This window comes from Salmo trutta, chromosome 17 (assembly GCF_901001165.1).
Source record: "Salmo trutta chromosome 17, fSalTru1.1, whole genome shotgun sequence".
Lineage (NCBI taxonomy): Eukaryota > Metazoa > Chordata > Actinopteri > Salmoniformes > Salmonidae > Salmo > Salmo trutta.
In genome coordinates, this window is record NC_042973.1 from 56,927,988 (window position 1) to 57,072,166 (window position 144,179).

General features: G+C 41.6%; 3 protein-coding genes across 3 annotated transcripts; all 3 read right to left on the reverse strand.

Moving 5' to 3' along the window:
* Window positions 1-4,494: 4,494 nt before the first annotated feature.
* LOC115151389 (zinc finger protein 180-like) lies at window positions 4,495-7,373 on the reverse strand. The gene is made up of 2 exons (XM_029695296.1): window positions 7,356-7,373; window positions 4,495-5,460 (listed from the first exon to the last, which is right to left on the reverse strand). The coding sequence occupies exons 1-2, from the start codon at window positions 7,371-7,373 to the stop codon at window positions 4,546-4,548; spliced, it is 933 nt and encodes a 310-aa protein (XP_029551156.1). The 3' UTR covers window positions 4,495-4,545.
* A 40,527-nt stretch (window positions 7,374-47,900) lies between these two features.
* LOC115151390 (zinc finger protein 271-like) lies at window positions 47,901-74,338 on the reverse strand (the record flags this gene model as incomplete). Its single annotated transcript, XM_029695297.1, has 3 exons — window positions 47,901-48,705; window positions 70,205-70,212; window positions 73,610-74,338. Coding segments are annotated over 3 exons (1,542 nt in total), but the record flags the coding sequence as incomplete, so codon positions are not given.
* A 12,779-nt stretch (window positions 74,339-87,117) lies between these two features.
* Window positions 87,118-114,012, reverse strand: LOC115152469 (zinc finger protein 271-like; the record flags this gene model as incomplete). The annotated part of the gene is made up of 2 exons (XM_029697347.1): window positions 87,118-87,635; window positions 112,993-114,012. Coding segments are annotated over 2 exons (1,311 nt in total), but the record flags the coding sequence as incomplete, so codon positions are not given.
* Window positions 114,013-144,179: the final 30,167 nt, after the last annotated feature.

The window sequence follows — 144,179 nt, forward strand, 5'->3', positions numbered from 1 at the left end:
CAATGCAGACATGATGGGATTAGTATTGGCTTCATAGACGTGTCCAATGCAGACATGATGGGATTAGTATTGGCTTCATAGGCATGATGGGATTAGTATTGGCTTCATAGGCATGATGGGATTAGTATTGGCTTCATAGGCGTATCCAATGCAGACATGATGGGATTAGCATTGGCTTCATAGGCGTGTCCAATGCAGACATGATGGGATTAGCATTGGCTTCATAGGCGTGTCCAATGCAGACATGATGGGATTAGTATTGGCTTCATAGGCGTGTCCAATGCAGACATGATGGGATTAGTATTGGCTTCATAGACGTGTCCAATGCAGACATGATGGGATTAGTATTGGCTTCATAGCCATGATGGGATAGGTATTGGCTTCATAGGCATGATGGGATTAGTATTGGCTTCATAGGCGTATCCAATGCAGACATGATGGGATTAGTATTGGCTTTATAGGCGTGTCCAATGCAGACATGATGGGATTAGTATTGGCTTCATAGGCGTGTCCAATGCAGACATGATGGGATTAGTATTGGCTTCATAGACGTGTCCAATGCAGACATGATGGGATTAGTATTGGCTTCATAGGCATGATGGGATTAGTATTGGCTTCATAGGCATGATGGGATTAGTATTGGCTTCATAGGCGTGTCCAATGCAGACATGATGAGATTAGTATTGGCTTCATAGGCGTGTCCAATGCAGACATGATGGGATTAGTATTGGCTTCATAGGCGTGTCCAATGCAGACATGATGGGATTAGTATTGGCTTCATAGGCGTGTCCAATGTAGACATGATGGGATTAGTATTGGCTTCATAGGCATGATGGGATTAGTATTGGCTTCATAGGCATGATGGGATTAGTATTGGCTTCATAGGCGTATCCAATGCAGACATGATGGGATTAGTATTGGCCTCATAGGCGTGTCCAATGCACTTGTGCATGTGGTTTGTAATTTCGATAGTGAAACAGGATTTGCTAGTCCTCCCACATTGTTTCCATTTTGCTGAGATGTTTTCTCCATTTGAAATGATACTGTTAGAAATAGGTAAAGCACTCACACATCTGAGAACTTGTGTGTGTTAATCATTAGTTAATAACTTGAAAGAAAACAAAAGGCTGATTGATACTGATCAGTGTGTGGGTTTTATTTTTCGTCAGACAATTAATGAGGCTCACCATGTTGAAGGAGACCAGATTCATAATGAGGCTCACCATGTTGAAGGAGACCAGATTAGACTCATAATGAGGCTCACCATGTTAAAGGAGACCAGATTAGACTCATAATGAGGCTCACCATGTTGAAGGAGACCAGATTAGACTCATAATGAGGCTCACCATGTCGAAGGAGACCAGATTAGACTCATATTGAGTCTGACCATGTCGAAGGAGACCAGATTAGACTCATAATGAGGCTGACCATGTCGAAGGAGACCAGATTAGACTCATAATGAGACTGACCATGTTGACCATGTTGAAGGAGACACTTTATTGACTGACTGATCCATTCATCCTTCCATCCCTCTTCAGCCTTCCTCTCCTCTGAAGACCCAGTGAGGGTGGAGCTCAGTCAGAGAGTTGTTGAGGGACTGGTTAGGAAGAACACTTCTACAGTCTGAGAGGTGAGAGGTCACACATGGTTTAGATGGTAAATATTTATGTTCCCTTAGCGGTTCATCACGTCAGCAAAAGGGAATATGTTCCATAATCCATGTTTATTTACATTAGTGCAAATTGTCCACTGATATTGGTGTAATTTCTCACCCCTTTTGGCTGTATGAAAGTTAATTTCCCCTCAGACACATTTGTTCTTTGATATTATGAAGGTCATTTGTGTAAAATGTACTTTTCCCCACTCATTCACCCCATCTCTTTACATTGCTGATGCATATTTGGTGGCTTGACTGCATCCAGACTACGTCAAAGGCCCATCCTGGTAGATCTGAACCTAATGCAGCTTGGAGTGATCGGATGACAGAAGTCACATTTAGGTGCCAGGTGTAACTGAGGCCATAGATGCTCCATATCCATTACTTTGAGTGTTATATATAATATGACTAAATGCGTTTATTTCTGTGTTGCAGGGACAGTCAAGAAATGGAACAGCAAGGCCACAGAACATGACATAAGCAGAGCTGTGGGAGACCACCTCAAGTCCCTGGTAGAGCCGGGGGTGGTGTTTACCACTCCACCACGCCTTCAGCAGGCTGGAAAAGTGGGATTGATACTGTTTTTCATACTAAGATGGACCAAGAGTCTGTTGATTGTTCAGTCATTGGGTTCATTATATGTTCAAATAAAATCAAGCTTGATTCATACAGCACATTTCAGACATGGATGCAACAAAATGGCTTCACAGGAAAAAGATTTTAAAAAACATTGAAAATAAACAGAAATATTTAGTACACAACAAACATAAGAGGATAAAAAACAAGACTAAACTTAAAAACTAATGAGCACCCTATGGAGATGCCATTGATTAAAATGTTAATTGGATGCAATATCCAACCCAAAATATAAGTTTAGGACACTGAAAGTTGACTAGTAACTACAACTGGGACCTAAAAGACACCCACCATGAGACCCACTAAATCTGCCCAAGAGGCAAACAAAAGAAAAACCCACACCAAACTTAAAGACAGGAAGCAAACCAAAAACGTGGAGCAACTAAAGGTGTTGACTCTCCACATGTATCAAGACAACTGGAGCACCGGGCCAGACACTCTTAAATAGAACCTGGAACAGCTCAGGTGAAACACCTTCCCACTAACGAGATGGACAAGCCAGCACAGGTGTAACACATACTGACTAATGAGGTGACACCAATCAATGCGTCCTACGTGCTAACGAGCTAGACGGGCTAACGAGCTAGACGTGCTAACGGGCTAGACGTGCTAACGGGCTAGACGTGCTAACGAGCTAGACGTGCTAACGAGCTAGACGTGCTAACGAGCTAGACGTGCTAACGAGCTAGACGTGCTAACGAGCTAGACGTGCTAACGAGCTAGACGTGCTAAAGTCCAACCTCAAAACATAAAAGGAAAAACCAAAGAATAACACTAGAAGTTTGCTCACCATCAACAGAAAACAACTTCCATTTCACATTATAATCAACTACAATGCTTCACCATCACCAATATAAACATGGTGTCTACTGGCTGTCAACAATTAAAAACAAGAAAAAATACATTTTTCCCCACTAGCTTCTAGAACTCTCGTCTTCCTAAAACTCACTAGCTTCTAGAACTCTCGTCTTCCTAAATCCCACTAGCTTCTAGAACTCTCGTCCCCTTGGAACGAGTCCAAACAAAACTCATCTCGAATACAGAAAAGCGTGCCGTCAAAATAAATTGTGATCCATGGCAACGCACTGGCTAAACGCAAAACACAACACTTTTTGACTGCCTACCCATGTGAGAATAAACCCTGATATTCTAAAAGCAGGGCAAGAATGTCAATATAATTGCACAAAAAAATTGTCAGTTGGTTAAATAAATAATTATCATTACTAAATTTAGCATGAAATGTAAATATGAAATATTTGGTTGCATCGTCTTATTTTCAACAGCTTTTCAAAGACATTTTGCTAGGTGGGATAGCCCCAATGTCAAAACACAGTTTTAACGTGTCTAAATCAATAACCAATATGCAGAAACAGTTTGTGATATATTGAAAACCTAAACATAAAATGTGCTATGTACACAAACATCTGCCACAATAATCATATTACTTGTAATTTTTTAAACAAGCACCTTATAAACTGCACAAGCACCAAAAATGCTGTTGTTTTGACAAGTAGCAATAAATCACTGATATCGATTAGGGGGGAAATCAGGTTGTACGTGCTGTTGAAACTAACACAAATAAAAAAACACATGGAAATGGGAGATATATTTTACCTCACTGGTTAGAGGACAACCTGCAGAAGACAGTCAGCTACATTTTGGAGTGATACATTTAAATGTAGGGGTCGCTAAACAAAGGAACACAACACTTATTTGTCATCACTCATCGATATCATGTTGAAATCATTTGTGTGACAGAAGGGAGATGAGGTTGCACGTCCTGTTAAAACTAACAGCTCAAAAACCACATGGAATCTGGGAATAATGTGTACATCACTGGTTAGAGGACAATTTGTAGAAAACAGCCAGATACATTTTGAAGTGGTGCATTTTGATTCCAGTGGGTCACCAACGTGGTAAGTGTAACAACTTTTTTGTTAGTCACTTTTTGTTAAATCACATAAATAGTACTCTTTCAATTCAGAGCCTGGATTTTCCCCCTGAGGATAATATCCATATCATGTTGAAATCAATAGAACAGGGGACAAACGTTTAGGGTTCTACATTGGGACATCATTAAAATACTCCTACTACAATGTTAAAACATTCTACATTGTGACATTATTTCATTGATATCATGAAACAACTCCTTCATATATGTATTTTCTGATATTTGATCTGAGATCTTTTATCCGATTATCTCTGGTCACAGCTATGAGGGTTCTCTCCTGTGTGTGTTCTCTGGTGTTTAGTCAGACGAGTAGACTCAGTAAAAAACTCTTCCCATACTGATCACAGCTATTCGGTTTCTCTCCTGTGTGTGTTCTCTGGTGTTTAGTCAGACCCCCAGACTCAGTAAAACTCTTCCCACACTGATCACAGCTATATGGCTTCTCTCCTGTGTGTGTTCTCCGGTGCACTGTCAGATGGCCAGATTGAACAAAACTCTTCCCACATTGACCACAGCTATAAGGTTTCTCTCCTGTGTGTGTTCTCTGGTGTAGTGTCAGAGTGCTAGATGCAGCAAAACTCTTTCCACATTGATCACAGCTATAAGGTTTATCTCCTGTGTGTGTTCTCTGGTATAATGTCAGATGGCCAGATTGAACAAAACTCTTCCCACATTGACCACAGCTATAAGGTTTCTCTCCTGTGTGTGTTCTCTGGTGTAGAGTCAGATTGGTTGATGCAGCAAAACTCTTCCCACATTGATCACAGCTATAGGGTTTCTCTCCTGTGTGTGTTCTCTGGTGTAGAGTCAGATTGGTTGATGCAGCAAAACTCTTCCCACATTGATCACAGCTATAGAGTTTCTCTCCTGTGTGTATTCTCTGGTGCACAGTCAGTTCTCCAGATCGACCAAAACTCTTCCCACATTGATCACAGCTATAAGATTTCTCTCCTGTGTGTGTTATCTTGTGTTGAGTCAGAATGTTAGATGTAATAAAACTCTTCCCACATTGATCACAGCTATAAGGTTTCTCTCCTGTGTGTGTTCTCTGGTGTTTAGTCAGACCCCCAGACTCAGTAAAACTCTTCTCACACTGATCACAGCTATACGGTTTCTCTCCTGTATGTGTTCTCTGGTGTGATGTCAGATTGCCAGATTGAACAAAACTCTTCCCACATTGATCACAGCTATAAGGTTTCTCTCCTGTGTGTGTTCTCTGATGAATTTTAATGCCTGATGAGGTGAATCTCTTCCCACAGTCAGAGCAGCAGTGAGTTCTCTTCCCTGTGGGTCTCTGCTGGTGTTTCTTGAGGAGTTCTGATCTGGAGAGACTCTTCTCTGCCTTGTCAGCATCATGATGTTGTTGAGGCTCCCCAGAGGATCCACGACGGTCCCACCTCTCTCCTGTGTGAACGGCAAAGTCAGACAGATGGTTAAAGGCCCACAACAGCAGAAATCCATTGTTTATTTGAGGTAAAAGGTCGTACCCATGAAGTTGTACAACAATTGACGTCTGTTCAATTATTTGACAATTAAGACAGTCAACTTAGCAACAATCATATTTTGTCTTGTTTTCACATTAGTAGTAACTAGAAATAAGTTATTAAAGTTGTTGAAACTCTAAGCAGTGTACCAGATGACTTTTGGTCTCCAATATAGGCCCCTTTCTGTGTTTGCTAAAATTGCAGCACGAGGGCGATGCACACACAATCTGGTTGTAGAAACTCCTCCCTGCTAATGAGGAAACCACTAGTTATGGATGTAGTATATCTGCTAATGAGGAAACCACTAGTTATGGATGTAGTATATCTGCCTGGAGCAAAAATGGTGAGCTAAGATTTTAGTTTTTCACAATGTATTCTGAATATTACAGTGCAAGATCAGGAGTGCTACTCAAGGAAACTCACATTAAGCTCTGTGTCTATTCACTAATTCACCACCGTGGGGGAAAACTCAGGGGAGTTCTCATAGGCTGACAGCAAAAATAGCCTCCATTTACAGGTTGCTTATGAGTGCATTTCACACTACTTTTGGATTATAAATGTAAGGCTCGTTTGAATCTCCTGCTTAATATGTTTGTGTTATTGTCGCAAATCAACTAATTTATACTTAAAAAACACTTCAACCAGTAAAACGCTCTTTAGCTAGCTTTGCCATCAGCCTGAAACTGAGGGTTTGTACGTTTGCATCGAGACGTTCCGCTAGCGGAACGCCTCACCAATATCCAACGGTAGAGCGTGGCGCGAAATACAAAAACCTTAAAAATGCTATAACTTCAATTTCTCAAACATATGACTATTTTACACCATTTGAAAGATAAGACTAAGTATCTCTGTGTCCAAACAGACTAACAAGACCCCACTGTAAATCAAGCAGACAATAACACTATAAACATCAATTTGTTAGGGATGTTGGATCCAACGTGGAGCACGGCATAACTGTCTTTACCAGAGTAATGAATGAAGAAGCACTTTGGTTGTTGTTGCATGTCCTGATGTTTGTCATGTGACTGTCATTCAGAAAATGATTTCCTGGATCAGCTGATGATAGTTGAACATGTGACTGTAACTAAACAGCTACAGTATTAAGAATTATGTGTAATTATTGAAGAACCACGTTAATGACAGTATCCATTTGGGTGTCGTCAATAAAGTTAAGGTGACTCTCGGATAGAACCACTGGATTTAGCAAACTCTGAAATGATTTAGGATTTCTGTGCCCATGAAAACTGTTTTCCCAGCGTAACATAAGGAGACACTAAATGTTACGTAGTTAGAGAGCATTTCAGAGATCTGAATACAAAAAAACTGTCCGACAGCAAGATCCAGTATTTAAGTTAAAGTTCATCATATGACAAGCTTAACGTTATGACTATAACTACTGTTCCCTGAAGGAGGGAAACTAGGTACAACATACTATTAAATCCTCATGTTATGACTACAACTACTGTTCCCTGAAGGAGGGAAACTAGGTACAACATACTATTAAATCCGTGCCTCTCTGGAAGCCCCGCCTTCCACAGGTGATGACCGTGAGGCTCGGATTTATTCCTTAAATTTAATACCTCTCTTCACCGACCCAGGAAGGGGCGGGACCAAACAGGTGTTGTACCTCGTTTCCCTCCTTCATGGAAGTGTAATTATAATCAAAGTTACACTCCCTTTTAGTCGGTCAACTTCGGTACAACATACTATGGGAAAATACAATCATTCCCCATGCCAACCCAATCGGATACTAAATGAAACGACCCCTGGCAGACCACCCAGACTTTACCCCGCAGTTTTGTCAATTTATTCATTGTCTTTTGTTTGAAACTCCTGTCAATGTTTAGTAAGGACGGGCACCTGATTACACATATAGAAGTAGGATTAATCTACCTGGCCTGTACACAAATGTAGGCCTATAAATGTGCCCATTTGGGGATGTCTGATAGTATTTCAACCTGGTCGAGAATAATTTTTATTTTATTAATACACGTGGGTGGTGTTTATATATGGAAAAATACACGATTGGTAGAAACAAAATTAGACTCTTGGTTGGCCAAGATTTATTTTAGTTGGGGACAGCACTAGAAGATGATTTTGGGGCTCCCGTATGGTGCAGCGGTCTAAGGCACTGCATTTCAGTGCTTGAGGCGTCACTACAGACCCTGGTTCGAATCCTGGCTGTATCCCAACCGGCCGTGATTGGGAGTCCCATAGGGAGACGCACAATTGGCCAAGCGTCGTCCGTCATTGTAAAAAATAATTTGTTCTTAACTGACTTGTCTAGTTAAATAAAGGTTACATTTGAAAAATGTAATAAAACATAGAGCATTCAGAAAGTTCAGACCCCTCCCCTTTTCCACATTTTGTTAAATTACAGCCTTATTCAAATGTTTAATGCCCATCCAAGAGACTGTCGACCAATCATGTTCACATTGTCATGCTGTGACACGCAGTTCCTAAAATACACGTTATAAACTAAGCTAATTGTCCCAAAATCCCTTTTATAAAGTCAGGGTACGAGTGAGAAACCGTCAAGGCACCAACTTTGAGAAGGTTCTAAAACAAAGGTTTCAAACCAATTCATTAATGTTATTGAATCATATAAATGTTATTGAATCTAGGTATGTTTCACCCACCTGTTTGGTATAGGGGGCAGTATTGAGAATTTTGGAAAAAATATGTTCCCATTTTTAACTGCCTCCTACACCAACTCAGAAGCTAGAATATGCATATTATTGTTCAGGTTTGGATAGAAAACACTCTGAATTTTCTAAAACTGTTTGAATGGTGTCTGTGAGTATAACAGAACTCCTATGGCAGGCAAAAACCTGACAAGGCTTCAAGCAGGAAGTACCCTGTCTGACAAGGAGTCGTGCGTCTTACCTCTTTTTATTGAAAAGTAAGGATCTTAGCTGTAACGTGACAATTCCCAGGGCTCCAATAGGCTCTCAGAGCCCGCGAAATAACTGAAGGTTTACGAGGGAACCTCAGGTTGAAACATATTATCGCCTTTTGTAAGTGGATGCTCGGAGGACCTTTCAATGATGCGCGTGCATGAGTCGCTTCTGAGGAGAAATTTTATTCGGCTGTTTAGGCTCAATGCATACTCCCGGTCGGAATATTATCACTTCTCTACGACATAAATGGCATAAAAATTTGTTTTAAACAGCGGTTGACATGCTTCGAAGTACGGTAATGGAATATTTAGACATTTTTGACAAGCCAACGCGCCATGCGCGGGACCGTGAAAAAGCATTCTAGAACTCACGAACAAAACGTCGCTGTTTGGATATAACGATGGATTATTTGGGACCAAACCAACATTTGTTATTGAAGTAGAAGTCCTGGCAGTGTATTCTGATGAAGAACAAGCAAGGTAAGAACATTTTTCTTATAGGAAATGTGATTTTGGTGGAGGCTGAACTGGGTGGGTATCTAAATAGCTAGCCCTGTAATGCCGGGCTATGTACTTAGATTATTGCAAAATGTGCTTCATCCGAAAAGCTATTTTAAAATCGGACATATCGAGTGCATAGAGGGGTAATGTATCTATAATTCTTAAAATAATTGTTATGCTTTTTGTGAACGTTTATCGTGAGTAATTTAGCAAACTGTTAGTAAATTCACCGGAAGTTTGCGGTGGTTATGCTTTTTCTGAACGTCACATGCTAATGTAAAAAGCTGGTTTTTGATATAAATATGAACTTGATTGAACAGACATGCATGTATTGTATAACACAATGTCCTAGGTGTGTCATCTGATGAAGATTATAAAAGGTTAGTGCTGCATTTAGCTGTGGTTTGGGTTTATGTGACATGATATGCTAGCTTGAAAAATGGGTGTCAGATTTTTTCTGGCTGGGCACTCTGCTGACATAATCTAATGTTTTGCTTTTGTTGTAAAGCCTTTTTGAAATCGGACAGTGGGGTTAGATTAACGAGATTCTTGTCTTTAAATAGCTGTGAAATAGTCATATGTTTGAGAAATTGAAGTTATAGCATTTCTAACGATTCAAAAATCGCGCCACTGGATTGAAGTGGCTGTTACGTAGGTGGGACGAAATCGTCCCACATACCCCAGAGAGGATTTATTAATGTAATTGAATCTAGGTATACAGTTGAAGTCGGAAGTTTACATACACATTAGCCAAATACATTTAAACTCAGTTTCTCACAATTCCTAACATTTAATCAGAGTGGAAATTCTTCCCTGTCTTAGGTCAAGTAGGATCACCACTTTATTTTAAGAATGTGAAATGTCAGAATAATAGTAGAGAGAATGATTTATTTTAGCTTTTATTTCTTTCATCACATTCCCAGTGGGTCAGAAGTTTACATGCACTCAATTAGCATTTGGTAGCATTGCCTTTAAATTGTTTAACTTGGGTCAAACGTTTTGGGTAGCCTCCCACAAGCATCCCACAATAAGTTGGGTGAATTTTGTCCCATTCCTCCTGACAGAGTTGGTGTAACTGAGTCAGGTTTGTAGGTCTCCTTGCTCGTACACACTTTTTCAGATCTGCACACAAATGTTCTATAGGATTGAGGTCAGGGCTTTGTGATGGCCACTCCAATACCTTGACTTTGTTGTCCTTAAGCCATTTTGCCACAACTTTGGAAGTATGCTTGGGGTCATTGTCCATATGGAAGACTCACTTGCAACCAAGCTTTAACTTCCTGACGGATGTCTTGAGATATTGCTTCAATATATCGACATACTTTTTCTTCCTCATGATGCCATCTATTTTGTGAACTGCACTAGTCCCTATTGCAGCAAAGCACCCCCACAATATGATGCTGCCACCCCTGTGCTTCACAGTTGGGATGGTGTTCTTCGGCTTGCAAGCCTCCCCCTTTTCCCTCCAAACATAACGATGGTCATTATGGCCAAACAGTTCTATTTTTGTATAATCAGACCAGATGACATTTTTTCAAAATGTACGATCTTTGTCCCCATAAAAAAAGCAAACCGTAGTCTGGCTTTTTTTATGGCAGTTTTGGAGCAGTGGCTTCTTCCTTGGTGAGCGGCCTTTCAGATACAGGACTCGTTTTACTTTGGATATAGATACTTTTGTACCTGTTTCCTCCAGCATCTTCACAAGGTCCTTTGCTGTTGTTCTGGGATTGATTTGCTCTTTTCGCACCAAAGTACGTTAATCTCTAGGAGACAGAACGCGTCTCTATCCTGAGCGGTATGACAGCTGCGTGGTCCCATGGTGTTTATACTTGCGTACTATTGTTTGTACAGATGAACGTGGTACCTTCAGGCGTTTGGAAATTGCTCCCAAGGATGACCCAGACTGAGGTCTTGGCTGATTTCTTTTGATATTCCCATGATGTCAAGCAAAGAGGCACCGAGTTTGAAGGTATGCCTTGAAACACATCCACAGGTACACCTCCAATTGACTCAAATGATGTCAATTAGCCTATCAGAAGCTTCTAAAGCCATGGCATAATTCTCTGGAATTCTCCAAGCTGTTTAAAGGCACAGTCAACTTAGTGTATGTAAACTTCAAACCCACTGGAATTGTGATTCAGTGAATTATAAGTGAAATAATCTGTCTGTAAACAATTGTTGAAAAAATTACTTGTGTCATGCACAAAGTAGATGTCCTAACCGACTTGCCAAAATTACAGTTAGTTAACAAGAAATGTGTGGAGTGGTTGAAAAACGAGTTTTAATGACGCCAACATAAGTGTATGTAAACTTCCAATTTTACAACAATTTGACCCCCACAGCAAATCTTAACTGCCAATTATAGAATATACTATATAGCCTTGAAATCAGGTTAAAACTATAATTTTGACCTCATGGGTGGCCAGTCCTTGTATTTATAGTGTAGTCAATTCAGGCGGTAGCCCTGAGCTGGACTCAAACCTGGGTCCAGCAACTGTCAAGCCAACATCTTATAACTGTTACACCAAGATGTCTGAACTTCTTGACAAGGTCGCTAGGTTTTGGATTAAGGTTGATACAATAGCTTCCTCTATGAATTTGAGAGTGGTTACATTTCTCCAGCCCCCATCCCTCAGCTGTTTACCAAACCAAGTCTCTGGACAGCCATTTTGTTTCTGTTTAAAACTAGGTTGCCCCTTTAAACAAGCCACACAACAATCAATCAATCTGCAGTTGAAACAATAACAAAGTTGTAATTCCATCACTGTCTTGGTAATAAGATGATGATGGGTCTGGAGAAATGTAACTACTCTCAAATTCATAGACAGACCTATGGATGCAAGGACTGGCCATCCATGATATCAACATAGTTTTAACCATGTTGAGGCTATACAGTGTTGGTTTACATTGTTTCTAAACATTGGAGTAAAAAAAGCTTATTTGGGGATCTGATGGGGTACAACAGTTGAACTAAGCTCATGAGGCATGTGTTATATTCTTCAAGAATCAATGGTTATAAATGAATAATTTAAAGTCTAAATATGGATGTAGCTATTGCATATTTCCCCTTTAACACCACACATCAGTTCAACAACTGCAGAGTTTGTGCCTCTGTATTTAAGACAGTACTTACTAGTGTTAATCAGGGAACGGTTTCTCAAAACCATCTTATTGCTAAGTTCACCGTTAGAACCATTGGACGCCTTAAGATGCGTTTGGGAAACCGGGACCAGATATCCAGTTTCCTCCTCTTCTTCCTCCTCCTTTTTCGATGTGACAGTCATCTCCCCCTCCTCCTCTTTCACTTTCATATGAACCACAGAGACTGTGTGTGGGATAATAACATGGCCGTGTCCAACCCTGCTTGTTCCCTCGACTCCGCTACCAACCACCAATCTCCAACAGGGCCCTTAACCTGTATCACTAGACACCTCATAGTGAGCTACAGGTAGGAATCAGCAATGAATCCCAATAATGAGACACCTCTGGGGAGGGGTGTCAGCAACATTTAAATAATATATATATATATAGTGTTTTATGATAAACCGTTTTTACAAATCTGTCAAGACACCAACTTAGACTTTACCGATTTTGATGTGATATTTAAGTATTGTGTGAAATGATTTGACGTTATATGAAAGTACCGCAATTTATGTTTCTAGAAACGTATCGCAATTGAGAATCGATTCACATTTAGATGGAATAATTGACTATTTTAGCTGCCAGAGCCAGTCTACCTCTGAAAATAACATACAGTCCTTGGACCTTGAGGAGTAACGGGGGCAGCAATCAGCAGTAGAAACAATAACAAAGCGTACTCCCTGCCCGTTTCAGTAAAAAGCTGAGGGATGGGCTGGAGAAATGTAACCATCCATGATATCAACATTATAGTTTTAACCATGTTTTGAGGATATACAGTGTTTGTTAATATTTACTGACAAACATTGGAGTAAAAGAAGCTTATATTTTGGGTTCTGATGGGGTACGACAGTTGAACTAAGCTCATGAGGCATTTATAAGTGAATTATTCAAGAAACAATGGGTACATATCATTAATGTATAAGTCCCAAAATGGATGTAACAACTACTGATTGCCCCTTTAAGAGAACATCTTGGGCTAATCTAATAGGAGATATTGAGGACTACAGTATTTCAGGCATTGTCATTGGATGCATTTGATCAATTGTTAACGTGTTGTTGATGGTCCACTCTTGATGTTCAACACGTTACAGTGAAGCTTCAGCCATTCCTACAGAACAACATTAAAGTGTAGAACCCCTTTACTGCATATTGGTTCAACGGCTGCAGAGACGGTACTTACTGATGTTAAACAGATCTCCAACCTCCTCTTCTTCCTCCAATGTGACAGTCATCTCCTCCTCCTCCTCTTTCACTCCAAAAACTGCTTCCCCCACTTCTTTTACTGTAACATCCTCCTCCTCTTTCACTCTGAACGCGTCTTCCTCTTCTTTCACTGAAACGTCTTTCTCTTCTTCTTTCACGGTAACAGCTTCACCATCTACTTGTTTTTGTATTGTAACATCTTTCTCTTCCTCCTCCTCTTTAACGAGAGTTTCTTCCTCCTTCCAGCAGACCTCCTCTTCTTTAGCAGGAGGAGAGTAGCTTAGTGAACTCATGGTCGGGGATGTTAGCTAGCTAGCATTAGCGACTAGCCTAGTTCTAAGCTAACTTAGCAAACCAGCTAGCTGACAAACAACGTAAATATATAATTAAATGGGCCAACAAGTACATACGACAGAAGTTTGTTTAATACACAGCGACGAATATACACCAAAACAGTGTAAAGAGCGTGAATGTTGTAGCTATGTTTGCTAGAAAGCTACCGAGGTGTCTGACTAGCTGTTGTTGTTGAAGGAGCGTCCCGTCCACTAGATTATACGTCACACTGGCAGCATCGCCTGAACCTAAAAGACGCACATCGCCATCTGCTGACTGGAGGGCAACGCAGTTGAGGAACCAAACGTTTATTTTTCATTTATTTCAGGAAAGTTTTATATTATATTAAGTCGTTCAAAGAGAAGCATGTGTTGATTAATTCGTGTTTAATGAGTGAGAAATTGAAACAAACTTTACACCCACTACATATTTGCATTGAACCATACTTCTGACATGGATCATTTTGACCCCAGAGGCATATCTTGTATCATAGCCAAAATGTGGTTTATTCAATTCTTCCCATTTTTAATGACTTTGTCAATCACCTGGTTCTTAATAAATCTAAATCATGGTTTAGTGTTTCTGTATCAAAATGGACTTTTAACAAATTCAAATCCTTTGGAGTCATTTTGACCCCAGCCAAAAGCACCCCAGATAAAAGCACCTTTGACGTTTATTTCAAATAAAACATTTTATCATACACATGTTTAGCAGATGTTATTGCGGCTGTATTGAAATGCTTGTGTTTCTAGCTCCAACAGTGCAGTAATATCTGACAAGTAATATCTAACAATTTCACAACATATACCCAATACACACACATCTAAGTATTTGAATCTAGGTTTCTCTGTAGACATGATCCATCCCACCAGAGGGTGGAGGGGAACCTGTATCAGCGGTTTTGACCAGATAGACACCTGCAGACACACAGTATAGTGCCTCCCATGTACTCTCCTAAGATTGGAATTTTCTATACCACGTATCACATGACTGTGTACAAAACTGCCAATGGTAGAAAACTCTGCCAGCAATATACATACAATACCCCAAAATTACAATCCCAAAACAGGTTTTTAGAAATCTTTACAAATGTATTTACTTAAGTATTCAGACCCTTTGCTATGAGACTCAAAATTGAGCTCAGATGCATCCCGATTCCATTAATCATCCTTGAGATGTTTCTACAACTTGATTGGAGTCCACCTGTGGTAAATTCAATTCATTGGACATGATTTGGAAAGGCACACAGCTATGTACAGTTAACAGTGCATGTCAGAGCAAAAACCAAGCTTTGAGGTCGAAGGAATTGTCCATAGAGCTCAGAGACAGGATTGTGTCGAGGCACAGATCTGGGGAGGGTACCAAAAAATGTCTGCAGCATTGGAGGTCCCCAAGAACACAGTGGCCTCCATCATTCTTTGATGAAAGAAGTTTGGAACCACCAAGACTCTTCCAAGATCTGGCCGCCCGGCCAAACTGAGCAATCGGGGGAGAAGGGCCTTGGTCAGGGAGGTGACCAAGAACCCGATGGTCACTCTGACAGAGCTCCAGAGTTCCTCTGTGGAGATGGGAGAACCTTCCAGAAGGACCATCATCTCTGCAGCACTCCACCAATCAGGCCTTTATGGTAGAGAGGCCAGGCGGAAGCTGCTCCTCAGTGAAAGGCACATGACAGCCCACTTGGAGTTTGCCAAAAGGCACCTAAAGGACCATGAGAAACAAGATTCTCTGGTCTGATTAAACCAAGATTGAACTCTTTGGCCTGAATGCCAAGTGTCACGTCTGGAGGAAAATTGGCCCCATCCCTACGGTGAAGCATGGTGGTGGCAGCATCATGCTGTGGGGATGTTTTTCAGCAGCAGTGCAAATTGTCCACTGATATTGGTGTAACTTCTCACCCCTTTTGGCTGTATGAAAGTTAATTTCCCCTCAGACACACATTTGTTCTTTGATATAATGAAGGTCATTTGTGTAGAATGTACTTTTCCCCACCTCTTTATTTTTTCTAAGAGAAAAACTGCTGATGCACATTTCTAAATGACACCTTGTCTATTCTTCTATTCTAACTCTAAACAGTAAGTTTAGACCCCGACTGATTAAAAAAAATATATATATTATTATTTATTACATAAAACACAAGGAAGGGGTAACATTAAAGTATTAGAACATGAAAAACAAACAATACAGCATCAACACACTATCAAACATGTATCAGTCTGTCCACAACAGAGCCATCCTTATCTGTGAGGGTGCGTGTGCATGATAGTGATATAAACTATATGTAATAGTGTCCTTTTCATGATCACAATCTTGTGAAATCTGAACCCTCCAAGATCCCCCCACAGTTCCCCAATAGCTTCCCCTCAACCATTCGAGAACCCTCCCACAGTCCCCCCCCCCCGGAAGAAAAATAAATAAAAATACAATTAATTCCATTCCCCACCCCCAAGAACCCCCCAATGCACCAACAACCAAGAGAATGAACTAAAGAGAAAAAAGGAAAAGACAGAAGAAAACAGCAAACAACAATGCAAAAAAATTATAAAACAAAATAATACATTTAAAACAAAGGACATCAAGGACAACTGAAATCATAACAGCAATGCCAAATGTATATGTTTGTGTGCATGTCTGGCACTATTACATGTATGTGTGTGTTCTTGTATGTGTTTATTTGAATGAGAGTGTGTGTATATGCATGTGTACCAACACCTGCACGGCATCAGCCTCAGGCAAACCAGCATTAGTTGTAAAATCACTGCCACTTAGTGTCATTCAAATGTACTTTTATTATGTTTTATTTTGACTTTTTTTGTTGACTTTTATTATTTGACCATCATTCTATCTCCTATGATCTATCTACCATGAGGTAGTCTCCTGGAATGCATTTCAATTTACAGGTGTGCCTTGTAAAATGTTAATTTGCCGAATTTCTTTCTTTCTTAATGCATTTGAGCCAATCAGTTGTGTTGTGACAAGGTAGGGGTGGTATACAGAAGATAGCCCTATTTGCAGAAAGACCAAGTCTATATTATGGCAATAACAGCTCAAATAAGCAAAAAGAGATGACAGTCCATCATTACTTTAACACATGAAGGTCTGTCAATGCGTAAACTTTCAAGAACTTTGAAAGATTCTTCAAGTGCAGTCGCAACAACCATCCATCGCTATGATGAAGCTGGCTCTCATGAGGATTGCCACAGGAAAGGAAGACCCAGAGTTACCTCTGCTGCAGAAGATAAGTTCATTAGAGTTAACTGTGAAGACAACACAACTATGCCTATGAGATGGTTTGGGATGAATTGGATCGCAGAGTGAAGGAAATGCAGCCAACAAGTGCTCAGCATATGTGGGAACTCCTTCAATACTGCTGGAAAAGCATTCCAGGTGAAGCTGGTTGAGGGAATGCAAAGAGTGTGAAAAGCTGTCATCAAGGCAAAGGGTGGCTACTTTAAAGGATTTAAAATATAAAATATATTTTGATTTATTTAACACTTTTTTGGTTACTACATGATTCCATATGAGTTATTTCATAGTTGTGTTGTAGACAATAGTTAAAATAGTTAAAATAAAGAAAAAACATTGAATTTGTATGTGTGTCCAAACAATTGAATGGTACTGAATATGCATTGTGGAGGAGAACTGAATTGAGCTATTTAAAATGACATATTTGAATGTGAAATGATTTGTTCTGTTTGTCAATACAAGACAGGGTCTGTGGAGGCTTGGCCTATTAGTGGTAGATTTGGGGGAGAATTTGAGTTGGAAAAGTGATAGATTTTTGGAGGGACCCTTGTCACTACAGCCAATCAGTGAGCAGCGTCCCTTCCCCCACACCGTAGGCAGTTCTGTTACTCACAACACTTCCCCTGCTTTCCTCAACAATGGAAAAGCCCACTGAACTAAAGCCTTGCCATTTCAGATCTTTTTTAAAAGATTGGGGAATTTTTTTACAATTAGGAAATAATATTTCATGTTTTACTCGTACCTCAGCCAGCATTGTGAATGGTGTCTGAGGCAGTGACATACTAGACCATGGCAGTAAATCTAATACTTAGGTGTTTTTAGTCATGCATGAAAGGTCTGTGTTGGTTCAGTGGTTATAAGTTACTGACCTTGGAATACAATTTTGGCCATGCTGGCAGGGACTGAATCAAAACCAATGACCACCTGGTACACTGGCAGGGTCTGAATCAACCACAATGTCCACCTGGTACACTGACAGGGTCTGAATCAACCCAATATCCACCCGGTACACTGACAGGGTCTGGAACAAACCCAATGTCCACCTGGTACACTGACAGGGTCTGAATCAAACCCAATGTCCACCTGGTACACTGACAGGGTCTGAATCAAACCCAATGTCCACCTGGTACACTGACAGGGTCTGAATCAACCCAATGTTAAGGGGAGGGAAGATTGGTCAAGAGGGTGATGATTATTGTTGTTCTACTGCCTGATTGTTATGCAACAACACTGTTTACAAAAGCTTTGTTAAAGAACAAGTTGTTGTTTGTGTCGCACTGCTTTGCTTTATCTTGGCCAGGTCGCAGATGTAAATGAGAACTTGTTCTCAACTGGCCACCTAGTTAGATAAAGGTGAATTTATTTATTTAATTATTATTTATTTTTTTACAACATTAACAATGTCTACACTGTATTTCTGATCAATTGTATTATTATTTTAATGGATGAAAAATGTGCTTTCTTTAAAAAACAAGAACATTTCTAAGTGACCCCAAACTTTTGAACGGTAGTATACATCTACATGATGTATTGTTACACCATGTAGGAGCAGTATAGACCTAGTCTGTTCATTATATACATCTACATGATGTATTGTTACACCATGTAGGAGCAGTATAGACCTAGTCTGTTCATTATATACATCTACATGATGTATTGTTACACCATGTAGGAGCAGTATAGACCTAGTCTGTTCATTATATACATCTACATGATGTATTGTTACTCCATGTAGGAGCAGTATAGACCTAGTCTGTTCCTTATATACATCTACATGATGTATTGTTACTCCATGTAGGAGCAGTATAGACCTAGTATGTTCATTATATACATCTACATGATGTATTGTCACACCATGTAGGAGCAGTATAGACCGACAGTAGATGGCTACTTATTTAGATGTTGTTTGACTTAATGAAACTGCCTTAAATGTGCTGTAGTAAACATGTTTTATTCGCACTAATCAATCAACACATTCAGGTCTTTGTATGTCTCAATATAAAAGTATTATTTAATTAAATCCATGTAAAATAATCTTTGTCTGAAAATAAAATGTGATCCTCAACTGCGTTTCCCTCCAGTCAGCAGACGGCGATGTGCGTCTTTCAGGCGATGCTGCAGCGTGACGTATAATCTAGTGGACGGTTCTTCATAAACAGCTCGTCAACCACCTCGGTAGCTTGCTAGCCAACATAGCCGAAAGATTCAACCTATTTAGACGCTTTCGGTCTATATTAGCTACTGTGTTTTAGACACACTTCTGTCGTATCTACTTGTTAACCTATTTAATTTAATATTACGTTATTTTGTATTAGTCAGCTATAGTAGCTGGCTGGTTAAGTTAGCATTAGCCTAGTCGCTAATGATAGCTAGCTAGCTAACATCCCCGAACATGAGCTCCCTAAACTACTCCCCTCCTGTTAAAGAAGAGGAGGTCTGCTGGACGGAGAAAGAAGCTCTGGGGCTGAACATTGTCGTGAAAGAGGAGAAGGAAGAGGAGGATGTTACTGTAAAACAAGAAGTAGAGGGTGAGGCTGTTACAGTGAAAGAAGAAGAGAAAGACGTTTCAGTTAAACAAGAGGAAGAAGAGGATGATGCTGTTTTTGGAGTGAAGAAGGAAGGAGAGATTACTGTCACATTGAAAGATGAAGAGGAGGAGACAGGAGATCTGAGTAACACCAGTAAGTACCACCTTCAATTAGTTTTTAACTTTGGATATTCGGAGTTGGCTCGTCAATACCTCTTCAACGGAGGGTCCTGGGATGATGACTGATATGTCTAGAATCAGACGACGTAGAGAACAAGCTACCCCTTGTTTTCTCCGTTCCGTTTCCAAAAAGTGACTTAACATATATATTTGAGAAGGGTCTATCTGCTGACCGCAGACTGAGGGGTCACGGCATGTAGTGATTTTAATGTAGTGATGTTTTACTACACACCGTGACCCCCAATAGAGCCATGTGAGAGTTGGGTTGGCTACACCAAAGATTATGGATATACTGACAAGATGTCTCTCCGTCCTAACAAGGGGAGTCGTTGTCCACAAAGCGGCACTGTGGGTTGTCTCGCTCCCACCTATCCTGTCTTTGGATTGGTGGATACATCTTATTATTGTAATCTATTGTTTATATTCTATGAGGGTTGTTGACGTCAACCGCCTGTATTCAATGGAGAGAGATGCTAAGCTACTAGCATGAATATGCATAGCGATCTGGAGACAACTCCTATAGTGTTTTATCAAAGTTGTCGGTATGTCACGTGTCCACGTAACAACTTAATCATTACGAAACTTCTGTTAGATCAAGTAAACCTCAAGTAGCAAATAAGCCATTCATTTTGTTGTTGACCAAATTCAACACTTTCCACATTGGGTTGATAATTGTTTCCACTTGGATACAGCCTACTGTAACCTACTGGCATGACCTAGAGAGTTACAACCTACTGTAACCTACTGGCATGACCTAGAGAGATACAACCTACTGTAGCCTACTGGCATGACCTAGAGAGTTACAACCTACTGTAACCTACTGGCATGACCTAGAGAGATACAACCTACTGTAACCTACTGGCATGACCTAGAGAGATACAACCTACTGTAGCCTACTGGCATGACCTAGAGAGATACAACCTACTGTAGCCTACTGGCATGACCCAGAGAGTTACAACCGACTGTAACCTACTGGCATGACCTAGAGAGTTACAACCTACTGTAGCCTACTGGCATGACCTAGAGAGATACAACCTACTGTAACCTACTGGCATAACCTAGAGTTACAACCTACTGTAGCCTACTGGCATGACCTAGAGAGTTACAACCTACTGTAGCCTACTGGCATGACCTAGAGAGTTACAACCTACTGTAGCCTACTGGCATGACCTAGAGCGATACAACCTTCTGTAACCTACTGGCATGACCTAGAGAGATACAACCTACTGTAGCCTACTGGCATGACCTAGAGAGATACAACCTACTGTAACCTACTAGCATGACCTAGAGAGATACAACCTACTGTAACCTACTGGCATGATTTAGAGAGATACAACCTACTGTAGCCTACTGGCATGACCTAGAGAGATACAACCTTCTGTAACCTACTGGCATGACCTAGAGAGATACAACCTACTTTAACCTACCAGCATGACCTAGAGAGTTACAACCTACTGTAACCTACTGGCATGACCTCGAGAGTTACAACCTACTGTAACCTACTGGCATGACCTAGAGAGATACAACCTACTGTAGCCTACTGGCATGACCTAGAGAGATACAACCTACTGTAACCTACTGGCATGACCTAGAGAGTTACAACCTACTGTAACCTACTGGCATGACCTAGAGAAATACAACCTACTGGCATGACCTAGAGAGGTGCAACCTACTGTAGCCTACTGGCATGACCTAGAGAGTTACAACCTACTGTAACCTACTGGCATGACCTAGAGAGATACAACCTACTGTAACCTACTGGCATGACCTAGAGAGTTACAACCTACTGTAGCCTACTGGCATGACCTAGAGAGATACAACCTACTGGCATGACCTAGAGAGTTACAACCTACTGTAACCTACTGGCATGACCTAGAGATATATATATATATACTGCTCAAAAAAATAAAGGGAACACTTAAACAACACATCCTAGGTCTGAATGAAACACACTGCATCTTCTATAGGAGTGCTATTTATATCCTGATCATTCATCCTCACTGCATCTTCTATAGGAGTGCTATTTATATACTGATCATTCATCCTCACTGCATCTTCTATAGGAGTGCTATTTATATCCTGATCATTCATCCACACTGCATCTTCTATAGGAGTGCTATTTATATCCTGATCATTCATCCACACTGCATCTTCTATAGGAGTGCTATTTATATCCTGATCATTCATCCACACTGCATCTTCTATAGGAGTGCTATTTATATCCTGATCCTTCATCCACACTGCATCTTCTATAGGAGTGCTATTTATATCCTGATCATTCATCCTCACTGCATCTTCTATAGGAGTGCTATTTATATCCTGTCACTACTGATCATTCATCCACACTGTGTGTCTCATCAATGCAGGTAATTTATGACATGTATAAAGTATGTGTTTTATAAACTCATGAACACCAGCCAGTTTATCAGCCCGGTTCTGTTAGTTTAGGTGGATTATACTTCTTCACCACCAGAGGGGGACGTTGAGTATTATTCCAGGTTAATTTGATGTATTTTGATACTAAAATGGATGACAGTGTATTCTGATGTTGTATTTATTTTATTATAGTACATTAGGAATTAGTAGGAATTGTTAAATCCACCATGCGTTCACAAAAACTTTGATAGACATTTCAACAACAAAAAAGTTAGTATATTATACGGCAGATTTATGGAGAATTGCTATGGGAGTGCTATTTATATCCCATCACTACTGATCATTCATCCATACTGTGTGTGTCCCATCATTGCAGCGTTGGAAATAAATGAACTATCCATTCATTGCTCCTTCCTGTGTTGACTCACTGACTTGAGAGACGGGAACAGGAAGGTCACACTAGGTTGATATCTAGCTCAAGCTTTTCCATGTACTGTGTGATTGGGTTATCTAGAGGGAACCCGTTAGCACGGTAGGCTCTGGTGCCTTCTTGCTGTGGGCTCAAATCGACAGAGGAAATCAACCTGCTTGCTCCTTTTTGTTTTGTCAACTTTTCATTAGGGATGTTATGTTTGATACCGGAGCTACGAGGCCTGCGTCCAAATCGCTAAGCAGTAAACTTCAAAGCAGTGTACCGATGCCTGTATCACTTTATCAGCAGCATGTCATCAATGGCGTCTGAAGCTTCATTTCATCAAACAACCACCTGATTGGTTTGGTATTGGGCTTGTTCGACACTGCAGGCGACTGCCAACTGACTGATCTACAAATCACCTTGCATCATAAATAACTACTCATTATTATTTATAAATCAGTCACCATTTACCCACAATGCAGCATGGATTTGACGCTCTCGAACACGGCCAGTGGTTTAGTAGATGACAAAAAGGTCACACTGCGCATGCGATTCGGTGCTCAAACCTGTTGAACCTACATTACCGTTCAAAAGTTTGGGGTCAATTAGAAATGTCCTTGTTTTCCATGAAAAGATTCATGAAATGAGTTGCATAATGAATAGGAAATATAGTCAAGACTTTGACAAGGTTTTAAACAATGATTTTTAATTGGAATAATAATTGTGTCCTTCAAACTTTGAATCCTCCATTTGCAGCAATTACAGCCTTGCAGATCTTTGGCATTCTAGTTGTCAATTTGTTGAGGTAATCTAAAGAGATTTCACCCCATGCTTCCTGAAGCACCTCCCACAAGTGTGATTGGCTTGATGGGGACTTCTTACGTACCATCCAGTCAAGCTGCTCACACAACAGCTCAATAGGGTTGAGATCCGGTGACTGTGCTGGTCACTCCATTATAGACAGAATAACAGCTGACTGCTTATTCCCTAAATAGTTCTTGCATAGTTTGGAGCTGTGCTTTGGGTCATTGTCCTGGTGTAGGAGGAAGTTAGCTCCAATTAAGCGCCGTCCACAGGGTATGGCATGGCTTTGCAAAATGGAGTGATAGTGTAGGTTCCGACCCTCTCTTCGCCCCAACCCGGGCTCGAACCAGGGACCCTTGCACAACAACTGACACCCCACAAAGCATCGTTACCCATCGCGCCACAAAAGCCGCGGCCCTTGCAACGCAAGGGGAAACCCTACTTCAAGTCTCAGAGCGAGTGACGTCACTTATTGAAACGCTATTAGCACCACCGCTAACTAACTAGCCATTTCACATCGGTTACAATAGCCTTCCTTCTTCAAGATCCCTTTCACCCTGTATAAATCTCCAACTTTACCACCACCAAAGCACCCCCAGACCATCACATTGTCTCCACCATGCTTGACAGAAGGCGTCAAGCACTCCTCCAGCATCTTTTCATTTTTTCTGCATCTCACGAATGTTCTTGTTTGTGATCCGAACACCTCAAACTTAGATTCGTCTGTACATAACACTTTTTTCCAATCTTCCTCTTCCCAATGTCTGTGTTAGTTTGCCCATCTTAATCTTTTCTTTTTTTAAACGGTCTGAGATATGGATTTTTCTTTGCATATCTGCCTAGAAGGCCAACATCCCGGAGTCGCCTCTTCACTGTTGACGTTTAGACTGGTGTTTTGCGGGTACTATTTGATAAAGCACCTAGTTGAAAACTTGTGAGGCGTCTGTTTCTCAAATTAGACTCTAATGTACTTGTCCTCTTGCTCAGTTGTGCACTGGGGCCTCCTTCCATTCTGGTTAGGCCAGTTTGCGCTGTTCTGTGAAGGGAGTAGTACACAGCATTGTACGAGATCTTCAGTTTCTTGGCAATTTTTCGCATGGAATAGCCTTAATTTCTCAGAAATAGAATAACTAACAATTTTCAGAAGAAAATGATTTGTTTCTGGCCATTTTGAGCCTGTAATCAAACTCACAAAGGCTGATGCTCCAGATACTCAACTAGTCTAAAGAAGGCCAGTTTTATTGCTTCATTAATCAGAACAACAGTTTTCAGCTGTGCTAACATAATTGCAAAAGGGTTTTCTAATGATCAATTAGCCTTTTAAAATGATAAACTTGGAGAATATAAAATATAGAATATATTTTGATTTGTTTAACACTTTTTTTGGTTACTACATGATTCCATATGAGTTATTTCATAGTTTTGATGTCTCCACATTTATTCTACAATGTAGACAATAGTTAAAATAAAGAAAAAACATTGAATTTGGAGGTGTGTCCAAACGATTGACCGGTACTGTATATGCATTGTGGAGGAGAACTGATCCTATATCTGTACAAAGGCATAACATCTACAGCAGGAACAACTGTCTATGTTAAAAAGGCCCAGCTGGATTGAATTGAGCTATTTAAAATGACATATTTGAATGTCAAATGATTTTCGGCTAAAATATCTTGGTTGTGGGTAAAGTTTATTTATTTATTTTATACAGTAATTTTTGCTCATCTTTATCAATGGTATCAATAACTAGGTGCTTATTTTGATATCTAGTTATTTGACTGAATCAGAAATACAGATGTGGAGTAGATGTAGAGTTTGTTTTAAATTCTCATAATAAACTGAACTAATCAAACAATACTCGTTGCTCTTTGTACGTGTTGATATAATATTGTTATTTAATGGAGAGGAAAAAACGTTTCCCTAAACTGCTTTATAATATTATAATTAAATGAATAAAAATAGTTTTCCCTCCTCAACTGCGTTTCCTCCCTCCAGACAGCAGATGGCGATATGTGTCTTTCAGGCGATGTTTCTAGTGTGACGTATAATCTAGTGGACGGAACGCTTCTTCAACAACTGCAGCCACCTCGGTAGCTCGCTAGCCAACAAAGTCGGAGCATTCAAGCTGTTTGGACAATTTCGTGATTTAATTGCCACTGTGATTTAAACATACTTATGTGTAAACAACTAGCTACCCCATTTAATTTCATATTTACGTTGTAAGTCAACTAGCTGGCTGGTTAAGTTAGCACTAGTCTAGTCGCTAATGCTAACTAGCTATTATCCCCGACCATGAGTTCACTAAGCTACTCTCCTCCTGATAAAGAAGAGGAGGTCTGCTGGACGGAGAAAGAAGCTCTGGTGAAAGAGGAGGAGGAAGAGGAGGCTGTTGCAATACAAAAACAAGTAGAGGGTGAGGCTGTTACAGTGAAAGAAGAAGAGAAAGACGTTTCAGTGAAAGAAGAGGAGGAAGATGCAGTCTTTGGAGTGGAGGATGAAGTGAAAGAAGATGAAGACGTTTTTGGAATGAAGGATGAAGAGGGGGAGATTACTGTCACATTAGAGGAGGACGAAGAAGAGAAGACTGGAGAACTGATTAACACCAGTAAATACAGTGAGTACTATCTTATAAAACAGGGATATTGATCTGATTAACACCAGTAAATACAGTGAGTACTATCTTTTAAAACAGGGACATTGATCTGATTTACACCAGTAAATACAGTGAGTACTATCTAATAAAACAGGGACATTGATCTGATTAACACCAGTAAATACAGTGAGTACTATCTTATAAAACAGGGACATTGATCTGATTAACACCAGTAAATACAGTGAGTACTATCTAATAAAACAGGGACATTGATCTGATTAACACCAGTAAATACAGTGAGTACTATCTAATAAAACAGGGACATTGATCTGATTAACACCAGTAAATACAGTGAGTACTATCTAATAAAACAGGGACATTGATCTGATTAACACCAGTAAATACAGTGAGTACTATCTAATAAAACAGGGACATTGATCTGATTAACACCAGTAAATACAGTGAGTACTATCTAATAAAACAGGGACATTGATCTGATTAACACCAGTAAATACAGTGAGTACTATCTAATAAAACAGGGACATTGATCTGATTAACACCAGTAAATACAGTGAGTACTATCTTATAACAGTCTTCCCTGTAGCTCAGTTGGTAGAGCATGGTGTTTGCAACGCATGGTGTTTGCAACGCCAGGGTTGTGGGTTCGATTCCCACGGGGGGCCATGTATGAAATGTATGCATTCACTACTGTAAGTCGCTCTGGATAAGAGCGTCTGCTAAATGACTAAAAATGTAAATAAAACAGGGACACAAGCCATTTTCTGGTATATAAATTATAAACACACTAAAGGGAAACAAATAAATGTTTTGCGCAAAATAGTTTTTTTTTTTAGACAACTGCAAACTAGAAGGAGTGAGTGATGTCATAGTAAGGCCTCCAAGGAGTTGGCTTGATGGGAAGTCGTGATGTCATCCAATAGGATGCTGATCTTCATGTGAATATTCATTATTCTTTTTAAAATCCTTCCTGTTCTGTCAAGTTGGTTGTTGATCATTGCTAGAAAGCCATTTTCAAGTCTTGCCATTGACTTTCAAGACGATTTAAGTCCAAACTGTAACTAGGCCACTCAGGAACATTCAATGTCATCTTGGTAAGCTCCTCCAGTGTAGATTTGGCCTTGTGGTTTAGGTTATTGTCCTGTTAGGACAGTTTTTTTGTATTCAGATCTCTGAAATGCTCTCTAACTACGTAACATTTAGTGTCTCCTTATGTTACGGTGGGAAAACAGTTTTCATGGGAACAGAAATCCTAAATCATTTCAGAGTTTGCTAAATCCAGTGGTTCAAACCGAGAGTCACCTTAACTTTATTGACACCCAAATGGATACTGTCATTAATGTGGTTCTTCAATAATTACACATAATTCTTAATACTGTAGCTGTTTAGTTACAGTCACATGTTCAACTATCGTTTGCTGATCCAGGAAATCATTTTCTGAATGACAGTCACATGACAAACATCATGACATGCAACAACAACCAAAGTGCTTCTTCATTCATTACTCTGGTAAAGACAGTTATGCCGTGCTCCACGTTGGATCCAACATCCCTAACAAATTGATGTTTATAATGTGTTATTGTCTGCTTGATTTACAGTAGGGTCTCGTTAGTCTGTCTGGACACAGAGATACTTTGCTCATAATGTGTAGAGAATTGTTCCTTGATGGATAGGCTATTGTTCAACACACAGAGCTATTTTCCTTTATTCAGGACATTTAGAATGACAACACATTACAGAGTAGCCTAGTGGGATTATTCACAAAATTATCTGGTGATCAGGTTATGAAATGTCATGACAAAGACATTTTAGTTTCCATGTTTCACCTGAAATATTAAATATATAGTCCTAGGTCTATGTTATTGTTAGGTGATGTTATGGGCAAATACTTAGTGTAAAACCCTCTGTCAGGCTGATGGCAAAGCTAGCCAAAGAGCATTTTACAGGTTTAAGTGTTTATGTATAAAGCAGTTGATTTGCGACAATAACACAAACATATTAAGCAGGAGATTCAAACGAGCCTTACAATTATAATCTTAAAGTAATGTGAAATGCACTCATAAACAACCTGTAAATGGAGGCTATATTTGCTGTCAGCCTATGAGAACTCCCCTGAGTTTTCCCCCACGGTGGTGAATTAGTGAATAGACACAGAGCTTAATGTGAGTTTCCTTGAGTAGCACTCCTGATAGTGCTGTAATATTCAGAATGCGTTGTGAAAAACTAAAATCGTCGCTCACCATTTTTTCTCCAGGCAGAGAGAAAAAACTACATCCATAACTAGTGGTTTCCTCATTAGCAGATATACTACATCCATAACTAGTGGTTTCCTCATTACCAGATATACTACATCCATAACTAGTGGTTTCCTCATTAGCAGATATACTACATCCATAACTAGTGGTTTCCTCATTACCAGATATACTACATCCATAACTAGTGGTTTCCTCATTAGCAGATATACTACATCCATAACTAGTGGTTTCCTCATTACCAGATTATACTACATCCATAACTAGTGGTTTCCTCATTAGCAGATATACTACATCCATAACTAGTGGTTTCCTCATTACCAGATATACTACATCCATATCTAGTGGTTTCCTCATTACCAGATATACTACATCCATAACTAGTGGTTTCCTCATTACCAGATATACTACATCCATAACTAGTGGTTTCCTCATTACCAGATATACTACATCCATAACTAGTGGTTTCCTCATTACCAGATATACTACATCCATAACTAGTGGTTTCCTCATTACCAGATATACTACATCCATAACTTGTGGTTTCCTCATTACCAGATATACTACATCCATAACTTGTGGTTTCCTCATCACCAGATATACTACATCCATAACTAGTGGTTTCCTCATTACCAGATATACTACATCCATAACTAGTGGTTTCCTCATTAGCAGATATACTACATCCATAACTAGTGGTTTCCTCATTACCAGATATACTACATCCATAACTAGTGGTTTCCTCATTACCAGATATACTACATCCATAACTAGTGGTTTCCTCATTACCAGATATACTACATCCATAACTATCGGTTTCCTCATCAGCAGGGAGGTGTTTCTGCAAGTGTTTTTGCATGTGCATCGCCCTCGTGCCGCAATTTTAGCAAACACAGAAAGGGGCCAAAATTTGAGACCAAAAGTCGTCTGGCACACTGCTTAGGATTTCAACAACTTTAATAACTTATTTCTAGCCTACAAACATCGATGTTACTACTAATGTGAAAACAAGACAAAATATGACTATTCTTGCTCATTTTAGGACAATTGTCAAATAATTGTAACATTCATTACTGACTTAAATTGTTTACAACATCATGGCTGCGCTGTTGGCAACACTTTTACAGTGGATTTCCGCTGTTGTGGGCCTTTAACCATCTGTCTGACTTTGTTGTTCACATAGGTGAGAGACGTGACTATCGTGGATCCTCTGGGGAGCTTCAACAACATCATGATGCTGACGAGGCAGAGAAGAGTCTCTCAGAACACCTCAGGAAACACCTGCAGAGATCCACAGGGAAGAGAACTCACTGCTGCTCTGACTGTGGGAAGAGATTCAGCTCATCAGGCATTAAAATTCATCAGAGAACACACACAGGAGAGAAACCTTACGGCTGTGTTCAATGTGGGAAGAGTTTTGGTCAATCTGGCCATCTGGTATCACACCAGAGAACACACACAGGAGAGAAATCTTATAGCTGTGGTCAATGTGGGAAGAGTTTTGCTGCATCTAGAACTCTGACTCAACACCAGAGAATACACACAGGAGAGAAACCTTATAGCTGTGGTCAATGTGGGAAGAGTTTTACTCAGTCAGGCGGCCTGATATCACACCAAAGAACACACACAGGAGAGAAACCTTATTGCTGTGATCAATGTGGGAAGAGTTTTCGTGGATCTGGCCATCTGGTATCACACCAGAGAACACACACAGGAGAGAAATCTTATAGCTGTGTTCAATGTGGGAAGAGTTTTACTACATCTGGCTCGCTGACTCTACACCAGAGAACACACACAGGAGAGAAACCTTATAGCTGTGATCAATGTGGGAAGAGTTTTGGTCAATCTGGCCATCTAGTATCACACCAGAGAACGCATACAGGAGAGAAATCTTATAGCTGTGGTCAATGTGGGAAGAGTTTTGCTGCATCTAGAAATCTGACTCTACACCAGAGAACACACACAGGAGAGAAACCTTATAGCTGTGATCAATGTGGGAAGAGTTTTACTACATCTGGCTCGCTGACTCTACACCAGAGAACACACACAGGAGAGAAACCTCATAGCTGTGATCAATGTGGGAAGAGTTTTGGTCAATCTGGCCATCTAGTATCACACCAGAGAACACACACAGGAGAGAAATCTTATAGCTGTGGTCAATGTGGGAAGAGTTTTCGTGGATCTGGCCATCTGGTATCACACCAGAGATTACACACAGGAGAGAAACCTTATAGCTGTGATCAATGTGGGAAGAGTTTTACTACATCTGGCTCTCTGACTCTACACCAGAGAATACACACAGGAGAGAAACCTTATAGCTGTGATCAATGTGGGAAGACTTTTATAACATCTGGCTCTCTGACTGTACACCAGAGAACACACACAGGAGAGAAACCTTATAGCTGTGGTCAATGTGGGAAGAGTTTTGGTCAATCTGGCTCTCTGACTCTACACCAGAGAACACACACAGGAGAGAAACCTTATAGCTGTGATCAGTGTGACAAGAGATTCACCGATAAAAGACATCTGATCAAACATCAGAAAATACATGAAGGAGTTGTTTCATGATATGTCACAATGTAGAATGTTTTAACATTGTAGAAGGAGTATTTTAATGATGTCACAATGTAGAACCCTAAACGTTTGTCCCCTGTTCTATTGATTTCAGCATGATATGGATATTAGCCTCAGGGGGAAAATCCAGGCTCTGAATTGAAAGAGTTACTATTTATGTGATTTAACAAAAAGTGACTAACAAAAAATGAGCTGTATTACACTTACCATGTTGGTTACGCACTGGAATCAAAATGCATCACTTCAAAATGTATCTAGCTGTTTTCTACAAATTGTCCTCTTACCAGGGATGTACACATTATTCCCAGATTCCTGTGGTTTTTGAGCTGTTAGTTTTAACAGGACGTGCAACCTCATCTCCCTTCTGTCACACAAATGATTTTAGCATGATATCGATGAGTTATGACAAATAAGTGTTGTGTTCCTTTGTTCAGCGACCCCTAAATTTAAATGTATCACTCCAAAATGTAGCTGACTGTCTTCTGCAGGTTGTCCTCTAATCAGTGAGGTAACAGATATCTCCCATTTCCATGTGTTTTTTTAGTTGTGTTAGTTTCAACAGCATGTACAACCTGATTTCCCCCCTAATTGATATCAGTGATTTATTGCTACTTGTCAAAACAATAGCGTTTTTTGTGCTTGTGCAGTTTATAAGGTGCTTGTTTAAATAAATACAAGTAATATGATTATTGTGCCAGATGGTTGTGTATATAGTACATTTTATGTTTAGGTTTTCAATTCATCCCAAACTGTTTCTGCATATTGGTTAATGATTTGGACACGTTAAAACTGTGTTTTGACTTTGGGGCTATTTCATATTTACATTTCATGTAACATTTAGTAATGATATTTATTTATGCAACCAACTGACAATTTTTTGGTACAATTATATTGACATTGTTGCCCTGCTTTTAGAATATCAGGGTTAATTCTCATTCTCAAATGTCCGTGTTAAGGACAACTTGGTTGCTGATTGTCTCAAGGGTGGGCAGTCAAAAAGTTTTGCGTTTAGGCAGTGAGTTGCCATGGATCAGAATTTATTTTGACTGCACGTTCTTCAGTATTGGAGATGAGTTTTATTTGGGCTCGTTCCAAGGGGACGAGAGTTCTAGAAGCTAGTGAGTTTTAGGAAGATATAAAAAAATATTGTTTATAATTGTTGACAGCCAGTAGACACCATGTTTATATTTGTGACGGTGAAACATTGTAGTTGATTATAATGTGAAATGGAAGTTGTTTTCTGTTGGTGGTGAGCAAACTTTTAAGGTGTTACAGTCTTTGGTTTTTCCATTTATGTTTTGAGGTTTTTGATTTTAGCTCGTTAGCACGTATAGCTCATTAGCACGTCTAGCTCGTTAGCCCGTCTAGCCCGTTAGCACGTCTAGCTCGTTAGCACGTCTAGCTCGTTAGCACGTAGGACGCACTGATTGGTGTCACCTCGTTAGTCAGTATGTGTTACACCTGTGCTGGCTTGTCCATCTCGTTAGTGGGAAGGTGTTTTACCTGAGCTGGTCCAGGTTCTATTTAAGAGTGTCTGGCCCAGTGCTCCAGTTGTCTTGATACATGTGGAGAGTCAACACCTTTAGTTGCTCCACCTTTTTGGTTTGCTTCCTGTCTTTAAGTTTGGTGTGGGTTTTTCTTTTGTTTCTCATGGTGGGTGTCTTTTAGGTCCCAGTTGTTGTTACTAGCCAACTTCCAGTGGACACTGAGAGCAAAACTGCAAGATTATGTTATAATACTTTTATTGCATCAAATGGTTGTTTTATGCAACAGAATAGAGGGTTCTTAGAACTATTGTGTCTGTGTTCTACTGAGGATGACCTCAGGGCCAGACCCTGGTCTCTACACAGAGTACTGTTTTTACAGCTGATACTGTAGGCTGAGAATAATAAGTATCTTTCATACAAATCTTAACCTTGTGACCCGTTCTATACATCTGTTGTTGGTCATGTAGGTTGAAAGGGTTGTATCTTGACTGTAAAAGACCTTTTGTACTTTTGTCTCGTGGCTCTCAACGAATCATCTGGTGGTGATTCATCTCTCAACGAATCATCTGGGGGTGATTCATCTCTCAACGAATCATCTGGGGGTGATTCATCTCTCAACGAATCATCTGGGGGTGATTTATCTCTCAACGAATCATCTGGGGGTGATTCGTCGACCAGCCATCATTATCGTAGAGCACTCAATTGATTCACCCTATATTTTTGCGTTGTATTGACCTGCTCCTTTATTAATATGTGAATAAAGATTTAGTTTAAGATTAACTCTGACTTGTGATAAGTTTGTCTCATTTGAGATTAAAGAAATTAACAACCACATTTGGGGGATGTGAATCTTGACTTGGTGACCGCTCCTGACAACCTGGGGAAATGGTGCATGAGGGATCCCTCTAACTTGGGATCTCAGGGAGACCACACTTCAGTAACGGAGCAGATGGACCCACCTTTGATCTGAGAGGCAGCGAGCCGAGTGGATACCATCAGTATAGTATATACATCAGTACATCTCCAGAGGCAGCGAGCCGAGTGGATACCATCAGTATAGTATATATAGTGGATACCATCAGTATAGTATATATAGTGGATACCATCAGTATAGTGTATATATAGTGGATACCATCAGTATAGTATATATAGTGGATACCATCAGTATAGTATATATAGTGGATACCATCAGTATAGTATATATAGTGGATACCATCAGTATAGTATATATATATACCACATCTTGAACGTAGTTTTAAAAAAAGAGGTGAGCGAAACACGCAAAGTGGAGTTTTTAGAAAAGCCCCGTAGGCTCTGAGTGTGTTTTTCTGTGTGGTGTAAACAGGGCCCAGTCAGTAGGCTCTGAGTGTGTTTTTCTGTGTGGTGTAAACAGGGCCCAGTCAGTAGAATCTGGGTGTCTATTCCTGTCTGGAGGTGTAAACAGGGCCCAGTCAGTAGGCTCTGAGTGTGTATTCCTATGTGGAGGTGTAAACAGGGCCCAGTCAGTAGGCTCTGAGTGTGTATTCCTGTGTGGAGGTGTAAACAGGGCCCAGTCAGTAGGCTCTGAGTGTGTATTCCTATGTGGAGGTGTAAACAGGGCCCAGTCAGTAGAATCTGGGTGTCTATTCCTGTGTGGAGGTGTAAACAGGGTCCGCTATCTGTGTGAACTGGATGAAAACTAGAATCTGTGTTTACTAGTTAAGACCATTTATGATATAGTATAAGGTGCACCTGTAATTTTTTAAACCTGTAATTATTTTAAACCTGGACCCCATTTTAGAAGTATTGAAAGATGTAAATGTATGAGTTACATTATCCCAGGAACTAACCATCACATAGAAATGTGAAAATATTCCTACAAGTTAAAATATTGTTGAAAAACAACTAATTGATTAGGTATGTTTGAGAATAGCATTGTGTGACTGTGATATGAGAGTTGTGTGACTATGATATGAGAGTTGTGTGACTGTGATATGAGAGTTGTGTGACAGTGGAAATGAGTCTTAATCTGTCGTCTGGATAGTAACATATAGAAATATGCTGAATCAGATGATTGAAATGTGGATAATAAGCGGGATGATATTTTAGAAAGTAGCGGAAGGTCTATAGTTCCTGGGAGGCTTGATTTTGCCGTGGTCTCTGGGAGGTTAGAGAACGATTGAGGATCCCATGGTCATTGTCCGGGAAACAAAAGTTTATTTTTGGTTCTGCTGGGAGTATGGAGAGCTGCTTCGTAGCTGCGGAGAGTCCTTGAAAAAGCAAATGGAATGGTTGTCGTGACTACCTGAGAATTTCTTACGTTTTAAATGGATTCTGTGAATATATGAAAATATGATGAATTGTATGTGTGTATAATGATTACTAGAGATTTGATGAAGTAATACTGGGAATATAATTAGATACAATTTAAACAACCCATATGTAGACGAACGTAGGTTTTGAGTTGGTATCTTTAATGGATCATTTGATAAAGATGAGGTTTAAGCGTTATTAAACAGTCTACAAAGTCTGGGCAGTTGTCTCAGAAACTGATGGGAGTGTGTCCACTTTAGGTTAAGTTACCCTAACGATGTAACTATAAAACGCTTATTGGATTTTCTCCATCCAGGTACTACATTTGAAATAAACTGCCCTTAAGGCCTGGGGGGGTTCTTCCCAGTATGAGAGGAGTTGCTAGATTTATTGAATAAACCTTTTTCCATAAAGTTAGAGTGAACCAAGGTGGCTGACTTGCTGTTGATGTTGAAGAAGCGTCCCGTCCACTAGATTATACGTCACAGTGGCAGAATCACCTGAAAGACGCACATCGCCATCTGCTGACTGGAGTTGGTATCGCAGTTGAGAAAATACTTTCAAACGCTCAAAAGCGACTGCCCCTAAAAACCAACGACTCCCTTTGAAAACGGGCGATGTGGCATCAGAAACATATATTATAGTGTTAAAATGTACTACAAAGTGTAGCTAAATAGAATAACTTTGGTCATACCCACTCAGCACGTGACGTCCAAGGACGTCGAATTATGTTCGATATCAGGTCTGTCTGTTGTGGCCACTATTTCGCCCTAAAATAGGCATCCCAAATTGGGCTGTGTATAACTATGTAAATGTCTCTCGGACAAGGTGAATTTTATCAATATACACTCTAAAAAGTAAAGGTTCCTGGAGTATCCTTTAGGGGTTCTTCAAATTGGAACTGTGGGGGAACCCCTAAAAGTTATTTGAAGAACCTTTTGTGGGAACCCCTATAAGTTCTTTGAAGAACCCCTTATCATGGTTCCTCAAAGAACCTTTTGGGGTTCATTTTTTAAACTCCCTGTCCACCCTCCCTCCATTATAAAAACATAATAATAATAACAATATGGATTTAAATAATTCATTGTTTATTTAGTGGCACCACAAATGTAAATTAATATTTACAAAACAATTTACCAAACAAAACACATTACAAAATTGCAACATTTCTGCAGGCATGTCAGACCATAATAAATAATACATTTACTTTGTATAGTGCTTTTCATGACATTTTTTTAAAATTTAAAATTTTAGTCATTTAGCAGACGCTCTTATCCAGAGCGACTTACAGTAGTGAATGCATACATTTCATACATTTTTGTTGTTGTTGTACTGGCCCCCCGTGGGAATCAAACCCACAACCCTGGCGTTGCAAACACCATCCTCTACCAACTGAGCCACAGGGGAATATATGACATGACATTTAAAAAAAATACAACTAATGATGTACAATAAAAACAACATTAAAGATGAATCATAGGTAAACTAACAATATTGTAGACTTGATGCTAAATACAGATTTTTTCAGCTTTAGTGTGTATTGTCACATCCTGACCAGTAAAAGGGGTTATTTGTTATTGTAGTTGGGTCAGGGTGTGGCAGGGGGTGTTTTGTGTGTTTTGGGTGATGTTCTATGTTATTCTATTTCTATGTTTAATCTAGGTTGTCTATGTTGGAATTATTTGGGGTTGGTCTCTAATTGGAGGCAGCTGAATCTCGTTGCCTCTGATTAGAGACCATATTTAAGTAGGGGGTTTTCTCATTGTGTTTTGTGGGTGATTATTTTCTGTTTAGTGTTTAGTGTACCTGACAGTACTGTTTGGCTGTCGTTTTTCTTGTTTTGTTTAAATGTTCGAATAAATATTTAAATATGACCACTCAACCAGCTACGCCTTGGTCTACTCCCTTCGACGGTCGTTACAGAACCACCCACCACAAGAAGACCAAGCAGCGTGGACTGGAGCACCGGGGAGAAGGATCGACATGGAAGGAGGAACGATGATTCTGGGAGGACAAATTAAGGGAGCTACAGGAGCCTGAGAGGCAGCCCCCCCCAAAAATGGGGGGGGCACACGGGGAGTTGGGGTAAGTCAGGTTGGAGACCTGAGCCAACTCCTCGTGCTTATTATGGGGAGCGACGGATCAAGCAGGCACCCTGTTATGCTGAGTTACGCACTGTGTCCCCAGTGCGCAGCTATTGCCCGGTGCGGTCGATACGGGCTCCTCATCATTGCCGTGCTAGAGTTGGCACTCAGCCAGGGAGAAGTGCGCTGGCGCAGCACATCTGGCCACCAGTGCGTCTCCTAGGTCCAGCCTACCCTGCGCCTGCTCTACGCACGGCAGCCATCATTCCCCAGCACAGCCCAGTTCGCCCTGTGCCAGCGCTCCACCCGTGCCGGGCTACAGTGACCATCCAGCCAGGACGGTGTGTGCCAGCCCTGAGCTCCAGATCTCCTGTACGCCTCCATAGCCCAGTACGTCCTGTTCCTGCTCCTCGCACTAGCCCTGAGGTGCGTGTCACTAGTCTGGCGCCTCCAAAGCCAGTCCCACGCATCAGGCCTCCAGTGCGCCTGCCCAGTCCAGTATGTCCTGTTCCTGCTCCTCGCACTAGTCTGGCGCCTCCAAAGCCAGTCCCACGCATCAGGCCTCCAGTGCGCCTGCCCAGTCCAGTATGTCCTGTTCCTGCTCCTTGCACTAGTCTGGCGCCTCCAAAGCCAGCCCCACGCATCAGGCCTCCAGTGCGCCTGCTCAGTCCAGTACGTCCTGTTCCTGCTCCTCGCACTTGCCCTGTGATGCGTGTTACCAGTCTGGCGCCACCTGTGCCATCCCCACGCATCAGGCCTCCAGTGCGCATTCCCAGTCCAGAGCTTCCGGCGACAGTTCCCCGCCCGGAGCTTCCGGCGACAGTTTACAGTCCGGAGCCTGCAGAGACGGCCTACAGTCCGGAGCCTGCAGAGACGGCCTACAGTCCGGAGCCGGCAGAGACGGCCTACAGTCCGGAGCCGGCAGAGACGGCCTACAGTCCGGAGCCGGCAGAGATGCTCCCCAGCCAGGAGTCTCCAGCGACGCTCCCCAGCCTAGAGTCTACGGAACGGGAGCTACGCCCAGAGCCACCTCCGTGGGGGGAGGATTGGGAAGGGGGGGTGTAGCACAGGAACCGTCCTTGACGGTGGCCACCCTCCCTTCCCTCTCTTTAAGTTTGGGGTTGTTTTTTTTGTTGTTTTTTTTGAGGTGCATTTCGGGGTCTGCACCTTTGGGGGGGAGGGTGCTGTCACGTCCTGACCAGTAAAAGGGGTTATTTGTTATTGTAGTTTGGTCAGGGCGTGGCAGGGAGTGTTTGTTTTGTGTGTTTTGGGTGATGTTCTATGTTTGTATTGACTGCTATGTAGGTTTTTTTTTTTAATTTTTTATTTATTTCACCTTTATTTAACCAGGTAGGCAAGTTGAGAACAAGTTCTCATTTACAATTGCGACCTGGAAAGGTTAAATGTACACTTCAAATGCAGCTGTCCTACAACATATCTGTACCTTCTTCTTGATCCCAATTGCATTGTGTCCATGTTCTGTCCTATAACAATTTCAAAGGAAGAGAAAATGTGTCAAAGAATAGTCTTACAAGCATTAATATATATATTAAATAAATATTGAAAGATAAATGGCATCGACAAATAATATAATGTAAAATGGAAGAACATATTGGAGAAAGCACTAGCCAATACAGTACTGCCATACAGTAACAGTAGTGCCATACAGCCCTAACGTTTCCAAAATGGGATAGTATTGTACATGTAATGTTACCAAAATGGGATAGTATTGTACATGTAACGTTTCCAAAATGGGATAGTATTGTACATGTAACGTTTCCAAAATGGGATAGTATTGTCCATGTAACGTTATGCCCCCTTGTGAGTTAATAGTATTGCATGCTGTAGCAGGCTATGTAAAGAGGAAGACCTCCATTGACGATTCAGTTCGTTGTAACATCTCGTCTGGACAGGTCACCGTCCTTAGTTAGTTAGTTAGTCAGTTAACGAAGCTAACGTTAGCTAGTTCAATATCACAAAAGTGAGAACTGCTCTAGATTGGAAACTTACATTAACCTCTCTAGGGTATGTGGGACGAACTCGTCCCACCTACGTAACAGCCACTTCAATCCAGTGGCGCGATTTTTGAATCGTTAGAAATGCTATAACTTCAATTTCTCAAACATATGACTATTTTACAGCTATTTAAAGACAAGAATCTCGTTAATCTAACCCCACTGTCCGATTTCAAAAAGGCTTTACAACGAAAGCAAAACATTAGATTATGTCAGCAGAGTGCCCAGCCAGAAAAAATCTGACACCCATTTTTCAAGCTAGCATATCATGTCACATAAACCCAAACCACAGCTAAATGCAGCACTAACCTTTTATGATCTTCATCAGATGACACACCTAGGACATTGTGTTATACAATACATGCATGTCTGTTCAATCAAGTTCATATTTATATCAAAAACCAGCTTTTTACATTAGCATGTGACGTTCAGAAAAAGCATAACCCCCGCAAACTTCCGGGGAATTTACTAACAGTTTGCTAAATTACTCACGATAAACGTTCACAAAAAGCATAACAATTATTTTAAGAATTATAGATACATTACTCCTCTATGCACTCGATATGTCCGATTTTAAAATAGCTTTTCGGATGAAGCACATTTTGCAATAGTCTAAGTACATAGCCCGGCATTACAGGGCTAGCTATTTAGATACCCACCCAGGTCAGCCTCCACCAAAATCACATTTCCTATAAGAAAAATGTTCTTACCTTGCTTGTTCTTCATCAGAATACACTGCCAGGACTTCTACTTCAATAACAAATGTTGGTTTGGTCCCAAATAATCCATCGTTATGTTCCAACAGCGACGTTTTGTTCGTGAGTTCTAGACACTATCAGAATGCTTCTTCACGGTCCCGCGCATGGCGCATTGGCGTGTCAAAAATGTCTAAATATTCCATTACCGTACTTCGAAGCATGTCAACCGCTGTTTAAAACCAATTTTTATGCCATTTATGTCGTAGATAAGTGATAATATTCCGACCGGGAGTATGCATGAGCCTAAACAGCCGAATAAAATTTCTCCTCGGGAGCGACTCGTGCACGCGCCTCATTCAAAGGTCCTCTGAGCATCCACTTACAAAAGGCGATAATCTGTTTCAGCCTGAGGCTCCCTCGTAAACCTTCAGGTTTTTCGCGGGCTCTGAGAGCCTATTGGAGCCCTGGGAATTGTCACGTTACAGCTAAGATCCTTACTTTTCAATAAAAAGATGCAAGACGCACGACTCCTTGTCAGACAGGGTACTTCCTGCTTGAAACCTTGTCAGGTTTTTGCCTGCCATAGGAGTTCTGTTATACTCACAGACACCATTCAAACAGTTTTAGAAAATTCAGAGTGTTTTCTATCCAAACCTGAACAATAATATGCATATTCTAGCTTCTGAGTTGGTGTAGGAGGCAGTTAAAAATGGGAACATATTTTTTCCAAAATTCTCAATACTGCCCCCTAGCCCAGACAGGTTAATGAGTGTAAAGCCATGTTGGCTTTATGGAAACGATATACAATATATGGGAAATAATATAGTTGAAGAAATAATCCAAACCTAGTTGTGCCTAGTTAGGACATAACGTTAGCTAGCTAGCTAACGGTACTGTACTGTAGCTCATACAACGCCGACGGTCAAACCCGGCTTTCTAATATTTACGTTCATTAACTATAGTAACGTTATGGAAGATATTCACAGAAAACCATCATTGTCTTCGTTATTCATTATTAGTATGTTATATTATTATAATAAATGATTGAGACATATTCAGAGCCAAACATCAACCCAACTTAACCTTTTTAACTGTTGTCGCATCCAAACTTGTCACCATCGTTTTCAGTTGTAATTGCGAAGTTCCCGGAAGAAGTCCAGCAACAACGGAGGTTCCTCGATGAACCCACCTTCTAACAAGTTCTTTGAAGAACCTTTTGGGGCTGTTTTTCATTGACCAAGAACCCTACGGTTCTTAGGGGATCTGAGAACAACTCCAGTTGAACCCTTCATTTTTAGAGTGTAGTCGGCTCTATTTACTCTCAGATTCAAACATGATGATTAGCATCAACGATCAAGTCAGCTGCTGCTGCTCCAATACAGTATGAGGTGAGACGGTGAACTGATGTTGAACCGGGCAGTCAGCTGCTGCTGCTCCAATACAGTATGAGGTGAGACGGTGAACTGATGTTGAACCGGGCAGTCAGCTGCTGCTGCTCCAATACAGTATGAGGTGAGACGGTGAACTGATGTTGAACCGGGCAGTCAGCTGCTGCTGCTCCAATACAGTATGAGGTGAGACGGTGAACTGATGTTGAACTGGGCAGTCAGCTGCTGCTGCTCCAATACAGTATGAGGTGAGACGGTGAACTGGGCAGTCAGCTGCTGCTGCTCCAATACAGTATGAGGTGAGACGGTGAACTGATGTTGAACTGGGCAGTCAGCTGCTGCTGCTCCAATACAGTATGAGGTGAGACGGTGAACTGATGTTGAACCGGGCAGTCAGCTGCTGCTGCTCCAATACAGTATGAGGTGAGACGGTGAACTGATGTTGAACCGGGCAGTCAGCTGCTGCTGCTCCAATACAGTATGAGGTGAGACGGTGAACTGGTGTTGAACCGGGCAGTCAGCTGCTGCTGCTCCAATACAGTATGAGGTGAGACGGTGAACTGATGTTGAACTGGGCAGTCAGCTGCTGCTGCTCCAATACAGTATGAGGTGAGACGGTGAACTGGGCAGTCAGCTGCTGCTGCTCCAATACAGTATGAGGTGAGACGGTGAACTGATGTTGAACTGGGCAGTCAGCTGCTGCTGCTCCAATACAGTATGAGGTGAAACGGTGAACTGATGATGAACCGGGCAGTCAGCTGCTGCTGCTCCAATACAGTATGAGGTGAGACGGTGAACTGGTGTTGAACCGGGCAGTCAGCTGCTGCTGCTCCAATACAGTATGAGGTGAGACGGTGAACTGATGTTGAACTGGGCAGTCAGCTGCTGCTGCTCCAATACAGTATGAGGTGAGACGGTGAACTGGGCAGTCAGCTGCTGCTGCTCCAATACAGTATGAGGTGAGACGGTGAACTGATGTTGAACTGGGCAGTCAGCTGCTGCTGCTCCAATACAGTATGAGGTGAAACGGTGAACTGACGTTGAACTGGGCAGTCAGCTGCTGCTGCTCCAATACAGTATGAGGTGAAACGGTGAACTGACGTTGAACTGGGCAGTCAGCTGCTGCTGCTCCAATACAGTATGAGGTGAGACGGTGAACTGGTGTTGAACCGGGTAGTCAGCTGCTGCTGCTCCAATACAGTATGAGGTGAGACGGTGAACTGGTGTTGAACCGGGCAGTCAGCTGCTGCTGCTCCAATACAGTATGAGGTGAGACGGTGAACTGGTGTTGAACCGGGCAGTCAGCTGCTGCTGCTCCAATACAGTATGAGGTGAGACGGTGAACTGGTGTTGAACCGGGCAGTCAGCTGCTGCTGCTCCAATACAGTATGAGGTGAGACGGTGAACTGGTGTTGAACCGGGCAGTCAGCTGCTGCTGCTCCAATACAGTATGAGGTGAGACGGTGAACTGACGTTGAACCGGGCAGTCAGCTGCTGCTGCTCCAATACAGTATGAGGTGAGACGGTGAACTGACGTTGAACCGGGCAGTCAGCTGCTGCTGCTCCAATACAGTATGAGGTGAGACGGTGAACTGACGTTGAACCGGGCAGTCAGCTGCTGCTGCTCCAATACAGTATGAGGTGAGACGGTGAACTGACGTTGAACCGGGCAGTCAGCTGCTGCTGCTCCAATACAGTATGAGGTGAGACGGTGAACTGACGTTGAACCGGGCAGTCAGCTGCTGCTGCTCCAATACAGTATGAGGTGAGACGGTGAACTGGTGTTGAACCGGGCAGTCAGCTGCTGCTGCTCCAATACAGTATGAGGTGAGACGGTGAACTGATGTTGAACCGGGCAGTCAGCTGCTGCTGCTCCAATACAGTATGAGGTGAGACGGTGAACTGGGCAGTCAGCTGCTGCTGCTCCAATACAGTATGAGGTGAGACGGTGAACTGATGTTGAACCGGGCAGTCAGCTGCTGCTGCTCCAATACAGTATGAGGTGAAACGGTGAACTGATGTTGAACCGGGCAGTCAGCTGCTGCTGCTCCAATACAGTATGAGGTGAGACGGTGAACTGGTGTTGAACCGGGCAGTCAGCTGCTGCTGCTCCAATACAGTATGAGGTGAGACGGTGAACTGATTTTGAACTGGGCAGTCAGCTGCTGCTGCTCCAATACAGTATGAGGTGAGACGGTGAACTGGGCAGTCAGCTGCTGCTGCTCCAATACAGTATGAGGTGAGACGGTGAACTGAAGTTGAACTGGGCAGTCAGCTGCTGCTGCTCCAATACAGTATGAGGTGAAACGGTGAACTGACGTTGAACTGGGCAGTCAGCTGCTGCTGCTCCAATACAGTATGAGGTGAAACGGTGAACTGACGTTGAACTGGGCAGTCAGCTGCTGCTGCTCCAATACAGTATGAGGTGAGACGGTGAACTGGTGTTGAACCGGGCAGTCAGCTGCTGCTGCTCCAATACAGTATGAGGTGAGACGGTGAACTGGTGTTGAACTGGGTAGTCAGCTGCTGCTGCTCCAATACAGTATGAGGTGAGACGGTGAACTGGTGTTGAACCGGGCAGTCAGCTGCTGCTGCTCCAATACAGTATGAGGTGAGACGGTGAACTGGTGTTGAACCGGGCAGTCAGCTGCTGCTGCTCCAATACAGTATGAGGTGAGACGATGAACTGGTGTTGAACCGGGCAGTCAGCTGCTGCTGCTCCAATACAGTATGAGGTGAGACGGTGAACTGACGTTGAACAGGGCAGTCAGCTGCTGCTGCTCCAATACAGTATGAGGTGAGACGGTGAACTGACGTTGAACCGGGCAGTCAGCTGCTGCTGCTCCAATACAGTATGAGGTGAGACGGTGAACTGACGTTGAACCGGGCAGTCAGCTGCTGCTGCTCCAATACAGTATGAGGTGAGACGGTGAACTGACGTTGAACCGGGCAGTCAGCTGCTGCTGCTCCAATACAGTATGAGGTGAGACGGTGAACTGACGTTGAACCGGGCAGTCAGCTGCTGCTGCTCCAATACAGTATGAGGTGAGACGGTGAACTGACGTTGAACCGGGCAGTCAGCTGCTGCTGCTCCAATACAGTATGAGGTGAGACGGTGAACTGATGTTGAACCGGGCAGTCAGCTGCTGCTGCTCCAATACAGTATGAGGTTAGACGGTGAACTGACGTTGAACCGGGCAGTCAGCTGCTGCTGCTCCAATACAGTATGAGGTGAGACGGTGAACTGACGTTGAACCGGGCAGTCAGCTGCTGCTGCTCCAATACAGTATGAGGTGAGACGGTGAACTGATGTTGAACCGGGCAGTCAGCTGCTGCTGCTCCAATACAGTATGAGGTGAGACGGTGAACTGATGTTGAACCGGGCAGTCAGCTGCTGCTGCTCCAATACAGTATGAGGTGAGACGGTGAACTGATGTTGAACCGGGCAGTCAGCTGCTGCTGCTCCAATACAGTATGAGGTGAGACGGTGAACTGATGTTGAATTACACCTCTGTTGCTAGGCAGAACTTTTGTCACATGAGTTCTTCCTCACTTCACCTGACCTGACCTCAGCCTAAATTCCTCACTCCTCCCCACCTCACGGCTGTCCTGTTGACTTGTTCCAGACTGTGGCCCTTCTCCTCCCCACCTCACGGCTGTCCTGTTGACTTGTTCCAGACTGTGGCCCTTCTCCTCCCCACCTCACGGCTGTCCTGTTGACTTGTTCCAGACTGTGGCCCTTCTCCTCCCCACCTCACGGCTGTCCTGTTGACTTGTTCCAGACTGTGGCCCTTCTCCTTCCAGAGGATCCCTGACGTCTAACAATAACACATTCTGACAGAATGTAAACGTTCTACATTCCCCTCAAACAGTGACATGAATAAGGATATTTCATATTTTCAAGTTCAGAACCCATCACCTGCTATGTAAAAGAGAGAAGAATGCACAATGGTCAGTGCTATCTGGGATCCTTGGGACATCCCTACCCTAAACCCTAACCTTAACCCCTACCTTAACCATTTTAAATGTCAACTTCAACGGGCTAGGGACGTCCCAAGAATGTATCTCTACCTGAAATTACATGATCTAAGTGATTGATAGTTGGTATTCAGCAGTCATAAAGCCTTATTTACTTTAATGAACTACTAAAATAGTGATTTTGTCACAGCAGCTCCAAACTTTATTGACTGACTGATCCATCCATCCTTCCATCCCTCCTCAGCCTTCCTCTCCTCTGAAGACCCAGTGAGGGTGGAGCTCAGTCAGAGAGCTGTTGAGGGACTGGTTAGGAAGAACACTTCTACAGCCAGAGGTGAGAGGTCACACATGGTTTAGATGGTAAATATTTATGTCCCCTTAGTGGTTCATCACGTCAGCTAAAGGGAATATGTTCCATCATCTATGTTCATTTACATTAGTGCAAATTGTCCACTGATATTGGTGTAATTTCTCACCCCTTTTGGCTGTATGAAAGTTAATTTCCCCTCAGACACACACATTTGTTCTTTGATATTATGAAGGTCATTTGTGTGTAATGTACTTTTCCTCACTCATTAACCCCATCTCCTTACATTGCTTATTTATATTCAGTGGCCTGACTGCATCCAGACTGTCAAAGGCCCATCCTGGTAGATCTGAACCTAACTCAGATTGGAGTGATCAGATGACAGAAGTCACATTTAGGTGCCAGGTGTAACTGTAATAGATGCTCCATATCCATTACTTTGAGTGTTTTATATAATATGACTAAATGTGTTTCTTTCTGTGTTGCAGGGGCAGTCAAGAAATGCAACAGCAAGACCACAGAACATGACATAAGCAGAGCTGTGGGAGACCACCTCAAGCCCCTAGTAGAGCCGGGGGTGGTGTTTACCACTCCACCACGCCTTCAGCAAGCTGGAAAAGTGGGATTGATACTGTTTTTCATACTAAGAGGGACCAAGAGTCTGTTGATTGGTCAGTCATTGGATTCATTTGTTTTATTATATGTTCAAATAAAATCAAGCTTGATTCATACAGCACATTTCAGACATGGATGCAACAAAATGGCTTCACAGGAAAAAGATTTTAAAAAACATTTAAAATAAACAGAAATATTTAGTACACAACAAACATAAGAGGATAAAAAACAGAAGACTAAACTGAAAGACTAATGAGCACCCTATGGAAATGCCATTGATTCAAATGTTAATTGGATGCAATATCCAACCCAAAATATAAGCTTGGGACACTGAAAGTTGACTAGTAACAACAACTGGGACCTAAAAAACACCCACCCTGAGACCCACTAAATCTGCCCAAGAAGAGGCAAACAAAAGAAAAACCCACACCAAACTTAAAGACAGGAAGCAAACCAAAAAGGTGGAGCAACTAAAGGTGTTGACTCTCCACATGTATCAAGACAACTGGAGCACTGGGCCAGACACTCTTAAATAGAACCTGGACCAGCTCAGGTGAAACACCTTCCCACTAACGAGATGGACAAGCCAGCACAGGTGTAACACATACTGACTAACGAGGTGACACCAATCAGTGCGTCCTACGTGCTAACGAGCTAGACGTGCTAACGAGCTAGACGTGCTAACGGGCTAACGAGCTAGACGGGCTAGACGGGCTAACGGGCTAGACGGGCTAACGGGCTAGACGGGCTAACGGGCTAGACGGGCTAACGGGCTAGACGGGCTAACGAGCTAGACGGGCTAACGGGCTAGACGTGCTAACGAACTAGACGTGCTAAAGTCCAACTTCAAAACATAAATAGAAAAACCAAAGCCTGTAACACCTTCCCCCTTAAGACAACAAATATATCCTACATTTCTTTTGGACAAGTTTGCTCACCACCAACAGAAAACAACTTCCATTTCACATTATAATCAACTAAAATGATTCCCTTCTACAATATAAACATGGTGTCTACTGGCTGTCAACAATTAAAAACAAAAAACAAAAATGTCTAAATAATATACAGTATCTTTTCTCCTTCATCTTTCGTTCTATACAATCCTTCCTTAGCTTCTAGAACTCTCGTCCTCTTGGAGCCCAAACAAAACTAATCTCCAATAGGACACAGACGTATTTTTTCCCCACTAGCTTCTAGAACTCTCGTCTTCCTAAAACTCACTAGCTTCTAGAACTCTTGTCCCCTTGGAACGAGCCCAAACAAAACTAATCTCCAATACGTGCAGTCAAAATAAATTGTGATCCACTGGCTAAACACAAAACACATCTTTTTGACTGCCCAGCCTTGAGACAATCAGCAACCATGTTGTCCTTACCACAGACATGTCTGATTTCAAGAGGAAACTCCTGCAATATCCATAGTAACTTTCCACCTCACAGCTTCTCTCTCTTTTCAGGGTTCACTAGATAGGCATGTTGTTGGATCGGGGCCCAGTCCCCAATGTCATGTTCTAGTACATTTGGTTTGGCACATCTGGGAATGAACTCTGATATTCTAAAAACAGGGCAACAATGTCAATATAATTGTACCAAAAAATTGTCAGTTGGTTGCATAAATAATTATGATTACTAAATGTTACATGAAATGAAAATATGAAATAGCCCCAATGTCAAAACACAGTTTTAACGTGTCCAAATCAATAACCAATACGCAGAAACAGTTTGGGATGAATTGAAAACCTAAACATAAAATGTGCTATATACACAAAACATCTGCCACAATAATCATATTACTTGTATTTTTTTTAAACAAGCACCTTGTTTTGACAAGTAGCAATAAATCACTGATATCGATTAGGGGGAAAATCAGGTTGTACGTGCTGTTGAAACTAACACAACTAAAAAAAACACATGGAAATGGGACATATATTTTACCTCACTGGTTAGAGGACAACCTGCAGAAGACAGTCAGCTACATTTAGGAGTGATACATTTAAATTTAGGGGTCACTAAACAAAGGAACACTTACTTGTCATAACTCATCGATATCATGTTGAAATCAATTGCGCGAGAGGAGGGAGATGAGGTTGCACGTCCTGTAAAATCTAACAGCTCCAAAACCACACGGAATCTGGGAATAATGTGTACATCACTGGTTAGAGGACAATTTGTAGAAAACAGCTAGCTACATTTTGATTAAAGTGAGTCACCAACATGGTAAGTGTAACACAGCTCTTTTTTTGTTAGTCACTTTTTCTTAAATCTCATAGTGTGTGTTCTCTGGTGTCGAGTCAGATTGCTAGATGTAATAAAACTCCTCCCACATTGATCACAGCTATAAGGCTTCTCTCCTGTGTGTGTTCTCTGGTGTATTGTCAGATTTCTAGATCCTGTAAAACTCTTCCCACATTGATCACACCTATAAGGTTTCTCTCCTGTGTGTATTCTCTGGTGTTGAGTCAGAGAGGCAGATGTAGTAAAACTCTTCCCACATTGATTACAGCTATAAGATTTCTCTCCTGTGTGTATTCTCTGGTGCACTGTCAGAGAGCCAGACCTACTAAAACTCTTCCCACATTGATCACAGCTATAAGATTTCTCTCCTGTGTGTATTCTCTGGTGTCGAGTCAGTGTGCTAGGTGCAGCAAAACTCTTCCCACATTGACCACAGCTATAAGATTTCTCTCCTGTGTGTGTTCTCTGGTGTAAAGTCAGAGAGCCAGACATACTAAAACCCTTCCCACATTGATCACAGCTATAAGATTTCTCTCCTGTGTGTGTTCTCTGGTGCACTGTCAGATCTCCAGATTGACCAAAACGCTTCCCACACTGATCACAGCTATAAGGTTTCTCTCCTGTGTGTGTTCTCTGGTGCACTGTCAGACCTCCAGATCGACCAAAACGCTTCCCACACTGATCACAGATATAAGATTTCTCTCCTGTGTGTGTTCTTTGGTGTAATGTCAGCTGGCCAGACTGAACAAAACTCTTCCCACATTGACCACAGCTATAAGGTTTTTCTCCTGTGTGGGTTCTGTGGTGTGATATCAGGCTGGTTGACTGAGTAAACCTCTTCCCACATTGACCACAGCTATAAGATTTCTCTCCTGTGTGTGTTCTCTGGTGTTGAGTTAGATGGCCAGATGTAGTACATCTCTTCCCACATTGAGTACAGCTATAAGGTTTCTCTCCTGTGTGAATTATCTGATGAATTTTAATGCCTGATGAGGTGAATCTCTTCCCACAGTCAGAGCAGCAGTGAGTTTTCTTCCCTGTGGATCTCTGCAGGTGTTTCTTGAGGTGTTCTGATCTGGAGAGACTCTTCTCTGCCTCGTCAGCATCATGAGGTTGTTGAGGCTCCCCAGAGGATCCAAGATAGTGAAGTATCTCTCCTGTGTGAACAACAAAGTCAGACAGATGATTTAAAGGCCCACAACAGCAGAAATCCACTGTAAAAGGTGATGCCAACAGCGTAGCCATGATGTTATGCAACAATTGATATCTGTAATGAATGTTAACATGATTTAACAATTGTCTTAAAATGAGCAAGAACATTCATATTTTGTCTTGTTTTCACATTAGTAGTAACATCTAAGATTGTAGGCTAGAAATAAGTTATTCATGTTGTTGAAACTCTAAGCAGTGTGCCAGACGACTTTTGGTCTCCAATATTGGCCCCTTTCTGTTTTTCCTAAAATTGCAGCACGAGGGCGATGCGCATGCAATTTGATTGCAGAAACTCCTCCCTGCTAATGAGGAAACCGATAGTTATGGATGTAGTATATCTGCCTGGAGCAAAAATGGTGAGCAAAGATTTTAGTTTTTCACAATGTATTCTGAATGTGAATGGGGGAAACTCAGGGGAGTAACCTCCATTTCCAGGTTGCTTATGAGTGCATTTCACACTACTTTGGATTATAATTGTAAAGCTCGCTTGAATGTCCTGCTTAATATAATGTTTGCTACAGTATTAAGAACCGAGTTAATGACAGTATCCATTTGGGTGTTGTCAATAAATTTTTAAATGTATTTTTAATTACATTTTGTTTTTCACCTTTATTTAAGCAGGTAGGCCAGTTGAGAACAAGTTCTCATTTACAACTGCGACCTGGCCAAGATAAAGCAAAGCAGTGCGACACAAACAACACAGAGTTACACATGGGATAAACAAGCATACAGTCAATAACACAATAGAAAAATCTATATACAGTTGTGCAAATGGAGTAAGGAGGTAAGGCAATAAATAGGCCACAGCAGCGAAGTAATTACAATTTAGAAAATTAACACTGGAGTGATAGATGTGCAGATGATGATGTGCAAGTAGAAATACTGGTGTGCAAAAGAGCAAAAAAGTAAATAAAAACATGGGGATGAGGTAGGCAGTTGGATGGACTATTTACAGATGGGCTGTGTACAGCTGCAGCGATCGGTAAGCTGCTCAGATAGCTGATGCTTAAAGTTAGTGAGGGAGATATATGTCTCCAACTTCAGCGATTTTTGCAATTCGTTCAAGTCATTGGCAGCAGAGAACTGGAAAGAAATGTGTCCAAAGTAGGTGTTGGCTTTGGGGATGACCAGTGAGATATACCTCTTTGAGTGCGTGCTATGGGTGGGTGTTGCTATGGTGACCTGTGAGCTTAGTGAAGGCGGCCTAGCAAAGACCTATAGATGACCTGGAGCCAGTGGGTTTGGCGACGAATATTTAGAGAAGGCCAGCCAACGAGAGCTTACAGGTCGCAGTGGTGGGTGGTATATGGGGATTTGGTGACAAAACGGATGGCACTGTGATAGACTGCATCCAGTTTGCTGAGTAGAGTGTTGGAGGCTATTTTGAAAATGACATCGCCTAAGTCAAGGATCGGCAGGAAAGTCAGTTTAACGAGGGTATGTTTGGCAGCGTGAGTGAAGGAGGCTTTGTTGCGAAATATGAAGCCGATTCTAGATTTAATTTTGGATTGGAAATGCTTAACTTCATCGGGGTAGGGGGCAGTATTTTCACGTCCGGATGAAAAGCATGCCCAGAGTAAACTGCCTGCTACTCAGGCCCAAAAGCTAGAATATGCATATAATTAGTAGATTTGGATAGAAAACACTGAAGTGTCTAAAACGGTTTGAATAATGTCTGTGAGTATAACAGAACTCATATGGCAGGCAAAACCTTAGAAAAATCCAACCAGGAAGTGTGGAAATCTGAGGTTTGTAGTTTTTCAAGTGATTGCCTATTTAACACACAATATACATCCAATATACAGTGTCTATGGGGTCATATTGCACTTCCAAAGGCTTCCACTAGATGTCAACAGTCTTTAGAACGTTGTTTCAGGGTTCTACTGTGAATGGGGAGAATAAGAGCTGATTGAGTCAGGTGTCTTATTTTAGTTACGTGCGCAGCCATGAGCACGAGCTCAGTTCTCTTTCCTTTATGAAGACAAAGGACTTGTCCGGTTGGAATATTATGGAAGATTTATGATAAAAACATCCTAAAGATTGATTCTACACATCGTTTGACGTGTTTCTACAAACTGTAATAGAACTTTTTTGACTTTTCGTCTGGACTTTAGTGCGCGCGCCTTCTGCATTTGGAATAGTGAACCTAACACGCGAACAAAATGGAGGTATTTGGACATAAACATGAACTTTATCGAACAAATGTACATGTATTGTGGAACTGGGATTCCTGGGAGTGCATTCCGATGAAAATCATCAAAGGTAAGTGAATATTTATAATGGTATTTCTGACTTCTGTTGACTCCACAACATGGCGGGTATCTGTATGGCTTGTTTTGGTGTCTGAGCGCTGTACTCAGATTATTGCAAAGTGTGCTTTCGCCGTAAAGCTTTTTTGAAATCTGACACAGCGGTTGCATTAAGGAGAAGTATATCTTTAATTCTATGCATAACAGTTGTATATTTTATCAACGTTTATGATGAGTATTTCTGTAAATTGATATGCTCATTCACCAGGGGTTTTGGAGGCAAAACATTTCTGAACATTACATGCCAATGTAAAATGGGGTTTTTGGATATAAATATGAACTTTATCGAGCAAAACATACATATATTGTGTAACATGAAGTCCTATGAGTGCCATCTGATGAAGATCATCAAAGGTTAGTGATTAATTTGAGCTGTATTTCTGGTTTTTGTGACGCCTCTCTTTGCTTGGAAAGTGGCTGTGTGGTTTTTCTTGTCTAGGTGGTGTCCTAACATAATCTAATGCTATGCTTTCGCCGTAAAGCATTTTTGAAATCGGACACTGTGGTTGGATTAATGAGAAGTGTATCTTTAAAATGGTGTATAATACTTGTATGTGTGAGAAATTTGAATTATGAGATTTTTGTTGTTTTGAATTTGGCGCCCTACTATTTCAATGGCTGTTGGCGAGGTGGGACGGTAGCGTCCCACCTACCCCAGAGAGGTTTTAACATGCCGGTACATACTGCTGTAATAACATGCAAGCAAATTGTCAGCCAAAATATTGTATAAGGTAACTTACTTGAAAAGAAATGTCTTTATTACATTGCTTAACATGTTCTTAACATTTGTCATAATTAGTTAAAGCAATGAATTTGTTTCGGCTCTCGTTGGACTTCTGGCTGCATATTTTCCGCCATTTTCTTCAAATCTGAAAATGTTGTGAAGCTACGTCCATTTCATGAAGAATTGCATTATGGGCCCTAAAGTACTGCGTGTATACGTCGTATTTTGGCGAATTTAGTACGACATCCGGGAACTTTTGGCATACTAACTACATCAACGACATCATAACCGCCATCGATAAGAGACATTACTGTGCAGCCGTATTCATCGACCTGGCCAAGGCTTTCGACTCTGTCAATCACCACATTCTTATTGGCAAAATCGACAGCCTTGGTTTCTCAAATGATGGCCTCGCCTGGTTTACCAACTACTTCTCTGATAGAGTTCAGTGTGTCAAATCGGAGGGCCTGTTGTACGGGCCTCTGGCAGTCTATGGGGGTGCCACAGGGTTCAATTCTCGGGCCGACTCTCTTCTCTGTATACATCAATGATGTCGCTCTTGCTGCTGGTGAGTCTCTGATCCACCTCTACGCAGATGACACCATTCTGTATACTTCTGGCCCCTCTTTGGACACTGTGTTAACTAACCTCCAAACGAGCTTCAATGCCATACAACTCTCCTTCCGTTGCCTCCAACTGCTCTTAAACGCAGGTAAAACTAAATGCATGCTATTCAATCGATCGCTGCCCGCACCTGCTCGCCCGTCCAGCATCACATCACAGCAGCAGGTATATCTCACTGGTCACCCCCAAAGCCAACACCTAAAATTGCGACAAGGGCGATGCGCACACAATTTGATTGCAGAAACACCTCCCTGCTAATGCAGAAACCGCTAGTTATGGATGTAGTATATCTGCCTGGAGCAAAAATGGTGAGCAAGTGGCCTAAGCTGTGCCATTAGAGATTCTGGGTTCGAGTCCAAGCTCTGTTGCAGCCGGCCGCGACCGGGAGGCCCATGGGGCGACGCACAATTGGCCCACCGTCGTCCGGGTTAGGGGAGGGTTTGGCCGGCAGGGATATCCTTGTCTCATCGCGCACTAGCAACTCATGTGGCGGGCCGGGCGCAGTGCACACTGACCAGGTCGCCAGGTGTACGGTGTTTCCTCCGACACATTGGTGCTGCTGGCTTCCGGGTTGGATGGGCATTGTGTCAAGAAGCAGCGCGGCTAGGTTGGGTTGTGTTTCAGAGGACGCATGGCTCTCGACCTTCGCCTCTCCAGTCCGTATGGGAGTTGCAGCGATGAGACAAGACTGTAAGTACCAATTGGGGAGAAAAAAGGGGTGAAAAAAATAGATCTATTTAAAAAATGGTGAGCAAAGATTAGTTTTCACAATGTATTCTGAATATTACAGCACTAGATCAGGAGTGCTACTCAAGGAAACTCACATTAAGCTCTGTGTCTATTCACTAATTCACCACCGTGGGGGAAAACTCAGGAGAGTTCTCATAGGCTGACAGCAAATATAGCCTCCATTTACTGGTTGATTATGATTATTATTATAATTTGACACTACTTTGGATTATAATTGTAAGGCTCGTTTGAATGTCCTGATTTAATATAATGTTTGTGTTATTGTCAAATGTACTACTTTATATTTAAAAACGACTTCAACCAGTAAAATGCTCATTGGTTTTCCATCAGCCTGACAATGAGGTTTTGTCCATTAAGTGTATGCCAAAATGGTCTATAATCTCACCTAACAATAACATAGACCTACTGTAGGACCCATAACTTCACCTAACAACAACATAGACCTAGGACTATAAATCATTTAATATTTCAGGTGAAACATGGAAACTAAAATGTCTTTGTCATGACATTTCATAACCGGATCACCAGATCATTTTGTGAATAATCCCACTAGGCTACTCTGTAATGTGTTGTCATTCTAAATGTCCCGAATGAAGGAAAATAGCTCTGTGTGTTGTACAATAGCCTATCCATCAAGGAACAGTTCTCTACACATTATGAGCTAAGTATCTCCGTTTCCAAACGGACTAACGAGACCCTACTGTAAATCAAGTAAACAATAACACATTATAAATATCGATTTGTTTGGGATGTTGGATCCAACGTGGAGCACAGCATAACTGCCTTTACCGGTGTAATGAATGAAGAACTACATTTGACTGGCATGCAGAAAATGATTTCCTGGATCAGCTGATGATAGTTGAACATGTGACTGTAACTAAACAGCTACAGTATTAAGTATTATGTGTAATTATTGAAGAACCGCATTAATGACAGTATCCATTTGGGAGTTGTCAATAAAGTTAAGGTGACTCTCGGTTAGAACCATTGGATTTAGTAAACTGAAATGATTTAGGATTTCTGTGCCCATGAAAACTGTTTTCCCAGCGTAATATAAGGAAACACTAAAATGTACGTAGTTAGAGAGCATTTCAGAGATCTGAATACAAAAAACTGTCCGACAGCAAGATCCAGTATTTAAGTTCAAGTTCATCATATGACAAGCTTAACGTTATGACTATAACTACTGTTCCCTGAAGGAGGGAAACTAGGTACCCAGGTCTGCCCACGTATTCTCGCATACCCCTAGAGCATCTGGTCAGCAGGGTGGTGGCACTGGAATCCTCATCTCTCCCAAGTGGACATTCTCTCTTTCTCCCCTGACCCATCTGTCTATCTCCTCATTTGAATTCCATGCTGTCACAGTTACTAGCCCTTTCAAGCTTAACATCCTTATCATTTATCGCCCTCCAGGTTCCCTTGGAGAGTTCATCAATGAGCTTGACGCCTTGATAAGTTCCTTTCCTAAGGATGGCTCACCTCTCACAGTTCTGGGTGACTTTAACCTCCCCACGTCTACCTTTGACTCATTCCTCTCTGCCTCCTTCTTTCCACTCCTCTCCTCTTTTTACCTCACCCTCTCACCTTCCCCCCCACTCACAAGGCAGGCAATACGCTTGACCTCATCTTTACTAGATGCTGTTCTTCCACTAATCTCATTGCAACTCCCCTCCAAATCTCCGACCACTACCTTGTATCCTTTTCTCTCTCGCTCTCATCCAACACTTCTCACTCTGCCCCTACTCGGATGGTATTGCGCCGTCCCAACCTTCGCTCTCTCTCTCCTCTTCCATCCTATCATCTCTTCCCTCTGCTGAAACCTTCTCCAACCTATCTCCTGATTCTGCCTCCTCAACCCTCCTCTCCTCCCTTTCTGCATCCTTTGATTTTCTCTGTCCTCTATCCTCCAGGCCGGCTCGGTCCTCCCCTCCTGCTCCGTGGCTCGACGACTCACTGCGAGCTCACAGAACAGGGCTCCGGGGCAGCCGAGCGGAAATGGAGGAAAACTCGCCTCCCTGCGGACCTGGCATCCTTTCACTCCCTCCTCTCTACATTCTCCTCTTCTGTCTCTGCTGCTAAAGCCACTTTCTACCACTCTAAATTCCAAGCATCTGCCTCTAACCCTAGGAAGCTTTTTGCTACCTTCTCCTCCCTCCTGAATCCTCCTCCCCCTCCCCCCCCCCCCCCCCCCTCCTCCCTCTCTGCGGATGACTTCGTCAACCATTTTGAAAAGAAGGTTGACGATATCCGATCCTCGTTTGCTAAGTCAAACGACACTGCTGGTCCTGCTCACACTGCCCTACCCTGTGCTTTGACCTCTTTCTCCCCTCTCTCTCCAGATGAAATCTTGTGTCTTGTGACGGCCGGCCGCCCAACAACCTGCCCACTTGACCCTACCCCCTCCTCTCTTCTCCAGACCATTTCCGGAGACCTTCTCCCCTACCTCACCTCGCTCATCAACTCATCCTTGACCGCTGGCTACGTCCCTTCCGTCTTCAAGAGAGCGAGAGTTGCACCCCTTCTGAAAAAACCTACACTCAATCCCTCCCATGTCAACAACTACAGACCAGTATCCCTTCTTTCTTTTCTTTCCAAAACTCTTGAACGTGCCGTCCTTGGCCAGCTCTCCTGCTATCTCTCTCAGAATGACCTTCTTGATCCTAATCAGTCAGGTTTCAAGACTGGGCATTCAACTGAGACTGCTCTTCTCTGTGTCACGGAGGCTCTCCGCACTGCTAAAGCTAACTCTCTCTCCTCTGCTCTCATCCTTCTAGACCTATCTGCTGCCTTTGATACTGTGAACCATCAGATCCTCCTCTCCACACTCTCCGAGTTGGGCATCTCCGGCGCGGCCCACGCTTGGATTGCGTCCTACCTGACAGGTCGCTCCTACCAGGTGGCGTGGCGAGAATCTGTCTCCGCACCACGCGCTCTCACCACTGGTGTCCCCCAGGGCTCTGTTCTAGGCCCTCTCCTATTCTCGCTATACACCAAGTCACTTGGCTCTGTCATATCCTCACATGGTCTCTCCTATCATTGCTATGCAGACGACACACAATTAATCTTCTCCTTTCCCCCTTCTGATAACCAGGCGGCGAATCGCATCTCTGCATGCCTGGCAGACATATCAGTGTGGATGACGGATCACCACCTCAAGCTGAACCGCTGCAAGACGGAGCTGCTCTTCCTCCCGGGGAAGGACTGCCCGTTCCATGATCTCGCCATCACGGTTGACAACTCCCTTGTGTCCTCCTCCCAGAGTGCTAAGAACCTTGGCGTGATCCTGGACAACACCCTGTCGTTCTCCACTAACATCAAGGCGGTGACCCGATCCTGTAGGTTCATGCTCTACAACATTCGCAGAGTACGACCCTGCCTCACACAGGAAGCGACGCAGGTCCTAATCCAGGCACTTGTCATCTCCCGTCTGGATTACTGCAACTCGCTGTTGGCTGGGCTCCCTGCCTGTGCCATTAAACCCCTACAACTCATCCAGAACGCCGCAGCCCGTCTGGTGTTCAACCTTCCCAAGTTCTCTCACGTCACCCCGCTCCTCCGCTCTCTCCACTGGCTTCCAGTTGAAGCTCGCATCCGCTACAAGACCATGGTGCTTGCCTACGGAGCTGTGAGGGGAACGGCACCTCCATACCTTCAGGCTCTGATCAGGCCCTACACCCAAACAAGGGCACTGCGTTCATCCACCTCTGGCCTGCTGGCCCCCCTACCTCTGAGGAAGCACGGTTCCCGCTCAGCCCAGTCCAAACTGTTCGCTGCTCTGGCACCCCAATGGTGGAACAAGCTCCCTCACGACGCCAGGACAGCGGAGTCAATCACCACCTTCCGGAGACACCTGAAACCCCTCCTCTTTAAGGAATACCTGGGATAGGATAAAGTAATCCTTCTAACCCCCCCCCCCCTTAAAATATTTAGATGCACTATTGTAAAGTGGTTGTTCCACTGGATATCATAAGGTGAATGCACCAATTTGTAAGTCGCTCTGGATAAGAGCGTCTGCTAAATGACTTAAATGTAATGTAATGTAAATGTACAACATACTATTAAATCCACTGGCTTACTGGTGTTCTTCCATGCCATCCATGGGAGGGGTGCGTCACTTGAGTGGGTTGAGTCACTGACGTTGTCTTCCTGTCTGGGTTGGCGCCCCCCCTTGGGCTGTGCCGTGGCGGAGATCTTTGTGGGCTATACTCGGCCTTGTCCCGGGATGGTATGTTGGTGGTTGGAGATATCCCTCCAGTGGTGTGGAGGCTGAGCTTTGGCAAAGTGGGTGGGGTAATATCCTACCTATTTGGCCCTGTCCGGGGGTTTCATCGGATGGGGCCACAGTGTCTCCTGACCCCTCCTGTCTCAGCCTCCAGTATTTATGCTGCAGTAGTTTATGTGTCGGGGGGCTAGGGTCAGTCTGTCACATCTGGAGTATTTCTCTTGTCTTTTCCGGTGTCCTGTGTGAATTTAAATATGCTCTCTCTAATTCTCTCTTTCGGAGGACCTGAGCCCTAGGACCATGCCTCAGGACTACCTGGCTTGATGACTCCTTGCTGTCCCCAGTTCACCTGGCCATGCTGCTGCTCCAGTTCAAACTATTCTGCCTGCAGCTATGGAACCCTGACCTGTTCACCGGACGTGCTACCTGTCCCAGACCTGTTGTCCTAGACCTGCTGGAACCCTGACCTATTCACCGGACGTGCTACCTGTCCCAGACCTGCTGTTTTCAACTCTCTAGAGAGCAGGAGCGGTAGAGATACTCTCAAAGATCGGCTATGAAAAAGCCAACTGACACTCTTGTGTTACTGACTTGTTGCACCCTCGACAACTACTATGATTATTATTATTTGACAATGCTGGTCATTTATGAACATTTGAACATCTAGGCCATGTGCTGTTATAATCTCCACCCGGCACAGCCAGAAGAGGACTGGCCACCCCTCATAGCCTGGTTCCTCTCTAGGTTTCTTCCTAGGTTTTGGCCTTTCTCGGGAGTTTTTGCTAGCCACCGTGCTTCTACACCTGCATTGCTTGCTGTTTGGGGTTTTAGGCTGGGTTTCTGTACAGCACTTTGTGATATCAGCTGATGTACGAAGGGCTATATAAATACATTTGATTTGATTTGTGACTATAATTACTGTTCCCTGAAGGAGGGAAACTAGGTACAACATACTATTAAATCCACACCTCGCTGGAAGCCCCGCATTCCACAGGTGATGAGCGTGAGACTCGGATATATTCCTTAAATGATTTAATCCTTAAATTTAATACCTCACTTCACCGACCCAGGAAGTGGCGGAGCCAAACAGGTGTTGTAACTCGTTCATAACTGGCACGCAGATCGGTAGAAATGGTAAGATAAATTGGCACTTCAAACGGAAATGGAAAAAGTTTGCCTATTTTACCGGAAACTCCAGGAGCATAACATCAGAATTAACGAAGGCCAGCAGCAGGTGGGGAATTGGTTATTTTCTTCTGGTTATATTGACCTCTGGCTTCCTCAAGTCATTTGTGTGTGTTAATTATTTAATCAAACGCTCGAAGCATCAGTTCAGTTCAAGTTCTGCACATACAGTTGATTTTATTAAACACACGGGGTGTGTCTATATGAACAAATACACGTCATAACATTTCAACCAATCAATTGGTAGAAAGAAAATACTATTTAAAAAAAAAAATCTGTCCTAGAACATACAACATACATGCATTCAGACCCCTTCCCTTTTTACACATTTTTATTATAAAATTGATTATTTATTTTTTAATTATCAATTTTCAGACAATACCTTATAAAGACATCACAATACCCCATAAAAGTGAGAGAAAAAAAGTTTAGAAATGCTTGTATATATATATATATATATATATATATATATATATATATATATATATATATATATATCTCTAGGTCATGCCAGTAGGCAGGTTGTAACTCTCTAGGTCATGCCAGTAGGCTACAGTAGGTTGTATCTCTCTAGGTCATGCCAGTAGGCTACAGCAGGTTGTAACTCTCTGGGTCATGCCAGTAGGTTACAGTAGGTTGTAACTCTCTAGGTCATGCCAGTAGGTTATAGTAGGTTGTATCTCTCTAGGTCATGCCAGTAGGTTACAGTAGGTTGTAACTCTCTAGGTCATGCCAGTAGGTTATAGTAGGTTGTATCTCTCTAGGTCATGCCAGTAGGTTATATCTCTCTAGGTCATGCCAGTAGGTTACAGTAGGTTGTAACTCTCTAGGTCATGCCAGTAGGCTACAGTAGGTTGTATCTCTCTAGGTCATGCCAGTAGGCTACAGCAGGTTGTAACTCTCTAGGTCATGCCAGTAGGCTACAGCAGGTTGTATTTCTCTAGGTCATGCCAGTAGGTTACAGTAGGTTGTATCTCTCTAGGTCATGCCAGTAGGATACATCTCTCTAGGTCATGCCAGTAGGTTACATCTCTCTAGGTCATGCCAGTAGACTACAGTAGGTTGCATCTCTCTAGGTCATGCCAGTAGGTTACAGTAGGTTGTATCTCTCTAGGTCATGCCAGCAGGCTACATCTCTCTAGGTCATGCCAGTAGGTTACAGTAGGTTGTATCTCTCTAGGTCATGCCAGTAGACTACAGTAGGTTGTATCTCTCTAGGTCATGCCAGTAGGTTACAATAGGTTGTAACTCTCTAGGTCATGCCAGTAGGCTACAGTAGGTTGTATCTCTCTAGGTCATGCCAGTAGGCTACAGTAGGTTGTAACTCTCTAGGTCATGCCAGTAGGTTACAGTAGCTTGTAACTCTCTAGGTCATGCCAGTAGGTTACAGTAGGTTGTAACTCTCAAGGTCATGCCAGTAAGCTACAGTAGGTTGTAACTCTCTAGGTCATGCCAGTAGGCTACAGTTGGTTGTAACTCTCTAGGTCATGCCAGTAGGCTACAGTTGGTTGTATCTCTCTAGGTCATGCCAGTAGACTACAGTAGGTTGTATCTCTCTAGGTCATGCCAGTAGGTTACAGTAGGTTGTAACTCTCTAGGTCATGCCAGTAGGTTACAGTAGGTTGTAACTCTCTAGGTCATGCCAGTAGGCTACAGTTGGTTGTAACTCTCTAGGTCATGCCAGTAGGATACAGTAGGTTGTATCTCTCTAGGTCATGCCAGTTGGTTGTATCTCTCTAGGTCATGCCAGTAGGTTACAGTAGGTTGTAACTCTCTAGGTCATGCCAGTAGGCTACAGTAGGTTGTATCTCTCTAGGTCATGCCAGTAGCCTACAGTAGGTTGTATCTCTCTAGGTCATGCCAGTAGGTTACAGTAGGTTGTATCTCTCTAGGTCATGCCAGTAGGTTGTATCTCTCTAGGTCATGCCAGTAGGTTACAGTAGGTTGTAACTCTCTAGGTCATGCCAGTAGGTTACAGTAGGTTGTAACTCCCTAGGTCATGCCAGTATGTTACAACTCTCTAGGTCATGCCAGTAGACTACAGTTGGTTGTATCTCTCTAGGTCATGCCAGTAGGTTGTATCTCTCTAGGTCATGCCAGTAGGTTACAGTAGGTTGTAACTCTCTAGGTCATGCCAGTAGGCTACAGTAGGTTGTATCTCTCTAGGTCATGCCAGTAGGTTACAGTAGGTTGTATCTCTCTAGGTCATGCCAGTAGGTTGTATCTCTCTAGGTCATGCCAGTAGGTTACAGTAGGTTGTAACTCTCTAGGTCATGCCAGTAGGTTACAGTAGGTTGTAACTCTCTAGGTCATGCCAGTAGGTTACAGTAGGTTGTACCTCTCTAGGTCATGCCAGTAGGCTACAGTAGGTTGTAACTCTCTAGGTCATGCCAGTAGGTTACAGTAGGTTGTAACTCTCTAGGTCATGCCAGTAGGTTACAGTAGGTTGTAACTCTCTAGGTCATGCCAGTAGGTTACAGTAGGTTGTACCTCTCTAGGTCATGCCAGTAGGTTACAGTAGGTTGTAACTCTCTAGGTCATGCCAGTAGGTTATAGTAGGTTGTATCTCTCTAGGTCATGCCAGTAGGTTACAGTAGGTTGTAACTCTCTAGGTCATGCCAGTAGGTTATAGTAGGTTGTATCTCTCTAGGTCATGCCAGTAGGTTATAGTAGGTTGTATCTCTCTAGGTCATGCCAGTAGGTTACAGTAGGTTGTAACTCTCTAGGTCATGCCAGTAGGCTACAGTAGGTTGTATCTCTCTAGGTCATGCCAGTAGGCTACAGCAGGTTGTAACTCTCTAGGTCATGCCAGTAGGCTACAGCAGGTTGTATTTCTCTAGGTCATGCCAGTAGGTTACAGTAGGTTGTATCTCTCTAGGTCATGCCAGTAGGATACATCTCTCTAGGTCATGCCAGTAGGTTACATCTCTCTAGGTCATGCCAGTAGACTACAGTAGGTTGCATCTCTCTAGGTCATGCCAGTAGGTTACAGTAGGTTGTATCTCTCTAGGTCATGCCAGCAGGCTACATCTCTCTAGGTCATGCCAGTAGGTTACAGTAGGTTGTATCTCTCTAGGTCATGCCAGTAGACTACAGTAGGTTGTATCTCTCTAGGTCATGCCAGTAGGTTACAATAGGTTGTAACTCTCTAGGTCATGCCAGTAGGCTACAGTAGGTTGTATCTCTCTAGGTCATGCCAGTAGGCTACAGTAGGTTGTAACTCTCTAGGTCATGCCAGTAGGTTACAGTAGCTTGTAACTCTCTAGGTCATGCCAGTAGGTTACAGTAGGTTGTAACTCTCAAGGTCATGCCAGTAAGCTACAGTAGGTTGTAACTCTCTAGGTCATGCCAGTAGGCTACAGTTGGTTGTAACTCTCTAGGTCATGCCAGTAGGCTACAGTTGGTTGTATCTCTCTAGGTCATGCCAGTAGACTACAGTAGGTTGTATCTCTCTAGGTCATGCCAGTAGGTTACAGTAGGTTGTAACTCTCTAGGTCATGCCAGTAGGTTACAGTAGGTTGTAACTCTCTAGGTCATGCCAGTAGGCTACAGTTGGTTGTAACTCTCTAGGTCATGCCAGTAGGATACAGTAGGTTGTATCTCTCTAGGTCATGCCAGTTGGTTGTATCTCTCTAGGTCATGCCAGTAGCCTACAGTAGGTTGTATCTCTCTAGGTCATGCCAGTAGGTTACAGTAGGTTGTATCTCTCTAGGTCATGCCAGTAGGTTGTATCTCTCTAGGTCATGCCATTAGGTTACAGTAGGTTGTAACTCTCTAGGTCATGCCAGTAGGTTACAGTAGGTTGTAACTCCCTAGGTCATGCCAGTATGTTACAACTCTCTAGGTCATGCCAGTAGACTACAGTTGGTTGTATCTCTCTAGGTCATGCCAGTAGGTTGTATCTCTCCAGGTCATGCCAGTAGGTTACAGTAGGTTGTAACTCTCTAGGTCATGCCAGTAGGCTACAGTAGGTTGTATCTCTCTAGGTCATGCCAGTAGGTTACAGTAGGTTGTATCTCTCTAGGTCATGCCAGTAGGTTGTATCTCTCTAGGTCATGCCAGTAGGTTACAGTAGGTTGTAACTCTCTAGGTCATGCCAGTAGGTTACAGTAGGTTGTAACTCTCTAGGTCATGCCAGTAGGTTACAGTAGGTTGTACCTCTCTAGGTCATGCCAGTAGGCTACAGTAGGTTGTAACTCTCTAGGTCATGCCAGTAGGTTACAGTAGGTTGTAACTCTCTAGGTCATGCCAGTAGGTTACAGTAGGTTGTAACTCTCTAGGTCATGCCAGTAGGTTACAGTAGGTTGTACCTCTCTAGGTCATGCCAGTAGGTTACAGTAGGTTGTAACTCTCTAGGTCATGCCAGTAGGTTACAGTAGGTTGTAACTCTCTAGGTCATGCCAGTAGGTTACAGTAGGTTGTACCTCTCTAGGTCATGCCAGTAGGTTACAGTAGGTTGTACCTCTCTAGGTCATGCCAGTAGGTTACAGTAGGTTGTATCTCTCTAGGTCATGCCAGTAGGCTACAGTAGGTTGTAACTCTCTAGGTCATGCCAGTAGGTTACAGTAGGATGTATCCAAGTGGAAACAATTATCAACCCAATGTAGAAAGTGTTGAATTTGGTCAACAACAAAATGAATGGCTTATTTGCTACGTGAGGTTTACTTGATCTAACAGAAGTTTCGTAATGATTAAGTTGTTATGTGGACACGTGACATACCGACAACTTTGATAAAACACTATAGGAGTTGTCTCCAGATCGCTATGCATATTCATGCTAGTAGCTTAGCATCTCTCTCCATTGAATACAGGCGGTTGACGTCAACAACCCTCATAGAATATAAACAATAGATTACAATAATAAGATGTATCCACCAATCCAAAGACAGGATAGGTGGGAGATAGACAACCCACAGTGCAGCTTTGTGGACAACGACTCCCCTTGTCAGGACGGAGAGACATCTTGTCAGTATATCCATAATCTTTGGTGTAGCCAACCCAACTCTCACATGGCTCTATTGGGGGGAACGGTGTGTAGTAAAACATCACTACATTAAAATCACTACATGCCGTGACCCCCAGTCTGCGGTCAGCAGATAGACCCTCCTCAAATATATATGTTAAGTCACTTTTTGGAAACGGAACGGAGAAAACAAGGGGTAGCTTGTTCTCTACGTCGTCTGATTATAGACATATCAGTCATCATCCCAGGGCCCTCCGTTGAAGAGGTATTGACGAGCCAACTCCGAATATCCTAAGTTAAAAACTAATTGAAGGCGGTACTTACTGGTGTTACTCAGATCTCCTGTCTCCTCCTCTTCATCTTCCAATGTGACAATAATCTCTCCTTCCTTCTTCACTCCAAAAACAGCATCATCCTCTTCTTCCTCTTGTTTAACTGAAACGTCTTTCTCTTCTTCTTTCACTGTAACAGCCTCACCCTCTACTTCTTGTTTTACTGTAACATCCTCCTCTTCCTTCTCCTCTTTCACGACAATGTTCAGCCCCAGAGCTTCTTTCTCCGTCCAGCAGACCTCCTTTTCTTTAACAGGAGGGGAGTAGTTTAGGGAGCTCATTTTCGGGGATGTTAGCTAGCTAGCTATCATTAGCGACTAGGCTAATGCTAACTTAACCAGCCAGCTACTATAGCTGACTAATAAACAATAACGTAATATTAAATTAAATAGGTTAACAAGTAGATACGACAGAAGTGTGTCTAAAACACAGTAGGTAATATACACCGAAAGCGTATAAACAGCTTGAATCTTTCGGCTATGTTGGCTAGCAAGCTACCGAGGTGGTTGACGAGCTGTTTATGAAGAACCGTCCACTAGATTATACGTCACGCTGCAGCATCGCCTGAAAGACGCACATCGCCGTCTGCTGACTGGAGGGAAACGCAGTTGAGGATCACATTTTATTTACGGACAAAGATTATTTTACATGGATTTAATTAAATAATACTATTATATTGAGACATACAAAGACAGGAATGTGTTGATTGATTAGTGAGAATAAAACATGTTTATTACAGCACATTTTTAAGGTAGTTTCATTCAGTCAAACTAAATCTGAATAAGTAGCCAGCTACTGTCGGTCTATTATGCTCCTACATGGTGTAACAGTACATCATGTAGATGTATATAATGAACAGACTAGGTCTATACTGCTCCTACATGGTGTAACAATACATCATGTAGATGTATATAATGAACGGACTATGTCTATACTGCTCCTACATGGTGTAACAATACATCATGTAGATGTATATAATGAACAGACTAGGTCTATACTGCTCCTACATGGTGTAACAATACATCATGTAGATGTATATAATGAACAGACTAGGTCTATACTGCTCCTACATGGTGTAACAATACATCATGTAGATGTATATAATGAACAGACTAGGTCTATACTGCTCCTACATGGTGTAACAATACATCATGTAGATGTATATAATGAACAGACTAGGTCTATACTGCTCCTACATGGTGTAACAATACATCATGTAGATGTATATAATGAACAGACTAGGTCTATACTGCTCCTACATGATGTAACAAATGTTTGGGGTCACTTAGAAATGTCCTTGTTTTTGAAAGAAAGTCAAAAAATTTTGGCCATTAAAATAATATCAAATTCATCAGAAATACAGTGTAGACATTGTTAATGTTGTAAATGACTATTGTAGCTGTAAACGGCTGATTATTAATGGAATATCTACATAGGTGTACAGAGGATCATTATCAGCAAGCATCACTCCTGTGTTCCAATGGCACGTTGTGTTAGCTAATCCAAGTTTATCATTTTAAAAGGCTAATTGATCATTAGAAAACCCTTTTGCAATTATGTTAGCACAGCTGAAAACTCTTACCCAATCACATCCCCTTTCCCTTGGTTTAAAAGTATCCCAATCAGTTCTCTCTTTTGTTTTTCAACTACATGTCCCTTTGTCCGTTATCCTGTGAGTTTTGTTATGGTGTTTGACTGTTTGTTTGTTGGTGGGAAAAGGGGGTACCAAGACAAGTCGCCCATGGGCATACACTACCCTTGGGTAAATATTATACATACATACACTACCCCTGGGGTAAATACTGTCTAAGAACACTAGTTAGAACTGGGCGGACCACCCACTGTATTTTATTGGTTACTGAGCTAGCTGTTGTTTAAGCAGGTAGACTAGCTTAGGGGTGTTTTTGAATACTTATTTCTTTCCTTAGGGGTCCAGCTCAGCCCCTTTTCCCGCCCTCCTTTAAAAATAAACCTGAAGTGTTTGACGGTAAATTTAAGTTGTCTGTGGTTTTTGTTCTCACTGTTCCTTTTCACTGTTATAATTTGCGTGAGATATGTTATGGGTCTTGTTTCCATCCCCCCCCTAGACTGCAGGGCAAAAGGGATTTGTAACAACAACTAATTGATTAGTTATGTTTGGGAATAGCATTGTATGACTGTGATATGAGAGTTGTGTGACTGCAATATGGGAGTTGTGTCTTAATCTGAAGTTTGGATAGAAACATAGAGATCTGTAGTTCCTCTCAGAGATCTGGACTGTCAAAATAGCAGGATGATGTCCTCACCCCAGCCTCGCCTCTCTACCTCTGCTAGTCCTTGGATTATCTTGTCTATATCCATTCCATGGACTTGATTCATTTCTGAGAAGATAATTTGCACACATTTGTATGCTAATAGATTTCAGTTTGTATTGACTGCTATGTAGGTTAAATGTACACTTCTAATGCAGCTGTCCTACAACATATCTGTACCTTCTTCTTGATCGCAATTGCATAGTGTCCATGTTCTGTCCTATAAAAATGTTTCAAAGGAAGAGAGAATGTGTCAAAGAATAGTCTTACAAGCATTAATATATATTAAATAAATATTGAAAGATAAATGGCATCAACATACAATGTAATGTAAAATAGAAGAACATATGGAGAAAGCACTAGCCAATACAGTACTGCCATACAGTAACAGTACTGTCATACAGGCCTAATATCACATTTCAAGATATCTTTGTACACAAATTGTTCAATATTTTCTCAGGCTGACTTGAAAGATTTATACGCAACATTTTGGTCCGTGGCAAAACTGTGTTTGGATTCTGAAGGGCATTAATACAAAAGAGGTAGTCTAGACACTGTATTAATACCAAATCAAATGTATTTATATAGTCCTTCTTACATCAGCTGATATCTCAAAGTGCTGTACAGAAACCCAGCCTAAAACCCCAAACAGCAAGCAATGCATGTGTAGAAGCACGGTGGCTAGGGAAAAACTCCCTAGAAAGGCCAAAACCTAGGTAGAAACCTAGAGAGGAACCAGGCTATGAGGGGTGGCCAGTCCTCTTCTGGCTGTGCCAGGTAGAGATTATAACAGCACATGGCCAAGATGTTCAAATGTTCATAAATGACCAGCATGGTCAAATAATAATAATCATAGTAGTTGTCGAGGGTGCAACAAGTTAGCAACTCAAGAGTAAGTGACAGTTGGCTTATTCATAGCCGATCTTTGAGAGTATCTCTACCGCTCCTGCTGTCTCTAGAGAGATGAAAACAGCAGGTCTGGGACAGGTAGCACGTCCGGTGAACAGGTCAGGGTTCCAGCAGGTCTGGGACAGCAGGTCTGGGACAGGTAGCATGTCCAGTGAACAGGTCAGGGTTCCATAGCCGCAGGCAGAACAGTTGAAACTGGAGCAGCAGCACGGCCAGGTGGACTGGGGACAGCAAGGAGTCATCATGCCAGGTAGTCCTGAGGCATGGTCCTAGGGCTCAGGTCCTCCGAGAGAGAGAAAGATAGAAAGAAAGAGAGAAAGAGAGAATTAGAGAGAGCATATTTAAATTCACACAGGACACCAGATAAGACAAGAGAAATACTCCAGATGTAACAGACTGACCCTAGCCCCCCGACACATAAACTACTGCAGCATAAATACTGGAGGCTGAGACAGGAGGGGTCAGGAGACACTGTGGCCCCATCCGATGAAACCCCTGGACAGGGCCAAACAGGCAGGATATAACCCCACCCACTTTGCCAAAGCACCCCTCCCAGGGACGTCATGGAAGAAAACCAGTAAGCCAGTGACTCAGCCCCTGTATTAGGGTTAGAGGCATAATACCATTATGCATTTGAATCCCATCTACAGCTACCATCTAAGATATTAATTTCCCTCCACAAGGGGGCGTACATGTAACGTTTCCTAAATGGGATAGCATTGTACATGTAACGTTTTCAAAATGGGATGGTATTGTACATATAATGTTTCCAAAATGGGACAGTATTGTACATGTAACGTTTCCAAAATGGGATAGTATTGTCCATGTAACGTTTCCAAAATGGGATAGTATTGTACATGTAACGTTTCCAAAATGGGATAGTATTGTACATGTAACGTTATGCCCCCTTGTGAGTTAATAGTATTGCATGCTGTAGCAGGCTATATAAAGAGGAAGACCTCCATTGACGATTCAGTTCGTTGTAACATCTCGTCTGGACAGGTCACCGTCCTTAGTTAGTTAGTTAGTTAGTTAACAAAGCTAACGTTAGCTAGTTCATTATCACAAAAGTGAGAACTGCTCTAGATTGGAAACTTACGTTAATGAGTGTAAAGCCACGTTGGCTTTATGGAAACGATATACAATATATGGTAAAGAATATAGTTGAGGAAATAATCCAAACCTAGTTGTGCCTAGTTAGGACATAAGGTACTGTACTGTAGCTCATACAACGCCGACGGTCAATCCCGGCTTTCTAATATTTACGTTAATTAGCTATAGTTACGTTATTGAAGATATTCACAGAAAACCATCATTGTCTTCGTTATTCATTATTAGTATGTTATATTATTATAATAAATTATTTCGATACATATTCAGAGCCAAACATCAACCCAACTTAACCTTTTTAACTGTTGTCGCATCCAAACTTGTCACCATTGTTTTCAGTTGTAATTGCGAAGTTCCCGGAAGAAGTCCAGCAACAACAGAGGTTCCTCGATGAACCCACCTTCTAACAAGTTCTTTGAAGAACCTTTTGGGGCTGTTTTTCATTGACCAAGAACCCTACGGTTCTTAGGGGATCTGAGAACAACTCCAGTTGAACCCTTCATTTTTAGAGTGTAGTCGGCTCTATTTACTCTCAGATTCAAACATGATGATTAGTATCAACGATCAAGTCAGCTGCTGCTGCTCCAATACAGTATGAGGTGAGACGGTGAACTGATGTTGAACTGGGCAGTCAGCTGCTGCTGCTCCAATACAGTATGAGGTGAGACGGTGAACTGATGTTGAACTGGGCAGTCAGCTGCTGCTGCTCCAATACAGTATGAGGTGAGACGGTGAACTGATGTTGAACTGGGCAGTCAGTCATTCATTCTGTACTATGAGTCTGGTCTATCATTGTTGGAATTGAAAAAGCTTACTGCACATTGTGGTGGAAATTCTAACCAATAAGGAGAGACTTTGTCATTTCTTCAAACAATCAACCTTTATTTGATAAGAATTGCAATAATGTAGCTGGTCAGCCCTACACTCTGAGGTGGAAGGCCGAGAGCTCGATGACACAAGGAGTTCAGAAGCCTTATATAGTCAAACTATCTTGTGCATATAGAAAACACGTGATCTTGGTATGTGTACGTGTGTGGAGAACGAGACACAGACTAACTGGGAATTGGTTGTCTCGTTCTGTAGCAACAACTAGTTATTCTAGTTTTCTAGTGAGGTGTCAAAACAACAGGAAATCACTCTAGACACAGTTCCTCTGAAGTAGATCAACGGTTCCCTGAATTGGGCCAAGCGCCTTTGGCCTGTCTGCCCAGAGGGTGTGTGGTTGCACACCTATACGTCTGTCGGATGGGTGTGTCTAGAGCTACTCCAGCAATAAATCAGATCCAGCCTGAACTGTGTGATGTAGTAGAGAGTTGTAGTTTCTCTAGAGATAAATCAGACCCAGACTGAACTGTGTGATGTAGTAGAGAGTTGTAGTTTCTCTAGAGATAAATCAGACCCAGACTGAACTGTGTGATGTTGTAGTTTCTCTAGAGATAAATCAGACCCAGCCTGAACTGTGTGATGTAGTAGGGAGTTGTAGTTTCTCTAGAGATAAATCAGATCCAGACAGAACTGTGTGATGTAGTAGGGAGTTGTAGTTTCTCTAAAGATAAATCAGATCCAGACAGAACTGTGTGATGTAGTAGTGAGATGTAGTTTCTCTAGAGATAAATCAGATCCAGCCTGAACTGTGTGATGTAGTAGGGAGTTGTAGTTTCTCTAGAGATAAATCAGACCCAGACTGAACTTTGTGATATAGTGGAGTGGTAGTTTCTCTAGAGATTAATCAGACCCAGACTGAACTGTGTGATGTAGTAGGGAGTTGTAGTTTCTCTAGAGATGAATCAGATCCAGCCTGAACTGTGTGATGTAGTAGGGAGTTGTAGTTTCTCTAGAGATAAATCAGACCCAGACTGAACTGTGTGATGTAGTAGAGTTGCAGTTTCCAACAGGCCAATATTCTACATAGTTTAGCACATAAAATGTAATTAACTACAATGACCATAATTCATTGCCTTGTCTGTGTTTCTTTTACACCTGCTTTGTAAGAGAGAAAGAAGAATGCACGATGGTCAATGCTATCCGGGATCCTTGGGACATCTCTACCCTAAACCCTAACCTTAACTCCTACCTTAACCATTTTAAATGTCAACTTCAACAGGCTAGGGACGTCCCAAGGATGTATCTCTACCTGAAAATATATGATCTAAGTGATTGATAGTTGGTATTCAGCAGTCATAAAGCCTAAATTACTTTAATGAACTGCTAAAAAAGTGATTTTGTCAGACAGCATAGACAGCAGCTCTACACTTTATTGACTGACTGATCCATTCATCCTTCCATCCCTCCTCAGCCTTCCTCTCCTCTGAAGACCCAGTGAGGGTGGAGCTCAGTCAGAGAGCTGTTGAGGGACTGGTTAGGAAGAACACTTCTACAGCCAGAGAGGTGAGAGGTCACACATGGTTTAGATGTTAAATATTTATGTTCCCTTAGCGGTTCATCACGTCAGCAAACGGGAATATGTTCCATCATCTATGTTTATTACATTAGTGCAAATTGTCCACTGATATTGGTGTAATTTCTCACCCCTCTTGGCTGTATGAAAGTTTCCCCTCAGGCACACACATTTGTTCTTTGATATTATGAAGGTAATTTGTGTCGAATGTATTTTTTCCCCACTCATTCACCCCATCTCTTTACATTGCTTATGCATATTCGGTGGCCTGACTGCATCCAGACTATTTCAAAGGCCCATCCTGGTAGATCTGAACCTAATGCAGCTTGGAGTGATCGGATGACAGAAGTCACATTTAAGTGCCAGGTGTAACTGAGGCTGTAGATGCTCCATATCCATTACTTTGAGTGTTTTATATAATATGACTAAATGTGTTTCTGTGTTGCAGGGGCAGTCAAGAAATGGAACAGCAAGGCCACAGGACATGACATAAGCAGAGCTGTGGGAGACCACCTCAAGCCCCTGGTAGAGCCGGGGGTGGTGTTTACCACTCCACCACACCTTCAACAGGCTTGAAAAGTTGGATTGATACTGTTTTTCATACTTGGAGAGACCAGGAGTCTGTTGATTGGTCAGTCATTGGGTTCATTAGTTTTGCAATATGTTCAAATCAAATCAAGCTTTATTTATACAGCACATTTCAGACATGGATGCAACACAATGGCTTCACAGGAAAAAACAATGAAAATAAAAAGAAATACTTAGTACACAAACATAAGAGGATAAAAAAACAGAAGACTAACAACTGAAAGACCAATGAGCATTCTAAGGAAATGCCATTGATTACAATATTAATTGGATGCAATATCCAACCCAAAATATAACCTTGTTTCTTAGGAGGGGCTCTGATAGACACTATGGGGGTGTCCACTGAAAGTTGACTAGTAACAACAACTGGGACATAAAAGACACCCACTATGGAGACCCACTAAATCTGCCCAAGAAGAGGAAAACAAAATAAAAACCCACACCAAACTTAAAGACAGGAAGCAAACCAAAAAGGTGGCGCAACTATAGGTGTTGACTCTCGACATGTATCAAGACAACTGGAGCACTGGGCCAGACACTCTTAAATAGAACCTGGACCAGCTCAGGTGAAACACCTTCCCACTAACCAGATGGACAAGCCAGCACAGGTGTAACACATACTGACTAACGAGGTGACACCAATCAGTGCGTCCTACGTGCTAAGGAGCTAGACGTGCTAAGGAGCTAGACGTGCTAAGGAGCTAGACGTGCTAAGGAGCTAGACGTGCTAAGGAGCTAGACGTGCTGGTTGTTCCACTGGATATCATAAGGTGAATGCACCAATTTGTAAGTCGCTCACGATAAGAGTGTCTGCTAAATGACGTAAATGTCTAAAGTCCAACCTCAAAACATAAATGGAAAAACCAAAGCCTGTAACACCTTCCCCCTTAAGATAACAAATATATCCTAGATTTTTTTTGGACAAGTTTGCTCACCACCAACAGAAAACAACTTCCATTTCACATTATAATCAACTACAATGCTTCACCTTGTACAATATAAACATGGTGTCTACTGGCTGTCAATAATTAAAAACAGGAAAAAACAAATTTCTAAATATATATTTTTCTACAATCTTAATTTTTGAAAAACTCACTAGTTTCTAGAACTCTCGTCCCCTTGGAATGAGCCCAAACAAAACCCATCTCCAATACAGAAAAACATGCAGTCAAAATAAATTGTGATCCATGGTAACGCACTGGCTAAACACAAAACACATCTTTTTGACTGCCCACCCTTGAGACAATCAGAAACCAAGTTGTCCTTACCACAGACATGCCTGATTTCAAGAGGAAACTCCTGCAATATCCATAGTAACTTTCCACCTCACTGCAGAGCTTCTTTCTCTTTTCAGGGTTCACTAGATAGGCATGTTGTTGGAACGGGGCCCAGTCCCCAATGTCATGCTCTAGTACATTTGGATTGGCACATCTGAAAATAAACCCTGATATTATAAAAGCAGGGCAACAATGTCAATATAATTGTACCTGAAAATTGTCAGTTGGTTGCATAAATAATTATGATCACTAAATGTTACATGAATTGTAAATATGAAATATCAAAACCAAATGTACACCCCTTTGTTAATTTTGATTTGGCAATAATTAACTTAATGGTGATGGAATAATAAAACATGACAGTTTTGACAGACCTGCAGAAGTCAGTCAGCTACATTTGGGAGTTATGAATTTAAATGTAGGGGTCGCTAAACAAAGGAAGCAACACTTATTTGTCATCATTCATCAATTTTTCCTCCTCCTGAGGCTAATATCCATATCATGTTGAAATCAATAGAACAGGGGACAAATGTTTAGGGTTCTACATTGTGACATCATTAAAATACTCCTTCTACAATGTTAAAACATTCTACATTGTGACATTATTTCATTGATATCATGAAACAAGTCCTTCATGTATTTTCTGATATTTGATCAGAGATCTTTTATCAGATTATCTCTGGTCACAGCCATGAGATTTCTCTCCTGTGTGTGTTCTCTGGTGTTTCTTCAGTTCGCCAGATTGAACAAAACTCGTCCCACATTGAGTACAGCTATAAGATTTCTCTCCTCTGTGTCTTCTCTGGTGTATCTTCAGATGGCTAGATGTAAAAAAAAAACTTCCCACATTGAGTACAGCTATAGGGTTTCTCTCCTGTGTGTATTCTCTGGTGTATCTTCAGATGGCTAGATGTAAAAAAAAACTTCCCACATTGAGTACAGCTATAGGGTTTCTCTCCTGTGTGTGTTCTCTGGTGAAGAGTCACACTGCTCGACCTAGTAAAACTCTTCCCACATTCATCACAGCTATATGGTTTCTCTCCTGTGTGTGTTCTCTGGTGTGATGTCAGGCTGCTGAGCTGAGTAAAACTCTTCCCACATTGATCACAGATATAAGGTTTCTCTCCTGTGTGTGTTCTCTGGTGTAATATCAGGCTGGTTGAATGAGTTAAATGCTTCCCACATTGAGTACAGCTACAGGGTTTCTCTCCTGTGTGTGTTCTCTGGTGAAGAGTCACACTGCTCGACCTAGTAAAACTCTTCCCACATTCATCACAGCTAAAAGGTTTCTCTCCTGTGTGTATTCTCTTGTGCGATATCAGGCTGCTTTGGTGAGTAAAACTCTTCCCACATTGATCACAGCTATAAGGTTTCTCTCCTGTGTGTATTCTCTGGTGTGATATCAGGTGGCTTAGCTGAGTAAAACTCTTCCCACATTGATCACAGCTATAAGGTTTCTCTCCTGTGTGTGTTCTTTGGTGCATCTTCAGATGGCTAGATTTATCAAAACTCTTCCCACATTGAGTACAGCAATAAGGTTTCTCTACTGTGTGGCTTCTCTGATGAATTTTAATGCCTGCTGATGAGGTGAATCTCTTCCCACAGTCAGAGCGGTGAATTATCTTCCCTGTGGGTCTCTGCTGGTGTTTTTTGAGGAGTTCTGATCTAGAGAGACTCTTCTCTGCCTCGTCAGCATCATGAGGTTGTTGAGGCTCCCCAGAGGATCCACGATAGTCACGTCTCTCTCCTGTGTGAACAACAAAGTCATACAGATGGTTAAAGGCCCACAACAGCAGAAATCCACTGTAAAAGGTGATGCCAACAGCGTAGCCATGATGTTGTACAACAATTGACGTCTGTAATGAATGTAATGATTATTTGACATTTGTCTTAAAATGAGCAACAATAGTCATATTTTGTCTTGTTTTCACATTAGTAGTAACATCTAAGATTGTAGCCCCTTTCTGTGTTTGCTGGTGAGAAAAGATTTTTGCTCAGGGGAGTAACCTCCATTTCCAGGTTGCTTATGAGTGCATTTCACACTACTTTGGATTATAATTGTAAGGCTTGTTTGAATGTCCTGCTTAATATAATGTTTGTGTCATCATTGCAAATCAACCTCTTTGTACTTAAAAAACACTTCAACTCTTTGGCTTTTTCATCAGCCTGACAATGAGGGTTTGTACACTGTTTGCCAAATTGGCCCATAACTTCACCTAACAATAACATAGACCTCCTACTGTAGGACCCATAACTTCACTTAACAACAAATATAGGAAAATAACTCTGTGTGTTGTACAATAGCCTATCCATCAATGAACAGTTCTCTACACATTATGAGCTAAGTATCTCTGTGTCCAAACAGACTAACAAGACTCTACAGTAAATCAAGCAGACAATAACACATTGTAAACATAAATTTCTTAGGGATGTTGGATCCAACGTGGAGCACAGCATAACTGTCTTTACCAGAGTAATGAATGAAGAAGCACTTTGGTTGTTGTTGCATGTCGTGATGTTTGTCATTTGACTGTCATTCAGAAAATGATTTCCTGGATCAGCTGATGATAGTTGAACATGTGACTGGAACTAAACAGCTACAGTATTAAGAATTATGTGTAATTATTGAACAACTGAGTTAATGACAGTATCCATTTGAGTGTTGTCAATAAAGCTAAGATTTAAAAAAATATATATATATTTCACCTTTATTTAACCAGGTAGTTCTCAACTGCAACCTGGCCAAGATAAAGCAAAGCAGTGCGACAAAAACAACACAGAGTTACACGTCGGACAAACAAAAGTACAGTCAATAACACAACAGAAAAATCTATATATAGTGTGTGCAAATGGAGTATGGAGGTAAGGCAATAAATAGGCCATAATAGCGAAGTAATTATAATTTAACAAATTAACACTGGAGTGAAAGATGTGCAAGTAGAAATACTGGTGTGCAAAAGAGCAAAAAAAGTTAATAAAAACGTGGGGATGAGGTAGGTAGTTGGATGGGCTATTTACAGATGGGCTGTGTACAGCTGCAGCGATCGGTAAGCTGCTCAGATAGCTGATGCTTAAAGTTAGTGAGGGAGATATAAGTCTCCAACTTCAGCGATTTTTGCAATTCGTTCCAGTCACTGGCAGCAGAGAACTGGAAGGAAATGCGGCCAAAGTAGGTGTTGGCTTTGGGGATAACCAGTGAGATATACCTTCTGGAGCGCGTGCTATGTGTGGGTGTTGCTATGGTGACCAGTGAGATGACTGAAGGCGGCCTAGCAAAGACTTATAGATGACCTGGAGCCAGTTGGTTTGGTGACGAATATGTAGCGAGGGCCAGCCAACGAGAGCATACAGGTCCTAGTGGTGGGTGGTACATGGGGCTTTGGTGACAAAACGGATGGCACTGTGATAGACTGCATCCAGTTTGCTGAGTAGAGTGTTGGAGGCTATTTTGAAAATGACATCGCCGAAGTCAAGGATCGGTAGGATAGTCAGTTTTACGAGGGTATGTTCGGCAGCGTGACTGAAGGTAGCTTTGTTGCGAAATAGGAAGCCGATTCAAGATTTAATATTGGATTGGAAATGCTTAATATTAGTCTGCAAGGAGAGTTTACAGTCTAGTCAGACACCTAGGTATTTATAGTTGTCCACATATTCTAAGTTAGAACCGTCCAGAGCAGTGATGCTGGAGGGGCGGGTGCGGGCAGCGATCGATTGAAGAGCATACATTTAGTTAGTTTTACTAGCGTTTAAGAGCAGTTGGAGGCCACGGATGGAGAGTTGTATGGCATTGATGCTCGTTTGGAGGTTTGTTAACACAGTGTCCAAACAAGGGCCAGATGTATACAAAATGGTGTCGTCTGCGTAGAGGTGGATCAAGGAATCACCCGCAGCAAGAGCAACATCGTTGGTATATACAGAGAAAAGAGTCGGTCCGAGAATTTAACCCTGTGTTACCCCCATAGAGAATGCCAAAGGTCCGGACTACAGGCCCTCCGATTTGACACACTGAACTCTGTCTGAGAAGTAGTTGGTGAACCAGGCGAGTCAGTCATTTGAGAAACCAAGGCTATTGAGTCTGCCGATAAGAATACAGTGATTGACAGAGTCGAAAGCCTTGGCCAGGTTGATGAAGACGGCTGCACAGTACTGTCTTTTATCGATGGCGGTTATGATATTTGTAATGGTCCAGAGCTTACGGCAGGAATACGGTGATGTAGTGGAGAAAAACAGTCCGATATGCTCATGGTTGATATCGGCTGTGCAGACTGTCAGGTATTATCCAGGCAAAAGCGGCTGGTGTCTGAGCTGAAAAGATAAAGGCCGCTAGCAGTGGCTAACAATGACTAAATAGCTAGTAGCTAATTAGCTGCTTAGCTCCTGATGGCTAGATGCTGATGGAGGTTCTAGCTATAAGGTCTAAAAAATAGCAGATCCGTATCACATTGGGTGAGACGGGTTGCCGGAAGGTATATTTAATTTAAAAATGGAAAAAGAGATTGAAATATATTGTAATATACACAAAAAAAGACTAAAAAAACATAACATTTACAACAACCACGTCTTACTGCTACGCCATCTTGGATTACAAGATGACTCTCAGTTAAAAACCATTGGATTTAGCCAACTCTGAAATTATTTAGTATTTCTGTGCCCACGAAAATTGTTTTCCCAGCGTAACAAAGGAGCCACTAAATGATACATAGTTTGAGTGCATTTCAGAATACAAAAAAAACTGTCCGACAGCAAGATCCCGTATTTAAGTTGAAGTTCATCATATGACAAGCGTAACGTTATGACTATAACTACTGTTCCCTGAAGGAGGGAAACTAGGTACAACATACTATTAAATCCACACGTTACGACTATAACTACTGTTCCCTGAAGGAGGGAAACTAGGAACAACATACTATTAAATCCACGCCATTTTTGGAAGCCCCACCTTCCACAGGTGATGACCGTGAGGCTCGGATTTATTCCTTAAATTTAATACCTCACTTCACCGACCCAGGAAAGGGCGGAGACAAACAGGTGTTTTACCTCGTTTCCCTCCTTCAGGGAACAGTAATTATAGTCATAAAGTTACACTCCCTTTCAGCCAGTCAACTTCGGTACAACATTCTATGGGGAAATACAATCATTCCCCATGCTAACCCAAACGGATACTAAATGAAACGGCCCCTGGCAGACCACCCAGACCTTACCCCGCAAGATACGTCAGTTCTGGCAATTTATTTATTGTCTTTTGTTTGAAGCACTCCTGTCAATGTTGAGTAAGGACACACACCTGATTACACATATAGAAGTAGGATTAATCTACCTGGCCTGTGTGCAAATGTAGGCCTATAAATGTGCCCATTTGGGGATGTCTGATAGTATTTCTGATTGTCTTAATGCACCACCACTAATGAGTTGTGGAGCTTCTCAAAGTAATGTTTTTCTTCACCTCAAACAGCAAGTAAACAAAGTCTAATAAAAATCAATTGCGAATGACAATAGTTCCTCAAAGTATTTTTGTAAAATATTTCCAGCTCTCGCCCTTTCGATAACCACTCGGCATAAAAGGGAAAAATGCAATTCACTGATCCTGTGGAAATGTCATAAAATACCTGATTACTTCTTATCCTTTGTACAAATAGCCGACAGCTGTGTCTGTCCCAAACTCACTGGCGCGGGAAACTCTGAGGGCCGAGAATATTTTATACAATGTTGCAAGCTTGTTACCTCGAGTTTTGGGCAGACCCAGTTGATAGTTGATACAATGTTTCAAGTTCGTTGTAGACAGGCCATGTGTAGCCAATGTGATTTTGTAGGATATTTTCTACCTGCAAGCTGCAATGTTTTTATTTGTTGGCTTTACGTAGGCTATTTTTACATAGTTGGCAATGGCAATAAAAGTTACTTTTAGATTTGTATAATTTTAATTTAGATAGAATGTAGATTAATCACAGACAATGATCTTGAGATACTATTATAAATTAAATGAAACTGTTCCACGAAAATGTGCATATGAAAATCATAACTGGCACCAGATCAGTAGAAATGGTAAGATACATTGCCACTCCAAATGGAAAAGGTTGCCGACCGCTGGTGTAGCCCATTAACGGAAACTTCAGGAGCATAACGGCAGAATTTCTCTCCTTCTGGTTAGGTTATCTTGATCTCTGGCTCCCTTCAGTCATTTGTGTGTCTTAATTATTTGATCAAGCAGCGTGCTTAAAACATCAGACCAGTTCAGTACATAGAGTTGATTTTATTAAAACACATGGGGTGTGTCTATATATGGAAAAATACACGTAACATTTCAACCAATCGATTGGTAGAAAGAAAAGACGACTCTTGGTTGACCAAGATGTATTTTAGGTGGGGAGGGAATAGGGCACTAGAACAGCACTAGAACAGCACTAGAACAGCACTAGAACATAATTTTGGGGGCCCTGAGTGGCGCAGCGGTCTAAGACACTGTATCTCAGTGCTTGAGGCGTCACTACAGACACCCCGGTTCGAGTCCAGGCTGTGTCACAACCGGCTGTGATTGGGAGTTAAATAAAGGTTACATTTTTAAAAATGAAATAAAACAGTTCATTCAGAAAGTTCACACCCCTTCCCTTTTTACACATTTTGTTACGTTACAGCTTTATTTTAAAATGGATTTAAAAAATAGAATCCTCATTAATCCACACACAATAATGAAAAAGTGAAAACAGGTAAAAAAACAGAAATACCTTATTTACTTAAGTATTCAGACCCTTTGCTATGAGACTCGAAATCGCTTCGGGTGCATCCTGTTTCCATTAATCATCTTTGAAATGCATCTACAACTTGTTCAGAATCCACCTGTGGTAAATTCAATTGATTGGACATGATTTGGAAGGCACACACCTGTCTATATAAGGTCCCAGAGTTGACAGTGCATGTCAGAGCAAAAACCAAGCAATGAGGACGAAGGAATTGTCCGTAGAGCTCCGAGACAGGATTGTGTCGAGGCACAGATCTGGGGAAGGGCACCAAAAACAATTCTGCAGCATTGAAGGTCCCTAAGAACACAGTGGCCTCCATCATTCTTAAATGGAATACTCTTCCTAGAGCTGGTCACCCGGCCAAACTGAGCGACTGGGGGAGAAGGGCCTTGGTCAGGGAGTTGACCAAAAACCTGATGGTCACTCTGACAGAGCTCCAAAGTTCCTCTGTGGAGATAGGAGAAACTTCCAGAAGGACAACCATCTCTGCAGCACTCCACCAATCAGACCTTTATGGTAGAGTGGCCAGACGGAAACCACTCCTCAGTAAAAGGCACATGACAACCTGCTTGGAGTTTGACAAAAGGCACCTTAACCTGTTGGGGCTATGGGGCAGTATTTGCACGTCCGGATAAAAAAACGTACCCGATTTAAACTGGTTACTACTCTTGCCCAGAAACGAGAATATGCACATACATAGTAGATTTGGATAGAAAACACAAAAGTGAACTCATATGGCAGGCCAAAACCTGAGAAGATTCCATACAGGATGTGCCCTGTCTGACAATTTGTTATCCTTCTGTTGCATCTCTATCAAAAATACAGCATCTCTGCTGTAACGTGACATTTTCAAAGGCTTCCATTTGCTCTCAAAAGGCGCCAGAAAGTGGAATGAGATGTCTGCAGTCTCTGGGCGAAGTACAGCAGCTCTGTTTGTGAGTGGTAAGGCTGGGGACAGTGACACTGGAGATGCGCGTTTATGAGAATTCTCCATTTTTTTCTTTCAGCCTTTGAATGAATACAACGTCACCCGGTTGGAATATTATCGCTATTTTACGAGAAAAGTAGCATAGAAACTGATTTTAAACAGCGTTTGACATGCTTCGAAGTACGGTAATGGAATATTTAGATTTTTTTTGTCACGAAATACGCTCGCGCGTCACCGTTTGGATAGTTACCTGAACGCATGAACAAAACGGCGGAATTTGGATATAACTATGGATTACTTGGAACCAAAACAACATTTGTTGTTGAAGTAGAAGTCATGGGAGTGCATTCTGACGAAGAACAGCAAAGGTAATCCAATTTTTCTTATAGTAAATCTGAGTTTGGTGAGGGCCAAACTTGGTGGGTGTCAAATTAGCTAGCCGTGATGGCCGGGCTATGTACTCAGAATATTGCAAAATGTGCTTTCGCCCAAAAGCTATTTTAAAATCTGACACCGCGATTGCATTAAGGAGTTCTGTATCTATAATTCTTAAAATAATTGTTATGTATTTTCTGAATGTTAATCGTGAGTAATTTAGTAAATTCACCGGAAGTTTGCGATGGGTATGCTAGTTCTGAACATCACATGCTAATGTAAAAAGCTGTTTTTTGATATAAATATGAACTTGATTGAACAAAACATGCATGTATTGTATAACAATGTCATAGGAGTGTCATCTGATGAAGATCATCAAAGGTTAGTGCTGCATTTAGCTGTGGTTTTGGTTTTTGTGACATATATGCTTACTTTGAAAATGTCTGTGTGATTATTTTTGGCAGGGTACTCTCCTGATATAATCAAATGTTTTGCTTTCGCTGTAAAGCCTTTTTGAAATCGGACAATGTGGTTAGATTAACGAGAGTATTGTCTTTAAAATGGTGTAAAATAGTCATATGTTTGAGAAATTGAAGTTATAGCATTTATGAGGTATTTGTATTTCGCGCCACGCGATTCCACTGGGCAAGCGTCCCACCTTGCCCAGGGAGGTTAAGACTCTAAGACCATGAGAAACAACATTCTCTGGCTTGATGAAACCAAGATTGAACTCTTTGGCCTGAATGCCAAGTGACACGTCTTGAGGAAACCTGGCACCATCCCTACGGTGAAGCATGGTGGTGGCAGCATCATGCTGTGGGGATGTTTTTCAGCAGCAGGGACTGGGGGACTAGTCAGGATCCAGGGAAATATTAACGGAGCAAAGTGCAGAGAGATCCTTGATGAAAACCTGCTCCAGAGTGCTGAGGACCTCAGACTGGGGACGAAGGTTCACCGTCCAACAGGACAACGACCTTAAGCACACAACCAAGACAACACAGGAGTGGCTTCAGTAGAAGTCTCTGAATGTCCTTGAGTGGCCCAGCCAGAGCCCGATCTAACATCTCTGGAGAGACCTGAAAATAGCTGTTTCTGTGATGTTCCCCATCCAACCTGACAGAGTTGGAGAGAATCTGCAGAGAAGGATGGGAGGAACTCCCCAAATGCAGGTGTGCCAAATAAATGAGCTAAATGAATGGGGGGAAAAAATAATTTAATCAGTTTTTGAATAAGGCTTTAACGTAACAAAATGTGGAAAAAGTCAAGGGGTCTGAATACTTTCCGAATGCACTGTATACAGCAACACCTCCCCCATAAGCATTCCTGTCTTACATGTACATTTTAGTCATTTAGCAGACGCTCTTATCCAGAGCGACTTACAGTAGTGAATGCATACATTTCATTATTATTTTTTTTCTGTGCTGGCCCCCCGTGGGAATCGAAACCACAACCCTGGCGTTGCAAACACTCTACCAACTGAGCCACACGGGTCTTTTGAATGTGAATACTTTCCGAATGCACTGTATACAGCAACACCTCCCCCATAAGCATTCCTGTCTTTTCTGTAGATGTTATATCCCTGTATTGCTACTGCTGTATCAAAGGAATTATCTCAGTGAGTTTCAGAGATGAACAGTACAGTGCATTCCAAATTCAATAGGCAGGCAAGTAAACAAAAACGTTTTCAAATAAAAACTATTCCAGAAAATGTCAAAGCGTATATAACGCCCATCCAAGAGACTGTCAACCAATCGCGTTCACATTGTCATGTTCTGACACGCAGTTCCTAAGCTAATTCTCACTAAAATCCCTTTTTAAAGTCAGGGTATGAGTCGAGAAACCTGCCTATTTTCCTTGAAAGTACGGAAAGTCACGATTGCAAAGCTATACGATATTACAGAGAACAAGTTAATTATCTCACATCTCTGAAAATATTTGTAATGTTGTGCTTCTTGTTCACGGAGGGTAATTCATGGTTATGTTCTTTTCTTTAAGCTGTTAATACGAATCAAAAGGAGTTTCCAATATCCTCATTTCTTGAAGTATTTCTGGTGATAGCTAGTGATAGGGATACACAAGCTAGGTCTATTTGAAACATTGCCATCCCATGGCAGCATTTACCAGCCACCAGGTTCAGAAGATTTAAAACCACATTAAAAATATTTTAAACCCAATTCTATTTTTGCCCAAAGTTAAGATATAAATTATTCAAACTGAACATAATTCATGCTGGTTATTATTTTAGGCTATTTTAGTTTTGGAGTCAAAGATAGTTTTGGAATAGTTTTCAAACAGGTTTGTTATTTTATTTCAGTTTACTAAATAGTTTCCCCCTAATTACTTTTTCTATAATAAGCATGGAGGTTTCCCCTATCAACCAGTCATAGGTACTGGTGACAAAGCACCTCATAACCTAGCTGGGAATGGGACAGACTGAAACCACTCCCCTATCAACCAGTCATAGGTACTGGTGACAAAGCGCCTCGTAACCTAGCTGGGAATGGGACAGACGGAACCCTTCTGTGGTAACAGACGGAAGATTTGTAATTAAATCTAATTCCCAGGAATGGGGTTCATATGAACCACAGAGACTGTGTGTGGGATAATAACATGGCCGTGTCCAACCCTGCTTGTTCCCTCCACTCCGCTACCAACCACCCATCTCCAACAGGGCCCTTAACCTGTATCACTAGACACCTCATAGTGAGCTACAGGTAGGAATCAGCAATGAATCCCAATAATGAGACACCTCTGGGGAGGGGTGTCAGCAACATTTAAATAATATATATAGTGTTTTATGATAAACCGTTTTTTACAAATCCGTCAAGACACCAACTTAGACTTTACCGATTTTGATGTGATATTTAAGTATTGTGTGAAATGATTTGACATTATATGAAAGTACCGCAATTTATGTTTCTAGAAACGTATCGCAATTGAGAATCGATTCACATTTAGATGGAATATTTGACTATTTTAGCTGCCAGAGCCAGTCTACCTCTGAAAATAACATACAGTCCTTGGACCTTGAGGAGTAACGGGGGCAGCAATCAGCAGTAGAAACAATAACAAAGCGTACTCCCTGCCCGTTTCGGTAAAAAGCTGAGGGATGGGGCTGGAGAAATGCAACCATCCATGATATCAACATTCTAGTTTTAACCATGTTTTGAGGATATACAGTGTTTGTTTATATTTACTGACAAACATTGGAGTAAATAAAAGCTTATATTTGGGGTTCTGATGGGGTACGACAGTTGAACTAAGCTCATGAGGCATTTATAAGTGATTTCTTCAAGAAACAATGGGTACATATCATTAATGTATAAGTCCCAAAATGGATGTAACAACTGCTGATTGCCCCTTTAAGAGAACATATTGGGCTAATCTAATAGGAGATATTGAGAACTACAGTATTTCAGGCATTGTCATTGGATGCATTTGATCAATTGTTAACGTTTTGTTGATGGTCCACTCTTGATGTTCTACACATTACAGTGAAGCTTCAGCCATTCCTACAGAACAACATTAAAGTGTAGAACCCCTTTACTGCATATTGGTTCAACGACTGCAGAGACGGTACTTACTGGTGTTAAACAGATCTCCAACCTCCTCTTCTTCCTCCAATGTGACAGTCATCTCCTCCTCCTCCTCTTTCACTCCAAAAACTGCATCCTCCTCCTCTTTCACTCTGAACGCGTCTTCCTCTTCTTTCACTGAAACGTCTTTCTCTTCTTCTTTCACGGTAACAGCCTCACCCTCTACTTGTTTTTGTATTGTAACATCTTTCTCTTCCTCCTCCTCTTTGACTAGAGCTTCTTTCTCCGTCCAGCAGACCTCCTCTTCTTTAGCAGGAGGAGAGTAGCTTAGTGAACTCATGGTCGGGGATGTTAGCTAGCTAGCATTAGCGACTAGCCTAGTTCTAAGCTAACTTAGCAAACCAGCTAGCTGACAAACAACGTAAATATATAATTAAATGGGCCAACAAGTACATACAACAGAAGTGTGTTTAATACACAGCGACTAATATACACCAAACCAGTGTAAAGAGCGTGAATGTTGTAGCTATGTTTGCTAGAAAGCTACCGAGGTGTCTGACTAGCTGTTGTTGATGAAGGAGCGTCCCGTCCACTAGATTATACGTCACACTGGCAGCATCGCCTGAACCTAAAAGACGCACATCGCCATCTGCTGACTGGAGTGGGCAACGCAGTTGAGGAACCAAACGTTTATTTTTCATTTATTTCATAAACGGTTAATATTATATTAAGTCGTTCAAAGAGAAGCATGTGTTGATTGATTCGTGTTTAATGAGTGAGAATTTAAAACAAACTTTACTCCCACTACAGATTTGCATTGAACCATACTTCTGACATGGTTCATTTTGACCCCAGAGGCATATCTTTTATCATTGCCAAAATGTGTTTTATTCAATTCTTCCAATTTTTCATGACTTTGTCAATCAACTAGTTGTTAATAAATCTAAATCATGGTTTAGTGTTTCTATATCAATATGGACTTTTAACAAATTCAAATCCTTTGGAGTCATTTTGACCCCAGCCAAAAGCACCTTTGATAAATAGGACATTTATTTCAAATCAAAATCACATTTTATTGGTCACATACACGTGTTTAGCAGAAATGATTGCGGGTGTAGCGAAATGCTTGTGTTTCTAGCTCCGACAGTGCAGTAATATCTAACAAGTAAAATCTAACAATTTCACAACATATACCCAATACACACAAATCTAAGTATTTGAATCTAGGTTTCTCTGTAGACATGATCCATCCCACCAGAGGGTGGAGGGGCACCTGTATCAGTGGTTTTGACCAGATAGACACCTGCAGACACACAGTATAGTGCCTCCCATGTACTCTCCTAAGATTGGACTTTTCTATATCACGTATCACATGACAGTGTATAAACTTTCATTTGATTTGATCATGTACAAAACTGCAGTAGAAAAGTAAAGTATTCAGACCCCTTCACATTTTCCACATTTTGTTACATTACAGCCTTATTCTAACATTTAATCTTTTTTCCCCCTCATCAATCTACACACAATACCCCATAATGACATCACAATACCCCATAATGACAAAGTGAAAACAGGTTTTTAGAGATTTTTGCAAATGTATTTACTTAGGTATTCAGACCTTTTGCTATGAGACTCGAAATTGAGCTCAGATGCATCCTGATTCCATTAATCATCCTTGAGATGTTTCTACAACTTGATTGGAGTCCACTTGTGGTAAATGCAATTGATTGGACATGATTTGAAAGGCACACATCTGTCTATGTAAGGTCCCACAGTTTACAATGCATGTAAGAGCAAAAACCAAGCCATGAGGTCCAAAGGAATTGTCCATAGAGCTCTGAGACAGGATTGTGTCGAGGCACAGATCTGGGGAAGGGTACCAAAAAATGTCTTCAGCATTGAAGGTCCCCAAGAACAAAGATGCCTCCATCATTCTTAAATGGAAGAAGTTTGGAACCACCAAGACTCTTCCTAGAGCTGGCCGCCTGGCCAAACTGAGAAACAGGGGGAGAAGGGCCTTGGTCAGGGAGGTGAACAAGAACCTGATGTTCACTCTGACAGAGCTCCAGATTTCCTCTGTGGAGATGGGAGAACCTTCCAGAAGGACAAACATCTCTGCACCACTCCACCAATCAGGCCTTAATGTAGCAATGATTAAATTGTCAAAATGTATTTCAATGGACAATTCAGTGAACTGTTCTGTGAAAGGTGTCGGCTAGAGATGACATGCAGGAGCTTGCAGGGATTTGTAGTCTTGCATGTTGTCTACTTTGATGCTAATTAGCATTTTTGAATCCGAGAGTAAAGAAAGACAAATATATTGATACAAGTTTTTGTATTTATTATGGATCCCCATTAGTTCCTGCCAAGGCAGCAGCTAGTCTTCCTGGGGTTTATTATGGATCCCCATTAGTTCCTGCCAAGGCAGCAGCTACTCTTCCTGGGGTTTATTATGGATCCCCATTAGTTCATGCCAAGGCAGCAGCTACTCTTCCTGGGGTCCAGCTAAAATAAAGGCAGTTATACCATTTTAAAAACATTACAATACATTCACAACACACTGTGTGTCCTCAGTCACCTTGTCCTAGAGAGATTTACATGGTTATCAAAACGTCACACCACGGTGAGCCTAAACAAAACACAGCCCTATGGGGAAAATGAATGGTGGAAAAATGATGTGAACCATTTCCCTGTTTGACCTGTAGTTGTTATGGATATTATGACTCTGCAGAGCCCCACAGTGGACGTGTCAAAATATGTTACATTGGTAAAGCACACTTTATTTAACCTCAATGTCATCTTGTTTTTACATGGCATTGTAGATTTTAGCGGTATACAGGATGTATTTTGGATGTTTTCAGTGTATTTTTAACCCTTCCAGACAATGGATTAATCGTGATAAAAAAATAGTGCACTAACATTACACAGAGTGAACTCAAGTCTGACAGTCCAAACAAAATCACAAATTCTCAGTCAAAAACACAAGTCAGAACACAGCCTCTCTATTCTCTCGTGATTTCAGGTCCTCTGACTGGGAAAATGTCTTTCCACAATGAGAGCAGTGGTATGTCTTCTCCTCCTGTGTATTTGTATGTATTCTTTCATGCTCTTTCAGGTACCTTAACCGGATAAATCTCTTTCCACAGTGGGAGCAGTGGTGCGTCTTTTTTCCTGTGTGTGTCCTCTCATGCTGGTTCAGGTTTCCTAACTGGGCAAAATGCTTTCCACAATGGGAACATTGGTAAGGCTTTTCTCCTGTGTGTATTCTCTCATGCTCCTTCAGGCTCCCTAACTGCGTACAACTCTTTCCACAATGGGAACATTGGAAAGGCTTTTCTCCTGTGTGTGTCCTCTCATGCCTTTCCACGCTCCCTAACCACCTAAAACTCTTTCCGCACAAGGAGCAGTGGTAAGGCTTCTCTTCTGTGTGTATTCTCTTGTGTTCTCAGGCTCCCTAACTGAGTAAAACACTTTCCACACCGCGAGCAGTGATGTCGTCCTGCTGGTTTGGACGTCTCAGGGTCTGGTTCCTCTGAAGGACTCTTCCTGCTGTCAGAAGGAGAGTCTGGTCTCTCTCCTGTCAAAGACAAACAGATTATTTAATTAACTAAACAGAGACCTGAATGAAACCTCCACATGATAAAACTTCCTATGACGTTAAATCTAGACTAGATCCTTCAATCACCTGAAGTCAGTTTTCACAAGTATTATTAAACCCACTTCAAAATGCAGGTCTCTGGTGCTTCTTAGGATGTCCAGGCAGGTGATTCACTTCTAACCGAAGTCTTACATGGTTTTACACATCTGCCAGGTCATCAAAAAATCTAATTTCGGTACCAGTGTATATATATATATTTGTACCTTTACCCCTTTTTATCACCAATTTCATGATATCCAATTGCAACTCCCCTACGGACTCGGGGGAGAGGCGAAGGTCGAGTTCCATGTGTCCTCCGAAACACGATTGACCAGTATAAGGGGTTATTTGTTATTGTAGTTTGGTCAGGACGTGGCAGGGGTGTTTGTTTAGTGTGTTTCGGGGTTTGTTGGGCTATGTTCTATGTTAGTATATTTCTATGTTTATCTAGTATGTCTAGTTCTATGTTTAGTTAATGACCTTCAATTGGAAGCAGCTGCTGCTAGTTGCTTCTAATTGAATTTAAGAGGGGTGTTTTTTTGTGGGTAGTTGTTTCTTGTTTAGCTGTGTGCCTGACAAGACTGTTATCGGCATTATTTTTGTATACGTGTGTTTTGTTTCGGTTTTCCTTCTTTCTGCCGAATAAAAGAAGATGAGTATATACATTCCCGCTGCATTTTGGTCTAACCCTTACGACAACCGTGACACATCTGCAGTTTTCTCATATCACAATCATTAAAACCTGTAACTATTTTAAAGTCACCATTGGCCTCATGAGTTAGGAAGGACGCCTGTATCTTTGTAGTGACTGGGTGTATTGATACACCATCTAAAGTGTAATTAATAACTTCACCACGCTCAAAGGGATATTCAATGTCTGTTTTTTTTACCCATCTACCAATACATGCCCTTCTTTGCGAGGCATTGGAAAACCTCCCTGGTCTTTGTGGTTGAATCTGTGTTTGAAATTCACTGCTCGACTGAGGGACATTACAGATAATTGTATGTGTGGGGTACAGAGAGGAGGTATTCATTCAGAAATCATGTTAAACACTATTATTGCACACAGTGAGTCCATGCAACTTATTATGTGACTTGTTAAGCAACATCTTTACTCCTGAACTTAATTAGGCTTTTAATTGAATTTGTAAACATTTCCAAAAACATAATTCCACTTTGACATTATGGGGTATTGAATCCATTATAAATTCAGGTTGTAACACAACAAAATGTGGGACAAGTCAAGGGGTGTGAATACTTTCTGAAGGCCCTGTATATATAAAACTCCTATCCCCCCACCCAGCAATCTAATAGCATCAGTAAAATCTAATAATAATAGATAATGTCATGTTTATAGGCTGAGCAGAGCTCTATAATATTAGATAATGTCATGTTTATAGGCTGAACAGAGCTCTATAATAATAGATAATGTCATGTTTATAGGCTGATCAGAGCTCTATAATAATAGATAATGTCATGTTTATAGGCTGAGCAGAGCTCTATAATAATATATGTTACTATTTCAGTCAATGTTATAGGCTGCAGTTGCTCCATTGTTAATAACGTTTTGTTGGTGTCCCACTTCATCTCTAAAGTAATAATGGACATTACTATCTTCTCTAAATTATATATTTTTTGTTTAGCCACACCTTTCCTTCAACATTTTTATTTTGTTTTGAAGACTTACAAACTCACAGACGTTTGCTAATATGTTCAGTCTCCCCAAAACACTTGTCCTTTTGCTAACATGTTCAGTCTCCCCAAAACCACTGTCCTTTTGCTAATATGTTCAGTCTCCCCAAAACGCTTGTCCTTTTGCTAATATGTTCAGTCTCCCCAAAACGCTTGTCCTTTTGCTAATATGTTCAGTCTCCCCAAAACGCTTGTCCTTTTGCTAATATGTTCAGTCTCCCCAAAACGCTTGTCCTTTTGCTAGTATGTTCAGTCTCCCCAAAACGCTTGTCCTTTTGCTAATATGTTCAGTCTCCCCATAACACATGTCCTTTTCATGTCAATAATGCTTCTTATTTTATGTATTTCTCCAACATTATTTAGAAATCTGCGTTTTGCTGGTATACACACTCTACGCAAGGCCTACAATAGACACACGTCAAAAGTTTAATTTATAACATGTTTGCCATTCTGTGAGACAATTAAGTTGTGATTTTGTGGTGGGAGGGACTCTGATGGTATACACATGTTACAGTTAAGCAATAAGGCCAGAGGAAGTGTGGTATATGGCCAATATAGCACGGTTAAAGACTGTCCTTCTGCACAACACAACACAGAGTGCCTGGATACAGCCCTTAGCCGTGGTATATTGGCCATCTATCACTGAGGTGTCTTATTGCTATTATAAACTGGTTACCAACGTAATCAGAACAGTAAAAATACATGTTGTCATACCCATGGTATACTGATATACCACGGCTGTCAGCCAATCAGCATTCAGGGCTTTAATCCCCCATTTTAAAATGTAGCTTTAACATTACATTAAAACATAAATTCCTAGAGTACAGAACAACATTTTCAAGTATAGAATTTCAGTAGCATGCTGCTTTAAAACAACACATTAGTTCAAAACAGTTGGACAGTTAGAGCCCGTTTTTTAAGACAGTACTTACTGATGGTAATCAGATCTCCTGACTCCTCTGTCAATATGACAGTTCTCTCTCCCTCTTTCTCCTCCTTCACTCCAAAAACAGCATTCTCCTCTTTCACCTCTTCCTCCTCTTCTTTTACTGTAACATCCTCCTCTTTCACTCTGAACTCGTCTTCCTCTTCTTTCACTGTAACGTCTTTATCTTCATCTTTCACTGTAGCAGCCTCACCCTCTACTTCTTGTTTAACTGTAACATCCTCCTCTTCCTTCTCATCTTTCACGACAATGTTCAGCCCCAGAGCTTCTTTCTCCGTCCAGCAGACCTCCTCTTCTTTAACAGGAGGGGAGTAGTTTAGGGAGCTCATGTTCGGGGATGTTAGCTAGCTAGCTAGTTAGCATGAGCGACTAGTTTAGTACTAGGATAATTTATCAAGCCAGCTAGTTGACTAACAATGTACCTATAACATTTAACTGGGTGCAATTAACTAGATGTCAGAAGTATATTTAAAACACAGAGGCAAATATGCACAGAAACAGTCTAAATGTTTCGGCAGTTGGCTACCGAGGTGGCTGACTCGTTGTTGTTGATCCGTTCCGTCCACTAGATTATACGTCACGCTGCAGCATCGCCTGAAAGACGCACATCGCCGTCTGCTGACTGCCTTCCCTGTAGCTCTGTTGGTAGAGCATGGTGTTTGCAACACCAGGGGTTGTGGGTTCGATTCCCACGGTGGGCCAGCACAGGAAAATAATTCTATGAAATGTATGCATTCACTACTGTAAGTCGCTCTGGATAAGATCGTCTGCTAAATGACTAAAAATGTAAAAATGTAAAATGTAAAATGACTGGAGGGAAACTCAGTTAAGATACTTTTTTGTTGTTGCACACAAATGTATTTTTATTCCTTTCATTAAATAATAATATTATATTGAGACGTTCAAATAGAGCAGTGCATATTTTGAGTGAGAATTTAAAACATACTGTCCTTCACATCTGTATTTAAGGCAGTTTCATATTCATTCATTTAAAGAAACCCACTGGTCACACACTGGTTGAATTATCTGTCAAGCTAGGAACTCTGCAGCCTAGTTTAACAGTGATCTATGCTCTATGAACGCTGCTGGGAGAAAACTGGAGAGTAGCTAGAGGAAAACAAACCTAACTGCATGTCCAGTCCCTGGTATATCACCAGACTGCATACAAACTTAACTGCATCCCCAGTCCCTGGTATATCATCAGACTGTACAAACCTAACTGCATCCCCAGTCCCTGGTATATCACCAGACTAAAAACCTAACTGCATCCCCAGTCCCTGGTATATCACCAGACTGTACAAACCTAACTGCATCCCCAGGCCCTGGTATATCATCAGACTGTAAAAACCTAACTGCATCCCCAGTCCCTGGTATATCACCAGACTGTACAAACCTAACTACATCCCCAGTCCCTGGTATATCACCAGACTGCATACAAACCTAACTGCATCCCCAGTCCCTGGTATATCACCAGACTGTAAAAACCTAACTGCATCCCCAGGCCCTGGTATATCATCAGACTGCATACAAACCTAACTGCATCCCCAGTCCCTGGTATATCACCAGACTGCATACAAACCTAACTGCATCCCCAGGCCCTGGTATATCACCAGACTGTACAAACCTAACTACATCCCCAGTCCCTGGTATATCACCAGACTGTACAAACCTAACTGCATCCCCAGTCCCTGGTATATCACCAGACTGTATACAAACCTAACTACATCCCCAGTCCCTGGTATATCACCAGACTGTACAAACCTAACTACATCCCCAGTCCCTGGTATATCACCAGACTGTATACAAACCTAACTACATCCCCAGTCCCTGGTATATCATCAGACTGTACAAACCTAACTACATCCCCAGTCCCTGGTATATCATCAGACTGTATACAAACCTAACTACATCCCCAGTCCCTGGTATATCACCAGACTGTATACAAACCTAACTGCATCCCCAGTCCCTGGTACATCATCAGACTGCTGTGACCCTCCCACTCTGTCTGCTGAATTCTTTCTCTTTGCTCTTGTTTTTCCTTAATAGGATGTCGGTGGGCGGAGCCGGGAGGGTCGTCAGTGAAATGGGACACACCTGGGGTCAGGTGTGTCCCAGGATAAACACACCTCTTCCCCGTTCATTGAGGAGACTCTCTCCATGCAGACACAGACAGATTTTGGTTGTTTGCGTTGGCACCTTTCAACACCCCTCATTATCACATGTGACCACTCACTTACACTACTGACTAAATACACACCATTGTTCATTGTATTTACTTTACTTCTGTTAATAAATATATTTAGTTATTCTTTATCCCCATGTTGTCTCACTTTTTGTTACGGTCTTCGAGCCGGTTCGTGACACTATGGTCAGCGAGCTGGAGCCTAACTAATGGAGACCAGTTAGAACCCAACTAACAAAACCCAACTAAAACATGACTGCAGATCAGAAGAGACATACAGAATGATGGCAGGGAAAATCCACAACATCCAAAATAGATAGATTCCATGATGGGGAAACAAAGCTTCCTGAAGCATCGACGCTTTCCAGCCAATTGTCTCAAAAATAGGTTCATTACTCAAGGCTTTGAGCAACACAGAATTTAGAACAGCCACATTATTATAGATGACATCCCACACCGTAGCAGCATAGCCTTTATGTCATTATTATAGATGGTATCCCACACCGTAGCAGCATAGCCTTTATGTCATTATTATAGATGGTATCCCACACCGTAGCAGAATAGCCTTTATGTCATTATTATAGATGGTATCCCACACCGTAGCAGCATAGCCTTTATGTCATTATTATAGATGGTATCCCACACCGTAGCAGCATAGCCTTTATGTCATTATTATAGATGGTATCCCACACCGTAGCAGCATAGCCTTTATGTCATTATTATAGATGGTATCCCACACCGTAGCAGAATAGCCTTTATGTCATTATTATAGATGGTATCCCACACCGTAGCAGCATAGCCTTTATGTCATTATTATAGATGGTATCCCACACCGTAGCAGCATAGCCTTTATGTCATTATTATAGATGACATCCCACACCGTAGCAGCATAGCCTTTATGTCATTATTATAGATGGTATCCCACACCGTAGCAGCATAGCCTTTATGTCATTATTATAGATGACATCCCACACCGTAGCAGCATAGCCTTTATGTCATTATTATAGATGACATCCCACACCGTAGCACGTAGCAGCATAGCCTTTATGTCATCTACTAAACCACTGGCCGTGTTCGAGAGCATGAAATCCATGCTGAATTGTGGGTAAATGGTGACTGGCTGACTGATTTATAAATAATAATGAGTAGTTATTTATGATGCAAGGGGATTTGTAGATCAGTCAGTCGGCAGTCGCCTGCAGTGTCGAACAAGCCCAATACCAAACCAATCAGGTGGTTGTTTGATGAAATGAAGCTTCAGACGCCATTGATGACGTGCTGCTGATAAAGTGATACAGGCATCAGTACACTGCTTTGAAGTTTACTGCTTAGCGATTTGGACGCAGCCCTCGTAGCTCCGGTATCAAACATAACATCCCTACTGAAAAGTTGACAAAACAAAAAGGAGCAAGCAGGTTGATTTCCTCTGTCGATTTGAGCCCACAGCAAGAAGGCACCAGAGCCTACCGTGCTAACGGGTTCCCTCTAGATAACACAACCACACAGTTCATGAAAAGCATGAGGTGAAGCTTGAGCTAGATATCGACCTAGTGTGACCTTCCTGGTCCCTCAAGTCAGTGAGTCAACACAGGAAGGAGCAATGGATGGACAGTTCATTTATTTCCAAAGCTGCAATGATGGGACACACACAGTATGGATGAATGATCAGTAGTGACGGGATATAAATAGCACTCCGATAGTAATTCTCCACAAATCTGCCGTATAATATACTAACAAAAAAAGAAATCAAGATGTATATTAACTTTTTTGTTGTTGAAATGTCTATCAAAGTTTTTGTGATCGCATGGTGGATTTAACAATTCCTACTAATTCCTAATGTACTATAATAAAATAAATACATAGTTTCCATGTGTAATCTCATATTCACAACATCAGAATAAACTGTCATCCATTTTAGTTTCAAAATATATCAAATTAACCTGGAATATTACTCAACGTCCCCCTCTGGTGGTGAAGAAGTATAATCCACCTAAACTAACAGAACTGGGCTGATAAACTGGCTGGTGTTCATGAGTTTATAAAACACATACTTTATACATGTCATAAATTACCTGCATTGATGAGACACACAGTGTGGATGAATGATCAGTAGTCGACAGGTTATAAATAGCACTCCTAAAGAAGATGCAGTGTGGATGAATGATCAGGATATAAATAGCTCTCCTAAAGAAGATGCAGTGTGGATGAATGATCAGGATATAAATAGCACTCCTATAGAAGATGCAGTGTGGATGAATGATCAGGATATAAATAGCACTCCTATAGAAGATGCAGTGGGGATGAATGATCAGGATATAAATAGCACTCCTATAGAAGATGCAGTGTGGATGAATGATCAGGATATAAATAGCACTCCTATAGAAGATGCAGTGAGGATGAATGATCAGGATATAAATAGCACTCCTATAGAAGATGCAGTGTGGATGAATGATCAGGATATAAATAGCACTCCTATAGAAGATTCAGTGTGGATGAATGATCAGGATATAAATAGCACTCCTATAGAAGATGCAGTGTGGATGAATGATCAGGATATAAATAGCACTCCTAAAGAAGATGCAGTGTGGATGAATGATCAGGATATAAATAACACTCCTAAAGATGATGCATTTTCCAGTTCGCTGCCAACTTGAAAGAGGGAACTTCTGCATAAAACCCACATGGAAAACTGAGATTCGGCAAATAACATATAAAGAGAGGCCAAACCAACAACAGTAGTTACTAAAACATAAATTGCTAATGTATGATTTAAAAGGTGGATTTTATGATCTAATGTCAACTTTATACATTTCTATCCCAGGACCACTCAATTTTCAAATTCTCCATAAATCTGCTGTGGATTACCCAGAATCCCATACCTTTATCACTGAATGTAATGTAAACACACGAGCAGCAGTCTAAGGTCCTGCATCTCAGTGGTAGAGGCATCACTACAGACCCTGGTTCAAAACTAGGCTGTATCATAACAGGCCGGGATTGAGCGTCCCATAGGGCAACGCACAGTGGCCCAGCATCGTCTGGGTTAGGGTTTGGCAGGGGTTTGGCCGTCATTGTAAATAAGAATTTGTCCTTCGCTGGCTTGCCTGGTTAAGTAAAGGTTAAATACATTTTTTAAATGTAACTTCATTACACCGTTACACTGGCATACAAACTCGGTAGCATAGAGTTGATAATACATATGACGTTGGGAAATAGTGCATTGTGGGTAGTTTAGAAGATTTCCCGAAATAAGTTAATACATTTGTAGTAATGTAAAAACATAACTGTTTGTACTTATAGGGAACCATATCGTGACTACAACTAAGTTACTAAGTCTTTAACCACACTGTGTTGTTACACTGCTGAGTAAAAACTCATGCTTCCTACACTTTAACTTGTTGTCTGACAATAAAATATACATGTTACTCAACTGCGTTACCCACTCCAGTCAGCAGATGGCGGTCTGGGAATTTAAGGTAATACTGTTGGTGTGACGTATGATCTAGTGGACGGAACGCTTCTTTCAACAGTAGCAACAGTTAGTCAACACCTCGGTAGCTTGCTAGACAAAATAGCCGAACCAATAAAGCTCTTTAGACGCGTTAGTGTATATTAACCACAGTGTTTTAAACCCACTTCTGTCATCTAGTTAGTTATCAGATTTAATTTCATATTTACGGTGTTGTTGTTATTAGTCAGCTAGCGGGCTGGTTAAGTTAGCATTAGCCTAGCTAGCTAACATCTCCGACCATGCGGTTACTGAGCTACTCTCCTCCTGCTAAAGAAGAAGAGGACATCACAGTAAAACAAGATGTAGAGGGTGAGGCCATTACTGTGAAAGAAGAAAAAGACGCGTTCAGAGTGAAAGAGGAGGAGGATGTCACAGTAAAACAAGAAGTAGAGGGTGAGGCCGTTACTGTGAAAGAAGAAAAAGATGCGTTCAGAGTGAAAGAGGAGGATGATGTTACAGTTAAAGAGGAGGAGGATGCAGTTTATGGAGTGAAAGAGGAGGAGGGGGAGATGACTGTTACATTGATAAAGGAGGAGGAAGAAGAGGAGGAAACTGGACATCTGGGCCCGGTTTCCCAAACGCATCTTAAGGCATCCAATGGTTCTAACGGTGAACTTAGCAATAAGATGGGTTTGAGAAACCGTTCCCTGATTAACACTAGTAAGTACTGTCTTAAATACAGAGGCACAAACTCTGCAGTTGTTTAACTGATGTGTGGTGTTAAAGGGGAAATCTGCAATAGCTACATCCATATTGTGACTTTTAAATTATTTATTTATAGCCATTGATTCTTGAAGAATATAACACATGCTTCATGAGCTTAGTTCAACTGTTGTACCCCATCAGAACCACAAATAAGCTTTTTTTTACTCCAATGTTTAGAAACAATGTAAATCAACACTGTATAGCCTCAACATAGTTAAAACTATAATGTTGATATCATGGATGGTCAGTCCTTGCATCCATAGGTCTGTCTATGAATTTGAAAGTAGTTACATTTCTCCAACCCCATAATCATCTTATAACCAAAACAGTGGTGGAATGACAGATTTGTTATTGTATGAACTGCAGATTGCTGGGTTGTGTGGGTTTTTTAAACAGTAACAAAATGGCTGCCCAGAGGCTTGGTTTGGTAAACAGCTGAGGGATGGGGGAAGGAGGAGTGTAACCACTCAAATGTATTCATCCAGGATGTCATAATGATAGTTTAACCAGGTTTCTAGGATATATAGTATATTCTAGAATTCATCCATGAGGTCTTAATGATAGTTTAACCAGGTTTCTAGGATATATAGTATATTCTAGAATTCATCCATGATGTCATAATGATAGTTTAACCAGGTTTCTAGGCTAAATAGTATATTGTAGAATTCATCCATGATGTCATAATGATAGTTTAACCAGGTTTCTAGGATATATAGTATATTCTAGAATTCATCCATGATGTCATAATGATAGTTTAACCAGGTTTCTAGACTATATAGTATATTCTAGAATTCATCAATGATGTCATAATGATAGTTTAACCAGGTTTCTAGGATATATAGTATATTCTAGAATTCATCCATGATGTCATAATGATAGTTTAACCAGGTTTCTAGGCTATATAGTATATTCTAGAATTCATCCCTGATGTCATAATGATAGTTTAACCAGGTTTCTAGGCTATATAGTATATTCTAGAATTCATCCATGATGTCATAATGATAGTTTAACCAGGTTTCAGGCTATATAGTATATTCTAGAATTCATCCATGATGTCATAATGATAGTTTAACCAGGTTTCTAGGCTATATAGTATATTCTAGAATTCATCCATGATGTCATAATGATAGTTTAACCAGGTTTCTAGGCTATATAGTATATTATAGAATTTCCAGTGTAGATTTCCTGTGGAGGCAAATTATTAGAGCTGTTGATAAGTCATTGTATAATATTCAGCCAATTGTTTTTCATGCCATTACATTAAAGGCAAGACATACCTAGATTCAATTACATTCATGAATTGGTTTGAAACCTTTGTTTTAAACCCTTCTCAAAATTGGTGCCTTGCCGGATTTGTAAAAAATGGATTGTCACGAAACTCAATTTTTTAAATGTATTTAAATGTAACCTTTATTTAACTAGGCAAGTCGGTTAAGAACAAATTCTTATTTACAATGACTGCCTACCCCGGACAACGCTGGGCCAATTGTGCGCCGCCCTATGGGACTCCAAATCACGGCCGGTTGTGATACAGCCTGGATTTGAACCAGGGTGTCTGTAGTGAAGCCTCAAGCACTGAGATGCAGTGACCGCTGCGCCACTCGGGAGCCCCAAAATCATGTTCTAGTGCTGTCCCCAACTAAAATACATCTTGGTCAACCAAGAGTCATCTGTTCTTTCTACCATTCGCCCCATGTGTTTTTATAAAATCTATATGTACTGAACTTGTCTGATGCTTTAAGCATGCTATTTGATTAAATAATTAAAACACACAAATGACTGGAGGGAGCCAGTCGTCAACGTGACCTGACCGGAGGGAGCCAGTCGTCAACATGACCTGACCGGAGGGAGCCAGTCGTCAACATGACCTGACCGGAGGGAGCCAGTCGTCACTATAACCTGACCGGAGGGAGCCAGTCATCAATATAACCTGACTAGAGGGAGCCAGTCGTCAACGTGACCTGACCGGAGGGAGCCAGTCGTCAACTTGACCTGACCGGAGGGAGCCAGTCGTCAACGTGACCTGACCGGAGGGAGCCAGTCGTCAACATGACCTGACTAGAGGGAGCCAGTCGTCAACATAACCTGACCGGAGAGAGCCAGTCGTCAACATGACCTGACCGGAGGGAGCCAGTCGTCAACATGACCTGACCGGAGGGAGCCAGTCGTCAACATGACCTGACCAGAGGGAGGGAGCCAGTCGTCAACATAACCTGACCAGAGGGAGGGAGCCAGTCGTCAACATGACCTGACTAGAGGGAGGGAGCCAGTCGTCAACATGACCTGACCAGAGGGAGGGAGCCAGTCGTCAACATGACCTGACCAGAGGGAGGGAGCCAGTCGTCAACATGACCTGACTAGAGGGAGGGAGCCGACCAGTTCTGAAAGCCTTTAGCCGTACCCTCATCCTACTCCTCTGGTGATGTAGAGGTTATCCCAGGCCCTGTGTGTCCCCAGGCGCTGTCATTTGTTGACGTCTGTAACCGTAAAAGCCTTGGTTTCATGCATGTTAACATCAGAAGCCTCCTCCCTAAGTTTGTTTTACTCACTGCTTTAGCACACTCCGCCAACCTTGATGTCCTTGATGTGTCTGAATCAGGAGGAGCAATCTACTGCAGAGATTAAAGTTCTATCATACTTTCCAGGTCTAAGCCCAAACAGTTCGAGCTTCTAATTTTAAAAATGAATCTCTCCAGAAATAAGTCTCTCACTGTTGCCGCCTGTTACAGACCCCCCCTCAGCTCCCAGCTGCCCTGGACACCATATGTGAATTGATTTCCCCCCATCTATCTTCAGAGTTCGTTCTGTTAGGTGACCTAAACTGGGATGCCTGGTTGTTGTTTAAAAGTAATTTCCTCACCACCTTATATAAGCATGCCCCTTTCAAAAAATGTAGAACTAAGAACAGATATAGCCCTTGGTTCACTCCAGACCTGACTGCCCTCGACCAGCTCAAAAACATCCTGTGGCGTACTGCACTAACATCGAATAGTCCCCGCGATATGCAACTTTTCAGAGAAGTCAGGAACCAATACACACAGTCAGATAGGAAAGCTAGATTTTTCAAACAGAAATGTACATTTGCATAGCTCTAACTCCCAAACGTTTTGGGACACTGTAAGGTCCATGGAGAATAAGAGCACCTCTTCCCAGCTGCCCACTGCTCTGAGGATAGGAAACACTGTCACCACAGATAACTCCACGATAATCGAGAATTTCAATAAGCATTTCTCCACGGCTGGCCATGCTTTCCTCCTGGCTACCCCAACCCCGGCAAACAGCTCCCCACCCACCGCAGCTACTTGCCCGAGCCTCCCCAGCTTCTCCTTCATCCAGATCCAGATAGCTGATATTCTGAAAGTGTTGCAAAACCTGGACCCGTACAAATCAGCTGGGCTAGACAATCTGGACCCTCTCTTTCTCAAATTATCCGCAGCCATTGTCAAATAATTTTAACATTCATTACAGACGTCAATTGTTGTCCAACATTATGGCGCCGCTGTTGGCATCACCTTTTACAGTGGATTACTGCTGTTGTGGGCCTTTAATCATCTGTCTGACTTTGTTGTTCACACAGGAGAGAGATGGGACTATCGTGGATCCTCTGGGGAGCCTCAACAACCTCATGATGCTGACGAGGCAGAGAAGAGTCTCTGCAGATCAGAACACCTCAAGAAACACCTGCAGAGATCCACAGGGAAGAGAACTCACTGCTGCTCTGACTGTGGGAAAAGATTCACCTCATTAGAAAAAATTAAAATACATCAAAGAATTCACACTGAAGAGAAACCTTTTGGCTGTTCTCAATGTGGGAAGAGTTTTAGTCAATCTAGCTATCTGACTACACACCAACGAGAACACACAGGAGAGAAATCTTATAGCTGTAATCAATGTGGGAAGAGTTTTGTTTCATCTAGCGGTCTGACAGTACACCAGAAAACACACACAGGAGAGAAACCTTATAGCTGTGGTCAGTGTGGGAAGAGTTTTGGTCAATCTTGCTATCTGACTGTACACCAGAGAATACACACAGGAGAGAAACCTTATAGCTGTGGTCAGTGTGGGAAGAGTTTTGGTCAATCTTGCTATCTGACTGTACACCAGAGAATACACACAGGAGAGAAACCTTATAGCTGTAATCAATGTGGGAAGAGTTTTGTTTCATCTAGCAGTCTGACAGTACACAAGAGAATACACACAGGAGAGAAATCTTATAGCTGTGGTCAGTGTGGGAAGAGTTTTGGTCAATCTCACCATCTGGTATCACACCAGAGAACACACACAGGAGAGAAACCTTATAGCTGTGGTCAATGTGGGAAGAGGTTTGCTGCATCTAGCACTCTGACTCTACACCAGAGAACACACACAGGAGAGAAACCTTATAGCTGTGGTCAATGTGGGAAGAGTTTTAGTCAATCTGGACACCTGACAGTGCACCAGAGAATACACACAGGAGAAAAACCTTATAGCTGTGGTCAATGTGGGAAGAATTTTGTTACATCTTGCTACCTGACTTCACACCAGAGAACGCACACAGGAGAGAAACCGTATAGCTGTAATCAATGTGGGAAGAGTTTTACCACATCTGGCTCTCTGACTTCACACCAGAGAACGCACACAGGAGAGAAATCTTATATCTGTGGGAAGAGTTTTAGTCAATCTAGCTATCTGACAATGCAAGAGAGAACACACACAGGAGAGAAACCTTATAGCTGTGACAAGAGATAATCTGATAAAAGACCTCTGATCAAACATCAGAAAATACATACATGAAGGAGTTGTTTCATGATATCAATGAAATAATGTCACAATGTAGAATGTTTTAACATTGTAGTAGGAGTATTTTAATGATGTCACAATGTAGAACCCTAAACGTTTGTCCCCTGTTCTATTGATTTTAGTTTCAGGGGGAAAATCCAGGCTCAGAAATGGAAGAGTTACTATTTATGAGATTTAATAAAAAGTGACTAACAAAAAAAGAGCTGTGTTACACTTACCACGTTGGTGACCCACTGGAATCAAAATGCAACACTTCAAAATGTAGCTAGCTGTTTTCTACAAATTGTCCTCTAACCAGGGATGTACACATTATTCCCAGATTCCGTGTGGTTTTTGAGCTGTTAGTTTTAACAGGATGTGCAACCTCATCTCCCTTCTGTCACACAAATGATTTTAGCATGATATCGATGAGTTATGACAAATAAGTGTTGTGTTACTTTGTTTAGCGACACCTAAATTTAAATGCATCACTCCAAAATGTAGCTGACTGTCTTCTGCAGGTTGTCCTCTAACCAGTGAGGTGAAAGATATCTCCATTTCTATGTGTTTTTTGTTTTGTTGTGTTAGTTTCAAGAGCAGATTCAACCTGATTTCCCCCCAAATGGATATAAGATTTGTGTTTTGCGTTTAGCCAGTTATTTATTTTGACTGCACGTTTTTCCGTATTGGAGATGAGTTTTGTTTGGGCTCGTTCCAAGGAGACGAGAGTTCTAGAAGCTAGTGCGATTTAGAAAGAGGAGAGTTCTAGAATCTAGTGAGTTTTAGGAAGACGAGAGTTCTAGAATCTAGTGGGATTTAGAAAGAGGAGAGTTCTAGAATCTAGTGAGTTTTAGGAAGACGAGTGTTCTAGAAGCTAGTGGGATTTAGGATTCTATAGAAAGAAAAAGGAGAAACAAATAATACTATTGTATATTATTATTTAGAAATACGTGTTTTTTTCTTGTTTTTAATTGTTGTCAGCCAGTAGACATCATGTTTATATTGGTGAAGGTGAATCATTGTAGTTGATTATAATGTGAAATGGAAGTTGTTTTCTGTTGGTGGTGAGCAAACTTGTCCAACAAAAATACAGGATATATTTGTTGTCTTAAGGTGTTACAGGCTTTGGTTTTTCCATTTATGTTTTGAGGTTGGACTTTAGCACGTCTAGCTCGTTAGCACGTCTAGCTCGTTAGCACGTAGGACGCACTGATTGGTGTCACCTCGTTAGTCAGTATGTGTTACACCTGTGCTGGCTTGTCCATCTCATTAGTGGGAAGGTGTTTCACCTGAGCTGGTCCAGGTTCTATTTAAGAGTGTCTGGCCCAGTGCTCCAGTTGTCTTGATACATGTGGAGAGTCAACACCTTTAGTTGCTCCACCTTTTTGGTTTGCTTCCTGTCTTTAAGTTCGATGTGGATATGTCTTTAGTTTACCTTTTCTTGGGCAGATTTAGTGGGGTCTCATGGTGGGTGTCTTTTATGTCCCAGTTGTTGTTACTAGTCAACTTTCAGTGGACACCCCCATAGTGTCTATCAGAACCCCTCCTAAAAAACAAGCTTATATTTTGGGTTGGATGTTGCATCCAATTAATATTTTAATCAATGGATTTTCCTTAGAATGCTAATTCGTCTTTCAGTTGTTCATCTTATGTTTGTTGTGGTAAATATTTCTGTTTATTTTCATTGTTTTATTTTTTTTCCTGTGAAGCATCCATGTCTGAAATGTGCTGTATAAATAAAGCTTGTTTTGATTTGAACATATTGCAAAAGAAATTAACCCAAAGACTGACAATCAACAGACTCTTGCAAAACCAATACGTATCTTGGTACATCTTATTATGAAAACAGTATAAATTCAGTATATCTCCCACTATGTCAAAATAGTGCTGGTATGTACGTTTAGTATCACTTTTCAACCAACCCAGTGCATTTGTTGAAGATAAATGTTTAATTCAACAATACGTCAAAGGATTCAACTACTGCAAACCGAAACAAACAAATGGATCAACCAGATCAATCCCACTTTTCCAGCCTGCTGAAGGCGTGGTGGAGTGGTAAACACCACCCCCGGCTCTACCAGGGGCTTGAGGTGGTCTCCCACAGCTCTGCTTATGTCATGTTCTGTGGCCTTGCTGTTCCATTTATTGACTGTCCCTGCAACACAGAAACACATTTAGTCATATTATATATAACACTCAAAGTAATGGATATGGAGCATCTATGGCCTCAGTTACACCTGGCACCTAAATGTGACTTCTGTCATCTGATCACTCTAAATTGCATTAGGTTCAGATCTACCAGGATGGGCCTTTGACATCGTCTGGATGCAGCCAGGCCACCAAATATGCATCAGCAATGTAAAGAGATGGGGTGAATAAGTGGGGAAAGGTACATTTGACACAAATGACCTTCATAATATCAAAGAACAAATGTGTGTGTCTGAGGGGAAATTAACTTTCATTCAGCCAAAAGGGGTGAGAAATTACACCAATATCAGTGGACAATTTGCACTAATGTAAATAAACATCGATGATGGAACATATTCCCTTTAGCTGACGTGATGAACCGCTAAGGGGACATAAATATTTACCATCTAAACCATGTGTGACCTCTCACCTCTCTGGCTGTAGAAGTGTTCTTCCTAACCAGTCCCTCAACAGCTCTCTGACTGAGCTCCACCCTCACTGGGTCTTCAGAGGAGAGGAAGGCTGAGGAGGGATGGAAGGATGAATGGATCAATCAGTCAATAAAGTGTAGAGCTGCTGTCTGACAAAAACACTATTTTAGTAGTTCATTCAAGTAAATAAGGCTTTATGACTGCTGAATACCAACTATCAATCACTTAGATCATGTATTTTCAGGTAGAGATACATCCTTGGGACGTCCCTAGCCCGTTGAAGTTGACATTTAAAATGGTTAAGGTAGGGGTTAAGGTTAGGGTTTAGGGTAGGGATGTCCCAAGGATCCCGGATAGCATTGACCATCGTGCATTATTCTGTCTCTTTTACATAGCAGGTGATGGGTTCTGACTTCTGAACTTGAAAATATGAAATATCCTTATTTATGTGAAATTGAATGAAACAATAATGTATGTTGATACTAATATGATGTACAATATTCCATGATGTTTCTATATGATAACAATAATGTAATATATTTAATATGATGTACAATATTCCATGATGTTTCTATATGATAACAATAGAGTAATATATTTAATATGATGTACAATATTCCATGATGTTTCTATATGATAACAATAGAGTAATATATTTAATATGATGTACAATATTCCATGATGTTTCTATATGATAACAATACAGTAATATATTTAATATGATGTACAATATTCCATGATGTTTCTATATGATAACAATAGAGTAATATATTTAATATGATGTACAATATTCCATGATGTTTCTATATGATAAAAATACAGTAATATATTTAATATGATGTACAATATTCCATGATGTTTCTATATGATAACAATAGAGTAATATATTTAATATGACATATACTATTTAACTATTCAACATCAACAACTGACTGCCCAGTTCAACATCAGTTCACCATCTCACCTCATACTGTATTGGAGCAGCAGCAGCTGACTGCCCAGTTCAACATCAGTTCACCATCTCACCTCATACTGTATTGGAGCAGCAGCAGCTGACTGCCCAGTTCAACATCAGTTCACCGTCTCACCTCATACTGTATTGGAGCAGCAGCAGGTGACTGCCCGGTTCAACATCAGTTCAACATCAGTTCACCGTCTCACCTCATACTGTATTGGAGCAGCAGCAGCTGACTGCCCAGTTCAACATCAGTTCACCGTCTCACCTCATACTGTATTGGAGCAGCAGCAGCTGACTGCTCAGTTCAACATCAGTTCACCGTCTCACCTCATACTGTATTGGAGCAGCAGCAGCTGACTGCCCGGTTCAACGTCAGTTCACCGTCTCACCTCATACTGTATTATAACAATATAACATACTAATAATGAATAACGAAGACAATGATGGTTTTCTGTGAATATCTTCCATAACGTTACTATAGTTAATGAACGTAAATATTAGAAAGCCGGGTTTGACCGTCGGCGTTGTATGAGCTACAGTACAGTACCGTTAGCTAGCTAGCTAACGTTATGTCCTAACTAGGCACAACTAGGTTTGGATTATTTCCTCAACTATATTCTTTCCCATATATTGTATATCGTTTCCATAAAGCCAACAACAGCTCTTATTCCTTCCCTTTCTCTAATGTATTTTGTAATGAAATTAGCAAGTGTAGTAAGATCATTGCTTTACTTTACTAGGACTGGAGACCACAGCAGCGATTCTGCTCTTGCCCTACCTCTTCAATGAGGACCCGAGTGGCCTTTATGTCCATGACAAGGTATGCCTATACACCAATCATCTGTTTCTTTATTAACATAGGTGTGCATGCTTATATAAAACTACAGCTGAACATTTGTTATGTGCTTTGTTAATTGTATGTGTATTAATCTTTTCTTCCTTTTGTTGACACAGATTTCACCGCTCTTCACTCCTTTACTGCACATCGGTGGAAATCCATTTCACCATGAGAGTGAAATCCCGCTGGCCTTTGATGGGGAGAACATCCAGGCCCCCGAGGACGTCCCCATGGGACTTGGGGCTCTGCTACGACTGGATTTTTATTTTCCCTTCAATTTCCCCAAAATGTCAGAAAAACAGTTATGTTGTTAAGTTACTGTGTTCTGGGGATCAGAGAAGTTGGGGTGAAGTTACCAGGGCCGGTCATAAAGATGGCAAACTTCCTAACATGACTAAGTGGATACGATATACACACTAAAGCTGAAAATTCTGTATTTAGCATCAAGTCTACAATATTGTTAGTTTACCTATGTGATTCATTTTTAATGTTGTTTTTATTGTTTTTATTGTACATCATTATTTGTATTTTTGTAAATGTCATGAAAAGCACTATACAAAGTAAATTTATTATTTATTATGGTCTGACATGTCTGCAGAAATGTTGCAATTTTGTAATGTGTTTTGTTTGGTAAATTGTTTTGTAAATATTAATTCACATTTGTGGTCACACAAAATAAACAATTAATTATTTAAACCAATATTGTTATTATTAGGGGTTAGGGGTTCTTCAAATAACTTATAGGGGTTCCCCCACAGTCTCAATTTGAAGAACCCATAAAGGATACTCCAGGAACCTTTACTTTTTAGAGTGTATATTGATAAAAGTCACCTTGTCCGAGAGACATTTACATAGTTACCTTGGCTTTTTCTAACTTTATGGAAAAAAGTTTATTCAATAAATCGACCTTAAGGGCAGTTTTATTTCAAATGTAGTACCCGGATGGAGAAAGTCCAATAAGCGTTTTATAGTTTCATCCAACTGCCCAGACTTTGTAGACTGTTTAATAATGCTTAAACCTCATCTTTATCAAATGATCCATTAAAGATACCAACTCAAAACCTACATTTGTCTACATATGGGTTGTTTAAATTGTATCTAATTATATTCCCAGTATTACTTCATCAAATCTCTAGTAATCGATTGTACACACATACAATTCATCATATTTTCATATATTCACAGAATCCATATAAAGCGTAAGAAATTCTCAGGTAGTCACGACAACCATTCCATTTGCTTTTTCAAGGACTCTCCACAGCTACGAAGCAGCTCTCCAAAAATACTCCCAGCAGAACAAAAAATAAACTTTTGTTTCCCGGACAATGACCATGGGATCCTCAACGGTTCTCTAACCTCCCAGAGACCACGGCAAAATCAAGCCTCCCAGGAACTATAGACCTTCCGCTGCTTTCTAAAATATCATCCCTCTTATTATCCACATTTCAATCATCTGATTAAGCATATTTCTATGTTACTATCCAGACAACAGATTAAGACTCATTTCCACAGTCACACAACTCTCATATCACAGTCGCACAACTCTCATATCACAGTCACACAACTCTCATATCACAGTGTCGTGGACGAATCAGAATTAGTTGGGTAACATAGATAATTAAGATGTTTTATTAATATAATATGCTTATTTGAGGTACTTGTCATTAGAAAGTGTCCATTGGACTCTGGTGTCTTTTCAGTTGCACGTCTACCTTAGCTGGGGCTCAGACACTTGGGGCCCAGAGAGGGGAGAGGTCAGACTTGTCGTCATGGGAATGTGTCTTTACCTATTTCTTAAACCATGTGAAGGGATGCGTGATTAATGGGGAACCAATTACTTGTCTCCACAATGTCTGTGAGTAAGTCACTCCCTCGTTTTCTTTAATAAGGGGAGGATTATGGCAGTAAATGGACCCTTGTATGTCCTCTCTTAGATCTCGCACTTATCCTGTGATAATATATGGCCTAGAGGCTCACTCCCCAGTGAGCCTGTCCAGGAGTGGGGTCAAGAGGGGGTTTGCTTGAGATGGGAGTATCTAGAGTTGACAATTGATATATGCCATTGGATGAAATTGTGTTTTTGTTCAATACCATAACAGGGAGGGACAGTTCTACGGGGACCAGATACTGGTCTATATAATGAACCCTGTTGACATAGCAGTTACTGTCTGATGTGTTTTATTGATATCTGTCATACAAAACTTAACCTTTGTGAACTGTTACTAAGTATCTGTGGTTTGTCAATGTACGTTGAAGGGGGTGTATCGTTGCTATAAAAGATCCCTGTAGCCATTCTGTAATCACCTTCCTGGTTCATTCGAGAGAGTATATTATTGAAGGTCAAGAACTTTTGCAAAAGTATCTTAAGTATTAAAGATGTAGTTTAACTCGGACTGGTGTGTTTGTAACTCCTCATTTGGTAATGCGGAAATTAGCCACCACAACAGTCACACAACTCTCATATCAGTCACACAACTCTCATATCAGTCACACAATGCTATTCCCAAACATACCTAATCAATTAGTTGTTTTTCAACAATATTTTAACCTGCAGGAATATTTTCACATTTCTATCTCATAGTTAGTTCCTAGGATAATGCAACTCATACATGTACATCTTTCAATACTTCTAAAATGGGGTACAGGTTTAAAATAATTACAGGTTTAAAACAGTACGGTGCACCTGTAATTATCTTATACTATATCATAAATGGTCTTAACTAGTAAACACAGATTCTAGTTTTCATCCAGTTCACAAAGATAGCTGACTCAGCCTCAGAGCCTCCTGTCTGGGCCCTGTTTACACCTCCACACAGGAATAGACACCCAGATTCTACTGACTGGGCCCTGTTTACACCTCCACACAGGAATAGACACCCAGATTCTGACTGGGCCCTGTTTACACCTCCACACAGGAATAGACACCCAGATTCTACTGACTGGGCCCTGTTTACACCTCCACACAGGAATACACACTCAGAGCCTACGAGGCTTTTCTAAAAACTCCACTTTGCGTGTTTCGCTCACCTCCTTCTTTTTTTTAAACTAGGTTTGAGATGTGGTATCCACTCAGCTCGCTGCCTCTCAGATCAAAGGTGGGTCCATTTGCTCCGTTTCCGACGTGCTGTCTCCCTGAGATCCCAAGTTTGAGGGATCCCTCGTGCACCATTTACCCAGGTCATCAGGAGCCAGGTAATTTACCCAGGTCGTCAGTCACCAAGTGAAGATTCACATCCCCATCGCCAAATGTGGTGGTTCATTTCTTTAACGCTTGCGTCCCACCCTAGTCAACAGCCAGTGGAATCGCATTGCGCGAAATACAAATATATGCTATAACTTCAATTTCTCAAACATATGACTATTTTACACCATTTTATAGATACACCTCTCCTGAATCGAACCACATTTCAGAAAGGCTTTACAGCAAAAGCAAAACATTAGATTATGTTAGGAGAGTACCCTGCCAAAAAAAATCACACTGCCATTTTCAAAGCAACTAGCATGCATCACAAATACCCAAAACACAGCTAAATGCAGCACTAACCTTTGACAATCTTCATCAGATGACACTCCTAGAACATCATGTTACACAATACATGCATTTTTTGTTCGATAAAGTTCATATTTATATATAAAAACAGCATTTTACATCGGTGCGTGACGTTCAGAAAATATTTTCCCTCAAATGCTTCCGGTGAATGAGAGCTACAATTTACAAAATTACTATTTGAAAACATTGTTAAAATGTAATATTGTCATTCAAAGAATTATAGATTAACATCTCGTGAATGCAACCGCATTGCCAGATTTAAAAATAATTTTACTGGGAAATCACACTGCAATAAACGACGTGGTATGCTCAGAAAAATAGGCTAGGCGATACATGTTAGCGCCATCTTGGAGCCATCTAAAATCAAATATACTATTGTAAATATTCCCTTACCTTTGATTATCTTCATCAGAAGGCACTTCCAGGAATCCCAGGTCCACAACAAATGTAGTTTTGTTCGAAAAAGTTAATCATTTATATCCCAATAGTTCCTTCTTGTTAGCGCATTCCGAAGGCTACTCATAATGTACTGAAGCGCGCGGGACTTGTCGTCATGAATGTGCAAAAAATATATATTTACGTTCGTTCAAACATGTCAAACGTTGTATAACATAAATCTTTAGGGCCTTTTTCAACCAGAGCTTCAATAATATTCAAGGCGGACGATTGCATTGTCTTACTAAACGTTTCGGAACAAAAGGGTTCCCATGGGCGCCCGCGTCATAGTAGTAATGGACCAACTTCCCAAGCCTCTCTTTGGGTCAGTTTCTACCATAGAAGACTCAAACCACTTTGTAAAGACTGTTGACATCTAGTGGAAGCCTTAGGAAGTGCAAAATGATTAATAAGTCCCTGTGTGTTTCAATGGCAAAGGCTTGAAAGTGATTCCACACATCAGATTTCCACTTCCTGTTCCACACCATTCAAACAGTTTTAGAAACTTTTGAGTGTTTTCTATCCAAATCTACTAATTATATGCATATTCTAGCTACTGTGCAGGAGTATTAACCAGATTATATCGGGTACGTTTTTTATCCGGCCGTGCAAATACTGCCCCCTATCCCCAACAGGTTTTAATATCAATTGAGGAGACAAACTTATCATCACACAAGTCAGAGTTATTCTTAAACTAAATCTTTATTCACTTATAAGGGAGCAGGTCAATACAACGTACACATATAAAGTGAATCAATTGAGTGGACAAAAGTACAAAGGTCTTTTACAGCCAAGATACACCCCTTTCAACCTACATGACCAACAACAGATGTATAGAACGGGTCACAAGGTTAAGATTTGTATGAAAGATACTTATTATTCTCAGCAGACAGTATCTGCTGTAAAAACAGTACTCTGTGTAGAGACCAGGGTCTGGCCCTGGGGTCATCTCTCCCTGGTGCCATATAGAACAAAAACATTAACTCATGCCCTGGAATGCGGTCTCTTTAGGTTTTATCACCCAAAATACATTGTAAATCTCCTGTCAGTGTTTTCTCCCAGAGGCCCTTCCTCAGTAGAACACAAAGACACAATAGTTCTAAGAACCCTCTATTCTGTTGCATAAAACAACCATTTGATGCAATAAAAGTATTATAACATAATCTTGCAGTTTTGCTCTCAGTGTCCACTGAAAGCCAGTGGAATCTAACAACAACTGGGACCTAAAAGACACCCACCATGAGACCCACTAAATCTGCCCAAGAAGAGGAAAACAAAAGAAAAACCCACACCAAACTTAAAGACAGGAAGCAAACCAAAAAGGTGGAGCAACTAAAGGTGTTGACTCTCCACATGTATCAAGACAACTGGAGCACTGGGCCAGACACTCTTAAATAGAACCTGGACCAGCTCAGGTGAAACACCTTCCCACTAACGAGATGGACAAGCCAGCACAGGTGTAACACATACTGACTAACGAGGTGACACCAATCAGTGCGTCCTAACGGAGCTAGACGGGCTAACGAGCTAGACGGGCTAACGAGCTAGACGGGCTAACGAGCTAGACGGGCTAACGAGCTAGATGCGCTAAAGTCCAACCTTAAAACATAAATGGAAACACCAAAGCCTGTAACACCTTCCCACTTAAGACAACAAATATATCCTATATTTTTGTTGGACAAGTTTGCTTACCACCAACAGAAAACAACTTCCATTTCACATTATAATCAACTACAATGCTTCACCTTCACCAATATAAACATGGTGTCTACTGGCTAACAACAATTAAAAAATAGAAAAAAATATAAATTTATAAAATGACCTTCTGACTGTCGTCCTAAAACTCACTAGCTTCTAGAACTCTGGTCCCCTTGGAACGAGCCCAAACAAAACTCATCTCCAAATCGGAAAAACATGCAGTCAAAATAAGATCCATAGCAACTCACTGGCTAAATGCAAAACACAATTTTCTTTGACTGCCCACCTTGAGACAATCAGAAACCAAGTTGTCCTCACCATGGACACAAGCACCAAAAACGCTGTTGTTTTTACAAGTAGCAATAAACTACTGATATCGATTAGGGTGGAAATCAGGTTGTACGTGCTGTTGAAACTTCACAACAACAAAAAAAACACATGGAAATGGGAGATATATTTTACCTCACTGGTTAGAGGACAACCTGCAGAATACAGTCAGCTACATTTTGGAGTGATGCATTTAAATTTAGGGGTCGCTGAACAAAGGAACACAACACTTATTTGTCATAACTCATCGATATAATGCTAAAATCATTTGTGTGAGAGGAGGGAGAGAGGAGGGAGATGAGGTTGCACGTCCTGTTAAAACAAACACCTCAAAAACCACATGGAATCTGGGAATAATGTGTACATCAGTGGTTAGAAGACAATTTGTAGAAAACAGCTAGCTACATTTTGAAGTGTTGCATTTTGATTCAAGAGGGTCACCAACGTGGTAAGTGTAACACAGCTATTTTTTTGTTAGTCACTTTTTGTTAAATCACATAAATAGTAACTCTTTCAATTGAGAGCCTGGATTTTCCCCCATGAGGCTAATATCCATATCATGTTGAAATCAATAGAACAGGGGACAAACGTTTATTGTACATTGTGACATCATTAAAATACTCCTACAATGTTAAAACATTCTACATTGTGACATTAATTCATTGATATCATGAAATAACTCCTTCATGTATTTTCTAATATTTGATCAGCGATCTTTTATCAGATTATCTCTGGTCACAGCTATAAGGTTTCTCTCCTCTGTGTGTTCTCTGGTGCACTGTCAGACCGCTAGATGAAACATAACTCTTCCCACATTGATCACAGCTATAAGGTTTCTCTCCTGTGTGTGTTCTCCGGTGTAATGTCAGATGGCCAGATTGAACAAAACTCTTCCCACATTGATCACAGATATAGGGTTTCTCTCCTGTGTGTGTTCTCTGGTGTACTCTCAGATCTCTAGATTTTACAAAACTCTTCCCACACTGACCACAGCGAAAAGGTTTCTCTCCTGTGTGTGTTCTCCGGTGAATCTTCAAATTCTGTGAAGTTGAGAATCTTTTCCCACAATCTGAACAGTGGAATGGTTTCTCTCCTGTGTGAACTCGCTGGTGTCTAGTTAGATCGACAGATGCAGCAAAACTCTTTCCACATTGATCACAGCTACAAGGTTTCTCTCCTGTGTGTGTTCTCTGGTGTCGAGTCAGATGTGTATATTTAACATAACTCTTCCCACATTGACCACAGCTATAAGATTTTTCTCCTGTGTGTATTCTCTGGTGTTTAGTCAGACTGCTAGAGTTAGTAAAACTCTTCCCACATTGATCACAGTTATACGGTTTCTCTCGTGTGTGTATTCTCTGGTGTCGAGTCAGCTGGCCAGATTGAACAAAACTCTTCCCACATTGACCACAGCTATAAGGTTTTTCTCCTGTGTGTATTCTCTGGTGTAGAGTCAGACTGCTAGAGTTAGTAAAACTCTTCCCACATTGAGTACAGCTATAAGGTTTCTCTCCTGTGTGTCTTTTCTGGTGCACTGTCAGATGGCTAGATTGACCAAAACTTTTCTCACATTGACTACAGCTATAAGGTTTCTCTCCTGTGTGTATTCTCTGGTGTTTAGTCAGACTGCTCGAGTCAGTAAAACTCTTCCCACATTGATCACAGCTATACCGTTTCTCTCCTGTGTGTATTCTCTGGTGTGATAAGAGGCTGGTTGACTGAGTAAAACTCACCCCACATTGAGTACAGCTAAAAGATTTCTCTCCTGTGTGGATTCTCTGATGAATTTTAATGCCTGATGAGGTGAATCTTTTCCCACAGTCAGAGCAGCAGTGAGTTCTCTTCTCTGTGGATCTCTGCTGGTGTTTCTTGAGGTGTTCTGATCTGGAGAGACTCTTCTCTGCCTCGTCAGCATCATGATGTTCTTGAGGCTCCCCAGAGGATCCACGACTGTCCCGTCTCTCTCCTGTGTGAACAACAAAGTCAGACAGACGGTTAAAGGCCCACAACAGCAGAAATCCATTGTTTATTTGAGGTAAAAGGTGATGCCCAGCTCATACCCATGAACTTGTACAACAATTGACTTGTGTTAAATTATTTGACCATTAAGACAGTCAACATAGACAGAAAACTCAGGGGAGTTCTCATAGGCTGACAGGAAAAATAGCCTCCATTTCCAGGTTGCTTATGAGTGCATTTCACATTACTTTTGGATTATAATTGTAAGGCTCATTTGAATGTCCAGGTTAATAAAATGTTTGTTTTATTGTTGCAAATCAACTGCTTTATACTTAAAAAATACTTCAACCAGTAATATGCTATTTAGCTAGCTTTATCATCAGCCTGAAACTGAGGGTTTGTACATTAAGTGTTTAACAAAATTGGCCCATAACTTCACCTAACAACAACATAGACCTACTGTAGGACCCATAACTTCACCTAACAATAACATAGACCTACTGTATGACCCATAACTTCACCTAAAAATAACATAGACCTACTGTAGGACCCATAACTTCACCGAACCTGTAACAGCTGTCGTCTGAAGAAGTGGACCAAGGTGCAGCGGAGTTAGTGTTCATTATTAGAATTTAATATAAACAACGTGAACACTATACAAAACAAGAAAAGAGTAAACCGACAGCAAACAGTCCTGTCTGGTACAAAACACTGACAGAAACAATTACCCACAAAACCCAAAGGAAAAACATGCTCCTTATGTGTGACTCCCAATCAGCAGCAACGAGCTTCAGCTGTGCCTGATTGGGAGCCACACACACACACGGCCCAAAACAAAGAAATACCAAAACATAGAAAAAGGAACATAGAACGCCCACCCAATGTAACACCCTGGCCTAACCAAAATAAAGAACAAAAACCCCTCTCTATGGCCAGGGCGTTACAGAACCACAATAACTACAGACATACTGGAGCACGTGTGTGTTGTACAATACAATAGAGGCAGGATACTTGTCCACATGATTAATGCAGCAAAAATGACTAACTCATTTTTTAACAAATTAGCAGTTACTGCCTTTTTGCTTGGTAGGGCAGTACTGTAGGACCCATAACTTCACCTAGCAACAACATAGACCTACTGTAGGACCCATAACTTCACCTAGCAACAACATAGACCTACTGTAGGACCCATAACTTCACCTAGCAACAACATAGACCTACTGTAGAACCCATAACTTCACCTAACAACATAGACCTAGAACTATATATAATTTAATATTTCAGGTAAAACATGGAAACTAAAATGGCTTTGTCATGACATTTCATGACCAGATAATTTTGTGAATAATCCCACTAGACTACTCTGTAATGTGTTGTCATTCTAAATGTCCTGAATAAAGAAAATAGCTCTGTGTGTTGTACAATAGCCTATCCATCAAGGAACATTTCTCTACACATTATGAGCTAAGTATCTCTGTGTCCAAGCAGACTAACGAGACCCTACAGTAAATCAAGCAGACAATAACACATTATAAACATCAATTTGTTAGGGATGTTGGATCCAACGTGGAGCACGGCATAACTGTCTTTACCAGAGTAATGAATGAAGAAGCACATTTGACAGGCATGCGGAAAATATTTCCTGGATCATCTGATGATAGTTGAACATGTGACTAACTAAACAGCTACAGTATTAAGTAGAGGTCGACCGATTAATCGGAATGGCCGATTAATTAGGGCCGATTTCAAGTTTTCATAACAATCGGAAATCGGTATTTTTGGACGACGATTAGGCCAATTTAAAAAAAAAAAAATTTTTTTGACGTTTTTTTTTTGACTTTTATTCAACTAGGCAAGTCAGTTAAGAACACATTCTCATTTTCAATGACGGCCTAGGAACGGTGGGTTAACTGCCTTGTTCAGGGGCAGAACGACAGATTTTTACCTTGTCAGCTAAAGTGCCTATAAGAACATCCAATAGTCAAAGGTATATGAAATACAAATCGTATAGAGAGAAATAGTCCTATAATTCCTATAATAACTACAACCTAAAACATCTTACCTGGGAATATTGGAGACTCATGTTAAAAGGAACCACCAGCTTTCATATGTTCTGTTCATGTTATAAGCAAGGAACTTAAACGTTAGCATTTTTACATGGCACATATTGCACTTTTACTTTCTTCTCCAACACTTTGTTTTTGCATTATTTAAATCGAATTGAAAATGTTTCCTTATTTATTTGAGACTAAATTGATTTTATTGATGTATTATATTAAGTTAAAATAAGTGTTCATTCAGTATTGTTGTAATTGTCATAATTACAAATAAATACACTTTTTTTAATTTATTTTTTAAATTTGTTTAATTTTATTATTATTATTATTATTTTTTTTTTTTAAATTTTTATTTTTAAATCGGCCGATTAATTGGCACCGGCTTTTTTGGCTCTCCAATAATCGGTATCGGCGTTGAAAAATCATAATCGGTCGACCTCTAGTATTAAGTATTACGTGTAATTATTGAAGAACCACATTAATGACAGTATCCATTTGGGTGTCAATAAAGTTAAGGTGACTCTCGGTTAGAACCATTGGATTTAGTAAACTGAAATGATTTAGGATTTCTGTGCCCATGAAAACTGTTTTCCCAGCGTAACATAAGGAGACAATAAATGTTACATAGTTAGAGAGCATTTCAGAGATCTGAATACAAAAAAACTGTCCGACAGCAAGATCCAGTATTTAAGTTTATCATATGACAAGCTTAACGTTATGACTACAACTAATGTTCCCTGAAGGAGGGAAACTAGGTACAACATACTATTAAATCCACACAAACTAGGTACAACATACTATTAAATCCTGTGACGTAGAAGTCCGTCACTGGCCGCGGGCAGCATTTGGTACTTTAACGCACACACATTCATTACTCCTCCCTGCTCCATTATCAGACAAGTTAACAATGTGGGTCGACACACAAGTTAACTTCTCTATCTTAGTACATACATTTCACACTTACGTCAGTAACCGGTTATGGTATAAAGAAATAAACAGACCAGTGTTCATATTTAATATAAGCAATATTTATTATACTTAGATGTTATGGATGAGCGCTTTGTTCTGTTCCTCTCTCTCTCCATCTCTGTAGCTTCCGGCTATGCTGGATAAGGACCCGAGCTAAGGGAATTGGGCTTACTTTGTAGTGCCTGTCCGGAATGGCTCATTAATGTAAATGGGCATGTTGGTTGACACTGTCAGTAGTGATGTACTTTTGTAAATGTTATATTGTGATGTTTCATAAACGTGTTGCAATGTATATATTTTGGTATGTTTAGATAAATGGAAACTGTAGGTTGAATAGGTAATTGCTTAATTAATTAGTGTTAATTGTTCTGAGGGGAGGGGCTACCCCTACAAAAGGAGCCTCTCTTTCAGTTCCTGGAGAGGCATTTTGGATTGAGCTGTAGGTGGGGCAGCATTGTTTTTAGCTGACCCATAAGGTTTGATGGCAGTACTGTTGTTTTTGTTCCGGAATCACTATGTAAATAAACACCTTTGCACAGAAGAACTTTTGCGGCTCCGCCATCTTTTTATTTTTTATGGAGGTTAGGTTTTCCAGTTTAGCCTTCTGGCCTACTCTACGTGACATATGGTGGCAGCAGTGGGATGGCGCACCGCAAATCAGTGAATTCCAACAAGAGAGGTAAAGGAATGCGTACAGGATTGCGTTCTCAGCAGCAGCATCAACTGTCAGAAAAGGTAATTGAAGTTGAAACGGGGTGGAATACCATGGAATCTTCTGGTGAAGAGGTTAATTATGAGAAACTAGGAGCCCGACCAAGGAACCAAACACAACCAGAACTGTTTGAGCTACTGGTTGAACCAGCAGATACAGCCATAAGAGACCAGCTGACTGGAGGAGCAGTTGGGGGACCAGAACCATACCCAACCATGGTAGCCCTTTTCCAGCAACTTTTCACCTGCCTTGAGAAGAGGGACGAAGACCTCAAGCAGGAGTTTCGGGGCCTACGCCAATCTATCCTCACAGCTCCTCACCAAGCGGAACTCGTCAGTGAGAGCCCAAGATTGGGTCTGCCAACACCAGGACGACAAAGGCTTGACGCAGCAGGGACTTCAACTCCACAGCAGGATCCCCAAGCAGTAATGAGGCCAGCCCCAGCACCAGGAGACCAGTCCAGCAGTGTTAACGTTCATCTTCCAGCATTCCTGAGGAAGGAGCCAAAGATGCCCTCATACCAGCAGGGGGAGGACATTGAAAACTACTTGCTGAGGTTTGAGCGAATGGCCAAGACGTGGCAGTGGCCGGAGGCAGAGTGGGCTTGCAGGCTTGTCCCATTGCTCACGGGCAAGGCCTTAGAGGCTTACACGGCAATGGATGAGGGGCTGTCCAACGTCTACAAGGGCTTGAAGGAAGCACTGCTGGTGAAGTTTGACATCTCCCCGGAGACCTACCGTCAACGCTTTAGAGCTGCATTGACGCCATCAGGTGAGTCGCCGACAGAGACGTACCACCGCCTCAAGGGTCTCTACCGACGATGGGTTCGACCAGAGGAGAAGACACAGGACGAGATCGGTGAGGTCATCATCCTCGAGCAACTTCTACAAGTTCTACCACACGACATTCAAACCTGGGTCCGAGAGCACGAGCCCAAGGACGGGCTTATGGCGGCCAAGCTTGCGCTGCAGTACCTTAATGCACGTAAAGGGGGCCCACCACGACCTGCAGCACCCGCTCCAAGGAGTCTCCGAGACACAAGGGACATCAGAGATACCCGAGATGGTGGAGGTAACTCTGGGGGTTATGTGTCTGGGAGGAGGGAGGTAAGGGATCATGCAGTTCGCTCTGATGGGAGGGGTCTGACCTGTTTTTACTGCCGACAGCAGGGGCACAAGGCTTCAATGTGTCCGCTACGTAAATCCAAGCTCTCAGGTTACTGTTATGTGCCCAGAGAGGGGGATGGTGTTCAGAATAGACAGACTGGGGAAGGGTCAGTCTTGGTACCTGTAAAAGTGAATGGTAAAAGTCTTACTGCAATGATTGACACCGGCAGTTCCCTGTCGTTGATCAGAAAATGTAATGTACCTGTTAATGACATTGATTACGGTCACCAGACACTGATCCAATGTGTCCATGGTGACCAGTCACAGCAGCCCACAGCTGAACTCACAGTGGAGATTCAGGGTCAGAAATACCTCCTCAAAGTTGGGGTAATGGAGAAGCTACCTTTTGAGATGATTTTGGGGAGGGATGTGCCTGTTCTCTCTGATCTGTTGGGAAGTGTGGGGGGTCAGCTATATGAGCAGTCAGTTTGCCAGTCTGATGTTCAGGTGTCATGTTCAGTTGTCACTCGTGCCCAGGTCTAAGCTGGTTTACAACCTCTGCCTGACTTATGTGATAGTCTGTGTGAGGGGGGAACCAAAGGGCCCAGAAAGTCACGTCGCCAGCGGCGTCTTGAGAAGTATGTGGGAACCCCTGTACCTGTTGCTGATGTGTCTGGGTTAGAAGTGCAATGGGAAGTTCCACAAAATTTTGCTACACTGCAGAAGTCTGATGCAACCTTGAAAGGTTTATTTGATAAGGCCTTAGCTGGGGACAGCCAATCTTCATGTGGGGGAATATACACAGTAGACAACCACATACTCTACCTTGGGTCAGAAGCAGATAGCAGGAAGTTAGTGGTGCCATCTACATGTAGACCACTTGTTCTCAACCTTGCACATACAGTTCCATGGGCAGGCCATCTAGGGCAACATAAGACCTATCTTAGGCTAGGCTCCCGTTTCTTTTGGCCCTCCATGTATACTGATGTACAAACATACTGCAAAACATGCCCCACGTGCCAGAAAACCAGTGCTGTCCGTAGGTCTGACCGGGCTCCTCTATGTTCACTGCCAGTTATCTCTACCCCATTCAAGAGAATTGCAATGGACATTGTTGGACCCTTGGAGAAGAGTAGTGCAGGTTACCAGTATATATTGGTGATCTGTGACTATGCCACCCGGTTCCCAGAAGCCTTCCCACTCCGTTCCATAACCACTCCAAAAATAATCAGTGCTCTTGTTCAGCTCTTCTCTCGTGTAGGAATCCCTGATGAAATCCTGACGGACCAAGGCACAAACTTCACTTCACGACTGATGGTTCAACTCCACCGACAGCTGGGCATTAAAGGCTTGAGGACCACTCCCTACCACCCCCAAACGGATGGGCTCGTAGAGAGATTCAATCAAACGCTCAAGAACATGCTGAGGAAGTTTGTGGCTGACACTGGTAAAGACTGGGATAAGTGGTTACCCTTTCTGCTTTTTGCTTACAGGGAGGTGCCTCAGGCATCGACAGGTTTCTCGCCATTCGAACTCCTCTATGGATGGCCAGTGCAGGGACCACTAGACCTGCTGAAGAAGTGCTGGGAAGGTTCCCCAGTAGCTACCTCAGGACAGGGGATTGTCCAGTACGTTCTCCAGATGCGAGGTTATGACCAGCACGCTCGCCACAGAGAGTTTAAGCCAGGACAGAAAGTCCTGCTCCTCCTTCCCTCGTCTACCAGCAAGCTCCTTGCGCAGTGGCAAGGGCCGTACTTAATCGGGAGGAAGATGGGTCCGGTGACCTACGAGGTGCTGCACCCGGACAAGGGTAAGGAGAAGCAAACCTACCATGTGAACCTCCTCAAGGCCTGGGAGGAGAAAGAGGAACTCTCCAAGGTAAAATCCTTTCTGGTCCGCGGAGTCGAAGAAGAGGATGAGTCAGATGGGGTCACAGAGGCATGGAAAGGACGAGCAGAGGTCATACTGGCTCACCTAGAAGAAGACAAGCAAGATGAGCTGAAGCAGCTGTTTGGCAAGTATCCGGCCCTCTTCAGTCAGAGGCCAGGAAGAACCAAAGTCCTGGAACACGTCATTCGTTTGAAGCCTGGCCAGAACCCTGTCTGCCAGCATCCTTACCGTGTGCCTGAGAGGCTGGTGGTAGCCCTCAAAGAAGAGGTCCACACCATGATAGAGATGGATGTTGTCGAGCCATCGTCAAGTGAATGGAGCAGCCCTATTGTCATTGTTCCAAAGAAGGATGGCTCTTTGCGTGTCTGCATGGACTTCCGTAAGGTGAATGCCATCTCCCAGTTTGATGCCTACCCCATGCCCCGCATTGACGACTTACTGGAGAGAATCGGTAGAGCTCATTACATCACCACATTGGATCTCTGCAAAGGGTACTGGCAGGTGCCCCTGGACGAACAATCCAAGGCCTACACTGCGTTCCGAACACCGATGGGCCTGTTCCAGTTCAAGGTCATGCCGTTTGGCCTTCATGGGGCCCCTGCGACTTTCCAGAGGCTGATGGACAAGGTCCTCCAGGACTGTGATGATTACTGTGCTGCTTACTTGGATGACGTGGTGATCTACAGCCACTCCTGGGAGGAGCACATACAGCATCTTAGCAGAGTCCTGGGGAAGATCCATGATGCAGGCCTCACGCTTAACCTCCTGAAGTGTGAGTGGGCAAAACAGGAGACAAAGTACCTGGGTTACCAGCTGGGTAAGGGTGAAGTTCGACCTCAGGTGGACAAAGTGGAGTCCATCAGGAACAGCCCTCAACCCAGAACCAAGACACAGGTGAAGTCCTTTCTAGGTCTGGCAGGATGGTACCGGAGATTCATTCCGCAGTTTTCGACCATCGCTGTCCCTCTGACCAATCTCACTTCAAAGGTGGCCAGCAACCCTGTGAAGTGGACTGATGAGTGTGAGGAAGCCTTCAGGATACTGAAAAAACGACTGTGCTCATTCCCTGTTCTCCAGACCCCTGATTTTCAGAAGAGGTTTCTCGTGCAGGTGGACGCTTCGGCTGTGGGAATTGGAGCTGTACTGGCCCAAGGGGAGCCAGGAGAAGAGCTTCCTGTACTGTACCTGAGTCAGAAGCTGTTGCCGAGGGAAACCAGGTATTCGACAATCGAGAAGGAGTGCCTGGCTATAAAGTGGGCCCTAGATAGCCTCCGTTACTACCTTCTTGGGAGGGAATTTGACCTGCACACAGACCACAGAGCACTGACCTGGATCCAGACCATGAAGGACCGGAATTCTCGTGTGACCAGGTGGTATCTGGAGCTCCAGCCCTTCAGGTTCTGTGTCCGTCATAAGGCAGGAAAAGAAAATGTCACGGCAGACTACCTATCCAGGCTCCCGAACCTGGTCGCTTCAGGAGAGGAGGAAGGTAATGTGACGTAGAAGTCCGTCACTGGCCGCGGGCAGCATTTGGTACTTTAACGCACACACATTCATTACTCCTCCCTGCTCCATTATCAGACAAGTTAACAATGTGGGTCGACACACAAGTTAACTTCTCTATCTTAGTACATACATTTCACACTTACGTCAGTAACCGGTTATGGTATAAAGAAATAAACAGACCAGTGTTCATATTTAATATAAGCAATATTTATTATACTTAGATGTTATGGATGAGCGCTTTGTTCTGTTCCTCTCTCTCTCCATCTCTGTAGCTTCCGGCTATGCTGGATAAGGACCCGAGCTAAGGGAATTGGGCTTACTTTGTAGTGCCTGTCCGGAATGGCTCATTAATGTAAATGGGCATGTTGGTTGACACTGTCAGTAGTGATGTACTTTTGTAAATGTTATATTGTGATGTTTCATAAACGTGTTGCAATGTATATATTTTGGTATGTTTAGATAAATGGAAACTGTAGGTTGAATAGGTAATTGCTTAATTAATTAGTGTTAATTGTTCTGAGGGGAGGGGCTACCCCTACAAAAGGAGCCTCTCTTTCAGTTCCTGGAGAGGCATTTTGGATTGAGCTGTAGGTGGGGCAGCATTGTTTTTAGCTGACCCATAAGGTTTGATGGCAGTACTGTTGTTTTTGTTCCGGAATCACTATGTAAATAAACACCTTTGCACAGAAGAACTTTTGCGGCTCCGCCATCTTTTTATTTTTTATGGAGGTTAGGTTTTCCAGTTTAGCCTTCTGGCCTACTCTACGTGACAAATCCACACGTTATGACTATAACTACTATTCCCTGAAGGAGGTAAACTAGGTACAACATGCTATTAAATCCACACCTCACTGGAAGCCCCGCGTTCAACACAGGTGATGAGCGTGAGGCTTGGATTTATTCGTTAAATGTAATACCTCACTTCACTGACCCAGGAAGTGGAGGAGCCAAACAGGTGTTGTAACTCGTTCATAACTGGCATCGGTAGAAATGGTCAGATAAATTGGCACTTCAAACGGAAATGGAAAAAGTTTGCCTATTTTACCGGAAACTTCAGGAGCATAACGTCAGAATTAACGAAGGCCAGCAGCAGGTGGGGAATTGGTTATTTTCTTCTGGTTATATTGACCTCTGGCTTCCCCAAGTCATTTGTGTGTGTTAATTATTTAATCAAACGCTTGAAGCATCAGTTCAAGTTCTGCACATACAGTTGATTTTATTAAACACACGGGGTGTGTCTATATGGAAAAATATTTTTTGTACAAATTTGCCCTAGAACATACAACATACATGCATTCAGACCCCTTCCCTTTTTACACATTTGGTTATTATAAAATTGATTATTTTTTTTCAATTATCAATTTTCAGACAATACCTCATAAAGACATCACAATACCCCATAAAAGTGAGAAAAAAAGTTTAGAAATGCTTGTATGTATGTATGTATGTATGTCTAGGTCATGCCAGTAGACTACAGTAGGTTGTAACTCTCTAGGTCATGCCAGTAGGTTACAGTAGGTTGTAACTCTCTAGGTCATGCCAGTAGGTTACAGTAAGTTGTATCTCTCTAGGTCATGCCAGTAGACTACAGTAGGTTGTATCTCTCTAGGTCATGCCAGTAGGTTACAGTAGGTTGTAACTCTCTAGGTCATGCCAGTAGATTACAGTAGGTTGTATCTCTCTAGGTCATGCCAGTAGGCTACAACTCTCTAGGTCATGCCAGTAGGTTACAGTAGGTTTTATCTCTCTAGGTCATGCCAGTAGGCTGTATCTCTCTAGATCATGCCAGTAGGCTACAGTAGGTTGTGTCTCTAGGTCATGCCAGTAGGTTACAGTAGGTTGTAACTCTAGGTCATGCCAGTAGGCTACAGTAGGTTGTATCTCTCTAGGTCATGCCAGTAGGTTACAGTAGGTTGTAACTCTAGGTCATGCCAGTAGACTACAGTAGGTTGTATCTCTCTAGGTCATGCCAGTAGGTTACAGTAGGTTGTAATTCTCTAGGTCATGCCAGTAGATTACAGTAGGTTGTATCTCTCTAGGTCATGCCAGTAGGCTACAACTCTCTAGGTCATGCCAGTAGGTTACAGTAGGTTGTAGCTCTCTAGGTCATGCCAGTAGGTTACAGTAGGTTGTAGCTCTCTAGGTCATGCCAGTAGGTTACAGTAGGTTGTAACTCTAGGTCATGCCAGTAGGCTACAGTAGGTTGTATCTCTCTAGGTCATGCCAGTAGGTTACAGTAGGTTGTAGCTCTCTAGGTCATGCCAGTAGGTTGTATCTCTCTAGGTCATGCCAGTAGGTTACAGTAGGTTGTAACTCTCTAGGTCATGCCAGTAGGTTACAGTAGGTTGTAACTCTCTAGGTCATGCCAGTAGGTTACAGCAGGTTGTAACTCTAGGTCATGCCAGTAGGTTACAGTAGGTTGTAATGCTCTAGGTAATGCCAGTAGGCTATATCTCTCTAGGTCATGCCAGTAGGTTACAGTAGGTTGTATCTCTCTAGGTCATGCCAGTAGGTTACAGTAGGTTATAACTCTCTAGGTCATGCCAGTAGGTTACAGTAGGTTGTAATTCTCTAGGTCATGCCAGTAGATTACAGTAGGTTGTATCTCTCTAGGTCATGCCAGTAGGCTACAACTCTCTAGGTCATGCCAGTAGGTTACAGTAGGTTTTATCTCTCTAGGTCATGCCAGTAGGCTGTATCTCTCTAGATCATGCCAGTAGGCTACAGTAGGTTGTGTCTCTAGGTCATGCCAGTAGGTTACAGTAGGTTGTAACTCTAGGTCATGCCAGTAGGCTACAGTAGGTTGTAGCTCTAGGTCATGCCAGTAGGTAACAGTAGGTTGTAGCTCTCTAGGTCATGCCAGTAGGTTACAGTAGGTTGTAACTCTAGGTCATGCCAGTAGGCTACAGTAGGTTGTATCTCTCTAGGTCATGCCAGTAGGTTACAGTAGGTTGTATCTCTCTAGGTCATGCCAGTAGGTTACAGTAGGTTGTATCTCTCTAGGTCATGCCAGTAGGTTACAGTAGGTTGTATCTCTCTAGGTCATGCCAGTAGGTTACAGTAGGTTGTAGCTCTCTAGGTCATGCCAGTAGGTTGTATCTCTCTAGGTCATGCCAGTAGGTTACAGAAGGTTGTATCTCTCTAGGTCATGCCAGTAGGTTACAGTAGGTTGTAGCTCTCTAGGTCATGCCAGTAGGTTACAGCAGGTTGTAACTCTCTAGGTCATGCCAGTAGGTTACAGTAGGTTGTAACTCTCTAGGTCATGCCAGTAGGTTACAGTAGGTTGTAACTCTCTAGGTCATGCCAGTAGCTTACAGCAGGTTGTAACTCTAGGTCATGCCAGTAGGTTACAGTAGGTTGTAATGCTCTAGGTAATGCCAGTAGGCTATATCTCTCTAGGTCATGCCAGTAGGTTACAGTAGGTTGTATCTCTCTAGGTCATGCCAGTAGGTTACAGTAGGTTATAACTCTCTAGGTCATGCCAGTAGGTTACAGTAGGTTGTAACTCTCTAGGTCATGCCAGTAGGTTACAGTAGGTTGTAACTCTCTAGGTCATGCCAGTAGGTTACAGTAGGTTGTATCTCTCTAGGTCATGCCAGTAGGCTACAGTAGGCTGTAACTCTCTAGGTCATGCCAGTAGGTTACAGTAGGTTGTATCTCTCTAGGTCATGCCAGTAGGTTACAGTAGGTTGTATCTCTCTAGGTCATGCCAGTAGGTTACAGTAGGTTGTAACGCTCTAGGTCATGCCAGTAGGCTACATCTCTCTAGGTCATGCCAGTAGGTTACAGTAGGTTGTATATAGGTCATGCCAGTAGGTTACAGTAGGTTGTATCTCTCTAGGTCATGCCAGTAGGTTACAGTAGGTTATAACTCTCTAGGTCATGCCAGTAGGTTACAGTAGGTTGTAACTCTCTAGGTCATGCCAGTAGGTTGTATCTCTCTAGGTCATGCCAGTAGGTTACAGTAGGTTGTAACTCTCTAGGTCATGCCAGTAGGCTACAGTAGGTTGTAACTCTCTAGGTCATGCCAGTAGGCTACAGTAGGTTGTAACTCTCTAGGTCATGCCAGTAGGCTACAGTAGGTTGTATCTCTCTAGGTCATGCCAGTAGGCTACAGTAGGTTGTAACTCTCTAGGTCATGCCAGTAGGTTACAGTAGGTTGTAACTCTCTAGGTCATGCCAGTAGGTTACAGTAGGTTGTAACTCTCTAGGTCATGCCAGTAGGTTACAGTAGGTTGTAACTCTCTAGGTCATGCCAGTAGGTTACAGTAGGTTGTAACTCTCTAGGTCATGCCAGTAGGTTACAGTAGGTTGTAACTCTAGGTCATGCCAGTAGGTTACAGTAGGTTGTATCTCTCTAGGTCATGCCAGTAGGCTACAGTAGGTTGTAACTCTCTAGGTCATGCCAGTAGGCTACAGTAGGTTGTAACTCTCAAGGTCATGCCAGTAGGCTACAGTAGATTGTAACTCTCTAGGTCATGCCAGTAGGTTACAGTAGGTTGTAACTCTAGGTCATGCCAGTAGGTTACAGTAGGTTGTATCTCTCTAGGTCATGCCAGTAGGCTACAGTAGGTTGTATCTCTCTAGGTCATGCCAGTAGGTTACAGTTGGTTGTATCCAAGTGGAAACAATTATCAACCCAATGTGGAAAGTGTTGAATTTGGTCAACAACAAAATGAATGGCTTATTTGCTCCGTGAGGTTTACTTGATCTAACAGAAGTTTCGTAATGATTAAGTTGTTTTGTGGACACTTGACATACTGACAACTTTGATAAAAACACTATAGGATTTGTCTCCAGATCGCTATGCATATTCATGCTAGTAGCTTAGCATCTCTCTTCATTGAATACGGGCGGTTGACGTCAACAACCCTCATAGAATATAAACAATAGATTACAATAATAAGATGTATCCACCAATCCAAAGACAGGATAGGTGGGAGATAGACAACCCACAGTGCAGCTTTGTGGACAACGACTCCCCTTGTTATGACGGAGAGACATCTTGTCAGTATATCCATAATCTTTGGTGTAGCCAACCCAACTCTCACATGGCTCTATTGGGGGTCACGGTGTGTAGTAAAACATCACTACATTAAAATCACTACATGCCGTGACCCCCAGTCTGCGGTCAGCAGATAGACCCTCCTCAAATATATATGTTAAGTCACTTTTTGGAAACGGAACGGAGAAAACAAGGGGTAGCTTGTTCTCTACGTCGTCTGATTCTAGACATATCAGTCATCATCCCAGGACCCTCCGTTGAAGAGGTATTGACGAGCCAACTCCGAATATCCAAAGTTAAAAACTAATTGAAGGCGGTACTTACTGGTGTTAATCAGATCTCCTATCTCCTCCTCTTCATCTTTCAATGTGACAGTAATCTCCCTTTCCTTCTTCACTCCAAACACTACATCCTCCTCTTCTTCCTCTTGTTTAACTGAAACGTCTTTCTCTTCTTCTTTCACTGTAACAGCCTCACCCTCTACTTCTTGTTTTACTGTAACATCCTCCTCTTCCTTCTCCTCTTTCACGACAATGTTCAGCCCCAGAGCTTCTCTCTCCGTCCAGCAGACCTCCTCTTCTTTAACAGGAGGGGAGTAGTTTAGGGAGCTCATGTTCGGGGATGTTAGCTAGCTAGCTATCATTAGCGACCAGGCTAATGCTAACTTAACCAGCCAGCTACTATAGCTGACTAATAAACAATAACGTAATATTAAATTAAATAGGTTAACAAGTAGATACGACAGAAGTGTGTCTAAAACACAGCAGATAATATAGACCGAAAGCGTATAAATAGCTTGAATCTTTCGGCTATGTTGGCTAGCAAGCTACCGAGGTGGTTGACGAGCTGTTTATGAAGAACCGTCCACTAGATTATACGTCACGCTGCAGCATCGCCTGAAAGACGCACATCGCCGTCTGCTGACTGGAGGGAAACGCAGTTGAGGATCACATTTTATATTCAGACAAAGATTATTTTACATGGATTTAATTAACTTTTTTTTAAACTTTAATTTACAGCGCATTCGGAAAGTATTCAGACCCCTTGACTTTTTCCACATTTTGTAACGTTACAGCGTTATTCTAAAATGTATTAAATAGAAAATGTTGCTCATCAATCTACACACGATACCCCATAATGACAAAGCGAAAGCAGGTTTTTAGAAATTATCGGAAATTTATTTTCAGACAAAGAGTATTTTACATGGATTTAATTAAATAATACTATTATATTGAGACATACAAAGACAGGAATGTGTTGATTGATTAGTGCGAATTTGTTTTTTTATTTTTTACTTAGGACATTTAAGGCAGTTTCATTCAGTCAAACTAAATCTAAATAAGTAGCCAGCTGCTGTAGGTCTATACTGCTCCTACATGGTGTAAAAATACATCATGTAGATGTATATAATGAACAGAGTAGGTCTTTACTGCTCCTACATGTTGTACCAATACATCATGTAGATGTATATAATGAACAGACTAGGTCTATACTGCTCCTACATGGTGTAACAATACATCATGTAGATTTATACCACTGTTAAAAAGTTTGGGGTCACTTAGAAATGTCCTTGTTTTTGAAAGAAAAGCACATTATTGTAGACAGTGTGCTGGCTTTCTTGTTCTTTAACAAAGCTTTTGTAAACAGTGTTTTTGCAATGCAGCAATTCAACCATGAAGGCCTGATTCATGCAGTCTCTGAACAGTTGATGTTGAGATGTGTCTGTTACTTGAACTCTGGGAAGCATATATGTGGGCTGCAATCTGAGGTGCAGTTAACTCTAATGAACTTATCCTCTGCAGCAGAGGGAACTCTGGGTCTTCATTTCCTGTGGCAATCCTCATGAGAGCCACCCATACCTTGTCACAACACAACTGATAGGCTCAAATGCATTAAGAAGCAAAGAAATTCCAAAAATTTACATTTAATTGAAATTAATTCCAGGTGACTACCTCATGAAGCTGGTTGAGAGAATGCCAAGAGTGTGCAAAGCTGTCATCAAGGCAAAGGGTGACTGCTTTGAAGAATCTCAATTATAAAATATATTTTGATTTGTTTAACACTTTTTTGGTTACTACGTGATTCCATATGTGTTATTTCATAGTTTTGATGTCTTAACTATTACTCTACAATGTACAGAATAGTAAAAATAAAGGAAAAACCCTTGAATGAGTAGGTGTGTCCAAAAGTTTGACTGGTACTGTATGTAAATGTGATATTTCAGTTGTTGTTTTTGTTACATTTGAAACATTTATAGAAAACTGTTTTTGCTTTGTCACTATGGGGTAATGTGATGTCACTATGGGGTATTGTGTGTAGATTGAAGGGAAAATATTGATTTAATCTATTTTAGAATAACGTAACCTCATGAAGCTGGTTGAGAGAATGCCAAGAGTGTGCAAAGCTGTCATCAAGGCAAAGGGTGACTGCTTTGAAGAATATTTCAGTTGTTGTTGTTTTTTACATTTGAAACCTTTATAAAAACCTGTTTTCACTTTTCCATTATGGGGTATTGTGATGTCATTATGGGGTATTGTGTGTAGATGTAGTGATGAGAATTTTTTACATTTTTTTATCAATTTTAGAATAAGGCTGTAACGTAACAAAATGTGGAAAAAGTGAAGGGGTCTGAATACTTTCCGAATGCACTGTATATATAAGGGCAGTACTTAGTGACATCACTTCCTGAAACAGGAGGTACAAATATATAACATAGGTTCACAATATCAACATTCAAGGTATCAAAATATATGACCAAGCTGGAAGTGTAAATGCCAGCCCAACCACAATCCTAGAGGTTCACTGATGATCAACCTCCTCCTTCACATCTGACTCCTGATGATCAACCTCCTCCTTCACATCTGACTCCTGATGATCAACCTCCTCCTTCACATCTGACTCCTGATGATTAACCTCCTCCTTCACATCTGACCAGCTATCTATTTATCACTGTAAAAAACAAACTCCAAATGTAGAACAGCCATGGAGGAGGGTGAAAGGATAGCAGCCCCAACTGTCAGTGAGAGAGGAGGCTATTCTGGATAGGGCAGGTACTTTTGTGTAGTTCCTGTCCCTAGAAGTGAGGACGGAGATAATAGTAACATAATATTCAGTGTGGTGTAATTTGACTATAATGAAGTCTGTTTCTTGTGAGGTTTTCTGTCCTCAGATAAAGAGCTCTATGAAAGCCAGTCTACATATGAAGAGGTCCCAATGAAGAGCAGTGGTTCTCAGTCCTGGGGACTCAGAGGGGCACATTGTTGTTTTTGCCTTCACACTGCACAGCTGATTCAAATGATCAACTCATTATCAAGCTTCAAGTGGTATTTATGTATTCATTTGTGATGCCATCCTTGATATGATCCTGTTATTGTCACATGCTACACATGTACATATGTGTGCTCATACATTTATCAATCCAATGTTATCATGATTTGTTATCAGGGATATTATACTTTAGTAATCCACAATGACCTGGTGATGTAACAGTCTAATAATTACATTGTCTTCCATATTCCTACAGAGACCTTGTAACTGGAGATTCCTTCATAACGGTTGCCTACAGTTACCGTGTAGGACACTGCAAGGTTGGGTGACCAGGGTCATCTAGGACTGTCTCCTGGAGGAATTCAGGTGTGTGAAGGCTACCTGTGTCCTGCGTAACTTCATGAGGATGGACACGAGGACCAGGAGGGCATCTGCAGCTCGCTGCCGTGTGCCAGAGGAGGAGTCTGCTGCTCTGCAGGATGTTTCAACGATGGGGTCCAACAACGCAGCAAGAGAGGCAATCCGTGTGCAGGAGATCTTCACCTCCTACTTCTTCAAAGAGGGTGCTGTTCCCTGGCAACACCATAGACTACACTATGCACAACCAAAGGCTCTTTTAAGAGCCATTCACATTGCAATAAGAGTATTCTTCCATTTACTGAGCTATGTCAACTGCAGTTATTCAATTCAGTTTCTCTCCCTTTGATTTCTACTTCTCAGGTGAGGGTGCTGTTTAGGTAAGGGTGTGATGTCTGTGCAAAAACAAAACAGGCTATTTTAAATCCCCCATATTGAATAAATGTAGAACAATTAGACACCCTATGACCCACACCTTCACACTCATGAATCAATCTGATTGATGGATTGTGTTGTGCAGTAAACAGGTTCAGGTGTATAACTGTGGCTCCTTCCACCTTTAAAGAATAGGCAAGAGGGCCAACCATGGAGAATAGTAAGACACTTCATTATTTCTATAACTACGCTGTATTGTTTGTCCTTGTTGGTCCGTTCATGTTTTTCAGCATAAAGTACTCTGCAGCCACTTAGTGTGGTGTGGACACCAGGTGAGGCCACACACAGATTCCTGTTGAACACTGTCTCTTTAACTACCTTATTTTCTCAATAACAGTCTCTCTCCTTCACTTCATCCCTCTCTCCCCTTCTCCCTAAATCCTCTAGGTTATATCAGCTGTGTCTGTGAACCCCTCCTGCATCTGAACTGGCTACGTAGAGGGCACAGCATGATCAGAGGTGAGAGGTCACTTGGTCAGGTCAACAGGAAGTATTATTAAAGAGATGCTTTACATTGAAATACAGATAGAGATGCAGTAGTCCCAGAGTTAATGATCCAAGGTCAGTTTATATTATACAGGAAGTATTATTAAAGAGATGCTTTACATTGAAATACAGATAGAGATGCAGTAGTCCCAGAGTTAATGATCCAAGGTGTTTATATTATACAGGAAGTATTATTAAAGAGATGCTTTACATTGAAATACAGATAGAGATGCAGTAGTCCCAGAGTTAATGATGCAAGGTCAGTTTTGCATTTCACCTCCTGATTGATGACTAACAATGTCAGAATAAAAAATAAAAACACAAGGTTTAAACATGCTCTCTCTCTCTCCATCTGCCTCTCGTCTGCAGATATGTTTTGATGTGAGATGATGCCAACCCCCAGTCCCATCATCGCCACCTCACCTGCTTTTAAGAACCTTTGGGCCGACTAGAGACATTATTATGTAATTGTGATGAACTGAGAGAATATTTATGTAGCACTGTGATTCATTAATGATGTGCTGCCTTCCCTGCTCCTATGTGCTTACTCTCTTTCCCTTTCTGTCTTTTACACCTCTCTCACCACCTCCTCTTTCTTCCTCTGTTTTTATAATGCACAACAGATGTGCATTGAAGTACAGATTAAACTTGTATTTATAACACTTGGATAATGAGCTTTTCAATAAAGCGTTTCACATTCGCTACTGGTTGAAATGAAGTGTAATGTGATGAAATACTCCACCTATCCTGTGTTTATCAGATCAATGCAGATGAAGGACATTAGATATTGAGATGAACCAGTGTTAGAGTATTTACATGATGCATAGGAAGTGTAGTGTTCTGTTTTTTAACATTATATTTCTGTATATATGAATTAACTAGTTAAATCCTGTTTCTAGTCAATTAGTTACAATGTGTAACCATTGATGTCCCAGGACCAAGATTGGTAAACACTGTCGAAGTGTATAATTGTAATCCATACATGCAGACACAGCGTCATTCAAAGACTGGAATTTGATACTCCTGGTATTGGATATGACTGAAAAATAATCTCGAAGACATTCATACCTAAACTGCACCTTTATTTGCCAAGGTAGAGTACATGATCAGTGAATATATTAAATGTACAGGCTACAATGTGGGGATCTCATGCATGGTAATAACTACATGTATATACGACTTGCATCCTTGGCACAACATGATATTATATTCTTCTCAATCCATAGGCTTCATTAATGTCATTCAGTTTGTTTTGAAGTTGATACAACTGGCTATGATAGCTGAGGTTCATAGCTAGATTCTGAACTAATATGTATACCAAACGTTTGGGTCTATACACAGATCGGCTAGATAGCTAGCTACACATCCATAGGCATACAGGTATTTTAATCATCCACTGCACAATAAGCAAGAACATAGCTAGCTATGTTATTTCATCTATCTGCATGGCAAATATCATCAAGGCAAGCTTACACAATTGTACATTCAATTTGCAGTAAATTCTTCAGCTAACTAGATTCTATACATTCACTGTTTCACAAAACGACAGCCTGGTTTGCTGGTTGTTTCAGGAGTCCCTAAAACAACCAGAATGACAATTTCATACTCATGTCACAACACCCATAAAGCTAGTCAGCTAGCTGGCTAATGTTAGCTAGTCAGCTAGCTGGCTAATGTTAGCTAGTCAGCTAGCTGGCTAATGTTAGCTAGCTGGCTATTGTTAGCTAGTCAGCTAGCTGGATAATGTTAGCTAGTCAGCTAGCTGGTTAATGTTAGCTAGTCAGCTAGCTGGTTAATGTTAGCTAGCTGGCTATTGTTAGCTAGTCAGCTAGCTGGATAATGTTAGCTAGTCAGCTAGCTGGTTAATGTTAGCTAGTCAGCTAGCTGGTTAATGTTAGCTAGCTGGCTATTGTTAGCTAGTCAGCTAGCTGGATAATGTTAGCTAGCTGGCTATTGTTAGCTAGTCAGCTAGCTGGATAATGTTAGCTAGTCAGCTAGCTGGATAATGTTAGCTAGCTGGCTATTGTTAGCTAGTCAGCTAGCTGGATAATGTTAGCTAGTCAGCTAGCTGGATAATGTTAGCTAGTCAGCTAGTTGGTTAATGTTAGCTAGTCAGTTAGCTGGCTAATGTTAGCTAGTCAGCTAGTTGGTTAAAGTTAGCTAGTCAGCCAGCTGGTTAATGTTAGCTAGTCAGCTAGCTGGCTAATGTTAGTTGTCAGCTAGTTGGTTAAAGTTAGCTAGTCAGCCAGCTGGTTAATGTTAGCTAGTCAGCTAGCTGGTTAATGTTAGCTAGTCAGCCAGCTGGTTAATGTTAGCTAGTCAGCTAGCTTGCTAAATCGCGGTTGTCTCTACATTAACTAACATTCCTGTCAACTGTACATGTTTCTGCATGATTCGTTATGACGTTATAATCCCTTACATTAGCTTCATCCTAGTATTTCTGTCCGCCATCTTTGTTCCAGTTCAGTTCTGTGTAGGGGTACCCCTCTCTCCTAGTGTTTCTGTCCTCCATCTTTGATCCAGTTCAGTTCTGTGTAGTAGGGGTACCCCTCTCTCCTAGTATTTCTGTCCTCCATCTTTGATCCAGTTCAGTTCTGTGTAGGGGTACCCCGCTCTCCTAGTATTTCTGTCCTCCATCTTTGATCCAGTTCAGTTCTGTGTAGGGGTACCCCTCTCTCCTAGTATTTCTGTCCGCCATCTTTGATCCAGATCAGTTCTGTGTAGGGGTACCCCTCTCTCCTAGTGTTTCTGTCCGCCATCTTTGATCCAGTTCAGTTCTGTGTAGGGGTACCCCTCTCTCCTAGTATTTCTGTCCGCCATCTTTGATCCAGTTCAGTTCTGTGTAGGGGTACCCCTCTCTCCTAGTATTTCTGTCCGCCATCTTTACTGAAGAAAGTCTTACAGTCACTAGTGCAGCAGCAGCCTCCCCTGGTCCTAGTGCAGCCCGTTAAAAGTTTAAGATGCGATGTAACTGTTCACGAAAAAAATAAATCACAGAAAAAATATATTGACTGATATTGATTTATTTAAGGGGGGCTAATGAATATTTAGGCTAATGAATATTTAGGCTAATGAATATTTTAGGACCAACGATGCCCCTTATTCCTACCCTTTAACTTTTTGTCTGACAAAATAAACATTTTACTCAACTGCGTTACCCACTCCAGTCAGCAGATGGCGGTCTGGGAATTTAAGGCGATGCTGTTAGTGTGACGTATAATGTAGTGGACGGAACTCTTCTTTCAACAGCAGCAACAGTTCGTCAGACACCTCGGTAGCTTGCTAGACAAAATAGCCGAACCGATAAAGCTCTTTAGACGCGTTAGTGTATATTAGCCTCTGTGTTTTAAACCCACTTTTGTCGTCTAGTTAGTTATCAGATTTAATTTCATATTTACGGTGTTGTTGTTATTATTCAGCTAGCGGGCTGGTTAAGTTAGCATTAGCCTAGCTAGCTAACATCTCCGACCATGCGGCCACTGAGCTACTCTCCTGCTAAAGAAGAGAACATCACAGTAAAACAAGAAGTAGAGGGTGAGGCCGTTACTGTGAAAGAAGAAAAAGACGCGTTCAGAGTGAAAGAGGAGGAGGATGTTACAGTAAAAGGAGTGGAGGATGCAGTTTATGGAGTGAAAGAGGAAGAGGGGGAGATGACTGTTACATCGAAAAAGGAGGTGGAAGAAGAGGAGGAAACTGGATATCTGGGCCCGGTTTCCCAAACGCATCTTAAGGCATCCAATGGTTCTAAAAATGAACTTAGCCATAAGATGGTTTTGAGAAACCGTTCCCTGATTAACACTAGTAAGTACTGTCTTAAAAACAGAGGCACAAACGTTGCAGTTGTTGAACTGATGTTTGGTGTTAAAGGGGAAATCTGCAATTGCTACATCATTTGTGTACTTTTAAATTATTTATATATAGCCATTGATTCTTGAAGAATATAACACATGCCTCATGAGCTTAGTTCAACTGTTGTACCCCATCAGAACCCCAAATAAGCTTTTTTTACTCCAATGTTTAGAAACAATGTAAATCAACACTGTATAGCCTCAACATGGTTAAAACTATAATGTTGATATCATGGATGGCCAGTCCTTGCATCCATAGGTCTGTCTATGAATTTGAAATTAGTTACATTTCTCCAACCCCCTCATCTTATTACCAAAACAGTGATGGAATTACAACTTTGTTATTGTTTGATCTGCAGATTGATTGGTTGATTGTGTGGCTTATTTAAAGGTGTAACCTAGGTTTTAAACAGAAACAAAATGGCTGTCCAGAGACTTGGTTTGGTAAACATCTGAGGGATGGGGGCTGGAGAAATGTAACCACTCTCACATTCATAGAGGAAGCTATTGTATCAACCTTAATCCAAAACCTAGGGACCTTGTCAAGAAGTTCAGACATCTTGGTGTAACAGTTATAAGATGTTGGCTTGACAGTTGCTGGACCCAGGTTTGAGTCCAGCTCAGGGCTACCGCCTGAATTGACTACACTATAAATACAAGGACTGGCCACCCATGAGGTCAAAATTATAGTTTTAACCTGATTTCAAGGCTTTATAGTATATTCTATAATTGGCAGTTAAGATTTGCTGTGGGGGTCAAATTGTTGTCAAATTGGAAGTTTACATACACTTATGTTGGCGTCATTAAAACTCGTTTTTCAACCACTCCACACATTTCTTGTTAACTAACTGTAATTTTGGCAAGTCGGTTAGGACATCTACTTTGTGCATGACACAAGTAATTTTTTCAACAGTTGTTTACAGACAGATTATTTCACTTATAATTCACTGTATCACAATTCCAGTGGGTTTGAAGTTTACATACACTAAGTTGACTGTGCCTTTAAACAGCTTGGAGAATTCCAGAGAATTATGCCATGGCTTTAGAAGCTTCTGATAGGCTAATTGACATCATTTGAGTCAATTGGAGGTTTACCTGTGGATGTGTTTCAAGGCATACCTTCAAACTCGGTGCCTCTTTGCTTGACATCATGGGAATATCAAAAGAAATCAGCCAAGACCTCAGTCTGGTTCATCCTTGGGAGCAATTTCCAAACGCCTGAAGGTACCACGTTCATCTGTACAAACAATAGTACGCAAGTATAAACACCATGGGACCACGCAGCTGTCATACCGCTCAGGATAGAGACGCGTTTTGTCTCCTAGAGATTAACGTACTTTGGTGCGAAAAGAGCAAATCAATCCCAGAACAACAGCAAAGGACCTTGTGAAGATGCTGGAGGAAACAGGTACAAAAGTATCTATATCCAAAGTAAAACGAGTCCTGTATCTGAAAGGCCGCTCACCAAGGAAGAAGCCACTGCTCCAAAACTGCCATAAAAAAAACAGACTACGGTTTGCAACTGCACATGGGGACAAAGATCGTACATTTTGAAAAAATGTCATCTGGTCTGATTATACAAAAATAGAACTGTTTGGCCATAATGACCATCGTTATGTTTGGAGGGAAAAGGGGGAGTCTTGCAAGCCGAAGAACACCATCCCAACTGTGAAGCACAGGGGTGGCAGCATCATATTGTGGGGGTGCTTTGCTGCAATAGGGACTAGTGCAGTTCACAAAATAGATGGCATCATGAGGATGGAAATGTATGTCGATATATTGAAGCAATATCTCAAGACATCCGTCAGGAAGTTAAAGCTTGGTTGCAAGTGAGTCTTCCATATGGACAATGACCCCAAGCATACTTCCAAAGTTGTGGCAAAATGGCTGAAGGACAACAATGTATTGGAATGGCCATCACAAAGCCCTGACCTCAATCCTATAGAACATTTGTGGGCAGATCTGAAAAAGCGTGTACGAGCAAGGAGACCTACAAACCTGACTCAGTTACACCAACTCTGTCAGGAGGAATGGGCCAAAATTCACCCAACTTATTGTGGGATGCTTGTGGGAGGCTACCCAAAACGTTTGACCCAAGTTAAACAATTTAAAGGCAATACTACCAAATGCTAATTGAGTGTATGTAAACTTCTGACCCACTGGGAATGTGATGAACGAAAATAAAAGCTAAAATAAATCATTCTCTACTATTATTCTGACATTTCACAATCTTAAAATAAAGTGGTGATCCTACTTGACCTAAGAGAGGGAAGAATTTCCACTCGGATTAAATGTTAGGAATTGTGAGAAACTGAGTTTAAATGTATTTGGCTAATGTGTATGTAAACTTCCTACTTCAACTGTATACCTAGATTCAATTACATTAAGGGTGAAACATACCTAGATTCAATAACATTTATATGATTCAATAACATTCATGAATTGGTTTGAAACCTTTGTTTTAGAACCTTCTCAAAGTTGTTGCCTTGACGGTTTCTCACTCGTACCCTGACTTTTTAAAAGGGATTTTGGGACAATTAGCTTAGTTTATAACGTGTATTTTAGGAACTGCGTGTCACAGCATGACAATGTGAACATGATTGGTCGACAGTCTCTTAAACATTTGAATAAAGCTGTAATTTAACAAAATGTGGAAAAGGGGAAGGGGTCTGAACTTTCTGAATGCTCTATGTTTTATTACATTTTTCAAATGTAACCTTTATTTAACTAGACAAGTCAGTTAAGAACAAATTCTTTTTTACAATGACGGACGACGCTTGGCCAATTGTGCGTCTCCCAATGGGACTCCCAATCACGGCCGGTTGGGATACAGCCAGGATTCGAACCAGGGTCTGTAGTGACGCCTCAAGCACTGAGATGCAGTGCCTTAGACCGCTGCACCACTCGGGAGCCCCAAAATCATCTTCTAGTGCTGTCCCCAACTAAAATAAATCTTGGCCAACCAAGAGTCTAATTTTGTTTCTACCAATCGATTGGTTGAAAATTTCTAATGTGTATTTTTCCATATATAAACATCACCCACGTGTATTAATAAAATTACAATTATTCTCGACCAGGTTGAAATACTATCAGACATCTCCAAATGGGCACATTTATAGGCCTACATTTGTGTACAGGCCAGGTAGATTAATCCTACTTCTATATGTGTAATCAGGTGCCCGTCCTTACTAAACATTGACAGGAGTTTCAAACAAAAGACAATGAATAAATTGACAAAACTGCGGGGTAAAGTCTGGGTGGTCTGCCAGGGGTCGTTTCATTTAGTATCCGATTGGGTTGGCATGGGGAATGATTGTATTTTCCCATAGTATGTTGTACCGAAGTTGACCGACTAAAAGGGAGTGTAACTTTGATTATAATTACACTTCCATGAAGGAGGGAAACGAGGTACAACACCTGTTTGGTCCCGCCCCTTCCTGGGTCGGTGAAGAGAGGTATTAAATTTAAGGAATAAATCCGAGCCTCACGGTCATCACCTGTGGAAGGCGGGGCTTCCAGAGAGGCACGGATTTAATAGTATGTTGTACCTAGTTTCCCTCCTTCAGGGAACAGTAGTTGTAGTCATAACATGAGGATTTAATAGTATGTTGTACCTAGTTTCCCTCCTTCAGGGAACAGTAGTTATAGTCATAACGTTAAGCTTGTCATATGATGAACTTTAACTTAAATACTGGATCTTGCTGTCGGACAGTTTTTTTGTATTCAGATCTCTGAAATGCTCTCTAACTATGTAACATTTAGTGTCTCCTTATGTTACGCTGGGAAAACAGTTTTCATGGGCACAGAAATCCTAAATCATTTCAGAGTTTGCTAAATCCAGTGGTTCTATCCGAGAGTCATCTTAACTTTATTGACAACACCCAAATGGATACTGTCATTAACGCAGTTCTTCAATAATAACACATAATTCTTAATACTGTAGCTGTTTAGTTCCAGTCACATGTTCAACTATCATCAGCTGATCCAGGAAATCATTTTCTGAATGACAGTCACATGACAAACATCAGGACATGCAACAACAACCAAAGTGCTTCTTCATTCATTACTCTGGTAAAGACAGTTATGCCGTGCTCCATGTTGGATCCAACATCCCTAACAAATTGATGTTTATAGTGTTATTGTCTGCTTGATTTACAGTGGGGTCTTGTTAGTCTGTTTGGACACAGAGATACTTAGTCTTATCTTTCAAATGGTGTAAAATAGTCATATGTTTGAGAAATTGAAGTTATAGCATTTTTAAGGTTTTTGTATTTCGCGCCACGCTCTACCGTTGGATATTGGTGAGGCGTTCCGCTAGCGGAACGTCTCGATGCAAATGTACAAACCCTCAGTTTCAGGCTGATGGCAAAGCTAGCTAAAGAGTGTTTTACTGGTTGAAGTGTTTTTTAAGTATAAATTAGTTGATTTGCGACAATAACACAAACATATTAAGCAGGAGATTCAAACGAGCCTTACATTTATAATCCAAAAGTAGTGTGAAATGCACTCATAAGCAACCTGTAAATGGAGGCTATTTTTGCTGTCATCCTATGAGAACTCCCCTGAGTTTTCCCCCACGGAGGTGAATTAGTGAATAGACACAGAGCTTAATGTGAGTTTCCTTGAGTAGCACTCCTGATCTTGCACTGTAATATTCAGAATACATTGTGAAAAACTAAAATCTTAGCTCACCATTTTTGCTCCAGGCAGATATACTACATCCATAACTAGTGGTTTCCTCATTAGCAGGGAGGAGTTTCTACAACCAGATTGTGTGTGCATCGCCCTCGTGCTGCAATTTTAGCAAACACAGAAAGGGGCCTATATTGGAGACCAAAAGTCGTCTGGTACACTGCTTAGAGTTTCAACAACTTTAATAACTTATTTCTAGTTACTACTAATGTGAAAACAAGACAAAATATGATTGTTGCTAAGTTGACTGTCTTAATTGTCAAATAATTGAACAGACATCAATTGTTGTACAACTTCATGGGTACGACCTTTTACCTCAAATAAACAATGGATTTCTGCTGTTGTGGGCCTTTAACCATCTGTCTGACTTTGCCGTTCACACAGGAGAGAGGTGGGACCGTCGTGGATCCTCTGGGGAGCCTCAACAACATCATGATGCTGACAAGGCAGAGAAGAGTCTCTCCAGATCAGAACTCCTCAAGAAACACCAGCAGAGACCCACAGGGAAGAGAACTCACTGCTGCTCTGACTGTGGGAAGAGATTCACCTCATCAGGCATTAAAATTCATCAGAGAACACACACAGGAGAGAAACCTTATAGCTGTGATCAATGTGGGAAGTGTTTTGTTCAATCTGGCAATCTGACATCACACCAGAGAACACATACAGGAGAGAAACCGTATAGCTGTGATCAGTGTGAGAAGAGTTTTACTGAGTCTGGGGGTCTGACTAAACACCAGAGAACACACACAGGAGAGAAACCTTATAGCTGTGATCAATGTGGGAAGAGTTTTATTACATCTAACATTCTGACTCAACACAAGATAACACACACAGGAGAGAAATCTTATAGCTGTGATCAATGTGGGAAGAGTTTTGTTCAATCTGGCCATCTGACATTACACCAGAGAACACACACAGGAGATAAATCTTATAGCTGTGATCAATGTGGGAAGAGTTTTGGTCGATCTGGAGAACTGACTGTGCACCAGAGAATACACACAGGAGAGAAACCCTATAGCTGTGATCAATGTGGGAAGAGTTTTGCTGCATCAACCAATCTGACTCTACACCAGAGAACACACACAGGAGAGAAACCTTATAGCTGTGGTCAATGTGGGAAGAGTTTTGTTCAATCTGGCCATCTGACATTACACCAGAGAACACACACAGGAGATAAACCTTATAGCTGTGATCAATGTGGAAAGAGTTTTGCTGCATCAACCAATCTGACTCTACACCAGAGAACACACACAGGAGAGAAACCTTATAGCTGTGGTCAATGTGGGAAGAGTTTTGTTCAATCTGGCCATCTGACATTACACCAGAGAACACACACAGGAGATAAACCTTATAGCTGTGATCAATGTGGAAAGAGTTTTGCTGCATCTAGCACTCTGACACTACACCAGAGAACACACACAGGAGAGAAATCTTATAGCTGTGGTCAAAGTGGGAAGAGTTTTGTTCAATCTGGCCATCTGACAGTGCACCAGAGAACACACACAGGAGAGAAACCATATAGCTGTGATCAGTGTGGGAAGAGTTTTACTGAGTCTGGGGGTCTGACTAAACACCAGAGAACACACACAGGAGAGAAACCGAATAGCTGTGATCAGTATGGGAAGAGTTTTTTACTGAGTCTAGTCGTCTGACTAAACACCAGAGAACACACACAGGAGAGAACCCTCATAGCTGTGACCAGAGATAATCGGATAAAAGATCTCAGATCAAATATCAGAAAATACATATATGAAGGAGTTGTTTCATGATTTCAATGAAATAATGTCACAATGTAGAATGTTTTAACATTGTAGTAGGAGTATTTTAATGATGTCCCAATGTAGAACCCTAAACGTTTGTCCCCTGTTCTATTGATTTCAACATGATATGGATATTATCCTCAGGGGGAAAATCCAGGCTCTGAAATGTAAGAGTACTATTTATGTGATTTAACAAAAAGTGACTAACAAAAAAGTTGTTACACTTACCACGTTGGTGACCCACTGGAATCAAAATGCACCACTTCAAAATGTATCTAGCTGTTTTCTACAAATTGTCCTCTAACCAGTGATGTACACATTATTCCCAGATTCCATGTGGTTTTTGAGCTGTTAGTTTTAACAGGACGTGCAACCTCATCTCCCTTCTGTCACACAAATGATTTCAACATGATATCGATGAGTGATGACAAATAAGTGTTGTGTTCCTTTGTTTAGCAACCCCTACATTTAAATGTATCACTCCAAAATGTAGCTGACTGTCTTCTGCAGGTTGTCCTCTAACCAGTGAGGTAAAATATATCTCCCATTTCCATGTGTTTTTTTATTTGTGTTAGTTTCAACAGCATGTACAACCTGATTTCCCCCCTAATCGATATCAGTGATTTATTGCTACTTGTCAAAACAACAGCATTTTTGGTGCTTGTGCAGTTTATAAGGTGCTTGTTTAAAAAATTACAAGTAATATGATTATTGTGGCAGATGTTTGTGTACATAGCACATTTTATGTTTAGGTTTTCAATATATCACAAACTGTTTCTGCATATTGGTTATTGATTTAGACACGTTAAAACTGTGTTTTGACATTGGGGCTATCCCACCTAGCAAAATGTCTTTGAAAAGCTGTTGAAAATAAGACGATGCAACCAAATATTTCATATTTACATTTCATGCAAAATTTAGTAATGATAATTATTTATTTAACCAACTGACAATTTTTTTGTGCAATTATATTGACATTCTTGCCCTGCTTTTAGAATATCAGGGTTTATTCTCACATGGGTAGGCAGTCAAAAAGTGTTGTGTTTTGCGTTTAGCCAGTGCGTTGCCATGGATCACAATTTATTTTGACGGCACGCTTTTCTGTATTGGAGATGAGTTTTGTTTGGGCTCGTTCCAAGGGGACGAGAGTTCTAGAAGCTAGAGAGTTTTAGGGGGAGAGAGTTCTAGAAGCTAGTGGGTTTTAGGAAGACGAGAGTTCTAGAAGCTAGTGGGGAAAAATGTTTTTTTTCTTGTTTTTAATTGTTGACAGCCAGTAGACACCATGTTTATATTGGTGATGGTGAAGCATTGTAGTTGATTATAATGTGAAATGGAAGTTGTTTTCTGTTGACGGTGAGCAAACTTCTAAAGTGTTATTCTTTGGTTTTTCCTTTTTATGTTTTGAGGTTGGACTTTAGCACGTCTAGCTCGTTAGCACGTCTAGCTCGTTAGCACGTCTAGCTCGTTAGCACGTCTAGCTCGTTAGCACGTCTAGCTCGTTAGCACGTCTAGCTCGTTAGCACGTCTAGCACGTCTAGCTCGTTAGCACGTAGGACGCATTGATTGGTGTCACCTCATTAGTCAGTATGTGTTACACCTGTGCTGGCTTGTCCATCTCGTTAGTGGGAAGGTGTTTCACCTGAGCTGGTCCAAGTTCTATTTAAGAGTGTCTGGCCCAGTGCTCCAGTTGTCTTGATACATGTGGAGAGTCAACACCTTTAGTTGCTCCACCTTTTTGGTTTGCTTCCTGTCTTTAAGTTTGGTGTGGGTTTTTCTTTTGTTTGCCTCTTGGGCAGATTTAGTGGGTCTCATGGTGGGTGTCTTTTAGGTCCCAGTTGTTGTTACTAGTCAACTTTCAGTGTCCTAAACTTATATTTTGGGTTGGATATTGCATCCAATTAACATTTTAATCAA